Genomic DNA, 144,179 nt, shown 5'->3' with positions numbered 1-144,179 from the left:
GCTTTCAGCACTACCTTTAAGTCAATATATATGTGAGGGTACGAGTAGAAGCATCCCGTGGAGATAAATGGCAATTTTTATGAATAGAGGTATAAGAGTTGTGCTTAAAAGAGAGCAAAAAACTGTCCGCTTGACAGGTAAACGTATGCTTCTGTAGTATTGCACTGGTTACTGTCGCCAGTCCATGCATTGCTTGTGCTCTATTGCATTCAATATTGGCTACAATAACGAGCTGTGATGGCTTTCTATCCTGGTCGAGCTGGTGTTGCTGCGAAGATTTTTGACCAAGAAAAGTGGAGGTTTTTCATTATTTCAGAAATGCATGTAACAGCCTTCTTTTGTTTGTATGCTTTTTCTATGGAGTGATAAGTACTGGTGCGCCAAGGAATGGGACATCCTGTGTCCATAGTGCAGCACGCTTTGTTATTGCACTCTGCATCCTGCCGGCAGTGTGCTTTCACTGCAGAGGAAGATGACGAAATGCATGGGGTGCATGTGTGCATTGCTGCGATCGTAAAAATTAATTTTTCTTTTGCCTGAAAGAGTGGCACATTATATATACTACCACATGATGGACCAGAAGCGCAATTTGGCGACGCCTCACACTTTTGGCTCATACTGAACAAGATTATACCATAGCTAAGGATAGGCAGCATTCACAACAGCTAGTCTGTTCATTAACTACTTGGCTGTAGTGAACGCTAAAATACTTGCAGGGATAACACCCTTTTGGAAGGGCGTTGTCCATGCAACACCCATATTGAAAGGGTGGTGTCTGTGTTACACCCATATAGGAAGGGTGTTGTTTGTTTCACACCCATGTCTTAAAGGGTGCTTTTTATTTAACACGCATAAGCAAGGCATCGTCATGTTAACACCCTTTCCTTTGTGGGTTGTTACTTTACACGCCTTTGCTTGGGATGCAGCAGCACACCCAAGAAGGCTGTCACCTGTTTGAAATGTTTTGGTGACGTGTAAACGTGCAAATGTCAAAATATAAATTCCAGTGCTCATGAGGTACTTTTGTTATTACTATTCTTAAAAGGCTCATCGGTAGAAAAATCCGAAGTCCAGCGTTATGACAGCCAAATTGCGCTCGAACCATCGACCTTGGTGTTAGGACGAAGCGAATTAAGGCACCCTTCATTAAGAAAAAGTTAATTATGGTGCGCTACACAACCTTTAGTGGGAATCGAACCCACTTGGAGATATGGTTGGATCAGCCATATTTCAAAGTAGGATTCTAATTAATATTGGGAAGGTCGAGAGTGGAACCCACGACCTTCAGCTGGAGTTGAACAATCAACGTTTGGTTTTAACGCAATGTTGATTATGGCACTCAAACCCACCACCCAACATGGAGATATAGGGGAACCCGCCATTTCTCCAAGTTGGATGCCAATTGACATGACTAAGGTAGCGAGTCGAACTCACTGCCTTTGGCGCGAACTTATTAGGACAGAGTTAATTAGGACAGAGTTAATTAGGTCATTCAAACGCACGACTTTTGTTGATAATTACGATGAATAATTAGGAGATGGATAATTAAAGAAGAGTTAAACCGCTCAAATACACGACTCTTAGTCTTAGGGCGATGGTAATTAAGGTACTGCTAATTCAGTACGAGTTATTTAGTGCACTAGAACCCTCCAACATTGGACGAAGTCGAACTTACTAGCGTTGGTGTAAATTGTTGCAAAGTTAATAAAGGAACGGGTAACTAAGGTAGAGCTAATTATAGCACTCGAACCCTCTACCTTTGGTGGGAGAAAACAAGTAATAGGAAATACATTCCAATGAAAATGTCAAGTAATTTAATGAATGTCTCGTGACCGCCCAGGCTATTGCCTGCATCTTTTTTAGCGTATGCTAAAGTTACTATCAACTTCGATATGTAGTCCTAGCGCTCATCAAAATGTGAAAACTGGGCTAGCAATATTGCAGATCAGCACATTGATTATTATGAATCATTTCATATTCTGCAATGGCTACATGAAAAAAGTTCGTTCTGTCAGCACCAGGTGAAGTACAAAAGAGACAATATGTCATGTCAACGTTACTTTTTATTATAGAATTGGTAAAGCTTTATTGCAAACATAATTGAAGTCCAGCCAGCCGCATGTATGAATATATCCATTGAATGTTCTAGCTGTGTACAAACAAGTTAAACGTGGTCAAAAAAAAGAACAATAATATTCTCGAAAATTCTACTTCACTAGAGCAAAACTAATGAAAAAAGGTTGGTAACACTCAGGAAATGAGTAGCAGTCGCAATTCCACAGTTCTTTCCGATGAAACAGCATGGGTTTTGTAAATAATTTTCGTGTGAGACGCAAATAATTTGCTTGAACAATGAATTTTTCGCTGCCCTTGACCGGTGTGAGGTCGACTGCATATTTCTGGATTTTTAGAAAGCGTTTGGTCTTGTGTATCACACTCTACTTCATTTAAACTTAGGCAAATTAAACGTCGATCCTAATATATTTCCTGGATTGAAAAGTTTCTTTCGGATAGAATGGAATTTGTGACAGCAAACAATTTTGATTACTTTTCCTGTCCAGTTACTTCCAGTTCGCCGCAGGGTTCTGTCCTCGGCACACTTTTATTTTTAGGCTACACTAACGGCCGGGCTAATGTAGTTCAATCACCCGTCAGGCTATACGCTGGTGACTGCGTAATTTATCGCATCATATCATCTGATACTGATCTTGCAGCACTTCAATCTGACCTCGACGCTAGAACTAACTGGTGCAACGCATGACAAATGCATTTGAACGTTAAGAAGTGTAAAGTAATGAGAATCTTCCGAAAGCTTCTACTCATAACCCTCATCTTTGTCACATTGATGACGAGCTTACCACGCATAAGTCTTGAGGCGTTCACCAGACTGCTTGGCACTTGGCAGGAGACACTTGGCAAACCCATGTTAACTACGTCGTTAAAAATGCTAATCGCGTGCTAGGTTTCCTACGCCGCAACACTTCAAGGGCACTATCTTCTCTGAAATTAACATTATGCAGAACACTTGGAAGGTCTAAGCTTGAGTATGCACGCGCTTTGTGGGATCCTAGTAAATAATTTCTAAATGATCAATTCAAATCAGTACAAAACCGTAGTGCGCGTTTCATTATGTCAAATTATTCTCGCTTTTCAAGTATATCGTTGACGAAACACATTTTGAAACTTCCTAACCTTTCTCTGCAGAGAAAAGTGTTTCGTTTATCCCTATTTCGTAAGATTTTTATAATCCACATCTTAAAAATGAAGCTATTAATGAGCCATCTTATTTGTCTAGTTTTACTAATCACTATCATAAAGCTTAAATCCGTTTTTGCCATACGAACGTATCTTGCGATTCATTCTGGCGAAATGCATCGAGGGAATGGAACAACCTGCACACCTTCGTCATCGCCATTCCAAGTGTTTCTGCATTTAAACCCACTGTCGACAATTATGATTGTATATACTAGCCGCAAACAATCACGAAAATTATGATTTTTTTCCTTACTCGCTTCTCTAACGCCTTCGGGCATTGAATGTAACGAAATAAATATATAAATAAATATTTAAAAAGGTTAAACTGATTAGAAGGATGTTATAATGTCATATACTAATGAATGACCAAAACGGTATAGCCTGTATGCCACCATCTGCTTCTGGAACCACGAGGTTAAAGATAGACGCCAGTACTTTCAATTTTGAAAAGTATATAGTAAAAAAAATCTACAAAAGCAAAATCGTGACATCGAACGTTCACATTGACAGGCAGCTTCTCACACCCCGAAAGTGCCAAAAACATAATGTCGCCAGAGACTTAGAGATGGAATTCGCAAATGAGAAGTATCTGTGACACTTTAACAGGAGCGCTACTTACCAAGTGACACAAACATCTCTGAAAATGAACTGCCGAAACGTCGCCCTGAGAAAATTTCTATAGGCGCTATGCCATGCAAAAAAGGAAAGCGCACCACAAAAGCAGTCAGAAGCACTGCTCCAAATTTCTGTACGCAACTGTACAGTTGTGCCTAGTATATCCCAATTCGGGCCGTTATTAAGCGAAGAAATGTCGAAAACACATGCCAGGGAAACATACTTCGCGCTCGGTTAATTACCCCGCAATTGCGTCGAGGCGCGTGCTGATTTGATATCTGTGGCAATGTTAAGTCAATGATATTGCGAGTTCAAGCTTCTTTTTTCTTGATAATCTGTCCAAATATATCAGCACGTCAGAGATTGCATATTTTAACAGTGTACTAAAAACATAACTGAACGAGAAAGCGCTTAAGGATGAAAAAGACGCGACAGAAACCTAAAGTTTTGGCTTTCGACGCGCAGTGTCCAGCAATGTGTGCAGAGGTCGTGCAAAATTGGTACTCATAACCAGGCTACAAAAATAAATGCGGTCATAATTGGAATTCTGATATTTATTACTTCGGCTGGAATCTTTTCAAAATGGAGAGATCGATATTTCGGAACCCAGGAGCACAGTCTCCCTCTTGTAAGATATTGAACATGCACATGATGGAAAAAAAGTAAATGCCTCGGCACAGTGCTGGAACAGACAACTGCGCGAATTTTCCTATCTAAGCATCTCATTCTTAGTTATTAGAGACAATCTGCTTGTATTTCTGTGGCATGGAGAGTTCATCTAGTCACAACACACAATGTACGATCGATGTGCGGAAACTCTCGATGTGGAAGAGATGTCCGAATCACAAAGACATTCGACGTCCTTTGGATGACCCTAGACCGCCATGTAATGGTTGAACATATTATTAATTATATTACTTGAACTAGACGTCATAAATGCCTTACATATTTGCTCTTTTGTGGAACCTCAAATGTACATTCCTGGTTTGTTAGGGAATTCACCTATTCAATATTCCTGAGAAAAAAAAAAATTACGTAAGAGAAGAAACGGATACGTCAGTACACGAAACGTTACCCAGCTATGTAGGGCGCTATTTCTCGGATATCTGTGATGCAGCTTGCATGCACTGACCAATCTTTGCAAAAGTAACATCCCCGCCCTTGAAAGGGTGGGCGCTTGAATTGCCACGCCGTACATCAATAACGAAACCAACTGCAATCCGCTAGGCACGAGTAGCGTTAATTTTGAAGGGGTCAGAGCACGCATCCCGTTTTTATTTATATATTTGCACATACTGCAGCGCAATGAGCACTATACCAGGAGTGGATTACCAGAGGAAAACTACACAGATAAAAGTACGACACAGCGATGAGGATGGTTTGCTAAGACCATTCATCCTGAATGACAGATACAAAACTTTGTGGTGAGCATGAGCGAATAGACACAGTTAAAGAATTCTAGTTTTCTATGGAACAAGCGTAGAAGCTGAATTTAAGCACATTAGTGTGGGCAAAGTAGGGGATCAAGCTCAAGTTATGAGGTCGTGCCGTCGATAATTCTGGCGCGAGGTTAGTATAGTCTTTTGGAAGTCTGACGGAAGAATTGACAACGTTGTGCAAGAAATCTAACGATGCTATACGGTCACGTGAATATAGCGAACTTAAATTCAAGGAAGAAACTGCAAATGAGCGTGAAAAGCCACGATCGTAACGGTGACATATATATGTTACAGCATCTTTTCTGAATTGCTTCTAGCCTGTTAATATCACACTGCTTATAAGGGTTCCAAACAACAGATGCGTAGTGAACGACAGGATGGATTAGTATCTTTTGGAGAGTCCGATAGGTTACGACGTAAGTAACCTTTTTTTAATGCTTTGTTACAAATGTAATCAATATGATTAGACCATGACATATTATGCGTAAAAAGGACACCGAGGTACCTATACTCATATGCCCAACACAGAGCGCGGCTATTGAAGGAGTAATGAAAACGAGAAGGCGAAGATATATTACAGAAGGCCATAAGGATGGGTTTATCAAAGCTAATGCTGATTGGCCAGGTGTTTCACCAAGCACTAAATCCAGCAAATGACGCTTGGAGGCAGTAATGATCATTAGAAGAATGATTAAATTCATCTAATATACATTCATCGGCATAGAGACGAATGTTAGAAGTGATGTCAGCACCCAAATCATTTATGTAATTTTAAAAAAAGCAATGGCTCAAGAACGGAGCCTTGAGGCACTCCAGATGTCACACCAGTAGCAGTAGATTCGGTTCAGCTATAAGAGACGAACTGGGAATGAAGTGAAAGAAAGTCTGAAATCCAGCTAACTAGTTGAGGATTATTTAGTATAGCGTTAAGTTTAGCAAGGAGTTTAGAATGCAATGCTGTGTCAAATGACTTTGAGAAGTTCATAAAGATAGCGTCAACCTGGTTGCCAACATCAAGGTTAAGGAAAATGTCATGCGTAAACTCAAGTAACTGCGTTGTCGTACTAAAACCACGAACCCATGCTGTAATGTTAGCAGATTATGAGATTCCAGGAAAAGCACTGCATGTTTATGAATGATATGTTCTAAGATCTGGTATGACTGTTGTTATTGAAATTGGTCTTTAGTTCGATAAAGACTGCTTATCACCGGATCTATAAAGAGGAGGTAATTTAGCTAACTTCCATGAGGAAGGAATAGAGGTAGATGGTAAAAATTTGTTGTATACGACCATTAGATACTTTGATTACCAGAAAGAATAGCGACGCAAGAATGCAGTGCGTATCCCGTCCGGACCGGTACATTTCTTGGCATCCAACTTCAATACGAGGTTAAAAATGCCTTCATTGTTTTTGTCAATGTTAATGATTCCGTCAGAACAAACTATATTGGTGAGACAATGAATGAGGTTGTTATCGGGTACAAAAAGGGACTGAAAATACTTGTTGAAAGCATCTTGAAGCGTCTTGAAGACCTGCCCTGTGCCTCTTTTTGTGAGAAGATATTGACTACCGCGACTGCTTTCCTACAGGTTTTATACCTGGCGACAAAATGCTGGCAATTTCTTGCTGTTTGGCTCAACCGTTAATTGAGTGCCAGAGGTTCACGCGAAAGGAATCTCGTGGCCAACCTTGAAACAGCTGCCTATACTCGTGCGGTACCAGACACAGAAGGAATATCGTCAGATTCCTCTAGGGGCGCGACAACTAAGGGTGGATCTTCAGAAGCTGTGATCTTCCCCGCAGAAGCTGCTTTTGCTCATTTCATGACAATGACGCTGCTAGGTGTGTTTCCAAAGATGGCGTTCAGAAACCCATTCCTCCATCGAGAACGGATAAAAAAAGTGTCCCGTGTTCACGCGTGACGTCCCACGATCTATTTGGAACCCACCAGGCTTCTGGAACACTCGTGTGCACCGCATGCACCGATCCCTCCGACTCCGCATTCCATCTTGACTATCTAGAACCGAGACAACTGTTCTCTGCCAGATCTGCCTTGGAGTATCTTTCATGAATAATTTTGCTTGCTGCAGTGGAATGGCTGACAGTGCTGCCTATGAGGACTGCGACAGCGAGCAAGTCATCGAATAAGTCTTCTGTCACTTTCCTGAGTACAGCTTCAAAAGACCGTTCTATAAGTCAGTGCTGGCACACTCTCACATACGATTGGCCGCTTTGTGAGCTCACAAACTTAGAATGCCAGCTCATACGGTATTTACGCCAGTAGAAGGCGAAGACACTACTGAAGTACCTCCGGTCAAGTGACCTAGTCGAACGACTTTGATACTCCCGTGTTCTTTAATGTGTGCATGCGTAGGTGTTCCTGTTCTCTCTCTCTCTGTCTGCGTGGCCGTTTCTTCTGTCGCCTGCCCTTAACCCTTCCGCAGTGCAGGGTAGTGAACTGGGCATTTATCTCCCCGTTAAGTTCTCTGCCTTTCGCATCCCGTTTATCTTTCTGTTTCTCATCAATCCATCTAGATTTTTATGAGTATTTTTATGGGTGTCACAAAAGTGCATATAACGAAAGCGGGCGTCGTGTATCACCCAAGCCAGCACATGAGCACCTCGGCACCGCGACAGCTTCAACGGAGGGAGAGAGTACAAACGCAACAGACAGCCAACACGATTAACGGCGACTTGAAACTTCTACAAGGGACTCGAGTAAGAGAGAGAAAAGAAAGGGCGCGCGCCGAAGCGCCCTCTCAGACGTCGAGCATAGCGAGAGGGGAGAGCGACAGCCCGAGCGTGCGCCAGCGCAGTCACCACCCTCCTCGATGATGTCTCAGGCTGCGGCCAAAAACGCGAGAAATGTCTAGAAGATTCCCATGCTTGCTTCATGTTATGGGAGCACGACTCCGTCGGAAAATTGCAGAACCACGGGCGGACGCTATAAAAGGGCCGTGCTGGAATCAGAGGAGATCGGATCAGACAGCGCCGGTGAAGAAATGTAAAGCGTAGACCAACCATCTCCAGAAGAAAAGGGGAGGGGGATTACCCGGGAAGATGGTCGACGAGTTTCTCGAGCGTCTGAATTTCCGGAAGAAGTTCCTTCTTCGAGATTTGCCTCGAGCTACGCCGAGGACGTCTTGCTCACGATCAACACGGGCGAATATGAGGGGACACTTGGTGCTCCTTTTCATACTGTACTGCACGTGTTGAATTCTTGGCGCTTGTTGTTAACTATATTCCAGAGTTTTGTGAATACCCACCTGTATTACATTGTCATTTGCCTAGTCGAAGTGTGCATGTGTGAATGTCTTTGTCTAATTTGAAGAATATATTTCGTTGAGTTTTGACAACTGTGGGCTCTGACTCAGTCTTTGGACCACAACCAGCGTTCGCTGGCGCACCACAAGGCCCTTTATTAATTGTGAATAATTAATAATTTTGAAGGAACTTTGATAAATGTGAAATTTTGTCGCCCGCGTTCCAGGGCACATCCAAAGTAGGTGCTGAGCATCTGACGTTCCCACAGGAGAGGACTACTGGTCGTGTGTTGTTCACCCTCAAGTCCAGGTAACAGATGGCATAAGCGCGACTCCAGGCCACAGCTTCAGAAGATATTTACTTTTTTCACCCTGAAGAGGTTACGAGGAAGCAAGCGGACATACAGGGGAATTTAGGCACGTGTGTGCCTTCTCCTGTTACATTTACGTACTTCGTGGAGAGCGTGGTTATCCGACGAAACGGATGCAGGAGCCTCACACTTGGCAGGCGATCAAACCAGTTGGTCTACGGTGTGCTTGAAACGATTCTCAGCACGCCCCTGCACCAGCTGAAACTCAGTAGTACTATGTGAGAACTTGTGGAGGTTGTGTAACTTCCTTAATGAGTTGACTGCAATAAGTGAGCCACTGTGAATGTGTACTGTCGGAATGTTGAGCACTGTAATAATTGGTCTGCTGAATCGAGTAAGGCTTGGAAGTTAAGCAGTAACGAATTGGGCCTAGCGTAGAAAGCAGATCAAATTGGGGGGTGAGATGGGCTCATGAAATCGAATTGTCGCATGTGTGATCAACGCAGTGACCTTCAGGGATGGTAGGTTCAGTAGTAGCAATTCCCTAGGGTTGGCGAATTATCGCCAGTAATTTGTGCTCATAGATGCTTAACACAACGGGAGAAGGTTATCTTTTACCGCAGTCTTTGCGGGCCATCCAGAGGCACGCCACTGCAGCATTGTGGCGTGCGTCTATTTTGTCCTGACGTGGCACCTTGTGTCAAGAGCTCTGGAAAGATGTTAAACTGCGGCTGCATTGGCAGAACGGGAATCGCTGTGAGGCAAGGGGGTCCTGTGGCCGTGTTCATGAATATCTGAGTTCACTGGACCACTGCTGCGTATTGACATTGTGTAACAGTCCCTAATAGATAATTCGTGGTTGTAAACATGAATACACAAGACTTTGAGCCACTTCATAGAGCGTACCGCAACACCTCGGCGCAGTCTTGCGCATGAAATGCAATATTGCAGGTGACATCCAGCGTTTTCTTGGAAGCCAGGATGCGCAGGTACCGGACTGGTGAATGTCGAGGTTCACCTCATGCAGTTCTTCTGTGTTTGGTATGTCTTGTGGGCGAACCTTGACTGTAAAGTCAGATTTAGATACCTGGTTTCTGCTAGCCAGCCTTAGCAGATTACCGACGGCACGACGTTCCGGATGAAATTTTCACGCCGGCAGCCTGCGCGTACGAATGAAGGACTGCTAGGATTTCTGTAGTTTCCGGCATTGCATACAGATATAAGGGCCTGGCTATAGATGAGAACGTAATTGTGCAAACTACGTATATATTTTCCTTTGTAGGACGTTGCCATCAAATACGGCTATCTATCACCATCGTGATGGGCGCTCCGGGGCATGCGCAGTGGTGTGCAACCACGCTGGCGTGATGAGGTGCATAGTAGCCATGAGATGTCCCACGCAGACACGACCAAGTAAAGGTATTGCTTCATGCTTGTCTAGCTGTGTCGGTCTGGGAAAGCCTCAACTGGCCGTCTGACTCAGAAGCCTTGGCCCTGAGTCCACATGAGCTCACAACAAGGGGCCAGGTGGTGGTTCTCGGAGGTAGGCATCAAGGTTTTGTTTCAGTTCAACTTTAACTTTATTTGCGATCATTTACTGGCGATTAGACTTGTTGGAAGGAATACTCGCGTTGCTTTGTGTGGTGGTTTACAGTGATTTTGCTTTCTTGTCTTTTGACTTCGTGGCCTTCGTTCTGCATTTTCTTCCATGAAGACCCATTCTTCATGACGCAAGGTTGCCTCGGAGCACGTTGAGCCGCGATGTGGAGCTGATGCGAGTACGCGATATGAGGAAAATATTTTGTCGCCTCTGCATCAGATTGCTTTGCTTTGCGAGACTCGCCGCCACACGCATCATTCTCAAGTGGTGAAAAAGTTGGCGCTGCACATTCTAATGTACGCCGGCTGCCATGTCAGGTAGTCTTTCGCCGACTGCCTCGATGAATTGTCCAATTAGCAAATTTTTTCCCGTGTCTCGTATCACGACTTGCTGTGGCAGGTCCTGCTCGTTCCTCTGCGCGATGCCATAATGGTGAGCTGGGTGACCTTGCAACACACGTCCTAATCGTGGGATCGGTGTTTCAGATAATTTCGGTCGGAGCTCCGACCTCACCACCGCGAACTGCGTGCCCGAACACAGCACTCAGACGAAGGTCTGCTATAATATGTTTTGGCTATGTAGGAGCTCTTTCAAAGTGCTGATCCCAACGCCTCCTAGGAAGAAAAGGTGACTCCCGTTATACGGCACTGCTATCCTGGCTATCGGCCATACCTTTTTAGCTTCACCTTTCCCTCTCTGCAGGAGCTTGCAGGATCGAGGCGGCACGCTTTAGAAGGCTCTTATCGGAACAATATTCTGCTCCTCCACCTCCGACGGCCCTGGCCATGGACCAAGCTTGTGCGTGAATGAAACACACTGAGACTATACCACCAAACCGTCCACGGCAGTGAAATCCCGTCGCGGGTCTTGATAGGGAACTCCATTCTCTTGACCGAACTATCAGAAGCTCTCCTCTCTGGTAAGTGCCAGGGAACGCCGTGAATTATTAACCCCCACGAACCCTGTCGGATTCCTCATATCAGCAATGAAATCCTCTCTATTCCGGAGAGTCCTGTATTGCCGCTAATAAACTGTAGGCACTCAAAGGATTCATTGGAGAGATTCTCTAGCCAGTCTGTTACCTCGGAATTGGAAAACACGGACACTGCTGCCATCATTGTCGTACAGTACTAGTTACCTCACCACAGCCAGCTCACAAGGGAAATGATTGGAACCTGCGGATTTAAATCAGACCCGGATACTACATGGAGCCGGGTCTACCAAGGGTGGTGCCAAAACTGATTTCGAATTTGTTTGCCTCGTTGAATGCACTCGTTCTGCTACTTCCATTCCTGTACCATACCTAGCGGTACAGGTACTTGGCTCAGCTATCTTAGTCATTATTGACATCGGTTGCAATGTATGACTAAACGAACACTACATTCTTCAATTGTGTGAGGTGCGCAGAATGTGGCTCGCATGAATGCATTAAAGAAATATTGCCACCATAAGATCCATACGAGTCTTATTGATCAGTCGGGAAGATTGTCAGCAGCAGGGTGTTCGGAGTCAGTGCGGGCTTCGGTCGTAGAAGGGCTGCTAAAAAGTTGCGTGTCATACAGCACAACACGGGACGTGGCAAATGTACGGACGGAACGCAGAGGGAATGTAGCGGTAGTGCCTATAAGCATAAAGCGGCACAGAAGCTTTAAAGATGGCAAGCGTGTGGACACAAAAGTGGTCTTTTCAGTGCCAGAAAAACTTGGGAAAATATGTCGGTTAACCGAGCCGTACCGTAAGCCAGCTGCCGGATGCTCTACGAATCATCGTAAAGCACCAGTGGGCTGCGTAGAAGCTGCTGTTTACGAGCTTCCGCTGTCCTGTGGGAAAAAATGCATCGGACAGACAGGAAGGTGTCTGAACAACCAGTTCCGAGAACATAGTCTAAACGTGAGAAATAAGCAATATGGTCATTTGTCAAATGACTGTCAGGAATGCGGCTGTGCGCCGGTGTATGGGTCCTGCCGTGTTCTTGCGAAGCAAAAAGATAAAGATGTGCGAGAGATTATTGAGGTTCAGGATATCTGTTGGAAACGTGATACGTGTGTCAGCGCCCTTTCGGTCGACTTGTTAGATAAGGAGACGGGTTTTTTGAATGGTTAAAAATTTGGACGACGTGGCGCCACTCTGCATGGGTTAAAAGGTGGTTGTTCCCATAAAATAAAGTTGTTGACATCAGCGCATCGTGGCGTCGTCTCCCTTCTGTCCTTGTTCGCTGGCGCTAAATATGTTTTCAATAGCTTGCACACATTATTAATGCTGAAACATGATTGTAAGCTTTGACTACTTCTGTTGTGGGTATTCAGTAGCCAGCCGATGGATGGAAGTCAAAATTTGCTAATTGTTGTGAAAACAACTACAAAGATTTTGCTGGCTCACTGAAGAAAGGTATCGAATTGAACAGGTGGAAAATGTTTTCTTAAATTAGTTGCTTGCTATAAGGGCTATAAGGCTGAGGGTAGTGACCCGACGCCTGTAAAAAATCGTCGAGAGCATTGCCAGACACGCCGCTGCAAACATCGCTGAGGACGAAATGAACGCCGTTTTTCGCGACGGATAACACAATTTGTTTCTGCCGTTCTCGTGCACTGTTCCCAGCCACTTAGTACGCACCTCTCGTTGACATCATCGGCGTAATGCGCTCGAAGTGACCATAAACTGCATTTCACCCGGGGCCTGCATGACAGCTGCGTGGCTTCTCGCATTTTCATCCCTTGAACGGAACCCCCATGCTCAGGCACCTTCTCTATGTGTTACAAATCACGTGGGCGTTCATTGGCTTATGTGTGCGTGTGGGTGTGTATGTGTGCGTACCAGCGTGTGCCTATAACACGCCTATACTTCAATATGAGCGCAGCGACAACTCGTTAGAGCCTCCTAATAACAAAAAAAAAAAAACGGAAAACAAAATACGGCCCTGCATTACGCCAAGCGAAATGCGCAGTGTAACATCCATCATACCGCCAAAATTCTCCACGACAAGCACAACCCTGCGTCCCTGGGCTTGTCGGTTCAACTTGTTTTGGCGATAAAATCGCAGAGGAAACGGATTCAGACATATGTATTAAACATACACTACATTGAGCTGTATAACAACAAAGCTTTCTCTTGTTAAAAGAGAAATGGTTTTAAGATGGTTATTTCCATGTATTATTGCAACAGAAAATTTAGGCGCCACGATAATGTAGCTGGATAATGATGATGTTTATCGGCATTCTCTTTGAAGCGGGGCGGGGTCAGACATCCCCCTAACCTGCTTGACTTATTTAGGTTTTACTACATCTATCGACATGTAGGCTTATGCCTATATGATGTATATCCGAACTGTCATACTTAAAAGCGCTGTCACTGTACTGTACAGTGAATTATATATGCCATGTCTGGGGTTCTATCAATCTCTTCCGTTCTTTTTTCCACATGTACTCTAATGGTGTCTTGCTTATCTCGGCTGCTGACCAGCGGTTCTATGCAGGATGCCCCGATTTTCTCGATCCTCTCTGTTTGCTTGACGACAGTCAGTGCGGATGTGCGATAGCAGCTGAGAATAAAATGTGGAGGTAAAGCCATGTATGCGAACATGAGCGCTCGATTCAAACACCGTTTCCTCGTTTCAAATACAGAAGTCTGGACAATGACACACCCCAACACCCCTTAATAACGGTTTCCGAATAGCGTTTGTTGCCTTACGTAGGTTAAAGGCAAGCACATTTGCGTGACGTTATGGTGGGCAACTCTAAAACATCTCAAACGTAAGGAAGACGCATCAAGACAGGGTGCCTTCTGGTGCCTTGTGCCAAGTGTACTTAAGCGAAGGCAATCCATCAGAAATCATCCTGTTGCTATTCGGACGCGCCTTGCTAGGTCTACGGGTGCCGAAATCGCCGAACAATGTCAAACATTGGGCGTGCTATGCTCTCGTAAACAACATGTCAGGTGAGTTCACAGGAAGCGAAAGCTTATTTCAATAGTCACTGGCGATGAACAAGAGTGGCAGCGTAGAAATCACGAGAATTCACTCTGAAGTGGGAGCCATGGGTGCCGCCATGTTCGACAACGCTATTTCTTAGCATGCGTCAAGATTACGAACGTTAAGCTCGTCAAATGACGTACGTTATCGTAGCGTACGTAAACTGCAGGAACCCAATGCAAAAGCCGCACCCAGAACTTTGTAAAGAATGCCTCAAAAATATATTTAGAAATTACTCGTGGATAGGCGGCGTCCTTGTCTCTCCATAAGGTTGGCAGTGTTGTCTGTCTTGTTTGTGAATGTACGTATTGCCCGTAGTCACGTTGTCCGGCTCAACAGGCTGCGAAACCTGTCAAGTCCATGCGGATGCAAATGAGAACGTTGCTCGTTTCCTCGCATTTGGAAGAAGTAATAACTTTGAACGAGATAATCTTTAACGTGTTGATGACTTAGGTTCACAAATAACAAGCATGGCAGACCAATTATGCAAGGTAAATTGGCGAAAAATCTGAGATGCGGGATTCATGCCTCTGGCATTTCATTGAATATCGCCGTACGTCTAACTATAGTGGAAAAAGAAAGTATTGGGTGAGCCATGGTGTTTATATGAGGTTTTCAAGTACTGAAATTAGTACATCCAGTATTTGCAACGTGCTTTCAGCTGTTGGTGCCTGCAGTTTGTTCTATAGTATTCGAATCGTATTCATTAGTGATAGCACCATGCTAAAACTAAATTCTAGGGTTTTACGTGCCAAACGCATAGTCTGATTATGTGGGGCGCCGTAATGGAGGACTCCATAATAATTTGGATCACCTAGGGTGGAGTAACGCGCACGTAGACTTAAGTACACGAGTGTTTTCGTATTTTCGCCCCTATTGAAATGCGGCAACCATGGCGGGGATTCGATCCCTCGACCTCCTGCTTAGCAGCACAACACTGTAGTCACTAGGCAATCATGGCGGCTGATCGCACCATTATAACCACTCTCCATCTTGTTAAGTCAATTTACCGGCAGGGGATGCGCCAGGTAGTCATACTTGCATCGGTGTGAAGCACACTCTACTGGTGTTTGCCATTTTGGCTACCCAGCCTAGTCTACGGTGCCCGTATTCTTGGGGAATTGTGGAATTCTTGGAAGTTGCGTAGAATGGTTCACTGCACTGTAAAGGTCAGTAATCTGCAGTGTCCTGATGCTGTTTACTTGAAGAGATTTTGTATGGCTTGCAATTCAAGTAGTAATAAGACGGGCAATTCTATGTTGCGGGTGAGAGAAAATCTAAACGCGGATTGAGATGGCCAACGAAGGCGTCTCGTGGCACCTGTGTACATGACATTGTGAGTCTGAGGGACGGTAGCCTCACTAGTGTAACCCCATGGCCATGTTTGTGAATTCTTGTAGTCTCATTTGGGTGGTGGCAGACGTACATTACCCCGACGAAACGTCATCTTTCACTGTAGTCTCCGCAGGTCGTCCAAACAAATGGGGCTTAAGTGCCGCTACTACAATATTTTGTGACATTCTTTTATATTTTCTTGTTCATTGTCCTATACCGTGAGCTGAGACATATCAAAACCAGTTCACCAGCCTATATTGATGTTCTCTGCATGACAAAATATTCACCTGATAGATTTCTGGCAACATGAAATTATTACCACATTCCAAATGATCACGTGCCTGCATTTCAAAAAACGCAGAATATGCAGTATCAACTGAAGCCGGAAGCGAACTTTACTGCTGTCGTCACGTACTCTTCAAGTGCACTTGAGTAATCACAGGAAAGACCCTAGGATTGGCAAAATATTTTAGTTGAGAGTTCTTCCGGTGCTTTAGGGGCGGGCTATCGGTTTATTCTAGTTCTTAAAAAACTAAAACTTATCAAAAATCAGCAAATCTTTCTTATGGCATCTTTGACTGGTCGCGTCCATCCCACGAAGAAGAATCGGGAAGATCAGGCATTCCACGAACTCAAAGCTAGAGGACATGTACGGAAGCTGAACGCGTGACTCCCTCTTGGAAGAGGAAATGGCAGATGCATAACCATGGGACTACTGCTAACTTCTGATGTTTCGACTATCGAAAGTTCCCGGCGCTGCCGGGGAAACCGGTGGGACGAGCGTTCGTTGAGACGCCAGCATGTAGTGGCCTAGGTTACGGTGGACCGTCACCAACAGTGGTGACACTGTGCTGTAATGACGTTGCGGGAAACGATACAATCTCCCAGACTGCTCTGACGATAGGCCTCGGAGCGTCTTCAAGGGGGAGAGCGATCGAAAAGAACCAGCTGACTGCAAGGCGCGCACCCTCTTTCAACCCGCCGAAGAAAACACCACTCGCGAGAGCGGTCTAGAGCGCTCCAAAACAGCCAGCTGAAGATGCCATTCGATTGAAGAGTTCGGTTATTCAGAAAAGCAAGCTGTGATTTCTTTGACGGCTACCAGCAGGCACGATTTTCTGAGACCTGTACAGTGAATGCGCATTTTGGTAAGAAGTAAAATTACGTGTAACCGTGAGGCAAGTTTGATGCTTGCGAAGTTTCAAGAGCAAATTTATGAATTCTCCGGCGTCGTTCTCAAGAAGAAGAAAAACAAAGAAAGTGTGGTTCTCCTGTGTTGAACACGAATCGTACATAGGTATCTTTCATAAGAATAGTGTTTGTGAAACGTAACCGCACATAACAGAGAGATAAGGTTGCACGCAGGCTATCTGGAAAAACAAAAGGTGCTCGAAAGCACGATGACCGTAGTAAAATGGCACTTTAGATTATCTGTTTGGACGCTTAACCTTGTATAGCCTAACTCAGGCTGCAGAACGATTCTGCACATTCATGCAATGACGACGTGAATTAATTGAGTTATCACCTTGCCGGAAGTCAGTAGCCCGCTGAAGGCCACAGGTGTTACGGTATCAGGCCAACCGCCCAAAATGTGTACTAATTGCTGTGAGTGCAACCACAAAGACTTTACTAGCTTGCTGAAGATAGCTGCTAATTGTGGAGGCGGAAAATGCCCCCTAGCATTAGTTGCCGGCTATGGTGCTGGCGGTAGTGACACAATACCTGTAAAATATCGTCGCAAGCAGCACCAGACACGCCGCCGTGAACATCGTCAAGCTTGTCCCCTCAGACAAAATAACCTACGCTTAACGCGATGGTTGAACACTTCGTTTCTGCATTGATCGTCTCCAGCGCGCGGTTTGCTGGAACTCAGTGTGAACGCCCCGTTCTTCTCGTCGGCGGTGCTGCATGGCAGCTGCTTGATTACACCAACACTCGTCCTGTGATAGGCTCATCCATGGGCAGGTGTTTCCTGTTTGTAATATTTGTAATTGGACGCATTTGTGCAGAAAAAAAATCCGGGGAAGGCAGGAGAGGGAAATTAGAGGTGTTGCTCAACGCACGCATGCCTATTTTAATCCATGTTTGTGTTTGTGTGTACGTCCCACCTTGCGCCTATAACACGCACACACGATTTCCTGAGCGCTGCAACATGTAGTGGGGGCCTCTGCACTGCGAAAACGAGGCATGCGTGCAACAGGCACAGCGAAAAAGAAAATGTAACAACCTGTATACTGGTGAAATGCTCTGTAACGAGCGGAACTACGCGATGCTAGGTTAGTCGGTTGAACGCAGCTTTTAATGACAAAGTAGCACATGAAACAGAGACAGACCGAAGGAATGAAGAAATGCCACAAAGCACTGCCGAACTGTAGAATTTATTACGATGAGACGAAGGGTAAAGAGTATTATTCGTTATTAGTCTTTAATATCAAGAAAAAAATACGGATGCTCGAGGCGCATTTCTGTCATCGGTCACAATGCCGCCGCCGTTGTCGTGCACTTCCGTAGAAGGTGCATGCGCGGTTCGCGTGCGGAAGGTCACAGCGCACAAGGCGCCTGACATTTAGTGTTTTAAAACGCAAACGTTTCTAACCGTTTCGAGCCAAGTTTCACCGTCGCCAGCAATTCGACCTTCATTTGACCGCAGCAACTTAGCCGTAGCCTCTGGAACGCATCACGTGACTCGCCGCGCCGAGCTCCACCACAGCCGCCGGCTTGACGCATGCACTCTTCGCAGCTGGGCCGCCGCCTGACCACGTGACTCGCCACACGCCTGGCAAAGGGGAGCGCCGCACTCGCCTACTCAGTGCTAGCTTGGCCATGGATGAGAGCTAGAGAGAGAAAAAAACCTTTATTTTTTACGCCAGCGTCCGGCGCTCAACCCGTGTCGGTCAGCTACCAGTCCTCACCCAACACCTCTCTGACGTGCTGGATGAACACCGGCAGCAGAATGTTAGTTGCATGGGGTGGTGGAGTGCGCCAGTCCGTCCATGACCAGGGCTTGATGTTAGTGGGAATGGTGGACAGGGCTAACTGCAGTTTGGGTTGAGTGTGAGGGCAATGCCACAGACAATGCTCTAGGGACGGATATTCCATGCAGTTCGGGCATTTCAGTGGCCCAGGTAGGCCTTGAATATAGTGACGGAAAAGAGGAGTCACTATTGAGTTTGTTTGAAGTCTTCGGACAATAGCGCTGTCTTCTCGCGAGAGGTTAGCAGGAGGAGTAATAAAGGCGACAGCATTGGCGCGAAGTTTCTTAAAAGTGATGTGCGCTCTTTATGCAAAGTCTTTCTGTGTGCCCTTGGGTTAAATGTGTTAAATTCGGATGGCCATAGGCTCGGCCGTCTTCTCTGAGCGTTGCGCGGGAGCGGGAGGATTCGAGCCATCGTCGCCAGGCGGCGTCGTTGCGTCCCTCGGCATCGTCGCATAAATGCCGCCAGAGAGAGCGTCCAATTACACGAGCGGCACACGCAACAAGCGCTGATTGGCATGCGCTCATCGAGCCGCTTCCAGCAGCGAAATCTGTTTCTTGTGTGCGCCACCATCAGCGTCGACGCCGGGGGACGAAACGCCAGAAAACGCCTGGAAAACGATGAATGTGGGGCGGCCTTTAGATGCATAGAGTTGCTCACACTATACCAGAGGGAACTCTGGTGCTGCCATCGTTGGCCAACCATGGGAATTGCAGTGCACTAGAATAGGGGTAGTGTACCCACTGCCTCATCCCTGCGCCGAGTCGCCGTGGCGCACTCAGCGTCGACTGCTCTGGCGCCTGCCAGAGGCGCTGCTGCCTGTTTCTCCTGAAAACTTCCCCTCGCTTCGTGTGGAGTGCGTTCTGTTGGATAGGCGTGCTGTGGACTGCAAGTCCCGCCGGCGTTTTCAGCAGTAATATCTTTGCTTGCTCTGTGCTTGACGCTTTACTCAATGTGCACTGTGAGTGAGTGGGAATGGCAAGCCGCCGTCGAAATTGCTGCTTTGCGCCCGGGTGCAGGACTGGCTACAGTTGCGTGAAAGATGCACCAAAGGCGTCTTTGTTGAGCGTTTCACGTGATGAAGCACGGTGAAAGGAATGGGAGAGGAACCTCCACCGTACAGATAAAACACTGGATGAATCTTGCGTGGTCTGTGAGTTGTACTTCGAACCGCGATTCACAACTAGGGACTTCGTGTACGTTACAGACAGCACAGATGTCTGCATTCCTCGTGAGCAGCCACTGCTATCAGAAAACGCTGTTCCCACGATTTTTCCGAATTTACCACAGTACCTGATGAAGACGACACCAAAGCCCAGGAGCAAAAGGAAAAGGTGTGAAAGTGACAAAGCACCCGCGAAGAAAACAAGCCGATGCGTACTGGACAATAAACATAAGGAGTTTTAACCGGCTCCTCCCGGCGCTTCCGGGTGTAGGAGTTGAGGGGGACTTCGGGATGAAACACTGGGGAGGTTTATTTACATTATTTGCAGTGAGCGTCAGTTAACAGTAGTAAAATCATTACGGGCCGGCAGCAACTCGGACGCAGCGGCCCGTTGCAAGAAGTTCGAAAGAGATGCATCCAGGAATGCTTTAGGAATGCTTCTTGCTGCTCCCGGTCTGCGTCTTTTAAGCCCTTCGATGTCGATAAGACACGTCACGTTCGGCCAATGGGGGAGCCCGCTCAGGTGACGCCATTTTCGGCCAATGGTAGGAGCCCGTGCGATGGAGTCACACCCGGCGAAGAGAGTCGCTGCTCGGGTGTTTGTCCGAGGGCTTTCTTCTCCCTGCGGTCTTGCCTTGCTGACTTGAAATGCGCCGTCAGCATAGAGGGTAGGGGGCGACGCCGCCAGGTTGTCACGGCGGATTACAGCCGTCTTTCTTCGGGACCCACTTTACCCGCAACAGTGCCAGGACGGAAGAGTCCCTTCCCTTCACTTTCGGGAATAGCCAAGCAGTGATAGCTCCACCGGCTGCACACGAAGTGGGGTACGCCAACTTGTTTGCACGTGCCGTGCCTCAGGAATGTGGCATCCGTGTTTCTGCGCTCCTCAATTAGCTGTGGTGCGATTTGATGTGGTCTGGGGAACTCGAACTAGGCTCAGGAAACGGTCCCATATCTAACACGGGATAGACTACGACTCGGCGCAAGAGGAGGGCGTTACGGCAGAGCGTCAACACTGTTTATCGTTTCTTTTCGATTTAAAGACTGTTTACAAGTATTGGAGTTCACATCAACTCCCCGACCTTGACGGAGTGCTTTATTGCACGTCGACCAACCTATAAGAAGGCGTTGTCACGTCCGATAAAATAGTCGTGTTCTTCTGCGACAGACAACCCGATGTTTACTGCAAGGTATACGTGAGGGGACAACTGATTAAGGAACTCAGCCTGAAATCTCAGGAACAAGCACAGAACATGCTGAAAAGCGTGGACGGGGCAAGGTGATATAGACGGGGCAACGTGCAAGTGTTTGCTTTAGTACAACACACATTTGCGCTGCACGCGCCTTACCTGCGAAAAAAAGAAAAACGAACTGGTGGGTAAACTCGGCACGGTGGTGCTGGAAACGCGGATGCGCGGTCGTTGTGGCGAAGCCAGACTCGCAATTTTATCGATCAGCAGGAGAAAACACCCGAGCGTCCGTTGCTACAGTGACTGCAGCGGCCACATCAAGCTATTAACATAACAGTGCTAATAGCAAGGTTAGTTCATTCGTGCCTCCGGCAACAAAACATCGCCAACAAGCTGTAGATCAACCGCAACAATAGTAATTTAGTTCAATGCAACTGCCAAGGTGCACCAAAAGAAGTTTGGCGCGTTGCACGCCGTGCATTTTATTTTTATTGCGGTCAAAACAGCCACGCGCCATACGCGCTTTAGCGCGACGCGTAGGAATGTTTCAGGTGACGCTGCGAACCGCGCCCGCCTGTCGGCGGCGACACGAAGTGGATCAAGCTCTGCCACGTTGCGAGCGCACTAAAGCTCTTCTAGTGCACTGTAATGGGAATGATGGGAAGTACGTGGATTTGTCTCATCTGCGTGCTTGTGGATTCAGATGTTCTTGTGGCTTTGCATATTATGCTTTATATGCCTTCACTGTGGTAACTTTCAGAGCAATCTATACCGTTCGAAGTGCAGAAGACGCAGCGAACACGCACAATCGATACTAATTGTAACGATTGAGCTTGTCGAGGTGGCCAAATCGAAACGCGCCAACCGATTCGAAACACTTTCACGCCCGCCATAAATTAATATAGGCGTTTCACATCGCCTATCGTCGCATGCATCCATAGCTTAACGGCTTGAATATCGGGCTTCTGCGCTTGAGATCCTATGCTTGAATCCTGCCATCGGACAATTGTAATAATGCGTAATTAATTATTTATTAAGCAGTGCATTGTTTAAAATGACGAGCTTATAAAGCCACGAAGCCGCTTCACGCCCCAATGACGAAGTTTAGACACATCCACACACTTCCCATAATATTCAGAGGGTGTTACCAGGCGTGGAGTGCATAGGACTGCAAAATGGACGAAATGAGGTCATTGCACCTGTCAACTCGGCGCTCAATCTGGACGACGGTGAATCACGGGCAGCGTTCTGCCCTCTAGTGCTGGCTAAGCGTCGTGCGGACGTGCAGGTTAAGCCCATTAGCATCTCGTGTGAGTAGCTGTGCGCGTTCACGGGTCTCAGCAGCAAACATCGAGCGAGCGTTAGCTATTTGACTTGGTAGTTGACTGATTCCGATGCTCTCCCGTCGCTCTCATCTCGTGCACCATTGAAGAGCGGTGCGTGCGACGTCACCGGCGACACGAGCTCATCGCGCCAGCGCTGTGGGACGCCTGGCTGTGCCTCTCGCAGCCGCCTGGATAGGCTTAAGCCAGGCGGTTGAAACGGTCCTGCGTCCCCAGCTCGGCTCACCGTGAGTTGACATCCGTGCTGCGTCACGACATCATGTCACAGGAGTGTGCGGCTAGAAGAGCGTTCCAGAATTTAAAAAAAAAATTCATCTTTGTTATCGTTCTTAATGCTCCACCATGTGGTGGGAGCTGTCAACAATTATTCTAGTGCAAAGCTCTTATGCTCCTGTTCCTGCGTTCAGCGTCGACGTCCTCGGCGTAACCAAGCGAACGAGCACTGCGAAGAATGAAAGAACGAACATGGAGCGCAGCGGGGAATGAAATAGGGAGACAGCGAAGAGAGCGCGAGGAGCAAAGCGAAGGAGAAGGGTGCAGCGGAGCCCGCATACTGATAGCAGAGGAGGAGAGTATGGCGTAACCGTAAGAAGCCCAGTAGCGCTAAAGACGGGCTGTGCGGTGACGACCGCTGCGAGATGGGCGAAGAGAGCGCGAGGAGCAAAGCGAAGGAGAAAGGTGCAGCGGAGCCCGCATACTGATAGCAGAGGAGGAGGGTATGGCGTAACCGTGAGAAGCCCAGTAGCGCTAAAGACGGGCTGTGCGGTGACGACCGCTGCGAGATGGCGCCGAAGTAGGGGGCCATCGTCTATTCACCTATGACGCCATCGATAAGGGATGCGGTGAGCGCGCCCAGATTGCCACATATGGAAATAAAGCCCTGTATGAGCGGAGCTCTGTCTTCGGTGACTTCTGTTAATATCGTTCAGACGTCGCCCACGCACTGCCTTTTGGAATTTCCCTATTCGAGAGGCAGTCGCGCAACACTTAGTTCCGTTGGCAATGTGCCATACGAGACAGATTGCCAGCACCAGCCCAATATATCGCAGAATAAAACCAAGTGTAGAACTGCGCTAAAATTTCGCATTAGTGAGTATCGTAATTGTGGGTGAATTTTTTGGGGTCTTTCGCTTATTAGTAAGGTCCTTGTGATGTATATTTGTTCCATATGTCCGTCCTTCTTTATTGCGCAATTTTACCGTTAGATCTTGCACAAAGAAGTTGCTTTGAACCTTACTAATAGACTGAATAATTTAAGTTGCATAATTGCGCAGAATATTTAGTCTTCCGAACGCTGTCATCACTCTAGTGTGAGACATTGAAGGAATGTGCAGCCTATGAAATAAAATAAAATACAACGTCTGAGGAAGAGCGAAAGCAGGCTACTTTTCTTGTTGTTTTGGTTTCCGCCCCACCCCCTTTTAGTGCTTTTAGAAGGCTGATTATATTCATTTACAGATTTGTTTTTATCACTAACGATCTGTCTGGCATAAAAATTACCGTTGTTTGATGCAATTTCTCTAATACCACTAGATTTACTTATGTACATGAATACGTGCAGTTCCAAATGCAGTTGAATAAAAATAATGCACTTGTGTCACATCTAGGGTACCCGACACTGGAGGCCAGTGGTAAAAGCTGTCATAAATGACAGTTTGACAAAGCCGCAGGCCCCCGTGTATTTCACAGTAGTATAGCGGCATTACTTCTGTGCTGTACTGTGCACAGTACACAGTACAGTACACAATACACACTCATAAATGAATTCCATTTTCCGGAAATTGATAGAAACAAAATTATCGTGGTATAAGGCAGACAGCAATGACAGAACAAATACCTTGAATCAAGCAGAACAAAAATACATACGAAGTTATTGCCTACTAAGGTAAGAAAAAAAGACAATTCACTATGATTGAATATACATTTTAAATTAAAATATAATTCAAGAATACAATAAAACACAATGCCGCTCATAAGAATGTGAAAAGTATTGAACTGCACATTTAAATCAGCTATGTCGGTAGGAATTGCGCTATAATGTCGGGGCGGGGGGGGGGGGGGGGGGGGCGGCGATTTCACTGCTTGGTCATAGTAGGAAGGAAATGGTCACGGAACTCTTTACAGGATTATGATCTGTACACTTAAGGTCGCTAATCAGTTTTTCTTCACACACAGCATGACTGTGAAGGAGAACCGTGTTTGAATTGTTTATTAGAAGTGTAAAAAAACTAATTGGGGCCGTCCGCTACAAGAGGAAAGAAGTAAAAGGCCCAAAGTTAGTTTATTAGATGGGGATGAGTAAACCGAGAGCAATGTAAAAGCGGGAGCCGAGTTTCGACGAGTGGACTTGTCTTCTTCAAGGCCTTGAAGAAGACAAGTCCACTTGCCGAAACGTTCGCTCCTGCTTTTACTTTGTTCTCGGTTTTCTCATCGTCTTGACTTTCCATCTGCTGCTTTCATCGTGTTTTACCTGGATTCATTAGATGATGCACTACATCCTTTGTCAAAGGTAAAGGGGCTACTGCGTTCATTCTCCATATACGTATTTCGAATGTGTGGCGTGGTTCCTGTGGTGCTTCTAAGGTTTAACATGTCTGGATTGTGTGTACGAGTACTTTTCTTTGCTTAGAGCGTTCGAACTAATAGCGTACCACAGGAACGTCGTTAAAAATCCAGTCACTCAATCCGCACGGCCTACCGCAAGCCTTCGTAACGCTGGTGGACTCGTACGGACGTGAGCAATGCGGGAGATGTCGCAAAACATCCGTGTACACTGGGTCTGAATGCGCGCGTTGTAGGCACCCTCTGACTGGACGATGCTGCGTTTGTTGTGACTAGGTAACCGGGGGCTGAGTTAGTTCTATCAAAAGTATCACCGCCCAAGCACTCCGTACAGATGGTTAGCCATCCAAGCTGAAACATGCGGCCCGGTACTGATCACTTGGTTAATCCCTACAGTTCATTAAACGACGGCTCGATAGGCTGCCGGATTCTCGGTACACGATTGCTACTTGCGCTCGACTGCACAAGCCTGTTCTTGTGTCTGGTTTGCAGCATCGGTAGGGTGTAGACGAGCTCGCGGTGTTGCTGATCGAAAGCTGCCTGCTCCTAAGGAGTGCGTATGACGCGTGCTCTACCCATTTCGGAGCCGGAGAGAAACTGCTGCGGGCGTGCTCGGCTGCGACGGAGAGCAACGACTTCGCTACTGGCACAGCCAACCGCTTGCATTTCTTTGATTATTTTCGCGCATGCGCATGGTGTTTGCGCCGGAGGAGTTTCAGGCGTACAGGCTGCGGGCGGACGGGCGAATCGGCTCGACATATACAGCTTTACTGTAAAACATTACTTGTAGCTTGAGGTAGCCCAGGAGAAATGGTCTGGCCCTGTGTCCAGGGCGCCGCTGGCGTCCGCTGTCCACCTGACCTGGCGTACTAGGGAAATTGGCCCTACAGGTACGGTCTAGACAGGAGTGTCTCTAACAGCTGTGTTGGTTTGGAGTGTCTTGTGAGTTCTCGTGTGAGGGGCTCTTATGACAGGAATTTAGTGCACCCGAATCTGATGCGAATTAGTTTAGGGCTCTCTCCACATCAGGGGAATCCTAACTGCGGGTATTTGGCTAGGAACATTGTGTTCATACTTCGGAGGTGTGGAAAAACTCCTATTTGAATCTTTGTCCAACCGTGTGCGTCTCTCCCATCCAAATTGTTACAGCGAAGCTATCTGTGCCTAGGCTTTGGGGAAGAAAGGTGTGTCCGAGTATTTGAGAAAAAGAAATCATCATGTGGGCCGATGCTCGTTATAGTGCATAAGGGGTTAACGGGGGTAAGGGGTAAAGGGATAGTGATAAGGGATAGCTCAACGGTACATAGCCCTAAGCAAACGCGTCTATGACGATGCGTGTCGAAACGTCAGTGTACAAGGTATAAAGTACAAGATATATAAGAATAAGAAAAAGGAAAAAATGACACAACATAAGAAAAGAAAGAAGTAGAAAAAGTAAAAATATGAAAATAAAACAACAAAAAGAAGGCGAAGCTGCCTATGCCTAGGATCTAGAAAAGATGAGTCCGAGATGTTGACAGAAACAATGCGCCATAGCGATTAACACTTGCCCAAAGACGTGTCTATGATGATGCTTGTTGAAACATCAGCCTATATTTATAAAGTAACAAATAAAAAGCAAAAAAGAAAAAATAGAGAAAGAAAGTATGAAAAGAAACCAAGATGACAAAATACAAAAATAAAATAAAAAAAGACACGAAGGAAACAACGAACTTATGTACTTATGCCTTTATTCAACTAATATTAATAACCACGATATGTAACCTAACACAGCTCTTGAGCAATGCAGCTTCGCTGGTCTTCCACCATCACATATTGGCAGGAGTTTGAATTTTTGTGAGAAGGCGCATCGGTTTCTCTAGTGATTCTTCGGTGCGCAAGCATCTCACCTAGTTGTCCTGCAATGATTTGCCGCTGGACGTACGGAGGCACTTTGAAAGCCCACCCTAACAGTCCTGTTAGCACCGGCGAGGAGTGACGGTCTCGTGACGTGGGCACCACACGACCCAGTGGTGGTGGATGATTCGGCTCCTTATGAGCCTCTCGCTGAAGGCGGCTTTTCTAGCTCTCAAGTATAGGCTGCATGTCTCTCTAGAATCTGAGAGGATCGGTGCTATTCCGGTTTCTCCCTCGCTTACGAATCGCCATCGCTATCGCGAAGGTCTCCGTTGCGGTCGGCGTTCGAGTGCTCTTGTGGCGCCTGTGGGACTGTCCGTCCGGCTCTGTCTGTCGATACCGCAAAACACGCTCGCTGGTCTCGTTTGTGGGATTTCTTTGCTGGTTCTGCATTCATATAGCGTGTCCCATTAACATAGGTTGTAGTGAAGTTGCATTTGTGATTGTATTGCTTCCGGAGGTGAGTTTCTCTGACTCTGCATCGTTCTCCGTGTACATGTGCATGCGTTTTGTTTGGAATTGACGCTATAGAGATTCTCGTCGTGTTTTCCTCTGAGATTTGTATCATTCGTTGCCCAGCGTGTTGAGGATTTGTTGGTACACCTATCCTTTCGACTATGGTGCGCCAGGAGCAATTCATACGGAGGTGCTTCCTCTGTGAAAGTCTGCGTCTTGTCTGAGCTCAGCACAGATATTATGTGCGCCATGCGCCGAGAGTTTTTCAGTTGGCATGCCAGAAGCAGGTTCCAGAGCTGTTTTGGATGTAGTCCATACGATGGCGTCCACCTCTACCGCCTTTTTAAGGTAGCGGCAAGGTAGGCCGTAGGTCGCCCGCCTTAGGGCCAGGGCCTGGATCAGGTGTAATGCATATATTTTATTACATCCCCTTGAGGTGTAATGTGTCTTGTTTTATCATTCTGGCTATGTTAGTCGTTGTGGCGCTGAAGGTGCAGATCGTATGTGCGATGACTTCGGAGAGGAATGCGCGACCAGTATCATTAAGGAGTTCTCAAGGTGTGCCATGCCGCAGGTTGAAGCGATGTAGAACGAAAGAGGCGAAAGAGAATTTTGTAAAGGAGCAGTTTCGGCGTAGCAGGTCAAATGGCCCACAGCAACTATTACTCACTGATCACCATCCAGTGTTTTTGGAACACGGTCGTAGAGATGAACGCGAATGCGATCTAAGCGTGTGGTTGGGCACGGAAGCGGCTGAAAAGCCCCAGACGCGCGTAAATGTGGTCATTTGCGACGTTGACATTCAAGGCAGCACTGAACAAACTTTCGTACAAATGTGTACATTTAGCGCCAGATTTGGATCATAAGTTGCGCGTGAAAGCAGTAGCTATCTACGGCCTTCGGGAGCGTAGTCGCTTAGGTGGAGCAGCCGATTACGAATGAAGAAATGAACAGCTTGGGACACAGGGAGAGGGATCGGGACACAGGGATGGTCGATGATCCAGAAAGATAGGCGAAGACATTAACGATCCCCTGGTCATGGCGTTGTTCGGCGCCAATTGAGTCAAGGCCGATAGATGACGGGGAGTAATTAAGAATTGTTACTCAGGCCGAGTCTGGAGCTAAGAGTGAGCGGGACAGGGTGATCGCGTGCTTGCGTCCGCAGCGGTAGACGACGTCGAATATTGTACTCCTGGATTCGGAGAGCCCAGCGCGAGAGGCGGCCAGATAGACCTTTCAACGTGGCGAGCGAACAAAGCGCGTTGTGATCAGTTACTACAATTAAAATTTGGAGTGGGAAATCTCGGAGCACAGACACGCTAGCAGTATTCTTCCAACTAATACTGTGTAGAAACACAAGTGCCCCTAACTTTTAAATACAAACGTACGCACATACTGCAGTCAACAAAAAGTTAACTATTCAATTTTAGGTAAGTGAGCTGCTGACAGTGATAATTACCATATCAATTTGTATCCCACTGGCTACATAACTTATTTGCACAGGTGGACTTCGCGTGCGAGCTCCCAGCGCTTAATATTAAGAAAACCATAAAGCTTAAGGTTGAACACCTTGTAAATATACATATGTAAACGAGAAGAAAGGAAACTGAGCGGCCCAATTTTTATTAGTCTTAGCATAAGAAGGCAACGAACAATGATACGAAGGACAGCCTTGGAAAATTTATTTGGACTACATCAGAGAAATGAAGAAGAAAATGGCAAATGAAACGACGAAATGAAAACGCACCGCCGGTGAGAGCCCAACCCACTTGGCTTTGTGGGGTCATGATTCATGGAATTTGAACCCGTCGGTTTTTCTCCTCCGATCCTTCGTTCATAGTTCTCGAATCTTGCAGCGTTGATCTCAATGTGTAGCTAGCGAGGGGTTATTAGCCACACGCCTGCTCTCTTAAGTTCACGTAGCACGCCATGCCATCGGGCAAAGAGTGTGTTCCACATTCGCCCAGCAGGGCTCTCACTGGCACTGGCTAACACTCCTGGGGCTATTATTATTAGGCAGCGTGGCAAGCAGTTGTTAACGTTAGGCTCTATTGGCGTGCTAGTGTACGTAGACAAAATCAATCTCACCTTGAGGTTGCTGTCTATGTAAGAGCAAGCATGCTTCCAAGGACGGGCATGTCTATATATCTTTTTTTCTACGGTTCATATTTCGAGCGTTTCATTTGCCATATGAAGCCTGCGACGCAGGGTAGTGATCTGGATAGTCTGTTTAGCTGGCAAGGAATAAAAGTAAACTGTAGTTTTGAAATGACAAAATGAATTCTTGTAATTGCGATATTTTTTATCGAAAGCGATAGGATTGATATTCCGTTTTCAATGTCCTTCATACTACATAGTGCAACGACTAGTGAGTATCCGTGGTTTTAAATACGAGAGACCTAAGCTTCGCATGATTAGTAGCTAAAAAATATGTAGTTCCGTTGTCATGGTCAGATCACTAACTGCTGCTGATACATGCTAAATCAGGTGCGAAGCTACCAATTGGTGTTCCCTCGAAATTTTCGGTTTCTGCATTATGCAAGAGCTTTCGCGACTCAAGTTTCTGCCCGAGAGGCCGCGATCCCATGCGTGAGGGCGTGTGAATGGTTACCGTAGAAAGAAATGTCCGTCGATTTGCACACTGCATGGAACGTTGCGGTGATAGAGTCTTGAGACAGCGTTTTTCTGCTGCATCATTAAAATAAAAAAAAAAAAACCATTGCTGCTTTGGTATAAAGGTTGTGAACAGGGGTAAGGCGGCTCAGGAAGGCTTGCCAACGTTTTGATAGGAGGACCTATCTGCATCAAAGGAGGCCTCGTCATCTTCGGTATTTTAGTTTTAAAGGGTTAGTACAGTGACGTCACTTGCGGTTGTTGTCGGTGGCAGCTGGTTTTAAAGAGATAGACTTCTAAGAGGATGAGCGCTGTCGCCTGACTTCTGTGAGCGTGGTTCGTAAGACGAGGGGACAAGAGCGGGAGAGTGGCGAGGCGGGGAGAAAAGAAAAGAAAGAAAAGCAGACAAAGAAAGGGGGGACACCAAGAAGAAATAAAAAGAGCAAGAAAAGAAAAAGAAGGGCATGAGAGGGTGTTGGAGAAGCAAGAGGATAGGAAGCATTCAGAGATGTCGTTGGCGGCATGTTTTTGTGGCTTTAGGAAAGCGGGTCCGGCGGTCTGTGCGCGAGCAACAAAAAAGACTCAATAAGACATCGCTTGAAAGAATGACTTGAGTAGCGTAGTAGCAATGCGTCGAGTAATTTGGAAGTGTTAAGATGGCGACAAGGAGTTTGGGGTGCAATGCATGGGGCAACTGGAAGGCAGCGGCATGGTCTTTCTAAGGACGGTAGCCCCAGTAGCTCAACGTAGGTGTCATTACGGCGGGATAAAGAAATGGTGATACCCTGTCTGGCTGAGCTGCCGAAAAAGGTATCCTGGCGACTGGGACATTGGAATGTGTTGGTGGGGGTGTTTCAAAAAAATATATAATAAAAACAGACAAAGAAAGGGGGGGGGGGTGGAACTGAAACCGGAATAACAAATAGGAGGATGACATGTGCAGAAGCGGGTGGGGGCAGGTGTACTTGGGAAAAGGGCGTCGTGCAGTTGATATAAACATTAAAACATGAAAGAGTATATTGAAGTGAGTAGTAGGCAGGAACTCTTTTTTTGAAATGCAGGAATGGGTGATGATAAGGGGGGCGGGAATCAAGGTTAGCTGGTGGCATAATGTGTTTTGTGCCTTGACTGACGATATGAGAATTTCAGATTTAAGTTACGGTTTTTAAAGATTCTAAGTTGCCACATGCCAAATTAATTCCCGTCGGGTGTAGGCAATGAAACTTATGTATGAGGTATGATTCCGTATATTTCCTTTTGGGAGGTGAACTTAAGTTTGTAGTATTTTGAGACTTGCTTGTCGAATATATGACATGTTCAATGAAGTGGCTGGCTACTGCTTTAGGTAAATTGTGTCTTGGATCCGCGTGGTTACCGTTGAGTCTTGTATGAATTTGTTGTCCAGTCAGTTTGTTGTCTATGCATTGTTTGCTACAAGCGGCACATTCTAGACAGCAGACTACGTTGCTTTATGTGCAGGTGAAAGCCGAAGTTACCTTGTGTGCGTAATTCGACGCTGTACCTTTTAGTGTAGTAGTAGATTGAATATGTTTGCATGTAGAGCACCTAGGGCGGACACAGGTGCTCTACATTTAAGGTGCCACTCATTTAAGAATCTAAACTAAGGACGAAACTTCGTCTTCGTCTTTATTTTAGCATGCACAAGAATATTCCTAAAATAAGTGTTGCGTCTGTATGCTACTCTGGGCGGGTAAGGAAAAATCTTAAGTTTCTGGTTGCTGGTTAGAATTGGGTAGTATTTACAGTGATGTAGTTCTTGTTTGGGAGTGCATTTGACAATTTAGTAGTAAGAAGTGGCGTTGTTGTTCTTGTGATCCTCGGGCGCGGGGCTTGAGGACCTCGGCTCGATCCAGTTTGGTTGGAGTGGTGTAGGCTTTTTGAAGGTCACTGTTTGGGTGGTTCCTGTTTGATAGCGTTCTTTAAGGGAAATTCGAACTGCAGCTGAATTAAAAGCCGTATTCTTTCTGCACTCACGTTCATATAAAGCATAGGGGAAATTATTTGTTGTTCTAACAGAAATATAGAAAGGATAATGTGAAGGAACAATTGCGATTTAACGATCTATTTCTACATTTAAGTTAGGACGAGAAATACCTTTTCTGTATGGTTTCCTTGTTTTCTTTTCTGTTGGCTCGATGTCATTGTGAATGGCAATAAATTGGGGCCCCGCTATTCCCCCATTTTTCCTTCACTTCAATGATGCTTGTAACACTTGTGCATCATCCTGCTGTGACTGCGGGCTCCAGATGACACAGCGTTCCAGTTGCAAGTGGCCGAACACGCAAGTGGCCTGCCCATGCAGCAGGTCATATCCCTGTATCCGGTCATGCCAACCGCTGGCAGAAAGTCAGCGGATGTGAGTAACCTCTATACGCGCTCACATGATACACAATACTCGGGAAAGTGTAGTGTTTCAGAGCAATTTATAGCTCACAAATATTAAAGAGTCTCTTATCAAGGCTGTCAAATTACTACAATGAATCTGGCGTTAATATATGAAACCTTACGCCTTCAGAATTTTCACAGCTATGCCACCAATACTGACTTGTTATATTGTTATATAATATGGCGCCAAAAATAAATCAATATGCATTAGTTTAGCTCACCGCTTTTGTATATTCTTCTATACATTTCTTCTTTGTTTTTCGAAACAAATGCTTTCGTTCTGAAGCATTATTCTTTTTCTGATTTTTAACTATGTAACATAGGAGATTGCGTGAAACCGTAGATGCTGTTATTATTTTTTGTAGTATTCTACTGTGGAGTAGGTTGTGTTCATCACTAAGCTATCTATTTTTTTGTATTTTCATAGAAACCACGCGGCAGGTCCGCGCTGCCATGTCTTGTAACCATCAGGGTCAGGGTTTTTTTGACGCTGAGTTCGCAGTTTATTCTTTTTTTTTTTTGCCCAGACACCCTGCAACTCGTTGGAAATAAAATAAACTTCAAAGTTAAAACATCAGCCGCGGGGCAGCGGGCGGCCTGCTGACTTATTCGACTGGTCGCGTTTAGCTCCTACAGCTGCTGACAGACCTCCTCCTTGACGTTTGTAAATGAACTAGCACTCATTTAAGAATCTAAACAGGGAAGAACTTGACCAAAAGACGGAGGCCTGAGGTGATGAGCAGTGATCGAAGGAAGAATGACGCTGGAGCCAGGATTATCGACAAGGAGACTTGTTTGGTCAGGGCCGCAACTGTTGCTGCTCCTGACGCAGTTGAGTCGCACGGTCTAAACGTTAGCTCCGGCGACCACTGCTGACATCGTCGATTATTCCACGCTATAAGCGATAGTGGTAGCAGTGGTGAGATATGTTGATATCGCGCGTGAGGATCTGTCGATACTCTACTCCCGCTACCACCATTCGCCGACCACTGAGATGTGGGACAGCTTTTGCTGGCACTGGCACGCGTTCCTCACCGGCCACGTTAACCGACTCAGCTGCGCAGCTGTACCTTTCTCTATGTTAGTAGCTTCAATACTGGAGGTTATCAGCTGCTACTCATAGTCCGTTCTTACCTAAACGCATGTTAGAAAAACGTTACGCGTGCACTAAATAAGCGTTAGCTTCAATGCGCAAGTTGCGCGCTTAGTAGCAGCAGGTGATCCTCGCGTTGCAATAGCCACTGTTTGGGAACGCATGAAGAGGCTCGTAATATCTTCCAATGCGCACACACTTGCATAAATAATAAAGATAACAAGATAATCCTGGCTATTCCTTACATCCATTCGTTGTCGCACAGACTTAAGACATTTGGGGTACAGATCCGGGGTTAACGTTGCGTTTAGGGATGTCATTCAGTTAGGGAAATTATGCGCCGCGGTGCAGATGGTGCCGACTGATGCGATGTAAAAGACGCCCTGAAATTCGCAGAATGTTGTACGATATAGTATGTCAAGTCCTTTTAAGCTGCGTTCACATTTATGTGGAGCCGACGGGCCGTTGAATTAGTAAAACATTAATTGGAAATAAAATGTCATTAACCGCCGGAACACCGTCTAACCTTTCGTTGCATTGTCAGAATTTTAAATGCGGTCCAAAACTGATGACAGTATAGCTTTATTTACGCATAATAACGAAGGAACAGGTCTTGTGTTTGAGGCTTCACATATGAATAATAGCGCACGTGCGTGGGTTAACCAGTTGCGATAATCCCGAATGAAGATGAAATATGGTTTCGAAATCTTCCACGTATGCCCGCGCGCGTCCCTGATTGGTGCTTAGCGCGGCCTCTCCTGAGCTTGCGCAGATAAGTGGCGATGCCGTTCCTCAGCATGTGGAGGTAGTTATTGTGTCCACCTTTTTTTCAGTCGCTGAGCAACCCTTCAATCGACACTCGGCGTTTTTGTACCGTCCGTTTGTCTCTTTGTGTGTGCGTGTCTGCATGCCTAACTTTTTTCTAACATGAATCCCTATCAACAAGCTCAGACATCTGTCGTTCTTGCCTAAACTGCTACCACTTGAGAGACTTTCCCATATTTCAGAACTACTAACCTCAGAAAACTGAACTTTTCAGAATAACAATCGTAATTAAATTTCCCTCTGATGTGACACCTTTTCGACTGATGTAGTATACCTTTTTCATTCCATTCTGCAGAAACCAGCATTTTTGCGCTGTCCGTGAAAACATAAATGGCTTGGGACCGTTGCATTTCAAAATTGTTCTCGTTTGAAGATTAACTTTACCAAAATGTTCAAGATTTTACCTGTGCTCTAAAGCAGTTGCCTGTAATCACAGCCCTGTCCTTGAAAAGGAGGGAGTTTGTATTGCATCATCTACTGCTCATGTTTAAGAGATCTGTTCTCATTATTTTGTGACAAACATATTTCACATGCCTTGACACGGCATGCGCAGCTAAGATTTTAAATATTTTCAGATATGTTGATGATTACCGAGTTAACGCAAAGGATGTGCAGTTTGAAGATTCTGAAGAGCTTGTGAGCGAAGTGCTTGGGGCATTTGATTCTTGTGGCAAAGTGGCAAAAGGTTCAAATTATCGTCTGAGTTACTTGAAGAGGGGTGCCTTCAGTTCATATCAATATCATTTTTCATGACGGTCCGGTATGCTATTGATACTAAAAATGTTGGCGAACAAGTGCGATATAGGTGTTTTCTTCAGCACCACTAAAGTTCACAATGTGCAGGTAGGTAAGCAACGCCGGGAGTCAAGTTACATGCACCAAACAGCATGTCCCTCGCTTTCTTAACTGCGGTGTGGGGGTGGTATACAAGATTCCACTTCCTTGTAGAAAGTGCTATATTGGACAAACAGGCAGGTGCCTGAATGACTGGCGCAATGAGCACCGGAACGCTCTAAACACTCTAGCAGGTGTGGCCCACTTGGCTCTTTCTTGTCGCTCGGTTCTGGAAATCTAGAATTCGTCACTCGTCGCCCGGAAGTGCTATGAGCGCGAACCCTGAACTGGATGTACACCAGTAAATTACTGCCGACTGTCGCACGGAACAAGGAAACGACAATTTGATACGTGAGAAGTTAAGAACCTACTGCAAGACGTTAATGAAATATTTTACGCGCTCCTTCTAATAAAGTACATCAACCTAAATTAATAAAGCACGCGTCTCGCCACACTTTCGGCGCGTATTTGCCGCCCGAGTACCGGCAACACCGGGGAGACACCGCTCGAGGTCGTCGCTTACATGGGGTGCGACTCGTAGAAAACTAGCGAGCGCGACAGGCGTCTACATCGAGTCGCCGTCACACGCAAGATCACTTGCATGGCACAACCTGCAAGATCACTTGCAGGTTGTGCCGTGTATAATTACTTTGTTCAAGTATTTATATCAGTACGCAAGATCTCATTCCTCCATCGCCTATAGTTTGTACTTCATGAAGCAAAAAAAAAAAAAATCATTTCAGCTTGCTGAAGTATGATTTCACACTATCATGTTAGCTTTGTAACTGGCTTTGCCATCAAATTATTGTGTATGTAGTATGTTTATGTGCACTTGTCTGGACTATGTTACAGAACACGATATGAGCAACAATCTGGTCACTAAAAAATAGGCTCCTATGTCACACTACTGCTAAAATGACAGGTTTAGTGAGTGAACGTGGGTGTGCTTTTCTGTGTTACAGAACTGCCAAGCCATCTGTAAGCCCAGTGGTTGTATTTAGCAAACAGCCTTTCTTCCCATCGCAGTGGGGAATTCTGATCTATTTATCGCATAACGTTTAGTATAGTATAAAGGGAGTAAAATCAAGCATCACAAAACACAAATCTTAGGCACAAGTACCGGCTTTTAACGCATAACTCAAAATTGATTTTATGAAAGCTAGAAGCAGAAATTTTCATTGTCATAACCACTTTCTCTGATGCTTTTCTGCGAAGTGTTGGAATGGTACGCATCCATTAGTCATTACATTAATATATTTTAAATCTACTTGTTTTCTAAAGCAACCACGCGCAAGCAGCACACTAGGATAAAACAAGCATAATATACACACAGTTGTTTTCCGCCATTACTTAACTATGCCTCATGGAACTTCCACTTGTGCCAAGCAAAACATGCAGTAATAATTGAAGTTTACATTCTTATTGTGAAAACTGAATTGCAGGCGATTTAAACAAGAAAATTGAATTGGTATTTGAAACACACTGGCACTATATATATATATATATATATATATATATATATATATATATATATATATATATATATATATATATATATATACAGTGACAGAGAGAGAGAGAATGTATCATTAATTTTAAATCAGCTTTATCGTGTGTCCCGCAAGTTTGCAAGACAAAGCGTAAATTCGTGTTCATTGAAACTTTTGTTTTAATGGTAATGTATGTGGTGTCAAAATTCAGCTCGTTTTTTCTGTCATAGCTAGCAGGCACATTTCTCATGCAATTTTCCTTTGCACTATCTCCTGCCTTTGAAATAATGACACGTGTACTTCTTTATCTTTATCGCGCGACCATGTTTCACCGCCTAACAAATGTTATCGCACGGCGCGGGACGCGCCTGAATACGTAGGAAGTTTCTAGAATGTTATCGATGGTTCCATCCGCTGTCTGCGACCGAACGTTGTGTAATCTGATTGCATGTTAGTAGTGTGTTCAATGGCGCTGGTTGGGTCATCTTTAAAATAAAAACAGGAACAGCGCAACACGGGACGAGCGAGTAAACAGGTCAGAGTGCTGCCTAGCAACCAAATGCTTTATTTGCAGAAGCAGCATATAAAGACATCATGAATGTGACAGCGAACATAAAAAGGAGGATAAGAAGGATAACCGTCAGCCAATAAGATAATCAAGATCTTTTGTTGAGTGCGTGAGGGACGCAGAACTGACGCACGCGTCGCCACTTTTGAAATTGCAAAATGCTTCAAAGATTTCCCGCGCACGCTTTTCAGCATATCTGCCAATTAATTCGCACTTCTTAGAGATCGGGGTTCAACGACACGAGTTACAGTGGGCAGCTAGATGACAGTACGGGTTTCCTTTTAGTGAAGCGGCATGCTCACGCACGCGATCATTAATGCACCTCCCCGTTTGCCCGATATAGCAAAGTTTACGATCAAGCGGGATTTTATAGACGACTTGCATTGTACAGTCAATAAAGCCGCGAACATGATTCTTATAGCAGCTGTTGCGCACGACGGTATCCTCCCAATTGGCTATATTGCACAAACCACTCAGTTTATTAGGGATATTGCACGCCACCCTCACTCCTGCCTAGGCCGTAATTTTCATGATGTCATGGGAGACACGGTGTACATGAGGAACGACGGCAAGCCTAGATCTTGATGGCGGTGAGTGCATAGTTTGTTTTCATTTTCGCATAGTTTTGCCCATTTCATTTACTCAGCAGATTCATCCCAGGTCCTAGACCCACATCCACTTAACATGCTGTCTGAATATGCCTCCTCATGACTGCACCGAGACATCTATATATGGTTTTGTCCACACTATAGAACTTTAGAATAAAAGGACGTCTTGTTGGGCGAGTTGGTCACAATTCATCTTGGGTACTAGGCGCGAAAACACACACGACACAATGAAGGAGACGGGACAGAGCGCCACTTACAACTGCTTTTATTCGGTGGCACACCACACACTTATATACCCGTCTGAGACGCAAGGACCACAATCACATCAAGATTGATATGGAAGCGAACCGGTTAAATATTTATTTTCAGCCATATATATATTGACGGGTCGCTAACGCACATGCTTCCTTTTTTCCGATAAAGAAAGCTTCAATTACTTCCCGAGCTTTTTGATCTTTACTTTTTGCCAGAATTCGCGCCCCTGCAACACAGGGCTCACAAGAGCGTGATGGGCAGGACTTAATGTGCTTGGGAATGTTTGGCCCTTTTTTATCTTGCTCTACATTTCTCTCGTGTTCCCTAATTCGGTCGTTAACGCAGCGCCCCGTTTGCCCTATGTAGGAGCGGCCGCATGAGAGGGAGATTTCGTACACGACACCTTCGTTGCACTTCATAAACGGTCGCGCATGCTTGGTGCCGCATCCATTTTTATCGTCTCGTATTTTTTCGATACGAGAACAAAGGCTTCCTAGCTTTCGGGGGGCTGAAAACACAAGCGGCACCCCATGCCTGCTAGCAACCTTCTTTAAATTGTGGGCCATCTTGTGTACATAGGGCACCACCACAGGCCTCACCACCTCATCTCGACGGGGACCTTCCCCAGCTCTCACAGCCGCACTCTTCATTTTTTGTAGCAGGCTTTCAGCGACTGCCATCACAATCGAGTCAGGGAATCGAGCTGAAGACAGCCTGGTCAATTGGGTCTGGAAGCTAAGCTGCCTCTTGTAAGGGCTTGGAATATTTTTCTCTCACAAGTGGATCAAGTTTTACATCAGGTTTTACCGGCTAGGCACGCTTTATAAGTTTTTAGATACGTGGATGATTTTTTGATATTTTTTAGTAAGGACGGAAGTTTGAACTTCGAAGAGAATGTGCATGATATTTTATCCATATTCCGACAACATGGAAATGGCTTGCAATTCACCATGGAAGTGCCTGAGGGGAACCACCTACAGTTTCTAGATATGAATATTGAGTTTCGTTCGGATCGCGTTTGTTGGGTATATGCACCTCGTGCAAAGAAAGTGCTTCTGCCATACGACTCCGCCCTTTCGAAATTAATAAAACGGGGCATAGCTTCACTTTGTCTGCAATCCGCCCTCGGAAAATCGTGCCCTCACAAGATGCTGCTTAGCTTCCAGACCCAATTCACCAGGCTGTCTTCAGCTCGATTCCCTGACTCGATTGTGATGGCAGACGCTGAAAGCCTGCTACAAAAAATGAAGAGTGCGGCTGTGAGAGCTGGGGAAGGTCCCCGTCGAGATGAGGTGGTGAGGGCTGTGGTGGGGCCCTATGTACACAAGATGGCCCACAATTTAAAGAAGGTTGCTAGCAGGCATGGGGTGCCGCTTGTGTTTTCAGCCCCCCGAAAGCTAGGAAGCCTTTGTTCTGGTATCGAAAAGATACGAGACGATAAAAATGGATGCGGCACCAAGCATGCGCGACCGTTTATGAAGTGCAACAAAGGCGTCGTGTACGAAATCTCCCTCTCATGCGGCCGGTCCTACATAGGGCAAATGAACGGGGCGCTGCGTTAACGACCGAATTAGGGAACATGAGAGAAATGTAGAGCAAGATAAAGAAGGGCCAAACATTCCCAAGCACATTAAGTCCTGCCCATCACGCTCTTGTGAGCTATGTTTTGTAGGGGCGCGAATTCTGGCAAAAAGTAAAGATCAAAAAGCTCGGGAAGTAATTGAAGCTTTCTTTATCGGAAAGAAAGGAAGCGTGAAAGGAAGACGGGTATATAAGTGTGTGGTGTGCCTCCGAATAAAAGCAGTTGTAAGTGGCGCTCTGTCCCGTCTCCTTCATTGTGTCGTGTGTGTTTTCGCGCCTAGTACCCAAGATGAACTTTAGAATACTCTATTGAGTTACGTTCATTCTCTGTCACCTGCTTCAAAATTTTCCCCCAGATACTTTTGGTCATTTCCACCACTTCGTATGTCATTGCAGGATGTCTCTGCAATATACTTTGTTTTTTATTCTATTGGTCCGGTTTTGCACATATTTGGTATGGGCAACGTAAGAAAATATATGGTGCCTACATTTGTGTTGTCCCCTGCCTTTGTTTTTGAGTTGCTGGCTTGTTACCAGTTACTTATACATCCCTTGTTTTGAGTTGTGCAATCTAATACAAACAGTTCCCTTTCCGCCACATTATTGTAGTATAAGAGGTCTTTCATTTTCCTTTATTCGTATTTTCATCACGGCTGGTTTGTGTTGATAGGGCTATTTATCCTTCGTGAAACATCTCACCTAATTGCAATAAATTATGTAATACTACAAAATGAATACTACAATTTCTGCTATAGAAACTATAACACATCATATGCACATGTCTGCAATTACTCAGTGTTTAGGCGGCAGTTAACATTGAAAAGTAGCCTTTGAAGAAATGCGCCAAGTGTAATTCTTTATAACTCTTGGCCCATTCAGTGATTATAAAATTCACATTAGAATGTCGTTCGATAGGTGTGTTCAGTGCTAGGGCCTTGTCCATCAAGTATCAAGATTTGCCTTTCGGCAGGCACTTTGCGTTTCAAAAGAGCATTTTTGAAATAGTGCAGCCCTACAAAATTGCTTTGACAGCGGGACACATCATTCGATGCGTAGGACAACTGGTGACCTATTGCAGTATAGGAAATGGGCGTGTAACACTATGTGTAGGACAGACTATTTGTGGTGTATTGCAGTAACCGAACTTGGTTTTCAAGAAGATGGAAATGCAGTCAAAGGTGACAGCATTACACAGAATGGTGTTATGATATTGTGATATAAGAAAATTGGTGGCCATTGGGTAGGTTTGGGTTATGCATGAAAGTAATTAGATGTTCCAGAGGCCCCTATACAGTATGGGGATTCTGCCCAATTAAGACGCATAAGAAATGCCAACAAAAGTGTATAGACTAATTGGTGCTTTGTTGGAAAATACATGATGGTATGTCTAGCACTGGTATTAATAGAAAAGGAAACAAGAAATAAATGCAATTATTCTGTAGCCGGGAAAGAATTATCTTCTAAAAGTAATTCTATATTCCCTAAATGTGTCGCACTTGAAGAATAATTAATATTTGGTATTGCATATACACCTTGTTGTTATTGCCAAATAAGCTGTGCGAAAACTATGGATTTTAATTTAAAGATACTTCTACTCATCTTCACTTACAATTAAATGGCTTACATTTCACAAAATATCACACAATATGTGCAAAGCTCACTCTGCAAGGCCTATTAACATTCCATGTTCTTTCATAAAGCCTGGTTCCATATTTAGCATACTACACAAAACAAGGTGCTGGATTTGTTTTATTGTGTACTTTAATACAGATAGGTTTCTTCCGGTGGGTTCTCTTTTTCTTTTTTAATTAAAGCAATCCCTTACAAATACATTGCAATGTAGTGCTTACTGGAATAGCATGCGCTTAATCTCTCAAAACAATGTCTTACTTCATATGAATTGGAGCGTACTGCTTCGTCTTCTATAATGTATGTTGAATAGCTTGTTGATTGACAGTTATATTCCTGCTACATAGGAAAAGCTACTGCAATATCTGGGCCATCCTCCATTTCACCGGGAAGAGCAAGATTTATTCATTTATAATGTAGCATACTAGAATTTTGTATCATTACTGTACAAAATAAAGCACTTCAGAGCTTCAATACTTCACATTATATGTGTGAAAATAAACATCCTTGCTAGCACTTTGTTTTTTTGACACCTTGAAACCACACACATGTAGAGGCCCAGAGAGTGCATTGAAAGAAAGCATATTGTATATAACCTAATTTATGCAATTTTACTGATCTACAGCCTGTAGAACCATTTAACCACACAGTTTTTACAATAGTGGCTGCCTTGAAGAACGTTGTCCTTCAACTACTTTAGAATTTTAGCTGGGAATTATATGTGTTACCACTCTGGAAACTTCAATGGCGCATGTTTTATGCGCCACATCTGTATGATTGTCATTTGTGCCCATTACACATAAATTATATAAGAATAAAATTTCAGTTTGCCATCAGGATTCTGTGCTTGCTATTGGTCTCCCAATACTCATGAAGATAAAGTGTTTGCCACTATGCTGACGGGTATATGCAAGTTACCATAGCCAGTACCGTATGGTAGCTCAGACATATTTATCATTGTTTACCATCACCATCAATGTTCAAGTTGAATTAAACTCAACATCACTTTAAACTCAAATTGTTACAATAGTAAAACCGACATTATGAATACTAGACAGAAGTGTATCAGGGTACAATAGTTAATAATTAGGCATGAACCATGAAATAATATGCTGAAATATTAGAATAAATGCCATAATAAAAAGTCAATGGGCATGCATGTTCAAGTAAAAACTGGGAGTACATCCAGTGGTACCATTTAGCAAATCAAACAACCATGTACACATTAGGCATCCGCCATCATCACTGCACATGTTACTACCATTGACACACCTGTTATCTTCTCGCTGTCACATATATTCACTCGTTTTACTTCCCCTGTGTGTCCCACGATCCAACGAGTGCGCCCACCATGCACCCAGCATGCACACCATTCACCCACCACTTACGTGTCACCCAGTACGTTCACCCACCATTCACTCAGTACATCCATCATTAACCCGCCATTTCCACAGCCCACCCAGTATGTACCCATTATCCTCCCAGCACATCCAGCATTCATCCACCATTTACACAGTTCACCGAGTATGTACCCCACCATCCACCCACCACACCCACCATTCCCCCAGCAAGCCCACTATTGAGACAAGTCACCAAGTATGTACCCCATCAGTACATCCCACCATTCTACCACTGCACCCACCATTCATCCAATATACGCACGATGAATTCCATGATACCCATAATGTTTGCCAACATGCCCAGCACATTTATCAGCATGCCCAGCATAAAATTTATGATGGACGATGCTGGGATTTCCTAGGGATATGCATGCAGATTCTGGCATTACATGTGCTTGAAACCATTGGCGAGTAGAAAAAAAGCGACTCGATTACTCTTAGAGCGATTAAACCTCGGACACGTACTTGAATTATGTGTAGCGCGAAAGGACACCTATGACGACAAAGAACACTAGCCTCAATGTCGCTTAACATGCCCGTTTCTGCAATACATCGCTTCAATTAATTACGCTTTATCCTTGGAACCGTAGCAGTCACGTACAATCAATGAAGAACTTTTGCTGTAGCATAAATGACTTGCGCGTTCTTTGGGTAGCGTTGACTTTATAATGGGCACGTGGAGTGCCCGACTCATCGTATCCCACCTTTAAAATCTCACAATATTTTCTCACGAAAAGGCATTTTAGTGTGTGGCATATAACTAAATACACCGGACATAAGCTTCAAATTATTTACGTTTTCTAAATTTAGAAGACAATACTGTGTCCGCGGCTTCGGTCAACGGCACGAGCGGAAAACAGCGGAGTGTATGAGGACTAGCTGCTGTCATTCATTCTCCCGTTGCTCTTTCCATCCAGAGACTGCTGAATCCCTTACTGCGCCAATCGTATCGAGCGTTATCACAGGTATCGAGTTACACTGCAATTTAAATCATGCTATGTCGTTGAAGGTCAACATCTTGTGCTGAGGAAATAGTCTGCGATTGTCGTCGTAACAGAATAAAGTCGCTATTTCACCCGGAAGGTGAAACATCGATCGCGATAGCCGATTATTGGACAGCTATACGAAGTAAAAATAGCAGTTGTATCGGTCGTTTAAACTTGTTAGCATTCGCTAACTAAACTGACAAGCCTGGTGTCTCGCACGCGCAGGCAAACATGAACACATCTCACTTGATAGCCACGGGCACCACTTGCTGTCAAAACGCTGGCGTGAGGAAGCACGGCAGCAGCAGCGAGCGAATGTATCTTTGTGCTGCCTCTTGCTTCAATGCGAAGTAAACAGTGAGAATACAACCAAGTTGTCAGCCCTCGGCGCACCTAGAATATGTCCCCATCGCACATCGCTTTCAAGATTGAGCCCGCCCGCGCGCGCTCAGCCACGTGATGCGTAACCGCCGCTGAAGTAGAACGCCCCCTACCCTACCCCGGCGCCTTGCGCATGGCGGAAGACGGCGCCTTGCGCGCTATTCGCGCGCGAGATCGAGCCACGATTCTCGGGTTACTCTCGCCCACTTTCACACGCACGCACACACACACACACACACACACACACACACACACACACACACACACACACACACACACACACACACACACACACACACACACACACACACACACACACACACACACACACACACACACACACACGCACGCACACACACACGCACGCACACACACACACACACACCATACGGCGTGCGGCCACGATGTTGTCACACTTGGAGATGATGCGGAACATCACAACGCCATCGACGATGACTTTGACGTCTGCGGGAATGTGCCTGGAGTTTCCATATAAGTGATAGCGCAATGGAAATCGTCGGCATGTGCCTACAAAAGCCCGCAATGCAAGCGGAGCCACAGAAATCTCGGTGCGTTTCTGTGAAGGTTTCAGTGAAATCAGTGTCAGAGCCGCTGAATGTTCCTCCGCAGTGGGAATATCAGAATAATTGAGAGACGTGAGCGCCGCGCCAATTTACTGCTAGAGGTAATAAGTGCTTGATTTTCACTTTTGCGTGATACGCGAGGTAGTCAACTGATATGACTCATTGCGGTGACTCGCCGGCCTTTCCGTGCAGAGATCTAAACGAGCATTACAGCGTTCGCGATGTAGCGAAAAACGAGTGCTCACAAATAATTAGTTTAGAAAACGTGTTACGAAGTACAGGAGCACACGCTTGCTTAGCGAAAGCGCCAAACGGACGTCTCATAATGCTTTGACACATGGCATCGAGAGATGTTATGCTCGCGCTGCTGGTGATTCTGCGTGTCCAAGGCTGCGTGCATAGAACGACTACTTATAGGAGTTACTTTACGACTCGTGGACACCATAAATAGGTGGCTGAGTCAAACTGAATAGCTGCTATCTGCACTGCTTCGTGCACCCTTGTCCGGAAGTGAGGGAGGAGGAGGAGGAATATTTTGTAAGTGTCCACTGAACGGACTTTCCATTTCAGCGCTTGCTAAATAGACAGAGCGTGACCAACAGTTTTGTTGATATTGTCACGTGGTGGTGACGTTAAAGAGCACAGTGGTAATACTGTGAAAGACAAAAGTAACTTTTATTGGGCGAACCTGTGCCCACAATTACAGGCTACACTTACAGCACAATGATAGCGGCGAACACGGTCGGCGATCGTCGAAAATCTGATCAGTGGGCCAAGCGCGTCGGCTTTTATACATCAGTCGTCGAATGTTCCAGAGTAATCGTTCGGACCCGCGTGCCTTTCACAAAGTTCTACATGATTCGCGTCGCGCACCCGTGCAATCAGATTACACAAGGTTCGGTCACAGACAGCGCATGGAAACATCGATAACATTCCACAAACTTCCGATACATGCAGGCGCGTCCTGCGCTGGGCGATAAGATTTGTTAGGCGGTGAAACGTGTCGCCCGATAATGAAACAAGTACACGTGTCAATATGCTCTAGCTATCTCTGCTATCCAATCAGTGAATGCTGAAATGGACAGTACACTTAGTACACAGTAGAAAAGTACCCGCCTCCTCAACCCCGCCCATTTCCAGTTCTGTGCTAGACCTCACTGTGCAATTATTTAGGCAGCTCAAATTAGCCACCTGCATGCAGTGGACTTCAACCGAGGTGGTCGTAGCATGCCTATGCGATCTTGTTATGATCGATACATGTGGTTAGCGAGGTTCGTCGGCAATGTGAGCAAGAAAATGAAAAACATAATAATGAACGTCTTAACGAAGTGTGCTACAAGTTCGGTGCATCCTTACAGCATAATTCAAGATATGTCAACGCTAAAATATGTTCTACCACTCGTATTATACGTGGAATGAGTGATGTGCCGGGTCCCACGGCTGATAGGCTAGAACTCGCTAATTAACTAAGCGCGAAAGTAGGCCAACCACCCGACAACCGTGTCTGCTCGCATTTCAAGTTTTAAAGGAACGTTGTTGCATATTTATTAGTTGAATGTTGGAGGTGACTGTACGAAGCAAAACAGCTACGAGCTTCAGCTGCACACCAATTTAGTTAAAGCGTTTTGTCCCCAAGGAAGAAGACTAAGTCATGCAAGTTAATTTTTATACCTTGCAAAATGTATTCACCAGGCTTGGAAGGAAGCGAACATACAACCATTGATCCCTTTATGGGCTTACCTATTGATGGTATAAGCCTCTTCTCCATCCCACTGACACTTGGTATACGATAGAACGACGCCTCACAACTTTTCCATCCGGTTGATATCCAGAATGGCACGCAACAATGCTCTCGTGATCTCGTTTTGTGGCGTTATTTTGACGACACCTCTGAAAGATATCGTAACATGCGACCGATGTGCGCAGCAGACGGAGTGGATTTGAAATTTCCTCGCGTTTATCACGGATAGAAAGCTTAGGGTCGCGGTCACGGTGCCGTGTTTGAGTAGTAAGGAAAAAAAAAAAAGACGAAAGATTTATAGGACGGAATATGTTGCAGGCATACATCAGTAACCATACACGCCAGATATAGAAGTTTTAAGGAATGGAGAAATGATATAGGAGATAATAACAAAAGTGCTACACTGGTAAGCTTTTATAGATTGCTTAAATGGCTAAACCATGCAGGGGTACAATGTTTATCACCACATCGTTTGCAAGTGGATGCCAATAAATCATCATCATCATCATCTTCGTCGTGAATAGTGGGCTGCCGCTATTATTTGAGGTGTATTCATTACGTTTCCACCTAGTGCACATGCCCATTTTATGCCGCTGAAATGCTGATTGGCTCTTGGCACCTGTCCCTCTCTGACGATCACCATAGGCCAGGCAATCAGAACTTAAGCAGCTGACGAAATGTATGTGTCCACTAGGTGGACACTAAGAGAATACTTACTGTACGACCTTTGTATGCGAGGATGTGCCTGTTAGTCAGCGCCGTATTGGCGTCACCAGTTCTTCAAACCTCACTAAAGCCAATAATATCCCAGGCAATGCCTGATAATTCCTCAAAGAATCCTGCTAAGCTAGGCTCACTCGAGAGGGTTCGCGTGTTAAGCGTCTCCAGGTTCAGTTTTTAGTGGCTGCCTGTCCAGATCCAGAGCAAGGGGATTGAAGATTAATATGCGGAAAACAATGTTCCATTGCCTCGCAAGGGAACAAGATTTTATGATCGCCCGTCAGCATATGGAGTAGCTTTATCTTGGTCAATTACTCGCAGGAGACCATGGTCGCAAGCAAAGAATTAGAGAATAGTAAGAATGGGTTGGAGTGCATACGACAAGCAATACAAAATTTTGACTGGGAGCTTGCCCTGTCGCTTAATAGGAAAGCGTAGAATCATCGCATTCTGCTGCTGATACAAATCAGCTGGAGAATAACTTAAACAGCACGCAAAGAGCAATGGAACGAAACATGTTAGGGGTAACGTTAAGAGACAGAAAGAGGGTGGCGTGGATCAGAGAGAAAACGGTGAAAGTCGATATTCTAGTTGGCATTACGACAAAAAAGTAGAGCTAGGCAGGCAATGTAATGCGTCGCGTAGATATATCCAGCAGGCAATTAGAGTTTCAGAATGGGTGCCGAGGGAAGGCAGCGCAGTCGAGGACGGTAGAAACTTAGGTGGGCTGATTAAATTAGCAAATGTGTAGGTGCAACTTGGAAACAGGTAGGCAAGATATGAATATTTGGAGATCGGATGGCTTCCATCCAGCAGTGGACATAAAGAATAGGCTGCTGGTGCTAATGCTGACAAAAATTTTCACATTGTGTCGCAGCTCTCAGTCGGCGATATTGCTGAGAGAATGATACTCGTACCTGAATATAGCGACACTTTCTTTTCTAGCAGGGCTGTTAGTTAGTGGTTCGATCAGAAGCACTCATGAACGTTGCGCACATGTTTTCATGGTGTCCTGAAAGTGCGAAGCGATGCATGGTGTTTAAATGCGGAAGTTATGGAGAGTATTTCAGAGGTTATGAGCAGGCAAAGGTTGACGTGTGTTCGTTAATAAGGAGCTAAGTAAAAAGTGCTGTACTTTCATTGTTACTTTGTTTGGAGGCGTTATAATCATCTCGTAGAGAGTCTGCGCGGCGTCCTGGGCGTACAAGATGTCCCAGGAACTATTCATTACCAGAATGCGGGACCTGTTCAGGGTGACATGTAGGGAAATCTCAAAATATGGTTTGTTGTGGGCTTTGTAGATAAGTACTAAATAATCATTTTCTCAGATTTAGTTTCCTGATTTGATGGGCGTGCTTGTTCTGCTCGGTGTCCTGAGAATGCGACCGCGATTCACTCTGGGGAAATGGGGCGCATGTTCTGGTTGCGTGCGGTCAAATTTCAAGAGCAAACTGTACTTCGGGGCAACACTGATTTTTATATTCTAATACATATACAGGAGTGATCTCATGAGCCCATGATCAATTACACCAATGTAATGTGTGTGTAAAAATTGTTATTTGTTTTGGCTGTCTTCTTTTCAGTCGATTTTCTGCCCCATGGTTGCTGAATAAATTCCACTGGTTCGCTCCGAGTTCCAGCCAAAGTCCTTTTATGTTTGGTTTCTTGGTATCTTTAGCACAAGTGTTTCAAAATATGTAGCCGTTTGTTACTCTATATGCAACAATCACAAGTAATAAAGGAACGGGCATGAATAAAGACATGGGATTGAAGACACGGAAGCAAAGGACATGCTTTATTGGTGAGTGTTTACAGTATGGAGCTCAGAAAATACCAGTCAAACGATAAATTTGATGCCTGCGATGAATTATGAGCGTATGTTGCTTTTGAATAGAAAGAATTCTTTAATGATTTCATGAAAAAAGGTTATCAGTTATAGTGAACATGACATGTGTTCACTCTGTTCTGAGTCTTTTCCTGGATTTCAAAGCTTCTGTAGTTCGATGAATATACCTTCCTTGGGAAAACCCCCCAACCCTCCTGCAGAATAATTCGGCGGCTCCTGAAGCAAAATAAATATGGAAAAGAAGGGACAATCGTATTAGTATTGAGCAAACGCAGATATTATTTGGAACACTGAGATTCGAAAACCTAGAGGTTAGCTCGTTTAGTTTTGTAGCCTAAGCTGTCCTAAACAAAATCTACAATTTGGTCATAGTAGGCTTCGTAGTGAGCTATTCTTGGGCATGGGGACGTGGTGCTAGCTTTCTGTTCCTTGCATTACATGTTTGATATGGCCACTAATGTGGCTTGATGTTCTAGAGTGGCCATGAGCCATCGACAGAAATCACTAAGAATGGTTGTAGCTACGTATGAGCCAAATTCTAAGACACCCCCATGCAGGTTGCATTCGCGTGTTTGTTTTATAGCCGAATATGCCATCTTACGTTGTGCAGAAGGAACAATTGCCGGCTATGTATGCCAAGCTAACCCCGCCTGCTTCAACATCATCACCACCACCACCACCACCAAGGTGCTATAGTGGTACTTCTGCCTCACGGTAGCCGGAGATTTTAACACCACCTAACAATGCAGTGATATTAAGTGCAGCATGTCAGAATAATTGCCCAGGAAACAAAACATTGCAGTTATCTCCTACATTCGCAAAGTATCTCATAGTCTACCAAATAAAGGCTCTCGTTTCAGAGTAAAAGTGATCTACGGTGCACCAAATACGTTTGGCTATGTATGATCCTCAGTTCATTACAAAACTTGAGAAGAAGCTTTAGCACTCGCGAAATTAAAATTTAACCACTAATCACAAAGCACTTAAAAATTGGTTAAATGTGGAAGTGGCGTCGTATACAAAAAACTCACGTAATGTCGGCGGTAGTGCGTAGGTTAGACAGGGTGATTTTTAAATGTAAGACTAAAGGAGCATAAGTATAATTTAGGTGCAAAAGATAGCTCGCATTTAGCTGCACACTGGAAGTCTTGCATTTGTTTGCGATCGTTTGACAAAACAATTCGTTTTGTGCCGACATGAGGATAACTTGGCACGACAAATATTCGAAACGTTCTTCATGCAGAAAGCAGGTGACACATGCATTGGAGTAGCTGTACCGCCGAACTTGATAATTTATCTAAATGTGGGATGAACCGTGTCTGAGTGATATGGTCTTCTTTTTTTGGGCATTTTGACGCCTGTGCTGCGTGTAATTTTTGTTTCCCTTTCAATTTGGAGTTTATTTCTGATTTTCGTTCATGTGAAAAGGCATTTCTTCGCTTCTGGTGACTGCGCAGTGGATACTGCTCACCTTTAAATATTTTGTGTGAATAAAGCTATAGTTCAGGGAAAGCACTTCTAGTGTCCATCATTCCACATTTTTGTTCTCTCGCGTTATATTAACTTTATATGGGTCCCAACTAACAAGTCTAAATGTCAACAATGCTACAAGAATTAGCTGATGATTTCTCATTTATGAGTAATGATTTTCACCAACAATTAGTTCATGAAAGAGCTCTTCAAGCTCTTATACTAGCGGGTTATAGTTAACTGCACTCTTCCTTATGTTGATCACCGTAAGCTCTTATATTTAGATGATTTAAAGATCCGAGTGGTCAAGTAGAAGTTAAATCCTTCCTTTTATTGGCGTTATGTACACCTTCACGGAATCACCAACCATACTGAATCACGTCCCACACAGCGAAGACATAAGCTCACAAAGGCGCCGGTGGCAAATGGGTGACACATAATAGTTGAAGAAGTGCATGATAGCGTTTTCGATATCCGGGGACTGATCCATTGGTTCATGATATCGGATGTATGATTCGCTGAGGACGACGTCTCTGACGTGGCTGCCGTCGATTTTAGAGGAAGCTTTAGCTTGGGTCAACTCTGGTTTCCCTATTCAAATACACATGCAACAGAACAATGATTCTTAGGTAACCATTGCACCAATTTAAATGACGTTTGTTGCATTCCAAAGCAGAAGTTAAGTTTAAAAAATGAAGGAAGCGCAATTTGGATTTTCCGCCTCATGTTTGTTAAGAACTGCTGAAAACGATAACTATCAGAAAAGTATAAGCACGACGTTAAAAAGTCCGCAACTCTGTGCCAATAGAAGGTATCGCAGTTCTGTCAACTGAATGTGGGCCACCATCTCAAGCGGGAAAACTTGATATACATATGAAGTTACAAGTTGACATTAAGTACTGGAACATTTACGATGGTGATACAAAAGTCTTACTCGCAAAGTTTTTGTGTATTTCAAAGAGATGTATAATATGTCAATTGGTGTAATAGTAGGTGAGCTTAAGGTAAATGCGATATCTTTTTTATTGCTGAGTTACTGAATTTTACACCGGTCCCCCACATCTTGAGAAATTTGGCCATTTGCAAGACTTGTAGAAAATTGTTGAGGTGAATTGAAAGCATTTTTGCTACGATCACTGGACTATAACTCCTTGCTTTCAGTGCATCAAACGTCATGAAATATAGTGCACTGGCAGCCGAGAAAAAAAAATTCCTTCGTTCTATTTTACTTAGACAGGAACTCCCGTGCTAAACCTTCGTTCTGATGATGAAGCCTTGCTTGTTCACAACGTGCGTCGCGACATGTGATTTCGCTATACTAAAGCAGCGTGTCCGACAGGGGCCACGAGCCATTGCTCTGACGCATGCTACTCTAGCTAAAGGAATGGCAGGTTGTGGGGTTTCAATAGTTTTGCTTGAAGAATGATGGCAACAGCCGTAGCTGAGTGGTACTCACGTTTTTGTACTTGCCGCTAGGCAGTAACCTGTACCGCATCACAAGCAGGGCAAGCACGACGATGAACTCTACCCGGGCGAGAGCGGCTGCGATGCACGTGCGTGGTCCAAGTCCATAGGGGAAGTACGAGAAGGGGTGTATGCGCTCCTTGTTTGCCTTGCTGAATCTGTGGCAGCGTGTAGTGTAGAGAACGAAATCTGGTAAGTGCACTATAAAAATGAACATGAACAATAAAACAAAGAATTTCAATTTTTACGGGCACTTTAGCTCAACGAAAGTTTATGGTCAAAAACTGAATTTTTCCATATTTTAACACGATTGGTCGCCATACGCTAAAGTGAAAGAATTGTCCTTAATAATTGGAGGGAAATGAGATTTGTTCGCCTTTTTACGATCCTTATTAGTATTTGTGGGGTGGTTCTCCAGCAAGCAAGTATAGGAAGAATGATTTAGTATGCCTAAGCCAATTGGTTCTAGTTTCTGAGTAAGACGAAGTTAAAGTTAAGGCGTATTATGCTACTCACAGCGCAGCTATGTAAACTCGTGCAGCGGATGGTAAGATGCGTCGCGTAGTCGCTGGTGTGCTGGCAGCACATGTATTGTCGATGGTCAGATCTCACATGTTGCTTGATCTCACAGCGTGTTTGCTTTTACCTGTATCATGTGTGACAATGACATATCAGCCTTTGGCTCTTTCCTACCGCATGAAAGCTGAATCTACAAGGGCAGAAAAAGTTACACGCTTGGTGAAATAGACTGTCTGAGTAATATTCTAAATAAAAGCATGACAAGAAAAACCCTTGCGATTATTTTTGCAAAAGTGCAGAAAGACAGAACAGCAAACAGAAGAAAATAGAAGAGTCGCGCAAGAAAAATTGCCATACATTTTTATCCGCTCAGCCGCCGCATCTCGAACAGCCTGCATAAAGTTTTAAGGCTCCGCTATATCAGGCTATCGAGCAGGAAATCCCCGAGGTGTTGCTAGGCCAGAGGCAACACCTTCTTACGGCTGCACCACTAAGATACGCTGATGTCGCTGCGCCTCCATAACAGGGCCCGGCGGCTGCACCACTCAGCTACGCTCAAGTCGTCGCGAAGACCCAACCATTCTCTTTATGTGTGCCTATCCGTTCTGCCGACTTCGTGCTTAAACCCAGACTACCGCCCGCCGTGCAGTCATGTCAGCAGCTGCCGCGTACAACGCGTCCTGTTACATGGATGGTAGCTGCCGCGGCGAGCCGGTAGCGTACTCCCGACAACCGGCTATTATACTTTGTGTCCGGGTACGCCGAGCACGTCGCACGTTTTGTAATCGTGTGCAGCCTCCAAGCACCGCACCACCTTTGACAAGCCAGTCCAACCGTCCATATTACGCCCCCCCCCCCTCCCCGTCGTCTATATCGCCGGCATTGCGTCCAACAGCGACTACCCGCCGTTCACCTTCTCTGAGCGGTCACTCACTGTCGCCGATGCGAACTCGCCCCGCAACTCGGGACGTGGAAAACTAATCATCGCCGTCCAAGAGGCGAGGGCTGCGACAACGTCGAAATGCGAAAGTCCTTACCGCAGACCCTCGAACGTAATCGATCTGTCTCTTCATGACTTTCGTGCATGTGTACTCGTGGACACTGGAGTCGCTGCATAATTATTGCCACTTCGGAAAGCCACGACGCCCCTTTTGGACTGTCCCTCCGTACAGCCCTTGGTGGCTTGCAATGCTCGTGCTGTCATTGCCGACGTTGTATACGCGAACTCGTGGTCTCATGATGTTATGCTCAGCGGGGCTTTCTCTCGCGCCACAATGCCGTTATTCATTAAACACGGGGCGAAATGGAGCTCTCGCCGCTGTTAGGATTGCCGCCCATCGACAATTCTACGCCTTCGAGGAAGTTGTCCAAGCCGGCACCTACATTCCTACGAACGCCTTAACGGTCGTGCCCGTATCCTGGAGCAGAATCTCATGCGCTGTTGCACTACTGTCTCCGTCTGACTGCTTTCGCACTCGGACAGGTCAGCTGCTGCCTTTTGCAGCAGAAGACATCACACATGGCTACAGCAGCATTTTCGTTTGCAACCCTTTTGCGTACCCTGTGTTGCGGCTCCGAGTGGAGTGTCTTGGGACTGTAGAAGCGATGGAAAACGTACAAGAATTGGACGTGCCAAATGACGATCACTGTGCTTGTCCCAGTGTTTACAGGACTGTTTGTAGGTGTGAGCCATCGCCCAGGGATCTTTTCGGTTCTTTTATTGCCCATGCCCTTACACCAGTCCAGCGTTCTGAGCTTTTGCGTCTTCTAGAGTAATTTCGTTCTTCCTTCGATGTAGGGCAATCTTTTCTGGGCCGGGCGCCAACAGTTATAGATCTTGTCGATACTGGCGTGCAACCGCTATTGCGGCAACCAGTGGTCCTGTGTGTGTGTCCTGCAGAACGTCGTGTAATCTACGAACAAGTCGACGACATGTTTCACCACGAGGTGATACGACCTTGCAGCAGGCCATGAGCATCCCTTGCCCTACTACGTACAGGGAAAGATGGTTCTGTGCGGTTTTGTATGGACTACCGCCGCCTAAATATCACTCAAAAGGACGTCTACCCTCTCCCGCGCATTGACCACACAATTGACAGTCTACAAGTCGTAGAATTTTTCATCGCTAGATTTGCGCATAGGATATTGGCAAGTACGCATGGCCGACGCCGATCCGCCGAAGGCAGCTTTTGTCGTACCCGACGGCTTATACTAATCTAACGTAATGTCTTTTCGAATTGGTAATGCGTCCGCAACGTTTGAGCTTATGATGGGAACAGTCCTGCGCGGCTTGAAATGGTAGACGTGCTTGTGCTATCTTGACGACGTTGTTCTTGCTCCTGAATTTCCTACTAAGCTTCAATGGCTCGGGTCTTTTTCAACATGTTTAAAAAATGCAGGGCTACAACAAAAAAATTTAGATGTACTGATTTGCTGCTCGGCAGCTGGAAATTCAAGGTTACGTCGTTTCCAAGGATGGAATTCTTCCCGATCCAGCCAAACTTCGGGCCGTTGGCAGATTCCCTAATCCTACATCCATCAAAGACCTGCGCAGTTTTGTAGTGTTGTGCTCCTATTTTGAGGCTTGATCCGACACTTCGCCACCATCATATCGCCCCTAATGAAGATCCTTGAAGCAGCGGGCCCTTCACTTCATGGTCTTCAGAGTGCGACGAGGCGTTCGCAATCCTGTACCGTTTGCTGACGGCACTTACAATTTTGCTTCACTATGACCCGACGGCCCTTACAGAGGTGCACGCTGATGCCAGCGGTGTTGGCCCCGGCGCAGTCCTCGCTCTCCACAAAGACGGGTTTTCTGAATACATCGTGGCTTATACAAGTTGCACACTTACCAAGGGCTAAAGGTACCTCACCGTGACGGAAAAATGATTTTTGGCGATCATTTGGGCTGTTAATAAATTCCAGCCATATTTGTACGGTCACCCATTTGACGTCGTCACTGACCACCACGAACTTCGAACTTTGTTGGTGGTCATCACTGAAGGACCCATCACATCACCCTGCCAGTTGGGCACTTCGCCTTCAGGACTATGATATTCGCGTGCTCTACCATAGTGGCAACCAGGAATCTGACGCTGTGGCACTGTCGCGCTCTCTCTTGCCCGACGACAATTCCCAGTGCTCCGTATCTCAGTTTGCCGTTTCTTCCACTGACCTTCGCACTATCACTTCCGCGAATGCGCCACTGGATGGCCTCGCTGATAGACATGACCTCTAATCCATCGCCGCCAGCAACCACTCGCGCGTTGCGTCGTCAAGCCCATCATTTATCCATTCGCGACGACCTACTCCACCATCGCAATTACACCACCGATGGCCGCGAGTGGTTTCTAGTAGTACCCCGCAGTCTTCGTTCGGAAATATGCGCGTTATTCAACTCGGACCCACAGCGTGCACACTCGCGAGCATTCAAAAGTTACCTGCGCATTCGACAGTGGTACTACTCGCGCTGGATGCTCAGCTACGATCGGAAGTTCGTTCGCTCGTGCCCGGATTGTCAGCGCCGGAAATCTCCACCGCGCCTCTCGCCAGCTGGTCTGCAATATTTGCGTTGCCCTACCCGGCCGTTCGGACGCGTCGTCATTGATTTGTACGGGCCACGTCCTCTCCGATGGCCACGTCCTCGGCCATCATGGCTGTTGACCACTTTTTGCGATGCGCCGAAACTGCCGCCCTTCCTATTGCTACAGCGCGCGATGTTGCCTCCTTCCTGCGTCGCCAATTCATACTGCGCCAGGTGTTTTCTTGTCCGAAGTTGTCGAAGCCATCCCCAAGAGCGCCGCGTTCTTCACCGCAAAATTACTGCTTACGATCCGCAGACCAATGGCCTCACAGAACGCTTTAACCGTACGCTTGATGACATGTTTGCAATGTACGTAGCCTCCGACCACACAAATTTAGATGCTATTGTAGCCCTCGCGACCGACGCCTATAATGCTGCCACTCAGAGCACCACTGGCTCTTCACATGTTTTCTTAGTGTAGGGCCGACACCCATCACACACAATCGATAAAATCCTTCCCCACAAGCCGGACGCATATAAGTGTGCGTCTGTTGCTGCCACAGCCAGACGTGCCGATGAGTGCCGCGATCGTGATCGCGCCGGCTTTTACTTCTAATAACAAAGAGCACCAAAAGCGTGTTTGCGTTGACACCGCTTCTGCGCCCACGTTTCTCCCCGGAGCGCTTGTGTGGCTCTCGGTCTTTTTCACTGCACCTGAGGTCTCGTCGAAACAACTGCCTAAATATGAAGGCGCCTACCGCTTCGTCGAACGCACATCTCCGGCCAACTACGTGATCCGCCTTCCGAGATGCGCCGCCGTGGACGAGAAATTGTCAACGTCCACCGCCTCAAGACCTACTATGACCCACTCACAATGACAAGCTGTTAGGTCGCCGGGTGGCTCCCTTTTCGTTCCCGGGGGTAGTTGTAGACAATGAATGGTACAATATAGTGGGTCGTCTTGTTCAGCGCTTTTGCTCATGAATGCCGCTCGTGCTGAGAGTCCGGGCCCTGCGCTAAGGGTCGGCCGAAACGCCCGTTACTAAACAGTGCCTTTGAAATTTTAATTATAAAACTTTGACTGCCCTCATCTTTCGGTGACAATCCATGGCAATGCGATTAATCTTCAAGCAATGTAGCGAAGCACCGTATTAGTCTACACAATCTTGGTAGTGCAGGAAGTCGAAAATGAAAGATTACAGAGAGAGGAATGAAAGGAAAGGACACCAAGGCATCTAAGAAGTTATTCGGACGTACTAATGAAGTCAAGTTTCCGAGACTTCTATTGCTTCGGCTATATAATTATGTTAAACACTTTCTCCGGTACCGGCCAGGTTTCCTGTGGAAGTGGCTTTCCAAATTTGGCAATAAGAATGAAGGCGTGACGAGAAGTGTATGACGACGACGCAGCGCTGACGATGGAATGGCGAAGACTGAACAATGTCGGTGGAACGCAAAGGCAGTACGGCGACGATGGCTTGACGACAACGCGATGACTATCCTTAAACGACGATGGCTTAAGAAGGACAGCGAGACGACGGCCTGAACAGAATGGGATGACGAAGAATACGTGACTACAATAGCGTGACTACAACGATTTGACGACAGCTGAATGTGCAAGGCTGAAATGACGACGCTTGCTCAAACACGACGGATTGCCGGCAATGGAACTAGAATGGGTTTGTGATAGCAACTGGCTGATGAAACTGCAATGGCGACGATGGCATGACGATAGCGGCATTATCACGAATAAATGAAGACGGCAGGATTAGCATATCATTACGGAGGCAGAATGACGTCACTAGAATGACGTAGAGAGTATAATGACGACGGTAGGACGAGAATTAGTTGACACGTCTGAATGCACGAAAATCGTCTAATGATAACGTGATGATGACGACATGACGAATGTGGTAAGACGACAACGGTACTAGAGTCGGCTGACAAAGTTAGAATGACGATGATGAAACGCCCGCGACCGCATCACAACTACGGTATGACAACCAATGCGTGGCGACAAGTGCACGACGATGTCGTGTTGACAACGATTGTGCACTGACGGCATGGAGAGAGTTGTATGACTGCAATGGAACGACCACAACGTTATCATGATGATGTTATGACAATGAATGCCTGACGAATGTATGACGACGACGGCGTGACGAGAGTCAGATGTCAAAGGTGAAATGAGGACGATGAAACGACTACGTGAGTATCCCGACTGTGAGCCAGTACCTAGTGACCCAAGCTATAATAGAGCTTAAATCACTATATCAGCGTAGAATGCGTCAGGAGTATGGCATGAGCAGTCAAATGACTCAGCTGGAATGACTAGGAAAGACCACAACGACGTTACGATTACAGTAAGACAAGAACGGCATGACGACTGTATGATGACGACGCCATGAGGACAACAACATGACGAGAGTCAAATGACAAAGCTTGAATGATGACATTCTAACAACTACGACGGTGTCACAACCACGAGCACGTACCTACAGGCCCAAGCTGTTGGACAATTTACACAACTTGGTCGCCGTGGTCACCCCGACGACGAAATAACGAGTCAGATGACACAGCGGAAATGACGATGATGAAATGACCACGATGGCATCGCAACCATGACGACGTACCCAGTCCTCCTAACTGGACGACGACTTGGGCTGCTCTCTTGGCACAAGAGGCTAGATAGGCGGAGAGATGGTTCGATAGATACACAGATAGATAGATAGATAGATAGATAGATAGATAGATAGATAGATAGATAGATAGATAGATAGATAGATAGATAGATAGATAGATAGATAGATAGATAGGCTCAAAACACCTGAAGTAGGCAAATGATGCGAATCACATAAAAGAAGAGCCATGCACATTTTCACACAACACTGGACAATCAGGAGCGTTCTTACTGCAACATCATAACGAACATGAACAAATATGTGAACAGCACGGCGTTAGCTGACGATAGGATATATGCTCTATGCTCAGCGCTTCTTCAGGCAAGTGTTTGTCTGCAGAGCAGAACACAAATTATACTAATAATTAGCTCCCGTGTGAAAGCAGAGGTTACTATTGAGCTAGTGAATTGATTACCGAAGTAAATTATCACAGTGTCCTGTTTGATTAGCATATGGACTGCCTACATTTAATGAGTAATATATGAGCGTACGAGAGGAGTCATTGAAATGCTCGTGCACTATCCTTTCGATGTCACGACTTAGCGAAATATTTGCTGTGGACATTGTGCAATTCTCACTGGTTGTCACGCGATAGAACAGAAAGAGGGCAGGGGCAATCGGCGCACGCATTGCAAGCGTGGATTAGAATAAACCCAGCATCACATGTAGGGGATGGCACAACAATAGACGAGAAATCTACGAGACAACGAGATGAGTACGAAGTAAATAGGTGGTTTCATTCTGATCCAAGCTTGTGATGCACTTACCTGCTGCCCCATCCTCTTACTTTTGCCATTCGGAATGCATTGCCGCCCGCGGCTCAAAACTAAACTCATTAGTGTCGACAGTCAGCCTGACATTTGTTTTCCAGAATTTTCAGTTGCTGAGCCTCTTCTTCAGAAACTAGTGCTTCTGTCAGTGTGGTTTCATGGAAGAGTCTCCTTAAGCGACTGATGATACTGAATAACATGGTGAGGTGGCAAGGATTCTAGAACGACGTGTGGCAGAATAGCAAGAAATTCGCCTGGGAAAACGACAAGGCTCTCCAGTGCGTCTATGGGAAATGTCAGCTAATCAGTAGATTCTGCAGTTTGATCATGTCGTCTGAAGTACGAATATGCGGCATTGCTAGTAGGTGGTGTAGATGATAACCGACCAGCATGTCACAACATCCAGACCGCTCAGACAGCACCATCATGGCGACATTGGCGACATCGTACTTTGCCTTGGTGAGACGGATTCCCTGCATTGCCGTCTTAGCTGACTCAGTCACGTACATCAGCAGATATTAGATTTTTTTCGATCTTGGTCAGGAACACATTGCTGTAAATGCTTGCCTGGTACTGGCGACAAAGCTCTTGCCGCTTTCGCTGCTCCCTAGAAGTACTAGCTATGTGCAGCTTAGGCAGAGAAAAGCAGTGCAACGACGCCACATACAAAGCACCGGGTGAGGAGGGAGGGGCTGCTGGTTAAGGTGTCAAGGCAAGCGATTCTGTAGAATTTGCGGCGGAGTCGACAGATACTGGAAGGGCTGGCGGGTGGGGCAAAGATTGCATTTTTCTTATGGTCGAAGCCTGTAGTCAAGTCTGCCTTCAGGTTTGCATTCGGGAACGTGTCTTGGATCATGTACTTGAACTCCATGAGCTACGGCTGCTTAGTTAAGATAAGTTGGAGGTGCTGGCGCAGCACACGCACACAGGAGACCTTATCTGCTAGAAGGGCGTTGATGATAGATGTGGTCCGTGCGATCACCGTCGTGACGAAGCAGCACATATTCAGACAACTGAAGAATGCAAGGTGCAAGAATAGCTCAAAGATTCGAGATCTATGTAGAACTCGAAACGTGTTAAGTATCACAAACTGCGAAGGAACGGGGGCCTTCGTCAGGCTTGATTGGCTTTAGCCCTCACCCCAGCAGATAGCTATCTAATCTGCTTACTGTAAACAAAGTACTTATTTACTTAAAGAAAACCGTTCGAGCGTCGGTACACAAGGTCACTTCCAGATTTGCATAAATCCATGGAGGAAGTAGCCTCCATGGTCTTGCCCGGTCGACTTCCTCAGTTGCTGTTGTCCCGTCCGCTGCATCTCTCAGCACAAATTTAAGGACAATGCTGGAACTCGCCCTTTAAGGGCCTCGCGTGTACTTACTACGCTAGCTTACTTAGAAACCTTGCCAATGGTGGCTTGATTAGGCCTGCGAAGCTGGTGTATGAATGCTAGAACCTCATGCTAGCTCCAAGGTGGGTTCTTGTTTGATACAAAAGCCTGAAGTGGCCGTAAAAACTTGATTCGGGTGAGTTGGTTCATTTTGACTAAAACATGAAGCATCGCAAAGATGAGGACAGTAATCGAAAGCAAACACAGCACTCGAGTAGACAAACAGCGCTCTTCCTGTTGTATTTGTTTTCGATTATTGTCTTCTTCATCTTCGCGCTGCCTTAAGTTTCCATCAAGTGGCCTACTGGACAAAAGCACCGCAAGCTGCAGCTGCTTGATGGCCCTGGGCCACGTACCGCTATGGTGCATTACTCGGAGAACAAGACTCTAAATAGCGCTCAGCGGCGTTCAATTTGACATGATGAATACTTTCGCATTGAGTAATAAAGCAAAATGCTTAGGTGTCCTCGGGTACTTTTTATGAGATGTAAAGGGAGAGGTTAGTGCGTTTAGTAGGAACTAGCTAATTCTCGTCGCATGGCAAACAGAATGCAGTTCAAAAAGCCGCGTAGAATATTGCTTACAGTCAGTCGGTTTGGACACAGCGTTCTGGGCTTGAGTCTAGGAAGCCGTGGACATAACTATAAACATGCAGAAGTGAATTAGAAAATACAAGTACTTCGAATGGTCGGACGACACAAACAGAAGCTCAGTTACACACGCGAAGGGACAAACAGAAATGCAGATGCATAACACAATAGATAATTATTGGACGTATTAAGAAGATCAGGCTGACAAGACGCATCCATTACCTGGAGCATTGATACTTTTGTATTAGCGGACACTGAAATTAGCATTGCGACTTTTGTGTTAGCGGACAGTGAGATGTAAAGAAACCTGCCATATTAAAGCTAATCAGCCTTAATTCAACATGTCTAAGACGGTAGACACCGGGACGATCGATACGTGAATAGGGAGTTTTGATATATTTTGTTTTTACTGCCTTTGCTACGGCACGTTTTCTTACAGCTTACCAGCCAAGCAACTTAACAGCATTGTGATTTTATGTCACCACATCGTCATCAGTGTCTTATATGCATTACCATACGTATCTGAATGAAAATTACGTGATAGCACTTTTGTCGCTTTTTTTATATTTCTTGTCCAGCTGCCTTTGATTTTGTCATGTCGAACTAGAAAAGGGCTTATTTGAATTTAATACGAGAGTTATGCCACATATTCTTAAGGTAGTGCTATCCTACCGTTCAGGGTCAAACTTTTTCGGTTCCGGCCACAGCACGGGATCGTAGTGCACATCGAGAGAGTAAAAGGAAACGTGCATGCCTTTCAGGATCCGAACCCCGTTGTACTCGTAGTCCTCCTCACATGCCCTGGGCACCCAGCTGCAAAGACAGTTGTTGTGGATGCAGTACACGGGATGTTGAATGAAATATCTGAAGTTAGTGAGTGCCAAGTCAGCCAAGAGGCACCTAGCATAATGGAAGCACAACGCAATTCTGCCGTCTTTCGGCTTCAGTGACTAAAGCTTCATTGGTCTCTGGCGCACAAAAACAAGATATTAATTATTTTTTCCACAATATGGACCCTGCCCTTTACTCAAATTTATTCGACGTCGATGAAGCACGAAAGATGGGAACAAAGGAATGCGATATGGACGGGACTAGCGGACGAGCGCATTTTAAGAGTTCGAAAACACGAGAATTAAGGCTCGAAACTAGCTTCGCACTGGAAAAGAGGCGGTTGTCTGCAGAATGAGGAGTTCGCCTGTCATGGAAATAAAAAATTGAGCTTGAGATATTGGAAACGATGGCAATAGGTAGTAGCGGGGCCCTTATGTGCACTAGCGTGGCTGCGGTGGCACATTTAAGCAACGACGCCAGTTTCATGGGTTGCTACAACAAAGCTGGTTCATAATTCACATCTCTATGGTTTTATGGTTTTTGTACTGGTCCTTCGCTGGATTAATCCAGAGCGGATTAGACAACAAGTGGATGGCTGAAAAGATCCATAGGTGAATGAATGTTGCTTAATCCCTAGAGGTGGAGAAACTTCTATGAAAGGAAATATTGGAATGTCTTGAGTATATCCACGAAACTACCAAGGAAAACAGTTAAGGTTCTTTTAAAAGAAAGCATGACTGTCAAAGAAAAGATACCAATATACCAGGAATTCATTGTGGTTATTGCAAACGTGTTGCGGAAGAACAATGTTCGACACTTAAGCGTTTGGTAAGCGCACGGAAATATTATTCAACAGTTCAAATTTTCAGCTAGAGCCGGTAGTCAACCTTTATAGAGCGTAGTACGTACACACGTCTATAGGGCCACGTATTTACTCTTTTCCCGTAGGGCAGTTGAGACGGGAATGGGATTTTTTGCACTGGTTCACCTCTGGATGTTTCTCTTCTCTCTCTGTTTGCATAGAGCACGCGTGAGGTGACTAACTTCGATTTGGCACCCCAAAATGTGAACACCTTCGAAGTAGCTAAATGAATTTCCATGGATAAATTGCGCTGTAGCTTCCATATTTATGGGCACCACTAGATAGTGGAATTCATAACATAATAGAGCGGAAGCTTGGGCGAGTGGGTGATTCAACATCGACGTGTCTGCACAGTGCAAAAGACGAGGACAGTAGATACGACATAAAACAGGCGCTGACTTCAACTCAAGTTGAAGACATTTTGATATAGAACTCAATAGCTCGAACAAACGGTTAATTGCACAAGCCTTGCACTTTGTAATGTGCTGCACTCACTGCCTCTTCCATTCCACGATAGCAAGACAGGTAGGTTTTGGCCGCCTAAGGTGCGCTCTCATTCACAGAAATAATAATTTCTCATTTAAAAACTACGCAAGTTACGCAATGAGGAAATATTTACGCTGGGAACTTAGTCTAATTTGACGGAAACAACTGACAAAGTGAGAAGGGCCATCTTACCCAGGAAATGGCGGATAGAGCCTCAGTGATTCTGACACCACTTGGCCCAAGTAGGTGAGTTCACCGAGGCCGTCGTATGTGAGCTCCCCCTGCACAGTGGCCGGAAGCAGTGTATAATACCCATGCTCAAAATGAAGTCATAGGATGTGTTAAATAAATAGGCTGACTGCTTGTTAAATGGTAGCAGACGAAAGAGAGATAAAGTGAAAAAAGGAGACACCATTAATAAAAGCTCGATATGTAAGGTTAATGAAATACGTGATTTGCGATGAATAGACTGATTGAAATGGTTAGACAAAGTGAAATGTTTCTTCCCATGAAATAATTCAATAACAAAACAAGGAAGTGCGATAAAATCAAGTATAACACGTAAGAGCCCCCGATTCCAAGAAAAAAGTACAAAATTTACAGGTTCTAGTAAGAGGAATACACGCTACATATTAATCCACCAATACTTAATTAAGGTTTTTGTATTACATAAAACAGTGAAAAGCATTTTGTCGCGCGCAAAGCGAAAGCAAATTTCCCTCATTATCGAATAGTGACTCGCAATTCAAGGCAAGCATCAAGATTGAGGCGTAGAGAGTTCTACTTATTTTTCTTTATTACGAAACACTTAGACGCGTGCTAAGACCTTGCGAATACAAAATAGGCCGTATAGTTATATATTGATCGGTTTATTGATTTACTCATTCAAAATACCTCAAGGACCTAGCACACAGGGTTTTAAATGAGGGGCGGGCGGTGTTGATGTTTACCAAATTAGTTCATTTTACATGCTAAACGGCGGCTTTAAACTGAACAGTGTTTACGTGAAGGACGATGTTTGAGCGAAGATTGTTCCAGTCGATGGCTGTCTTGACAAAGAACGACTGAATGGCTACGGGGGGGGGGGGGGGGGGTGTACAGCTTTAACATGGCTGATGCGTTGAGAGATGCGATGAGTTGGATCAATGGGAGAACAATGAGGCGAAACATGAAAAAAAATTCTGGTACAGTGATCACCTTACGATTTTACGGAGAACCTGAAGACTAGGTAGAAATGGTGTTTTTTTACGCTACTTGCGATGGTAGTGTACGGGTAATAAGAATGTAGGAATGAAATGGCACGTTTTTGTATTCATTCAGTGATATTTTTTAGCGCGCGTTGAGGAGGACCTCAAACTGAACAAGCGTTTGATAATTTGAGTGTAATTAGTGTTTTGGAAGCTAGTAGTTTTACAGAAGGAGAGGCATATGTTACATTTCGTTTGAGGTAAATTTTGGTGCGCTTAACGTCGTTAGTAGTATTGGTTATATGCGTTGTCCCAGATAGGTCGTTGGAGGGAGAAATGTCTAAGTACTTTGCATAAGTTTCTGAAGAGATGTTGTTGCCGTTAAGAAAGTATTTAAATATTGGGTGCTCATGCCTCGTATGAAAGGAAACCAGACATTTTGTCAGTAGTCACATGCATTATCCAGTCATAACCCCATTTGTCTTATTTTAATCAGTCACGTTGGGATCATTGGTTGTCGGTTATGTCAAGGATTCGGTGATAAATGACGCAGTCATCTGCTAAGAGGCTCATTTTTGAAGAAATATTACTGGGCATGTAAATGAGGAAAAGTAGTGTGCCTAAAAACAGTGCCTTGTGGCACGCCAGATAAAACACGAGACTAATTTGATTGCGCATTATTTGCATGCGAGAATTCGTGTTGGTTAGGAAGGAAATCTTTAATGCAGACTAGGACAACTGGATATAGATTAAGTCGCGAGAGCTTTAGTAGGAAACGCTCATTTGTGACTTTTTCAAATGCCTTTTCCAAATTCATGAAGGGGCCTTAACGGTATGTTCTGATGGACGTTAGTATTAATGTCGTGAAGAAAAAGTGCCAGTTGAGTTACCGCGGGAAACATTTTTGTAACCGTTGTTGAATTGGATTTTAAAAAATCAGCGGAATTTAGAAAGCTGGTTGTATGAGTGTAAATGGCATGTTCCATGATTTTAGAGAAGGCGGTAGTTAGGAAAATTTCGCGGTAGTAAGAGTGGCCGTTATTAGGAAGTGGAACAATCTTGCCCAACTTCCAATCACGAGGCAGGGTGCTACATGACAATGACTGTTGAAAAATGTGAGTCAATGCAACACTTGTTACGCATTTGGTATTTTTCAACACTTTCGAATTGATAGCGTCTGGTCAAGCAGATGAAGTCAGCTTTAGTGAATCAATTATTTAGGCAACAACTGTTGCGCAAAATGTGATATCTGTCATAAGTGGCCGTCCAAAGAATTTAAAATGAGGAAGGCCACTACCAGGTTCTTTGGTAAAAAGAGAACATATTATAGAATTTACTGCTTCCGGTACTGCGATATCGGGAATAATTCCAGCAGTATCGTCGTTGAGATATACAGAAGTCTTACTTTGTTTTATATTGATAGTTTGTTAAAATGATTTAATTGGTAAGCAATGAGTTACTCAATGTAAGTTTGGGAAAAAGGTGTTTATTCTGGGCTAAAGCAGTGTCATACGCTTTAGCTGCAGTGCGATATTTTTCACACGCGCTCGATTCACTGGAGGATTTCGCTTGCTTGAAATGCTCATTTTTTGTTCTTGCGCCTCTTTAAATTGCCTATAAACCAGAGTGACATTGCACCTTGCCTTTGTGGAAGCAGTAGAAACATATGTTTGTCAAGCCTATGCACCTCCGCATTGAAAAGAGATCTATTTATCTTACCACAGGATGAGGAAAGCTCAATTGATGAGAATTGGCGGAACTCAGTTAGCTCACCGGGTACACCTTGGTAATTACTTTCCACGTAATGAGTTCACATTTTCCATGCATTAGGGAGACAAAGTTTAGGTTTACATAGGAAGGATCCGTTAACGGTTATATGGTCACTTATTTCCTCAAAATAAGTGAGAGGAGGTATCTTATCGGGATTTGACGCAAATCTCAGGTTAAAGAAGTTAGATGAATGAGTGCTTTATCTAGTAATGGAAGTTACAACTTCAGATAGGTGAACTTTGAGGCATGTCTCAACAAAATTATTTTTAACTTTATGTTTTAATATTGTAAACCGTATATTAGACTATTAGACAGGTTTTGAAGGGAAGTGAAAGTCTCCAAATAAAGAAATGCTAGCGTGAGTGTAAGAGGGCGTCACGTGGTGCAAGGTGTCATGAAAATGTTCGACTAAGGAAGTCTCTGAGTAAGGCGGCCGATAGCAGACACAATGTCGATAAGGTGATGGTAGGCCTTGGAGATGACAAAAAGCATCTCAGGGCGTAATGAGATACAAATGGCGTTGCAACGCAAGTCCAATGAGCGGCGATACGAACGCCTCCAACCTAATTTGGTCTCATAATCACGCCCAGTTATATCACAATGGGGGAGGGAATCCCAGACCTCAGAATCGTTGATGAATGGGTGGAGCTATGTTTCTGTTACTGCAATGAGTAGGGAACCAGATGACCCTATAACACTGCGGAATTTTTCACGCTTAGGTATTACAGTCCTAATGTTAGTATACAAACGAGAAGACTTTGTGTGCACAAGAGCGGTTTGGCCGCTTCACTTGGCATGTTTGCTTCATAGGAACTTTCTATTTAGCGTGGCCAAATGCGTATGTGTCTTCACCAGCAGTAGGTTTGCTATGGCAAATCTTCGATCCAAAGGCTGTGATTATTTTAATTCTATCAGGCATTTACGGGCTATTCGCGTGCTGGGTCAGAAATCCTCGGTACCATAAATTCCAGGAACTTTGTGTTCTCTGCTAGCGAGCATTCTCCCTTGGAGAAGGTACTAGACTGCTGATTTTTAAATAAAACGTGCTTTGACAAAATGCCATCCAATGGAACGGGGTGTAAGTACAAGTATGACCCCTGTCGAAGCCGCATGACCTGCAAAATTCACAGTTCAAGTCAATATTGCGATGGGGCTGAATATGGTGCTAAGGAAACACATTATTGAATATACTCCGTCATGCAAATGCCTGGATATTGCAATGGTTTCCACGCGGGGTCGTGTATCCTCATGAACTTGAATTATACAAATGAGAGCTCTGTAAAGACACATCAGTGTTTCACAGAACAAAATTTCAAGTAATGATGGAAGTGTTTCTGATGGTGTAGTTTTTCTCAAAGGCGTCGTTAGCTATGAGGTGATAAATAAATGAAATAAATGAAATAAGATTAAATGAGAAGCTTCACGATTTGTTTCAAAGCAACGGTGCGCTGCTGCTTCTTTGACTTTTCTCACTTTGACATTTCTCAGGCATTGTTTGAACTGCTGGGTTTTGTCGCGCATCTTTATTAGAGCGAAGCTTTTGTGGGTAGCCGATTCGCTCATCCGTGCGTCCGTCAGTCAGTCATCTGTACGCCGAACACTACTCCGGCGCAACCAAATGTGCATGCGCAAAAAAAGAAGAAAGAGTGGCGCGGCGAATAACTAACATCGCCTAGATAGCACAAGGCCAGTTTACTCCGATCCATGACGTCCCGCTACCTGGCCCGAAATTTCTATTGGCAAGGCTGGGTTGATGAAGGCGGTGAGGTCAAAATCACTGTTGCCTACTCGGGAGCATCAGGATTAGATTCTAGGCATTCGAGTCAGGTAACATGACATCAAAGATCATAGCGAAGAAGCCTTGTGCTATCTAGGTGGTGTTGGATTAGCTGCGCCAGTAGTGACCTCGTTACTCTCCGTCGCACATAACGCGCACGCGTAGCAGTTTCTCTCCGGATCCGAAATGAGTTGGTAACGCGTCATGCGTACTCCTTAGCAGCAGGCAGCTTTCGATCAGCAAAGCCGCGAGCAGAATCGGGAACGAGCTTGTCTACGCCGTGCCGATGCTGCAGTCTGGTCACTAGACAGGCTCCTGGAGCCGAGTGTTAGGAGCAACTACGTATCCAGGATCCCGCAGCCATCCAAGACGTCATTTCATGAACCCTCGGAATTGACCCAGTGATAAACATTGGGACCGCACGTTTCAGCTTCGTTAGTCGAACATCTGTGCAGAGGGCTTGGGCGGTGATATTTTCCTACTGCTTTCAACAGAGCTTCTCCACTTTTTGGTCCGAGTTCATTAATCAGCCTAACGGGAACCTCGTCTAGCCCTGTGACTGTGCTCTTAGGAATTTTTAACAGCGATCTGTTCTTGCTGGGCGTAAAATGGATCACGTATCACAAAATTGCACTAATGTAGACACTGCGCGCAGCTGGTTTGGCCGCCCAGTCGAGATCTGCGTATGTGCCATGATAACGGTTAGGAATGCGCATGCGCTTGATATGAAAGCCTGTGCTCCGCGGCGCTCAATGAGTTAACGCCATGGGGTGGCCTAGGGAAGTTAAAAAAATTATGGGGTTTCACGTGCCAAAACCACTTTATGATTATGAGGCACGCCGTAGAGGAGGATTTCGGAAATCTCGACCACCTGGGGCTTTTTAACGTGCACCCAAATCTAAGTACACGGCTGTTTTTCGCATTATGCCCCCATCGAAATGCGGCCGCCGTGGGCGGGATTCGATCCCGCGACCTCGTGCTCATCAGCCCAACACCATAGCCACTGAGCAACCACCGCGGGTTAGGAAAGTTCGTGCTGCCGAAGATGACGCTGTGCATCGCGAAGCTAGACTTGCTGCGATACGGGAAAAACAACGGCAACGACAGGCCGATCCGACCTACTTGGCCAGAGAGGCCGAAGCCAAGAGGTGGTGATTACGCGAAGATCCAGAATACGCCAGTCGAGAGAGAGCCAGGATTGCTGGGAAGCATCGACGATTACGCCAAGACCCTGCAATGTCGGAGGCTGCGTAATAGCGAGGGCGAGCTCGCGCTTCAACCGGGGGTGCCAACGATCGGTTTCAAAGTGGCTTCCTCTCGTTAGAGTTTGGACATACCTGCCGAGTGTGCGATCGACTGCGGTTTGACTCGAACCTATCGACACTCACCACGGTTCGGTCTGTCGAGAAACGTGGACAACGCATATGTATACTGCGAGACATCGTCCCGGAGCCAGCGACCACGACGATATGCAACTACTTGAACTCAAGTTTAAATCTAGCAGCAGCCAAGTTACAACCTTAGCAACAGTCAAGTTACAGCTTAGCTGTAGCCGGAATATCCCCTAAACGACCAGCTTCGCTCTGTCAAACCTCGAACGACTGCATGTGAGCTTGCCGGTTTTTTTTTTTTTTTGCTTTTCTGGCTTTGAAAACGATAAGTAATAGCGAATTTAACTTGAAAAATGCCGGGTCGAATTGACAAAGGTTTTATTACATAAGTTCTGTTTGTCGTTGTCCATATACCTTCTCCAATGCTATGCCCAAAACATTACTGACTAGCATCTGATCTTACGAACAATTGTAGCATGAGAACTTATTCGCGAATACAGATTCTTATCACAAGACAAATTTTAACCGGCGTCTTAGCTACAGAACAACACGCTGAGAGTACTATTTACAGTAATTTTCCTGGTAATTACCTCACCTATAAGCAATGACAGCACATTTCGACAGCGATTTCTTATTTTTGTTCCATTCCACTCGGCGGAATTGATAAAGCATAAGTGTGTTGGCCGAGTTTGACAATACGCTTACCTCTAAAGTCCAATAAAGTCTTATATAAGTCCAAAAAAAAAAAGTTCGATAAAGTGCAGCATAAAGTCTAATAAAGAAAATTTAATTTCTTCGTGATGTCAGTATAGTTCCTATACACATCGCGGCAACTTACATGAAAGTGAAAATCACGTGAATAGTTAATAAAGAGAACTGGGCTAATTTGGGCAATTTCAAAGGCCATGATGGACATAAGTCAAATGAAGACTATGGGCAACAAGAGATTCCAAGAAAAAGCGTTACCACATATACGCGCTGCATGACTCCCTATTCGCACTACCTTTCCACGGTCGTAATGCTACATAATGTGCTTTTCTTATTACGCGAAGAATATAGTAAGTATGACACCTAAGAAGCAGGTACCTCTTTCTGAAGTAGGGCTTGAATTTCTGCTCGAACTTTGTCCTGCACTTCTTGGTGTTCAGCGAGCAAGTACGACATGAAGGCCAACGGGGAAGCTACGTTGTCGATGCTGCAGGCGAGAAAGGATGGTGTGCACCGCAATTTTATATTTAACTTGGCGTTAGAGACAGCACTTCTTGTACATCTGAGAGAGCGAAGCATTGGACTCAGCAATCTTAAAATTAAGGAACAAATTTCATGGAATCAAACTCATGGGAGTAAGAATCAGTATCGCGAACACTGAAAATAGTTAAAAACAGAAAAAGGCTAAGAACGCTATAATATATATATATATATATATATATATATATATATATATACATGAATAAAAGGAGTACGAGATACATTGAATGAGCACAGTATACTTCACTGACGCTTCGGCTCGTGTAGCAACCTTTGTCAAAGTTCCATCAGCAGCAACATCAGTGAAATATACTGTGCTAATTCAATACTCTCTGTCTTCATCTTACAACCGCCGCCAGTGTTATTTCCTCAGCCACATCTATATATATATATATATTCTTATGGAATATTTCCAATGACGAAGAGGCGAGCAGTAAGAAGACGCCGACGACGATTGGAGGCTAGCGCGGGCGGTTGCCTCTTGGCCAAGTGCGGCGTATTACGTTGTAAATATACTTGTATATAGCTTTTCATCTGCGTATTCTGGTGCAAGTGGACGTTCCCTGTACCTCGTCACGGAGCTTCGCAGTGGACGGTACGTCGAGCCTTCTTTCATGGCTCCCGGCGATGACAACTCGACTCAGCCGCCTCCGACACCTGCTGCCACTTCGACGACCTACATTACTCTCGCTGCTCCTCGTGATCCTGGCGTATTCTCGGGCAAAGGTGGGGAAGACGTCGAGCACTGTATCAGCCTGTACGAACACGTCAGCCGCAATAACCGGTGGGACCCTACTATCATGCTCGCCAACGTAGTCTTTTACCTCGGTGGCGCACCTCGAGTTTGGTTTCGGACGCATGGAGACGAGCTCACCAGTTGCGATTCGCTTAAGCAAAAGCTCCGAGACTTGTAATTACCAACTTGCCGCGCAGAAGGCGCTGTCCGGCCGTGCACAGCCGTCAACAGAGCCCTACGTCACGTACATTCAGGACGTCTTGGCTCTGTGCCGCAAAGTTGACGCATACATGACAGAGTCAGACAAGGTGTCCCACATCCTCAAAGGCATTGCCGATGACGCCTTCAACTTGCTCGTATTTAACAACGTCGCGACGGTGGATGCAGATATAAATGAGTGCCGCCGCGTGGAACTCGCTAAAAGCCGACGTATCGACCAGCAGTTTGCCCGTTTGCCCAACACCCCAGCGACATCCTTCTGTGCCGACGCTCCTCGTCCCAACAACACTGGCGATATTACCAGGATCGTCCGGCGTGAGATTGAGGCCGCCTATCCGGCTGCCTTCGACTCCAGCCCCACCAACGCACCTGTAGTCACGGTTTCCCTGATCCAGGCAATTGTCCGCCAGGAGTTCGAAAACATGGGTCTTCACACCATCTGCTCGGCCCATCGCCGTGATACCCACCCGCTTCTTCGATTCCGCCCCGTCCCGCATCTTCTTACCCAGCACGTTTCCGCAACCCATCTGAATGGCGCATTGCTGACGACAAGCCCATTTGTTTTCACTGCCGTCGAATCGGGCACATTTCTCGGCACTGTCGCAGTCGCTGGACTTCCCCGACCCGGTCTGCTTATACTGCCTACTCTCGCCTTTCAGGTGGCCCTTCTCGTCCCTATGCCGCACGCTCCGATAATGCCGCCACTGATTCTCCTGCGCCGAACCGCCTCTATTATCGTTCATCTTCGCCCCAACGACGACAATCTCACTCTCCCCAGCCCCGTTGCTCCTTTTCGCCGACTCCCTTCGAACACTGCTCCCAGTCAGAAAATTAGACGATGCAGCGCCTCGAGGTGACGCTGCATTGCTCCCTACGCCGCCAAATCGTCTACTGACGGTGCCCACTCTTCTGAACCTTCTTGACGTGTAAGTCGACGGTGTTTCTGTATCTGATCTTATAGACACTGGGGCGCATTTGTCGGTAATGAGCGCTTACCTTCGTAACCGCCTGAAGAAAACAATCACGCCCGCCACGACGCCTGCTGTCCGTGTCGCCGATGGCGGAACAGCCCCCGTAATTGGTATGTGTACCGCCCATGTCTCCTTCGCCGATCGCTCCACAGTCGTGCTATTCACAGTCATCGCCGACAGTCCTCACGACATCATCGTCGGCTTAGACTTCCTCTCCGCACATTCTGCTCTCATCGATTGTTCCGCCAGTACTCTCCGCGTTGACCTGCCTGTTCTGGATCCCGCTGAACCACAACCCAGTCGCCTCAGTTCCGTCGACGTTCGCTTGCCACCTTCGGCAATGACTTACGTTGACTCATTGTCATCCCCACCAGTGCCCGACGCTCACTACATCGGGGCGCCTATGCAAGACGTCCTACTTACACACGGGATCACAGTACCTCATACTGTTTTACCTATTCCGGAGAATTGCGTCTGCCTGCCAGTGGTCAATTTTGACTTGACGACACAAGTGTTGCCACGCGCGATGTGTCTGGCGCAGCTTTGCTCATTCGCTCATTCGAGGATCAATAGCATCTATTGCAGTACACGACAATTCATCCGATCCTCCTCTACCATCGCAGTCGGCAACTTGTACCATCGCCGACTTAGAAAAAATTATTGCGCCCGACGTGCCATGCAAGCATGCTCGTGAGGTCTACCGCATTCTGCTTTCCTACCACGATATTTTTGACTTGAACGATCGTCCTTTGGCCCAAACTACAGCTGTTAAACATGGCATTAATACCGGCGATGACCCTCCTATTTATCACCGGCCGTATCGAGTGTCACCGGCTGAGCGCCACGTTATTCACGCCGAAATTCGCAATATGCTTGCCAAGAACATCATAGAACCGTCATGTAGTCCATGGGCGTCACCTGTTGTACTGGTAAAAAAAGAAGGATGGCTCATGGCGCTTTTGCGTGAATTATCGGCACCTTAGCAGGGTTACCAAAAAGGACGTGTATCCCCTGCCTCGGATTGATGACGCCCTTGACTGCCTCCTGGTGCTCGCTACTTCTCTTCCATTGACCTTCGCTCCGGCTACTGGACTTTGCCGTGGACAATCTCGACCGCGAGGAGACTGCTTTTGTAACACCTAACGGTCTTTATCAATTCAAAGTGATGCCGTTGGGTCTATGTAATGCTCCTGCCACTTTTGAACGCATGATGGATTCTCTTCTCCACGGTTTCAAATGGTCCACATGCCTGTGCTACTTGGACAACGTTATAGTATTCTGCCCAACGTTCGCTACACACCTCGAGCGGCTCTCTGCAGTCCTGGGCGTTTTTCGTCGAGCCGGTCTGCAATTGAACGCATCGAAGTGCCAATTCGGCCGTCGCCAGATTACGCCTTTGGGCATCTCGCTGACGCGAACGTAGTGCAACCGGACCCAGGCAAGATCCATGCTGTTACGCACTCACCTGTTCCGAAGTGTGTCAAGGATGTGCGCAGCTTCATCGGCCTTTGTTCGTACTTCCGCCGTTTCGTGAAAAATTTCTCTGCAATAGCCTGACCACTAACCAAGCTTTTGAAAAAAGTCGCCCCTTTCCAGTGGGGCGATAACGAGGCCTCTGCATTCTCGCATCTAATCGGCCTTTTGACAACGCCTCCCTTTCTGGCCCGTTTCGATCTTTCTGCGTCTACCGAAGTCCGTACTGATGCCAGCAGTCACGGAATTGGCGCAGTACTGGCCCAACGCCAGTGCCGCAACGACGGTGTTATCGCTTACGCAAGCAGGCCCCTCTCACCCTCCGAGCGCAACTATTCCATCACTGAGCGTGAGTGTCTGGCCCTAGTTTGGGCGGTTGCGAAGTTCCGCCCATACTTATACGCCCGCCCATTTTTTGTTGCCACAGACCATCACGCGCTTTGCTGGTTATGCTCACTGAAAGATCCTACAGGAAGACTTGGTCGTTGGGCCTTACGCCTCCAAGAATATTCGTATACTGTCACCTACAAATCTGGCCAGCTACACAACTACGCTGACTGCCTGTCTCATTACCCGGTAGACGAGCCTGACGACGCCGACAGTAGTACCGCCAACGGCATTTTCTCTGTGTCTGCCTTCGCTAACATCGCCGATGAGCAGTACCGAGACCTATCGCTGCAAGCACTCATCCAGTGCCTGCGCTCTTCACCTACCGACGCATCCGTTCGCCGACATGTACTTCAGGGCGGCATTGTACCGAAGGAACTTCCTCCCTGACGGATCTGATCTTCCTCTTGTCGTTCCAAAACATCTACGACAGACTGCTCTTCGAGATGCATGACGCACCCACTGCAGGACATCTTGGGGTAACCTGCACGTACGACCGCGTCCGCCGCCGCTTCTATTGGCCTGGTCTCGCTCGCTCCCTCTGACGCTACGTTGCTGCCTGTGATACCTGCCAGCGTCGAAAAACACCTCAGGTGCTACCTGCCGGTCATCTCCAGTCGATCGCCGTCCCTGTGGAACCATTCTTTCGTGTTGGATTAGACCTCTTCGGTCCCTTTCCCACGTCATCCTCTGGGAACAAATGGGTAGCCGTCGCAACTGATTACGCCACCCGATACGCTATCACGTGGTCTCTCCCTACCAGTTGCCCCACTGACGTCGCGGACTTTCTCTTGCGTGACATTATCTTATTTCATGGCGCCCCGCGACAGCTGCTTACTGACCGTGGTCGTAACTTCCTCTCGAAAGTTATCGTAGACATTGTGCGTTCCTGCTCCACTCCACAAAAGCTAACTACCTCATACCATCCTCAAACCAATGGCCTGACAGATCGGTTAAACCGTACTCTTACCGTTATGCTGTCCAAGTACGTTTCGAAGGACCACCACGACTGGGACATAGCCCTTCCTTACGTTACATTTGCTTTTTATGCTTCCGGCACGAAAATGGATTTTCTCCATTTTATGTACTCTACGGTCGCGGACTGACCTTGCCCCTTGACAGGGCACTTTCTCCTGCTGCGATCTCAACAAGGAGTATGCGCGCGACGCCATCGCCCTCGCCGACCATGCACGCCAGCTTGCCCGTGCTCGACTGACGGGCTCGCAAACCACTCAGCAGCGTCGGTACAACGCCCGCCACGGTGACGTACAGTTTTCGCCTGGTGCGCTCGTGCTCCTGTGGTCGCCCTCTCGTCACTTCGGACTTTCAGAAAAGCGCCTTTCGTGATACAAAGGGCCCTACCGCTTGCTGCGCCAGGTGACGCCTGTGACGTACGAAATTGCTCCTGTGAGCTCAACCTCGTCATCTACTCTGGCATCTAGTGATGTGCACGTCAGTAGGCTCAAGTCCTACTACACTGCTTCCGAGTCGGGCCTTTAGTTGCTCCGGGACGGCGCTTTTGCCGCCGGGGGTAGTGCTACGGAATAGAATTTCCAATGACGAAGAGGCGAGCAGTAAGAAGGCGACGACGACGATTGGAGGCTAGCGCTGGCTGGTGCCTCTTGGCCATGTGCGGCGTATTACGTTGTAGATATACTTGTATATAGCTTTTCGTCTGCGTCTTCTTACGTAACAATATATATATATATATGTATATATATATATACATATACATACATATATATATATATATATATATATATATATATATATATATATATATATATATATATATTTATATATATATATATATATAGATGTACTACGGCGTGCCTCATAATCAGAAAGTGATTTTGTCACGTAAAACCCCATAATTTAATTTTTAATTTAACTCCTGCGGGGACGGTAGAGTATCCGCCTCCCGTGCAAGAGGACCGTGATTCAAATCCCGGTGCCGCACAATTCTCCACCGGAAAACACAAAAAAAAACCGTGTGTTGAGAAAATTGCACAAACAGGCCTGGAGTGCGGCCTGATCCCGGTGACCAGAACCGGTAACGCACTCTCTCACCAGAGCAGGATTGGCCACCCTGGTGCAGTACTTGGCCACAACCTCCTATATGAACACAGCAATCAAACCCTGGCCCTCAGTCCCCAGCAGCTGCGAAGCAACTGACCACGGCGGCGGTCAGACCTGCGACGCTGCAGAGGGTGCTAAGAATCCCTGGCTCCGGACAGGCCGCCATTGGAATATGAACCTGGCAACGTTTAACGCTAGAACGTTATCTAGTGAGGCGAGTGTAGCAGTGCTATTGGAGGAATTAGAGGGCAGTAAATGGGATATAATAGGGCTCGGTGAAGTTAGGAGGCCAAAAGAAGCATATACAGTGCTAAAAAGCGGGCACGTCCTGTGCTACCGGGGCTTAGCAGAGAGACGAGAACTAGGAGTCGGATTCCTGATTAATAAGAACATAGCTGGTAACACACAGGAATTCTATAGCATTAACGAGAGGGTGGCATGTCTTGTTGTGAAACTTAATAAGAGGTACAAAATGAAGGTTATACAGGTCTACGCCCCTACATCTAGTCATGATGACCAGGAAGTTGAAAGCTTCTTAAAGACGTGGAATCGGCGATGGGTAAAGTCAAAACAAAATACAGTATACTGATTGGCGATTTCAATGCCAGGGTAGGCAAGAAGCAGGCCGGAGACAAATCAGTGGGAGAATATGGCATAGGCTCTAGGAATAGCAGAGGAGAGTTATTAGTAGAGTTTGCAGAACAGAATAATATGCGGATAATGAATACCTTTTTCCGCAAGCGGGTTGGCCGAAAGTTGACGTGGAGGAGCCCGAATGGTGAGACTAGAAATGAAATCGACTTCATACTCTGCGCGAACCCTGGCATCATACAAGATGTAGACGTGCTCGGCAAGGTGCGCTGCAGTGACCATAGGATGGTAAGAACTCGAATTAGCCTTGAATTGAGGAGGAAACGGAAGAAACTGGTACATAAGAAGCCAATCAATGAGTTAGCGGTAAGAGGGAAACTAGAGGAATTCCGGATCAAGCTACAGAACAGGTATTCGGCTTTAACCCAGGAAGAGGACCATAGTGTTGAAGCAATGAACGACAATCTTATGGGCATCATTAAGGAGTGCGCAATAGAAGTCGGTGGTAACGCCGTTAAACAGGAAACCAGTAAGCTATCGCAGGAGACGAACGATCTGATCAAGAAACGCCAATGTATGAAAGCCTCTAACCCTACAGCTAGAATAGAACTGGCAGAACTTTCTAAGTTAATCAACAGGCGTAAGACAGCGGACATAAGGAACTATAATATGGATAGAATTGAACAGGCTCTCAGGAACGGAGGAAACCTAAAAGCAGTGAAGAAGAAACTAGGAATAGGCAAGAATCAGATGTGTGCGTTAAGAGATAAAGCCGGCAATATCGTTACTAATATGCATGAGATAGTTCAAGTGGCTGAAGAGCTTTACAGAGATTCATACAGTACCAGTAACAGCCACGACGATAAGGTGAGAGAGAATAGGCTAGAGGAACTTGAAATCCCACAAGTAACACCGGAAGAGGCAAAGAACGCCTTGGGAGCTATGCAAAGGGGGAAGGCAGCTGGGGAGGATCAGGTAGCAGCAGATTTGTTGAAGGATGGTGGGAACACTGTCCTAGAAAGATTGGCCGCCCTATATACACAATGCCTCATGACCTCGAACGTACCGGAATCTTGGAAGAACACTAACATAATCCTAATCCATAAGAAAGGGGACGCCAAAGACTTGAAAAATTATAGACCGATCAGCTTACTGTCCGTTGCTTACAAAGTATTTACTAAGGTAATCGCAAATAGAATCAGGAATACCTTAGATTTCTGTCAACCAAAGGACCAGGCAGGATTCCGTAAAGGCTACTGAACAGTAGACCATATTCACACTATCAATCAGGTGATAAAGAAATGTGCGGAATATAACCAACCCTTATATATAGCCTTCATTGATTACGAAAAAGCATTTGATTCAGTCGAAACCTCAGCAGTCATGAAGGCACTACGGAATCAGGGTGTAGATGAGCCATATGTAAAGATACTGGAAGATATCTATAGCGGTTCCACAGCCATCGTAATCCTCCACAAAAAAGCAACAAAATCCCAATAAAGAAAGGCGTCAGACAGAGAGATACGATATCTCCAATGCTATTCACAGCATGTTTACAGGAGGTATTCAGAGACCTGGAGTGGGAAGAATTGGGGATAAAAGTTGATGGAGAATACCTTAGCAACTTGCGATTCGCTGATGATATTGCCTTGCTTTGTAACTCAGGAGACCAATTGCAATGCATGCTCACTGGCCTGGAGAGGCAAAGCAGAAGGGTGGGTCTGAAAATTAATCTACAGAAAACTAAAGTAATGTTTAACAGTCTCGGAAGAGAACAGCAGTTTACGATAGGTAGCGAGGCACTGGAAGTAGTAAGGGAATACATCTATTTAGGGCAGGTAGTGACCACGGATCCGGATCATGAGACTGAAATAACCAGAGGAATAAGAATGGGCTGGGGTGCGTTTTGCAGGCATTCTCAAATCATGAGCAGCAGGTTGCCACTATCCCTCAAGAGGAAAGTGTATAACAGCTGTGTCTTACCAGTACTCACCTACGGGGCAGAAACCTGGAGGCTTACGAAAAGGGTTCTGCTGAAATTGAGGACGACGCAACGAGCTATGGAAAGAAGAATGATAGGTGTAACGTTAAGGGATAAGAAAAGAGCAGATTGGGTGAGGGAACAAACGCGGGTAAGTGACATCTTAGTTGAAATCAAGTAAAATAAATGGGCATGGGCCGGACATGTAATGAGGAGGGAAGATAACCGATGGTCATTAAGGGTTACGGACTGCATTCCAAGGGAAGGGAAGCGTAGTAGGGGGCGGCAGAAAATTAGGTGGGCGGATGACATTAAGACGTTTGCAGGGACAACATGGCCACAATTAGTACATGACCGGGGTAGTATATATATATAATCTGCTATTAAAGAAAGGGAGAGGGCAAAAAGAACCAAACGACACAGTCCTGCAACCGACGTCATTAAGCTGTCCAAGAAAGCGCGCTATCGAGTTTGGAGACTGGCCCACACCGGCACAGGCGGCGTATCACATTACTCGCACAACTTTCACCTTGGCCGATTCGTGCCATGGCGTGCTTTCTGGAACCTGAATAATCTGTTGCGCGGTGCCTACCAGCGACACTTTTGTACTGGTAGGAAATAAGCAGTTTGTTTACGAAGACGCGTTAAATCGGCGACCAGGAATTAGCGAACCTATAATATGGACCACAGAGACTTGGAGCGTATACCAGACTTATGGCACGGAGGAAACGGGAACGCAAGGTGTGAACGCTTGCAAATGTTCATCGAAGCTCACAACAACACTTGCCCCAAGAAGAAGTGTGCTCTTTCGCTCACCTCCTGTGGTTAGCCCACATTTGACATCTTACGAGCACTGGCTTCTTGAGGACTCTCACCGCCTCAAGAAGGTTGGCGACAGGTGCGGGGTGCGTGTTATGTTTTCAGCACCGGAAAAGCTGGGACGAATGTGTTGCCTAGTAAACGAATCCCAGAAGAAGCCAGCCTGCAAAATAAAGCACACCAAAGCCCTGGTTGAATGTGACGTCGGTGTTCTGTACAGTATTCCCCTCGCCTGTGGGAAATGCTATATTGGCCAAACCGGGCGCTATCTGAATGAACGCTTGCTAGAGCATTGCAGGAATGCTACTCCACTAAGTGGCGCTGGTCATTTAGCCGACCACATTCGACGTTGCTCGCACAAGCCAGCATGCAAGGCGTTTTTCGAACGAACACGTGTGTTGCGCAAATATAGCAATCAGAAAAACCGGGATATTTTTGAAGCATTTTGTATCTCCAATGAAAACGATTACTGTGTCAGTGCTCCTTCTGTTGTACTCGGGGAATAAGAACTTGATTATCTCAGGGCAAACGGGTTTGTCGAATCAGCTAGGTAGGGCGGGAGATGAGCAACATTGTACTGAGTGATGTAAAAAGGAGAGGGAAAGGTTTTTTCTCCTTTTTTTCCACTTTTTTTTCACTTTCTGCTTTTATTCCTGTCTTCTTTTGGTTTGACACTTCTGATGACTGTCGCCTAGACCAAGGAAATATTTTGGGTGGTCCTGCGCACTAGCAGCCCCCCCCCCCCCCTCCCCCCTCCCCTCCCCCCCTCCCCCTGTGTACATAAAGCCCTGTTTTCCATGACTAAAATTCAGTTGAAGTCCGGCGTACGTGTTGTCTTTCTCTTCTCGTCCATGTTCAATTGTGCGCTGGAACGATGTTTCACAATGCGACATGGGATGGATGCAGAACTTTAATAAGGTCCTGAGGTACGCGACTCAGCGCGCTGCGGGCCGCTCCCACGTTGGGACAGTCAGGCCTTGCCCGACCGCCGCATCGTGGGCCCTCTGGACAGCCCATAGTTGCGCCCCGGCATCGGGGCTCTTGATAGCGGAGAGCCACTTGTCTTCATTGATTCGTTCTGTGCCTCGTAACGAGGGCACCACGACCTGATGTACCTGGTGGACTCACTGGGAGATCTCTTCATGAACAGTGTGAATATGCGTTCGGTAAGGCTGATTACAATCAAACTGACTGATCTGGCAGCCAGTGCTGATGGAGATTGCTGTGGGTAATTAGCGATGAGACTTTTCAGCACCTCTGGCCTGCATCTTTTGCACAGCTGCAGCCTAAAGACCTTACTCTGCGCGTATGGTCGGGACAACAATTGAAGCTAGGACGCTTTCCTCTGGAAGAGCAGCTTAATCTCACAACCGCACAGCTGTACCTGCTCGTCACATAAGTCAAAGGAACTAGCCTCCTCGGACTAGACTGCTTCCAGGCTTTCGAAATGGGAATCACCGAAATCAACGACTTTAAGTCATCAAAACTGGGCGAACATGTTGAACGATACGGCAACATGTTCAACGTGCAGTTGGACGGGTACACTGGTGAGCCAATGGACATTCGCTTGCAACCGAAGAATGCACCGAGGTATAAAAAATGCCGTTGAGTACCGCTAGCTCTTCGCTCAGCCGTACACGAAGAGCTCGACTGACTAGAGGGACAGGGAATACTCAAACCTGTGAAATGATTAGCATCGGCTACAGCCCTGGTTGCTGTTCGAAAGAGAAAACGGTACGCTACACCTCTGTGGGGACTACGAGTGCTCAGGGAGCCCTGCGCTCAAGCCAAGCGCCTGCCCTCTTCCCATGGAGAGCGAGCTACTTGACTCAGCGAGAGGTGGAGTTTTTTCTCGAAGATCGACTTGCAACAGGCATACCAGCATCTACGAGTGAACGGAATATCCGCTGAAGTCCTGAATGTGGCGGAAACAAAGTGGCTATAGAAAATCAACAGTGTCCCTTTTGGAATCAATGTTGCACCACTGTTCTTCCAGCATTTTATGAATACCCTGCTCGCTGTACTTGATGACAGAGGTGTGTATGTTGGCGATATCCTTGTGACCGGAGAGACGTAGCCGGAACACCTAGAGCGCATCGAATCATTGCTCAAACGACTACAAAGCACAGGACTTCTTGTTTAAAAAAATTGCATGTTTTGTGCATCCTCCATTGATTTACTGGGCTAACACATTGACGCACAGGACGGTATACCTACAGCGGAAACGTTTAAGGCTATCACGGACGCCTCTGAGCCACAGAACACGACATAGCTTGTATGTTTCTCGGGAATGATCAGCTTTTACAGGCGATTTGTCCAAGACCCAGTTTCACCCGCCGAAACGCTACACAGATTGCTCGACAAAAACGAGAGAGCTCTGCCTTTCAGAAGTGTAAAATTGTTCTGAGTACGACACCAGCTTTGAGTCATTATATGAGTGACGCGACCTCATGTTTTCACGTGACACTTCACCATACGGCGTAGGAGCCATTTTGCAAATCATTGACGGCAGTCTTAAAACGCCAGTAGCCTTCTCCTCTTGTACAATAAGAAAGTGCGAGGGAAATTACCCGCAATTGGGCAAGGATGGTTGGCGATTATCTTCGTAATGCAGTATTTACACCGATGCGTCGCAGGTCGGCACGTAACCATGTATACCGACCAGAAGCCGTTACTGGGACTAATGAGCCCGGGAATACAGGTCCCAGTGATGCTGTCGCCGCGAATTACACGTTGGTGTTTGGTACTTGGCTGGTAGAATTACTAGCTCCATTACCACCAAGAAAAAACACACCAAAACGCCGATGCTCTTAGCAGGCGCCCACTTCTTAGCGAGCAGGAAGAACCTGCACCCTCAGGCGATATTTTGTTGCTCGAAGCCATGGAGCGACCACCGCTCACAAGTTAGTGTTTGGCACAGCTTACAAAGGATGACAAAGGGCTTTTCTACTGTACACTGCGGACTCCACATGCTGCACGTCAGCAATCGTGGCGTTGTGGCAAAAAAGAGCACGGCACGCAGTCATTCCTGCTGGCCAGGCATGAATACTGACCTTGAGAAGGTCGCCGTATCCTGCAACAACTGCCAGGAGCAACAACGACACGCTCCACGTGCACCGATTCCAGAGTCGACACCGGCCACAACGCCGTGGGCGTTGTGGCCCACGGCGTTGTCACTCACTTGGATTTGCCGCCCCACTTGATGGACGTCGTACTTTGTCATCGTTGGTGCCTTCACAATATGGGTGGAGGTAAAGGGAAGGGAAGCGTAGCAGGGGGCGGCAGAAAGTTAGGTGGGCGGATGAGATAAAGAAGCTTGCAGGGACGACATGGCAACAATTAGTACAAGATCGGGGTAGTTGGAGAAGTATGGGAGAGGCCTTTGCCCTGCAGTGGGCGTAACGAAGCTGATGATGATAATGATGATGATGATGATGATGATGATAAAAGGGCATGAAAACGATCACATCACCATGCGTTGCAGACGCCTTGCGTTCGGTGTTTGCAACCTTTGATGTGCGTGATGCAGGTTCTTTTTGTTTAAATGTTGCAGAGGGTTGCCTGACGCACCGATCCATTTTCCTCCGATAACCTAAATGAGGAAAAAGCCGATTCTTCGAAAACGTGCACGATACTTTTAATGCCCCAAAGGAAAATAGAAGCACATAAAATATGCACCTAATTTAAAACCCATGAACAGAAACAAAATACAGTAAGAACTATAACATTCCCCACAGCACTCGAGTTAGGGGTAGATTGAGTATGAGGGCAACAGTTCGACACGGAGGGGCGGAGACGAGGCGACGAAAGAAGTGGCGTTGGTCAAACCACAGTGTCGATGTAGTTGACCGATGAGCCATCGACCAGAGCGTGGAAGCTCCGGCTAGAAAAGGGAACGCAGACAGCTTGGTGGCACGGGCAGATGGAGGTGGCATCTTGGCCAGGCAGCTGGATGCAAACTCTGGCGGATGCGGGGTATGTGGCGTTCGACCCGCGGGGCTGCCTCCTCGCAGTGCGCAAGTTTATGGTCGAGAACTCAAGAGCGCGTACAGTGCCGAGTCCATCGCTTTTGCGAAACCTCTGGATTTTATTGCGAACTTGTGCGGAGCTCTTCTGGTACACCTATATGCAGATTACCTGTCCATTTTGACGGCGTTTTCGCGCATTAGTGTAATGGATGAGCGCACCTGGAAGTTCCAGCAAGTACTGCGCTCGCAAGAACTCGTGGGTAAAACGATCCATCTCATCCACGTCCCTGGTCACTGGGGCGTGGTAGGCAATGAACTGGCTGACGTAGCCGCGTCGTCAGCGGTGACCACCGGTCTCGTTCGCTCCTGCCTCGCTTCCTTATGATCGGTCAGGATCAGATTTTTTACCACCTCAATGCATCAATGGCACTGCTACCGGCAGCGCGAGGACTGAGACACCAGCCTCTACAACTGGGTCCGTAGTGTATATGTCATCCCGTCCTGGTTGCCCCGAACCGTCTGTTAACTCATTTTTTTCACGAGGCATGGAGATTTTCCTTACTATCTTCATCGTTTCCATCTCAGCGCCTCGAATCGGTGCGCGTGCGGGGCTCCCGGTGTCGATGAGACACATTACCTCGCCTCCTACACGCGTACCACGCACGTTGCGTCGCGGTTACGCAAGCCCCTGCACCTCAACTCTCTTTCTGCGCATGTATATCCAACATTGCTAACATCCAAGGAATCCCTCGCCCTGCTCCTGTAACTTGTACACATCATCATACTTTTCTTTCCTTCCTCTAACGGTCCTCTCCCTCTAATGCTTCCCGATGCCCACTAGCGCCCTCCTCCGTAGCACTCATGCGTCATTCCTTCATATTACTTTTCCATGACTGTTATTTGCCATCTGCACTGTATAAGCCAACCATGGTGGGGTTTCCCCGTGCTGCATGGCTCTAACCACATGCTTCATTCTCAATCTTCTCCGCTTCCTCTTCACCTTCTTGTTATCCTTCCCCTTGTGTCACAAATCATTGCGCATACTTTTACAGTGCAACACCATCATGGGCCTCAACGTCACCTTCAACAACGCCCTTTCTACCTGACCGCTGGCGTCGATTTGATGCGGCAAGAGCCCGGCCAAGAGGACGGATGCACTGGCGCCTGCTTTTTTTGCAATAAGCAAGCATATTTTGCGGGTCAATGCGCGGGCGTCGGCGGTGAGTTGCTTGCAGAGGGTAACTTCTTCGGAAGCAGTTGTCCATATGCCTTCTGCTCTTTTTTATTCTCATCAACAACCTTCCTTTTCCAGTTATTCGTTTCTGATTGAACAAGCTTACCTCCGCCTTAATGTTTGGTTTTATTTTCTCTATCGGTTTTATCCCTAAAATCATTTTGGGTTGCTTTCGCCGTCCCTTTTCATTTATTTTCTATTCCACTTTATACCCAATGTGCATTAACGGCGGTGCAGGTCTGCCCCAACTTTATTTTTTCTTTTTTTTCAACCAAGGGGCCACACAAGGCAATGGTTGAGTGGTTGTGTTGAGCACAGCCAAAGTGGCCGTGCCGTTGGTGAAGCGAACAAGGCTGGGTAGCAGAGAAATCCCTTCGATAGGAAACGAGCTGACGGTACAACTAAAACGTCACCATCGGTGATGTCAGAGTTAACTACAAGAAGTTGTCCTGCGTCCAGGTGGCACCATACAGTCGTCAGCAGTTCGTAAGCGAAGGCGCGGTTCGTACATGTCGCCAGAATTTTCGGTCTCTGTTAAGTTAACGAGGCGTTGACGGCACGAGATGAGAGCAGACGCCGAAGAGAGAAAGTCGCACCTTAATATAAGCATGTGAGCACAGGAAGTCAACACTGCGAACTGGATATGGTGGCGTATTTCATCAATCGAAACGAATAGTGCCTCGCGGTGATGGCCGGTGATTTGCAACAGGTAGAAGAGCTCCACTGTAAGGTGTAGTAACTCTGCGTAGACGAGAGCACAAGTGAGCGTGAATAACAGAAATAGCTGCTCCCGTATCAATCAATGCTGGAACTGGTACACCTCCTACACAAACGAATACAGTATTCGAATAAAGTTATGATGCCACTGTCCAACGTGTCACTTCGTACTGCCAGCGCAGACCGCATCACGCCTGCAGCTGCGTGTATTACTCGCGTTGTGATCAACGGCCTCCTCTACACCGTCGAATTTTTGGTGCTGTGTTCTTGTTCCCCCGATCTTATTTTGGGCTGGGACTTCCTTTACGCTAATAAGACCGTCATCGACTATTCTTATGCTGAAGTGGAATTTCAAACGCTGTGTAATGCCCCACTCCTTGATGCTCGTGAACCTGAAGACAAAGTATTTGTTGCCGAAGACGTTAGAATTCCATCACACTCATCTGCCCTTGTCACAGTGTAATGGAACATTATTGCTGATGCCAACGTACTTTTTACGCCATCTGCAATTTTCGCTCGTCGCAAATGTTCCCCGCTGCCTTTCGCTCTTTTCGACGTTCATGCCGGCGTCAGCAGACTGCTCGTCGCCAACTGATTGTCCTGTCCTCTAACTTTGTTGCGTGGGGAGTGCGATGGCCGTGCCTAGTGTGCCGACCCTGCTGCCATCATTGACATGCCAACTGGTTCCATCGCCACTCATGAGGTCGCCGGAGTGATCTGTAACCCTGCGCAGGAGCCGACTTCGCCTGAAGTTTTACATAGCTCCATCGCCGACAGGTTGACTGTTTCTCAATGCGCCCAGCTTATACGCCTTTTCGACAAGTTCCGTTCGTCTTCCGACTGCCAGCATGTTCCGTTGGGCCGCACGTCAACTGTTTGTCGTCGCATCGACACGGGTACCAGTGCGCCACTGCGACAAAGACCATATCGTGTATCCGCGAGAGAGCGCCATGTTATCGACGTCCAAGTAGCTGACATGCGCAAGCGCGGCGTTATTCAGCCTTTGGATAGCCCCTGGGCATCTCCCGTTGTTCTTGTTAAGAAGAAGGATGGATCTATCGACTCTGTGTCGATTACCGTCGTCTTGACAAGGTAACTCGTAAAGATGTTTACCCTCTTCCGAGAATTGACGACGCCCTTGACTGTCTCCAAGGCGCGGAGTTCTCTTCTATCGACTTACGCAGTGGCTATTGGCAAGTCCCCATGGCACGCGAAGACCAACCTAAACACCAACCTTTGAAGTCCGAAGACCAACCTTTGTAACACCAGATGGCCTCTATGAATTTCGTTTCATGCCTTTCGGGCTTTGCAACGCCCCCGCAATATTTGAGCGTATGATGGACAGCCTTTTACGTGGTCTCAATAGAAAAACGTGCCTGTGTTATTTAGATGATGTGGTTATTTTATCGCCCGATTTTCCCACCCATCTCTGTAGGCTGGAGGAAGTGTTACAGAACCTAACTGCCGCCAGCCTTCAGCTCAACCTGAAGAAATGCCACTTTGGCGCAAGTCAGCTCACCATCATTGGCCATATAGTATCTAAACATAGTATTCTTCCTGCCGCCGCCAAGCTCCGTGCAGTTGGTGATTTTCCCAAACCTTCCTCCGTAAGAGAATGTCGCAGCTTCTTTGGCCTGTGCTCTTACTTTCGCCGCTTCATTGTGAATTTTGCATCCATCACCGCTCCCTTGAATCAGCTTCTACCGAGCGACTTGAACGACTACGCCTGGTCGTCCGCTTGTGACGATGCCTTCCAAGAGTTGCGTTGTTTACTGACCTCGTCGCCTATGCTGCGTCACTTTGACCCGACAGCTCCGACCGAAGTACATACCGACGTCAGCGGTGTTGGACTCGGCGCTGTGCTCGCGCAGCGCAAATCTGGATTCGACGAGTACGTCGTTGCATATGCAAGCCACACCCTTACCAAAGCCGAGAATAATTATTCCGTTACAGAGAAAAAACATTTCGCCATAATCTGGGAACTTGGTAAATTTCAACCCTACCTTTGTGGCCGCCCCTTCGACGTGAATACAGACCACCATGCACTTTGTTGGCTGTCCACGTTGAAGGACCCCTCAGGTCGATTAGCTCGCTGGGCTTTGCGATTGCAAGATTTCAACGTGCGCGCTGTTTACAGGTCTGGCCACCGCCACGCCGATGCCGACGCACTTTCCCGTTCACCCGTGTCAAACGAAAGCGATGCCTGCCTCTCTGCCGTCGACCAAGTACTTTCGTTCCCAGCAGGCAGCGACATGGCTTCGGAGCAACGCAAGGATGCCTGGATTAGTACTCTTATCCGCTTCCTTTCATATCCGTTGACTGTTCCTTCCCCTTCTAGAACTTTGCGCCGTCAAGCATCTGACTTCAAAATTCGGGATGGACTTCTCTATCGCCGGAATTACATCTCTGCGTCCGCAAGTGGTTGCTGGTCATACCTCAACATCTTCGTGGTGATATATGTTCTGCCTTCCATACTGACGCGCAGTGTGCACATGCTGTTGTCTTCAAGACGTACACCCGGCTTCGCTCCAGGTTTTATTGGCGTGGCATGTACACCTTTGTGTGCAAGTACATTCGATCGTGCCCTCAGTACCAACGCCGCAAGGTTCCTGCACAGCGCGTCTCCGGTTCACTCCAGCCAATCCCGTGTCCTGCCAGGCTTTTCGATCGCAGTGGCATTGTATTGTTTGGACCCCTTCCAAGCACGGCTTCCGGGAACCACTGGATAGTCGTCGCCATTGACCATCTGACGCGATACGCAGAAACAGCCGCTCTGCCTGCTGCCACCGCTCGTGATATAGGATCCTTCTTCCTGAAAAACTTTATTCTACATCACGGTGCACCTCGCGAACTTTTGAGTGATAGAGAACGTGTCTTCCTCTCCGAAGTCGTGAATGCGCTCCTTGCTGAATGTCGCATCATTCATCGCACCACCACCGCCTACCATTCTCAAATTATTGGTCTGACAGAAAGATTTAACTGCACCCTTGGCGACATGCTCTCCAAATACGTCGCCTTGATTACACTGATTGGGACCTCATTTTGCCGTTCATCACGTTCACCTACAACACTGCACCACAGGCGACCACAAACTTGTCCCCATTCTACCACTTGTATGCCTACGAACCCTCGACTACCCTCGAGACCATTCTTCCGTACAGACCAGACTCATCCGAATGTACGCCCATCTCTTAAGCTGCCCGACGTGCAGAGGAATGCCGTCAGCTAGCCCGTTCCTTTACAGCCGTCGACCAATGGCAACAGAAGTTTCGACGTGACGGTGATCACCCGCATTGTCACTTTCTTCAGGACTCCCTTGTGTGGCTTTGGGTTCCCGTCGTTCCTGCTGGACTCTCATCTATGCTTGTATTCAATTATCAAGGACTCTACCGTGTTGTAGTGCAGACATCGTCTGTGAACTATATTGTCGAGCCTGTCACGTCACCTACGGACCAACACTGTCGTGGTTGTGAAACCGTCCACGTACAGCGTCTGAAGCCGTATTACGACCTCATGATTCTGTGTTCATCATGAGTCGCTAGGATGGCTCCTTTTTCTATGGGGCGCGATTGTAGTGAAGAGGAATGCCCGGCGCTGCGGACACATCGCCAGGAGGCCGGGAGGCGCGAGCTCGAGATTGCCTGAGCTGCTCTGGCTGAGACACGCTGCCCGCTGCTCTCTTGTAACGTAATCATATTCGAATATATATATATATATATATATATATATATATATATATATATATATATATATATATATACACCCTTTAGGAAATGGAGAGTTCAAAATGAAATAAACAACAGCGTTCTGTGACCGAGCTTGTTAAGCTGTCCAAGATGATACACTACCCAGGTCGCGCGGGAGTGGGACACTGGCCAACACCGGTACAGGCGGCGTATCACGTTACCCCTACGTTTGCACCGGCTTCTTGGCCGACGGGTGCCGTCGCATGCTTTCTGGAGCCTGAACATTCTGTTGCGCGGTGCCGACCGGAAATGTTGTCCCGAAACCCCCTTTTGTACTGCTAGGAAATAAACAGTTTGACCGCCAAATGCCCGGGACTGGCGGCATTTGTAGACGCGGCCCAGTACGGGCGCAGCGACCGGTACGCGGCCGTCTCTATACGCTGGGATGGTGCGATCATTAACGCAGCGTCGGTCAAGGGGGTAACGTCCAAAGTGACCGAACTGGTGGCAGTAGCCATGGCACTGAGGGACCCCGAACGTCCTTACGTGTACACAGATTCGCGATCCGCGGCCAGAGCATTCGCCTTGGGCTCGATATCGCGGGAAGCGGCGGCCGTCCTCGGCAGCGAGGGAGCCGCGGGTCATCACATCGTCAAAGGGTTTCCAGCCCACATGGGGGCCGACGTGCGCCCCGACTTTCCCAACGCCAACGAGCTGGCGCACGGACGCGCGCGAGGACTCACGCACCGCGGCGATCGTGGCGAGCGAAGTGGCGGGGAGGGAGGGGAGCACCGAGACCCGCTACTCACCTTCAACGAAATAACAACGCGCTATAAGCTGTCGAGGAGGACCTTCCCGCTCCCCCAGGCTAAACTCACTAGACCACAGTCGTCTATATTCAGAATGCTTCAGACAGGGTCGTTCCCATCGAGAGGCAGACTGAGCCTTTTTTCACCAGAAGTAGAGCCGGATCGTCCGTATTGTGGCGAATCGTACTGCTCGCTAGCGCACATGGTCTGGCAATGTTCCGCGGTAAGCGGCACGGTGTTCAGTAAAGAAGAAGACTGAGTGGACGCCCTGCGAAGCCACGACCACCAGGCTAAGTTCCGGGCCGTCCAGAGAGCTCACGAAAGGGCGGAGGCTCACGGGATTCCAGTCCCAACGTGGGTGCGGCCCGCGACCCCTGCCGACCACTAAACCAAGAGTGGGTGGGGAGGGGTTCCTCAGGAGTCAAAAAGGTATTTCCTCCTCCTTTACGAAGACATGTTACGCTACACCTTCGAAACCGCGCCGGCGTTGGACGTCACTTCGGTAAAAATAATTTGGACCCAAACTCCAAACCACGGATACCTAACCACTTCTCTGCCACCAAAGTTACTCGTACCTCGTCTCTTTCATTCTGCACAAAGGTATTTCTCCCAATATTGAAAACGGCAGCCCACAAGCAAATGTAAAAAAAAAAAAAAAATCACCGATAGCGCCTTACGTTTATGTTAGCTCTTCTCAGACGGAAATATTAAAAGTGCGAAACAATAACAGGAGATCGACCCAAGCAAGAGGCCGCGTTTCCACCAGAAAGCTCGCCTTCCTGCATAGCGTTCGCAGCCAGCGTTTCCCGGTAACCGTTACGATTGCATAGGCTGCAGTTGCCGGGAAGCATGCAAAACAGGATGGGGTATTTGAACGCTATCGCGTTCCACTCTTAAAAGCGAGGCTTAAGCGTCCTCAAATTTTTGTAATAATCATCACTGCCATCGCGGTCTTTGCCTTCACTTGAATGTTTTCACAGCGGAGTTTTCACGTTCACACTGGCTCATTCAGCCGACAAAAGATAGGACTGAACGTCCTAAAACTGTACAGCGGACTTGAAGCACTGATCGGAATATCTGCTGCGTAATGCGGAATCTGTCACTCAGAATCGGGATAAAAGCAGCAAAACTAAGCGACGAGTCCCGATTAGGTGTTCCATTTTTGACGGCGTTCTTTCACAGTGGATATTTATCAGCTCAAAATTATTTGCATGCATTCGTTAGCAGCAGTCTACCAGTTCCAAACCGTTGATATAAGCAGCAACATTCGTTTTTGCGAATAAACATGGCTTATGAAAACATGGTTGCATTAAGTCGTATTGAGTACAGTTCTAATCATCAGAAGTAAAGAAAAGGAGAAGGCTATAGAAGAGCTGAAGCCACAACTATCCACTAAAGGTAACTGCAAGACGTACTTCCTGTAGATCTTACCCAGCAATGACGCAGATAGCAGTATTAGAAGCCGTCCTCAGCTCGACTGGGTGGGACATCATCATGCTCGGCGACTGCAGGCCTGGAAAGCGAGAGTAGAGTGCGTAAAGAAGTGGCATCCTCCCATGCCTTGCCGATTGTGATTTAATACGCAACTGCTATGCAATCAGCATTATATTTTTAACGCTAGCGCAAGCTAAGTAACCTAACAACAGCACACAGACGGCGCACAAAGACGAGCGCTGAGAGGTACGAGCAGTGTTGTAAACTCAGACTATGCACGTGTATTGAATAACTCAAGAGTGCAGAATGCAATCAAACGATGTCGTGGGCTAACAGCGTCACGTGGTGAATGCCGAGCAGCCGTCATGTGCCACGTACGGCTCTTACTCCTGAAACGGGTACATCGATTCTGCGACCATAAAAACAACTGAATTAAAGACCTCGTGCCCATGACAACAGAAAGCATTGAGTGCAAGATGACATGTGGCGTGGCTCCTGTGCGAACTGCCTTTGTCCTTACACCGATGAATACCTTTGCTTATCTGTGTGTCTGCTGGTAAAGCCCTTGGCGTAAAAGTGATATACTGTAGGATACAAGTAATCTCCGTGCTCTACAAGCTCGATGCTCTCAATATACCTCTATGCGTATTTAAGTCTCGAGGTACCACTAGAACTCACTTCGGTTGAAGAAATATCTCGACGTGCCATTTCCTAACTACCATGCCTTCCTGGTTGGGATGGCTGTAGCTCTACACGCGACACACTCAGCTGTGTGTGACGAGGCATTCACACACAGAGGCAGAAAATGTGACATATTTTGAGAAAGACTGGACTATCGTGCACTATCACTACAGAAAAGCTCTAGAGGACTACTTGCAGGCGAAGTACGAGCAGATTACGATTTGCGTTGCTAATGGTTCTGTGGTCCACGAACCAACATACGAGATCACAACCTACGCTGCTGCCGTTCCTTTTACCGTTGGCTATACACTTTTCAATCATAAACTTACAGCTTGCCGGCAAACTAAGGAAGGTGAAGACGGCACGGGCCCAACATAAGAACCGCCGGAGGTCAGTTGATGACACCTGTCGCGAAATGCACGCCCCGGCTCTTAATCGCCGGTTCAACCTTCGTCACCACCCTCATCACCCTTACTGAGTGTTGCGAGGAACTCATATTGGGCATGGCTTTCTTACGTGAATACGGCACCATGATTAACATCTGGTCACGTACCAGGTTTACCTTCTCTTTAATACTGCCTCGATCAGTTTCTATATCAATAATCCCGAAAATGGCAGTGACGCGTATTTCTGGTTAACCTGTCTGCCTTTCTATACATCCTTGATCAATACCAAGAGACTTCAAGCGACTTTTTCCAGAGTGATTAGGTCTCATGAAGAGTGTGTACTGTCATCTTATACTACACCGACGGCGAAGCCTTTATCTCCCCATGTGGTACCTGCGAGAGCCTCAACTGAATTTTGCTATTTCCGGAATTACAAACAAGGCCGATCCTCCATCGCCGGCTCATTTTTTTTGACACCCCTGAAGGATCGATAAAGTGAAGTAGAATATAACTAAATTCTTCTGCTGACACGTGCGATGTTGGGACATCTGTGAACGCTTTCTTCTCTGGTCACCTTTATAGAATAAATAAAAATAAATAAATAAATAAATAAATAAATAAATAAATAAATAAATAAATAAATAAATAAATTGAAACACCGTATTGTTGGGAGTCATGAGCACTTGCCTTCAGTTTTTCCATTCTTCTTCCTTTCTTCTTTTTCCGAGTTTAGCAGCAACTGAAGTACGTCCTCCTTGGTGGGCTGTGAGTACGGTTGATGTCGAACAGATTTCAGGCGGAGAAAACTCTTTGTTTAAAGAAGCGCATTTTATAACAGAGAAAGACGCGTAGTGGTAGTGGTATGAATAGTGAATGGGGCTCGCTTTTAACACGAAGTCACAGTCTAGCTCTAATAGTTGTACAACACCGGCACAATTATGAGTTTTGACTGTGAAGTCCTCATTGAAAACCCTAGACTCAAGAAAGTCAAGATAATTAACTGAATAAAAAAAATGTAAGACAACATTAGAATTGCTTCATTGGCGTACAAGACATTGCTCGGATGTCCACATCCTGTGCACAAGTATTACACGTCAGTAAGAACCATTGTGTCATGTATTTTTTAAGGCGAAAAAATAAACACGGAAAAAAATTCTCCAATATGTTCGTCTTTCATCATGCGTTTTTGCAGCTAGCTTAGGGTGGGGGAGACAACTTTCCTAAATATATGGTGAACCTATAAGGGGTTCCAGCAAGTATGGACGCGAGCAGAAGTAAAACGAACGGACAGGACAACGCTGGTCAGTTGGTGCATGGTGGCCGTATAAGGTTGTTGCTGGAGACCCTTATACGTTAGCCATGCCATCAACTGGGCCAGAAAACCACACTACTAAACTTCCCAAATATAACCCACCCAACTAAAAATTTTATTTTCGGAATGCGAGCAAACCTTAGCAAATATGTTTATGACATAAAGACGGCAGTGCGAGACGACTTCCTGGTCTAAAAAGGCGTCCGTTAGGAAAGCCCGGTGAGTTTTGCAGGAAAAGGCATTTATCGGGCTGCGCTAAAATTTTATATTCTTGTTGTGAACCGAAAAATTATTGTTATATCATCTGTATTCGTTTAAGGAATTCTACATTTTAAGGTGTGCATAGTTCGTTTCTGCTCAAACATAGATCACACATAACATAACAGATAGCAAAGAGAGAAAAACCTATGCAGGCGGTGACTGTTGTGAATAATTTTTCCGCTGGAGAGCAGTGGTTTGTGATGCTGACGAACTGGTTCTTGACTGATTCGTTGGACGATAATACTTTGGTCATTCATTTGATAGGCAATTGTCACCAATGGAGAGCTATTATTTCGGCGGTCACCATTTTTGCATCAAACGAACGCTGCAGTACTTTGACACTCCACTGATTGAACCAACGCGGCACTGTGCCTGTATCGGGTTTCACTATCAGTGCATGGTCGTCCCGTTATGAAATCATAATGTACACATAGCTTTCCACTGAAATGGGCGAATATCAGCCTTTGCGAGTATGAATATAGTAGGAATCGAACACAAATAGTAAATATCCAATATGGAACTGAAGATTGAATAGTGAAGCGCGAAGGCATATACTAAAAACAGGAATATATCTTCCCGTATAAATAGGTAGCACATTTATACAGAGTAGTGAAAAAAAAAATTAAGGTGCTCCTCGATTTTTCGGCAAAAGGCCCGGTAATTCACCCCAGCTCATGCAAGGTCGCACACAACGGCATCCGTGAAGTTACAAGGACCGTGTGGATACCGAAATCTGAGGTGCGAAACCATTTCTCTCCGATTTAGGAGGATTTTTTCTACGAGCACAGTGTCGCTGCGAGCTAAGCCTGAAGAAAGCAGGGCCTAGCGGCCGTGCTTAGGCGTGGTCCGGCGGGGCCATCGACTTTGCCGGGGACCTAGAGGCGAAGGGCTTCAAGAAAATGGCGTCCGCTATGCGTGTGGAAGTGGAGGGTGAAGAAATAATGCCGGAGGAAGTTTCCGAGAAGCTTGGCTGGCGCGTCGCCTGGGAGAAGAAGACCCAAGAGCAAGAGAGCAAGCTAAGTCTAACGCCGGTCAACGGGGGGCCGGCGGCTGCCGGGAATCGTCGCCCGCAGCGGAAAAATTTCAAGAGCAAGCTACTCAAGGCAGCGAGGATGCCTGTGTTGCCGAGGCAAGATATCAAGATCGTCATGCGTCCCAGGGGAGGTCTGAACATTGGAGAAGTATCTAGATTCGAGATCAGCCGAGCCATCGTCGCAGCTGCGAATGTGAGTGGCGAGGAGGTGACGCAAGATGTTGTTTGCCCGAACAAACAGCAAAACATAGTCGTTATCAGTACCCCTAAGCGAGAGAACGCAGACCGCTACTCGGCAGTCAGAAGCCTCACTATCAACGGCACGGCACACGAAGTCAGCGCCTACGAGACCGCCCCCCACGGCACCGTTAAGGGCGTCATCAGGGGTGTCCCGATGACGGACACTATTCAAGAAATCAACGACTACATCGTTCAAGAGTATAATCCCACTGCTATGCAAGCCAACCGCATTGGCAAGACGACGACGGTGGTCATCGCATTCGACGGCGACAAGGTCCCGAACTACATCAGATACGGCAACCTGCTGGTCGAGTGTTCGCTGTATCGCAAGCAGATCGATATGTGCTACCGGTGTGGTCGCCTCGGTCACCGGATGGACGTTTGTCCTAACCCCGAAGACAAGATATGCCGTGGTTGCGGCATGAAGAATCCTGAAGAAAGCCACGTTTGCAGTAACCCCAAGTGCAGCCTCTGCGGGGGCAACCACCTCACCGCGGACAAGGAGTGTACAGCGAGATTCAAGACGCCATACGTCGTTCGTAAACGGCGTTGGGAACGTCAGCAACGAGAACAGGTGCAGCAGCAGCGGCAGCAGCCGAGGGGGCCAGCGTGGCAGCAGACAGCGTGGCAGCCACCGAGCGGGCGTCGCAGCCGCTCCCAGACAAGGCGAGGGAGAAGCACGAGCGATACCAGGTCACCATCGGCAGCTGGAGCTCGCAGGCGAGAATCTCGTTCGAGGTCCAAGTCGAAGACCCGGCGGAGCAACGGCGCCGAGAAACAGGTGGGCTGGGCAGCGGGGTCTCCCGTCGCTCTTGACAATAGCAATTTCCCTCCCCTCCCCTCCTCCCGCCCTTCCAAAGACAACGAGTGTAGACACTGTTTGGAACTCAAGGAGATGATAGAGAGGCAGAACAATCAAATCAAGAACCAAAACAATCAGATAAAAGCAATGATGGAGCGTATCGAGACGCTCAGTAGAACAAAGAACAGTGATAATGACGTCACTGCAGTTAAAAGGAAAGTACCCAAGAGAGACACCACCAGCGCTGCTCCAGCGGTGACGAAGCTGATCACGTCACCGGCACAGATCACATCCCCGGCGTTGACGCAGTCAGTGACGCAAACTCCACAGACACAAACGGCAGTGGTTGCCATGGAGGAAGAGAAGGCTGAGGCCGCCGTTCCTCCGACAATGGAGTCGGTCATGAGCATGCTTACGCAAATCTCCAGCCAAGTTTCCCAAATGTCTGCGCAAGTGAACGGTCTAACAGTAAGAATGGATAATGTGGAGGCCAAATGCAGCCAACTCTCCGTTAGAGTAATGACGATGGATGCGAAAAATAAGCATCTCACCGTTGCCAAGATGAAGTCATCACGGCTTAATCTACGGGTCAGGCCGCGAAAAGTTGGTTCCGTGCACAAATCTACCGCTCAAAAAGTAGAAAATGACGAAGACTAAAGGAAAGCAGAAAGAGACTGCGACGTTATTTCAATGGAACTGTAGGAGTATTAGAAACAAGATAGGGGAGTTACAACTATTCGTTGATAAATTGGACCAAAAACCGGATATCATAGCGTTACAAGAGACCAACGGCCGGGCCAAGCTCGCGGGATACATTACGTATACGGACCCTAGCGAAAAGGGTACTGCGATCTTGGTCCGCAGCAACGTGGCGGCCACACAGCACGTGACCGCTCAGCGAGGCTGCGAACATACGCTCATCGAAATTCACAGCAGAAGAGTGGGGGGGGACAAGAACTTTTTCGTCCTGAATGCTTATTGCCGACCGTCCAGCAGGGTCATTGACTTTGAAGGCACCATATTGGACTGCATTAAAGAAGCAAAAACAAGACCGATTTTAGTGCTAGGAGATTTCAACGCCGCCCACACGATGTGGGGTTATAAATATTCGTCCAAAAGAGGAAACCAATTGGTTAAAGCTATAGAGGATCACGACATGGAGGTGGTTAACGAACCGGGCGTACCAACCAGGACAGGCACTAGCACGGTCAGAGACACCACACCTGATCTGACGCTAGTTCGAGGGAACCTCGACGTAACTTGGCGTAACACGGGGGAAAATCTTGGCTCGGATCACGATATAATTTGTGTAACCCTCGGGGGGACTGACATCAAGGCGAAACTGGGTCAAGCCAACATTACAGACTGGGACCGGTTACGTAGAAGCGCAGACAGTGAAGGCGAGGACGAAAACCAAGACACCAAGACGTATGAGGCGTGGGCCAAAAAGCAACGCGAACTTGTAAAGAAATTTACGCAGAAGATTACTACGACCACGCAAATTCCCTTCGTAGACAGCAGGCTTAGTCACATGTGGGCGGCCAGGCACGGTCTTACTCGAAGGTGGAAGAGGCAAAGACATAACAAGAAGCTTCGCAGACGTATACACGCGCTCAACAAGCAAGTGACCGAGTATGCGGAACAACTATGCAGGGAAAACTGGATGAAGATGTGTGATGACCTGCAAGGCACACTGTCTACGAAGAAGACTTGGAAGCTGTTGCGACACCTCATAGATCCGTTAAAAAGCAAGAGCGCGTGCGCTCGAGACCTCACAAGAACGATCAACAGTTACGACGGGGACGGGGAGAAGCTCATTCGTGAACTCACAAGTAAATACCTCAAGACCGAGAAGAGCGGTAACCCGACTCACGAGTATGAAGGCGATAGCAACGTCGAGATGGACGAAGCCTTCACCGAACTGGAGCTGGTCGCGGCGATCGATGAAAGTAATCAAGGCAGCGCACCGGGAATTGACGGCGTTACATACAAGATGCTAAAAAATATGCGCGACAAAAGCCGAGCTGAACTACTAAACCTCGTCAACGCGTCCTGGGAGAAGGGTTCGTTACCAAAAGAATGGAAAGAAGCCGAGGTGCATTTCATTCCCAAGCCGGGGAAACCACCCCACGTCGACAATCTACGCCCCATCTCCCTCACGTCATGTGTAGGGTAGGTGGTCGAGCGTATGGTGTTCAAGAGACTACAGAGACATTTGGATGTCACTGATCAGATGCCACCGACCATGTACGGATTCCGGAGGCACCTGAGCACACAAGACGTCTTGGTGCAAATACACGAGCTGGTTATCAAGCAAGCGAAGACCCCTACGCCAAGAGCTATCCTGGCACTCGATCTCAAGGGGGCCTTCGATAACGTCACACACGAAAGTATTCTCCGTAACCTACACCAAACGGGATGCGGAAAGCGAACATTCAAATATGTACAAGATTTCTTAAGCAATAGAACGGCAACCATCAAAATTGGAGAGGAGAAGTCGACACCGATAGCCCTGGGAGACAGAGGCACCCCGCAAGGATCGGTTCTTTCGCCGCTTCTCTTCAACCTGGCACTCCTCCCTCTCCCGACTTTGCTTCAAGACATAGAGGGCATAGATCACGCTCTCTATGCAGACGATATCACTGTGTGGACGTCGAGGGCAGGGTCGGAGAGTTGGATGGAGGAGACCCTTCAGACAGTGGCAAAGACCGTGCACGAGTTCGCTAAATCGTGCGGCCTCAGTTGCTCGCCACAGAAGTCCGAGTTACTCGTCATCAAGCCAAGAAGAAAGAAAGGAGACCAAGAGAACGTACGCATCACCATCGACGGGACGACCATAACACCAACCACGCAAGCACGTATCCTGGGTGTCATCTTCCAGAACAATGGCAAGGCGGGGGCGTCGATCAACAAAATCAAAGTTTCAACGGAACAAATTTCGAATATGATCAGAAGAGTCACAAACAGACAAAGGGGATTGAAGGAGGACGATGTACTGACGCTCGTCCAGGCCTTCTTGACGTCGCGCATCGTTTACGCGGCGCCGTACCTCAAATTACTGAAAAAAGACAGGGACCACTTGAACGTCATTATACGAAAGGCAACCAAGATGGCGCTGGGCATTCCGAAGCATTCTTCGACCGACAAGCTTCTCGGCATGGCCAAGCACAACGTCGTCGAAGAGTTAATAGAAGCTCATCTGTCTAATCAAAGAGTTCGGCTCAGTCAGACGCCGGCGGGACGTCGCGTTCTTGCCAAGTTGGGCTGGCAAGAGGCAGAGCGGAAGGAAACGGGGCCGTTACCCAGGTTGTGGGCGCATAAAATCCACAGTAAGCCGCTGCCTAGAAACATGAGGTCGGGTCGTAACGACGGCCGTAGAGCGGCTCGTATAGCGGCCTTGACGGAGACTTTGGGTCAAATAGTAGAAGAGGAAGAGGGAGTCACTCTCTTCACAGACGCTTCGTTACCCAAGTTTTCATCAAAAGCAACGCTGGCAGTTACGACGCGGGATGTGCTCGTAACCTGCGCCTCCATCAAGACGTCTTTTCCAGAGGTGGCAGAAGAGGCCGCGATAGCGCTAGCACTCGCGCAGCCCAAGGTGGGAAGAATTGTCACCGACTCGCAAAAGGCGTATAACAACTACAGGAAGGGGTGGGTGTCTCTTGCGGCACTAGATATTCTCCAACGTAAACGCGACGTACCTGAAAGGAAAGTTGAGTTAATATGGACACCGGCTCACTCTGGGCTGGAGGGCAACGAACTTGCCCACCAGTTCGCCCGAGAGATGGAACACCGGGTTGAGGAAGGTGAGCCACAGTCCATATTTAGTTACAGAGACATTACGAACCATTATAAGACGCAGAGGCGCCGTTACCCCGATCCTCACAAATCGCTTAGCAGAGAACAGCAAGCGATCTACAGGCAAATACAGGCAGGATCATTCCCGCACCCTTACCTTCAAAACAAGATGTACCCGGAAAGGTACGACAAGGATTGTAACTTCTGTAAAACTCAGTTAGGCACGCTCCAACACGTCATTGGAGTATGCGATTTCATCAAGGCGATCCCCCCACCTCTTAACTGCCCCGCTACCTTACCCCACCCCTCATCCACCCTTACCGAGCGATGGGAGACCTTGCTAACCAGCACCGCCCTGGAAGACCAGCTCGTCCTGATCTCCAGGGGCCAGGCGGCTAGGGAAGCATATGGGTCCCGTGAAGAGGGAACCACTTCCATCGACGGCGTCTAAGAAGATGTCGAGCTCGGCTCAATGAAGTTGTTTCTCTCTCTCTCTCTCTCTCAGTAACAATTCGGATCAGTTTTAAACTCATGATCACCAGTTATCATTAAAACAGTGAACTCTGTCTCTCCAATCAGTATAACCTGATTGTGAGAAAAGTTAGGCTATCCTTAGATATATGGCTGCTGAAGAAATGATTGCCGCTAAATAAATGGTTACGGAAAAAGTATCATATGTTCTGGCAAAAAATAGAAATGGCACTGAAGGAATCGTGTACCATTATCACCTGTAAATGGGTCAGTATAAAAATATTACTAGTAATAGAAATAAATATCAAGTTGCCACATGTCTAGAGTGCCAAAAGCACTAAGTAATAGCCTACAACCTCAATTCACAGGCTGTAATGTACGTTGGCTTGCACATTTTGATTGTTTCACTTCAGGTAAATGTTGATACTATGCTTAGTAGGTGGAGAACTGTAATTAGAGTTGATAATCGGTTGATGTGAAATATCTAGTTAGTTATATTATTCGAAAAATCTGAATAGGCAATTATCGAATACGGATTGAAATAATTAGTGTACAATGGTCGATTCATATCGGAAATTTAGAATATTCACGCATCCCTGCTTTTTACCAAGAACTCCGCGCCACGTTCATAATTCACCTTGGTCAGAAATATCGAGAATTTGTTGTTCAACCCAACTTGATTGGATTGGATGGTTGTCTTTCTTCCACATTCATCTTCACTTCACTTAGCAAAACACGATATTCACTTGCACCTGTCAATAATATTTCCCAAGCGGCTATTTACTATGACAAAAGGCCATTCAATTCATTGCTGTCCTTCTAGCCGTGATTACAATTTCCGCTTATAAATTAATGTTATAACAGAGAAGCTCATATAACTTTTTTCACAGTCGGAGTGCCAATGTATACTACTCTAACTGTATATTGTTGTTTGCGGGCGTTCTGCTCTCTGTATCTAGACGCTTAAGGCACACAGCAGCTCTTAATATATCACAGTATCTATCGATCAGCGGCTAGGCCAAATTGAATGATCTATCATTCAGTGAGCTAAGCGAGAGAAAACCGAAATTGCCCCACACCAGTTGACACGTTAGACAAACACGGTTATTCAGGGCCACACGAGAGTGTATGTGGTGTGTATTACATATGTTGTTTATCGAGCAAGATTACGTGGTATAAATGTTTACAGCCTCTGGAACAGTACGTCAATGTTGCGGAGAACAGGCTTCAGAGGGGCTTTTCAGTTTTACGCTCGCCCATTTGAGCTGGTTTGCTCCTAAAGGTAATGCAACGTACCTTGGTGACAGCTCTATTACTATGACACAAAGAATGGGTTCAAATTGTAGGACCAATCCGTGGATAATAGGGTTTTGACGTACTATATCTGAAGAGCCTTGATAAATTACGTCCGGGTTTTCTCTGCGGTGATTGATTATAGGGCGCATCCTGTCTATCACCTCATCCGAGAGTAGTTGACTGAAAATCGACTTGACGGCGAGGATAATTTTGTGCAGGAAACGACTGGCTGGGAGCAGATCTGGAAGTAGCGAAAAAAATCACGAATAAGGTTCTGTCGCAGTTCCGCATTTCTAGAAAGAGTTCCTTGCGTTTTCACTATGGGAATGTATAGCTTTTTAATTATCACTTTACAACTTTTAGTGCGAATGTTGTTTTCAGAATCAACGCCAACAAAAACTGAAAACTGTGCGAAGGCTTGACCCCAGCTGTAGAGCTTAGTGCGGACATTGATGTCTGAAAAAAATCGCCAAGCGCCAAGTGTTTATATGGCTGCAGCAGTACCTTATTGAATGAAACTATGTTCCTTGAGCCATTATCGAGAAATAAGTTCCCAAAAGTTGTAGTAAGCTGCAGTCCTGTTCCACTTGTAATGAACAGCCGCGTCTCGTTTTTTCAGTGGCGCGTATTCTGAATGCTTTCATCGTTCGTCTGATAGCCATGGAGGTGCCGCCATTTTCATTGCTCCGGACGTCACCTACACTCGCAAGCGTGACCTTTCAATAAATGTAACTTCCTGTGAGGCTATTCGGATCGAGGCTGAACAACCTTTCTTTGCACATAATCGTAAAAATCCTGTTCTTTGTTCCATCTATCGTTCCCCCATCATCTTCTGTCACTGATTTCGTACTTGCTCTTGACGTCATAGTTAACAAATTATCGTTCGAAAATAGAGTGTTTTAATTGTTGGTGACATTAAAATTCACTTACTTGATACAAATACCAGCGCATATTCAGCCTACTCAGACCTATGTAATTTTTCTTATAATTGCCCACCGAGGGTCCCGGTTACAGTGTTCTACTTTGGGACCTTCGTCTGTAAAAGAAAAATGTAACCGTTTCCTTTTATATAATAAATAAACTTGATTTGATTACATTTTATTTGAAGATGATCACACGTGCTGTCATTGCAAGATAGATTGTGGTTTTCGGTGCTGCTAGACTGACCTTGAACTATTATCACGTTTGTAATTAACTCTAATAATATTTGTTAAAGGTTGCACGGATCTCTCAAGACACCGCGGAGCTCCGCAATCGTACGTCGGCCGCCTACACCATGACCGACGTCACTGTCTACACCGATGTCTCTCCCCGTCACTTGCGCCGGCGTTCTTTGCCAGCGGGACCCGGCCATTCTCAGTGAGACCAGAGAACATGAACCTGAAGAGTCATCCCCCTCCCATGACTGTGTAAGTGCTCACAATAGGTTGGACGACCAAACAAGCAGCCAGAACAGACCAGTAACTATCGCTGCTCCCTCATAACAGCAGCCTGTTACAACTTTGGCTCCGGATATACAACCAGCCACCCAAACCCAGATATTTGAAGCACTTGCCCCGTTCATAAACTAGCTTCTGTGACGGCACTGCTTTCCTATGCTCACTACTTGCTTTTATCCACACCTCTGACGGCACCGATCATCTAAGTTCGCACCTCCGTCGCTCAACTACGCTTCCGCGACCACACGGCCACCCAACCGTTATATTCCGTCCCACTGCTAACGCAGTGGGCCTCCCTTACCTCGTTTCATGGCAGTTGTTCCAGCTTCTTCGTCGAGTCTGATGGTGGCGCGCGCCAGATGTGTTTCACCTTTGACATAGGCCATCATCCTGCGCCGTTCTGTCATTGCAGCACGCCCCCTAAGCACTTCAGTGAGTTTGGCTATGCGCTGCAACATGCCGCCTAGACGCGTTGCTGAGATGCCGCTGACTCGCCGCCGATAGTCTTGCAATCAATTACTAAATCAATCAAACACCTTTATTGATTTCAGTGCGAACAGCAAATAAGAAAACTTCTCACATACTAACCATCACAAAAGTTTCATCCCGACCACCACTTACACAGCTGTCATTCTCTTCCTCCACGTCGAACGCTGTTCTTACCTATGCGTCGTCGACAACGCACTGACGAGGGAAGCTGATTATTGCAGTACCGCAGGCAAAAACTGCAAGTTCGTCGAACTTTCATAGACCTAAATTTCCTCCTCAAAATGTTAGTGATGTCCATGTCGAGGGTAAAGCTGAACAAGTACTTCTCGATACTGGGTACGCTGTTTCCATTCACCGTGAAAGTATTTGTCGTAAGCGAAAAACGTCGCTGCCTCTCTCTCTGGCATGACACTTTGCACTGATAGCGCGCAGGGCACTCATACTACAGCTGCATGCGTCGCCTGCGTCGTCCTCCAAGGCGTTTTGTGCATCATCGGGGTTTTCGTGCTGCCAAATTATCTTCGCCATCACATCCTCAGATGGGACCTCTTGTGATATAATGCTGTAATTATCTATTGTTCTTGCTGGCAAGTAGCCCTTTCGCGATTATGTAACACACCATTGGCCGGCGCCGACCTTCCCAATATCTTCATTGACAATGATGTTCACGTCCCTCCGGAGATGTCAGTGCTTGTGGTCTTGAGCGCACTCTTGCGTTTAAGCCATCTGATGTGCTTGCTCACGGCAAGGACTTATATCTCCCATTCGCCGTCCTAACCGTTACGTCTGGATCCACCTTGATGCCCATAGGTGATATGCAACGGTACCCAGTGACCATACTACGTGGTGAGACCACATGATTTATTCAAGCTGTCGTGTGTAAGGAATATCTCGATGTTCAATATGACGCCACTTATTTACATGTAGACGCCGTAACTTCTGTTTTATGAATATCGCCTTCAGCCGTTTTCGACTTCGCCATGATCGCAGGCCTTTAGTCATGCATTGTACCCAATTATTGCGCTGCTTAACGTGTTCGTTTCTTGCGCATCGTCCCTATGCGCAATTTCAGCGCATGAGGGCGGTGTATAACGCACAGTTAAATACGCAAAAAAAGAAAGAAAAATCACAAGTTAGTTCGACAGGTAGGGCTTCATCCGCACCATATGTACCACTTCAGGTAAGTGCTTCTGGGGAATGGAACTGCTATCACTGTCAGGAACGACCTCGTAATTCACGTCGCTTAGGCAAGCCGATTACTCTGTATTGGCCCAAAGTACCGTCGTAGGAGCTTTTCGGAAAGTCCATGACGGCGTGTGGAAATCCAGACCCCTACTTCGTCGCTGGAGTGTAGAAAACTGACTTGTGTCGAAGATTGTATCGTTTCGGATCTTGGTCTTGCTGAATGCAGATACGTACGCTGGCAAGCTGCCTGGCTTCTTCCGTATGCTGGGTTTTTTTCGTCAACGTCGGTAGGTATGTCGTCAAACTCCTGCGGCAGCATGGCATCCAGCGTTCTCATGGCTTCGCGACCGTGGGCCAACCTGAACGGTATCATTACAGTGGTTTCTTGTCGAGCGGTATTGTAGGCGAAGTTAACGTAAGGCCATGTCTGATCGTAGTTCTTACGTTCTACGTCAACATGAATGCAAATCATGTCTGCGAGGGTTTTATTGTGACGTTTGGTGAGTTCGTTCGTCCGGGAATAATATGCGGTTGTTTTCCAGTGGCTTGTATAGCTGAGTTTGAGACCCGAGTCAAGGAGTTCGGCAGTGAAGGCAACTCCTCTGTCTGTGATGGCGACATTTGGGGCACCGCGTCTAAGGACGATGTTTTCGATGAAAAAAAAAAAAGAGCAGCTTCCGCTGCTGTGCCCCGCTGGGTAGCTTTCGTCTCCGCCTAACGCATCAGGTAATCGGAGACAAAAATGATCCATCTGTTGCCAGCTGTAGAAGTTGCAAATGGGCCCAGGTAATCCATTTCAACTTGGGCAAATGGCTGGCCGGTTACTTCGACCGGATGTAAGAGACCTGCAGGCTTACCGGGAGGTGCTTTGCGTCTTTGACATTCGGCACATGTTTTTACGTGATGCTGTCCAGCAGCGGCAAACTATGGCGAGTAGTACTTGCGTCGTAGTCGGGACGATGTTGTCGTATAGCCTAGATGAGCTGCGGTGTTTTTATCGTGGCATGCTTTTAGTATTTCTTTTCAAAGTTTTGTCGGTACGACAAGCAGGTACGTGCTGCTACTGGCAGAAACGTTCCTCTTATAGAGGACATCGTTCCGGAGACAAAATGACGGCAGTCCTCTGGCATAAAGTCGCGCAACATCTTTACTTCGCCCTTCCAAGAAATTAATTAGTGGGAGCTACTCTGGGCCGTGGCGGCACCGACGACGCCAAAAAAAGCAGCGTCCACGTTATCGGTACCTACAGACTCGACGGGTCACTTCGAGAGGCAGTTGGCGTTGGTGTTCCTCTTCGCTGATTTGTAAATTCTGTTCATGTTGAACTCCTGCAGCCTAAGACTATAGCGCGACAGATGGCCAGATGGATCTTTCAGGTTAGTCAGCCAACTAAGAGAATGATGATCGGTGACAACCTTGAATGAACAGCAATACGAATACGGGCGAAATTTGATAACCGCCCACACCACGGCGAGACATTCCTTCCGGTAGTCGAGTAGTTTTCCTCCGTACGAGATTAGCGATTGGCTAGCGTAGGCGATAACATTTTCGAAGCCGTCTTGCCACTGCACCAGTACGGCACCCAGAACAACGTTGCTCGCATCAGCGTGAAGTGCTGTAGGAGCATGCTGGTCGAAATGCGCAAAAACAGAAGGCGTTTATAGGTGTTGGCCTAGTTCGGTAGTGCTACTTGCTCATTTCCCCCCACAGAAAGGGAACATCGTAGCGGCCAGGCAAGTTAACGGCGCAGCAATAGATGAAAAGCACGCAATAAAGCGTCAGTAATAGGCGCACAGTCTCAAGAAGTGCCTCACTGCTTTCTTGTCGGAAGGTGTGAGGAGCTTGGTCACCGCCTCTATTTTGGCTGGATAAGGTCGTACACACTCGGTACGGGTGACGTGGCCGAGGAACCATAGCTCACGGAGACCAAAATGACATCTCTCGGGCTTTACCGTCAGGCCAGCCGAGCGTATGGCTTGGAGAACAGTCAGTAACCGGCTTAAGTGCTCCTCAAATGTAGCTGAGAACACTATGACATCGTCTAGATGCACCAAGCATGTATGCCATTTCAGACCTGATAATACGGTGTTCATTAGACGCTGAAAAGTGGCAGACGCTGAGCACAAGCCCAAAGGAAGGACCTTAAATTCGTAAAGACCATAGGGGGTCAAAAAGCCTGTTTTCTCCCGTTCTCTCTCATTGACCTCATTCTACCAATACCAGCTTCCTAGATCCATTGATGAGCCTGTCCAGCGAATCGTCGATGCGTGGCAGCGGGTAGACGTCTTTCTTCGTGACCTTGTTTAATTTGCGGCAATCGATGCAGAATCGCAAACTGCCATCTTTCTTTTGGACTAATACCACTAGTGACGCTCAGGGACTTTTCGTAGGCTATATCACACCATCCTCGAGCTTCTCTTTGGCTTGTTTTTGAATTTCTTCACGTTGCTTTGGAGCTACACGGTAGAGATCTTGCCGAATCGGCCGCGTGGTATCATCCGTGATGATACAGTGCTTGGTCAGTGGTGTTTGTTAGAACTTTGACGTAGCCTAAAAGCAATCGTGTGAGTGAGCTCCAATAGGCGCTTCCGCTCCGAAGGCGACAGGGTGGAGCTAACGTCGACAGACAAAGGTGGCGAGAGCGGCACGATCGTTCCTTGTAGAGCGAAAAAAATCTTTCACTTGGGTGATGTCGTCGCAGTGCGCAATTGCGGTACCCCTCTGGAGGTGACTGCGTTTGTTGCTGAAGTTCGTGACAAGGACATTCGCATGCCCACGAGTCATGTCGAGTACGCCTCTATGGATGGCAACGCTTTGCTTGGACAGAAGTGCAACAATTTGCTCCGCGATCACATCCCCGTGGTATGGCTTCTTGCATGATACCGAGACAAGGCGGCTGGATTGCTGCTGAAGGGTCTCATAGTCGGCGATTCGCAAACGCTCATGTTTCCTGTCATTCATCGTCTCGTCATATGGTCTGGCAGAAAACATCGGCATAGGTTCTAGAATGTTTATGACTGCATCGTGATCTCGCAGAACATCCATCCGCAAGATGAAGTCTTTGCAGCAGTCTGGGAGAATGACGAAAGTGGCAACTAAGCTGGAATCACCGATGTGAATTCGGGCGGTGCATGTTCCCGTTGGTGTCAGTAGCTGACCCCTGGAACTTCTTTTGTGAGGCCATGTCCAAGGCGTCTTCACTTTCCTAATGCCGTCGGCCAGCTCTTGCCGCATAATCGAGAAGTATGCGCCAGGGTCAACAATTGCGGTGACGTGATGTCCATCCACCAAGATGCTCAAAACGGCACGGGCAACGTCGTCGGCCTGAGTGTTCGTCGTCGTCATGTCGTCTCGGTCGGCGTTAGCATTCGTCGTCGTCATATCGTCTTCTTAGGGAGCGTGGGGGGATTTTCGGCATCTCGATACAAGGCAACCTTCCCCCAGGAGGTCGCTGCCGCTAGTTTCCTCGACGCAGACCAGCGAAGCAACCACCCCTGCCGACGTCAGCGGTGAAAGACTGGCGGTTTGGGGAAGTGTAACGCACTGGTGATGGGGACTGCCAGCGACGACGTAGTGAAGCTGCTTGGTGGGGCGACAGCTGATCACTGTTCGGTGCGCGACGGTCGTGCAGGTGCAGAGAAGCGGCAGGCAAAAAGGTAGCGGCTCCAGCATCTGCATGGGGGCAGTAACGGGCAATGGGACCTGGTTCGCCGCAAGGGAAGCAGAGTGGTCGACGCTGGGCCGCGCGCCACAAGTTGGTGCGGTGAACTGGAGGTCGTCTCACAGACTCCCGTTACCACCACAACAAGGGAACGAGCCGTGACTGAAATGGCGTTACCGGTGGTGAAGGGGGAGGACGTCGGACCACGTCGGCATAGGTCGGTGGTCGTGTAGCTGGGCATGGGGCCGGTGAGAAGTCTTGCTGCAACTCCTCGCGCGCGAATTCTGCAACAGAAACGAGTTTCGTGCAAGACCGAGTTTCGTACAAGACCGGCAAAGAGTGGTTCTTTAACTCCCTGCATAAGATGACGCACTTTCTTTGCAACGGTCATATCGGCGTGAGCTCTGCGAAATAGACAGGCCATATCTTCCGCATACATGGCGTCGGTTTCGCTGGGTTTCTGTACCAGAGCCTTAATACGTTGTTACGCGTAATCTGGCCTGTCTGAGTTCGAGAATGTATTGAGGAGCTGACGACGAAAATTGTTCCACGTTTGTAAAACCCCCGTGAGAGCAAACAAAGTGACGGTGTCGTATCCCGTGACGCAAGCGTGTGGGGTTGAATGGGCAGCGCCCCCGGCTGCTGTGTTCAGGGAGCAGGGTTCAAAGCCAAGCATGTGATCAACCTGGGTCACTGAATATGCGGCAATGGGTACAAACGTGACGCTCTTCAACGAAGTTCTTTCACGTCGACATGGATCACTCTAGGTGCGGCACTCGGTAGGTACCACTGTCCGAAGAAAATGTTTCACGCCTACTTGGAGCCCTGGCAATGCGCGCTAGGCCAGTGCTCGTCTTCAATGAACTTCTTTGATGCCAACTTTAGTTAAGGGGCATATGCCAGGCGGTGAGTGCCGCTCCTAATGAGCGCCTTTGATGTGCCACTGAGAATTGGTCAATTCACGATGACCAAAGGGCGCCTTAAATTTCCTCCATGTTGAGCGAAATACGGCACACGCCATCGGTGCGCCACGCTCTTATTCTCAGATGCCAAGAGTGGACCTCAAGGCCACGTGCAGGCTTAGATGGCGCCTAGTCTTCTTATGGAAGCGCGAAATAAGAGTCCCTTCTTGAATACACGGCTCAAACATAACTTGTTTCGACGGTGGCAATACGTTATAGGCGGAAGCTAAACATTTCGACAGAATTGCTTGTCTGGTTGGGAAGTTGACTACTGGAGTCATGGCACATTCAGAATACGGGGAATAACATAAACCGCGTGATGGGCAACCTGCCCTCGGTGTATGTCCATGGCCTTGGCGACATGACGAAAAGAAGGAAAGGACGCACAGCCAGGTATACTACGGCTTGTTTCAGCAACACAAGAACGCCGGCGTGACCCTGTAACCTCCCCTCCCCCCGCCTCCCATCAAGGGCAGGCTCGCGGGCACTCTCCCCAGCACCGGTCGTCCCAGCCCCCCAGCACTACTGCAGCCGTCAACCCCCCCCCCCTTTTTTGTTTCCCCCACCTACCCGTCTGTGAAGAGTCTCCCCAGCTCCGGTGCTCCCCTTCCTTTCTTTACAAAAGACCCTTTAAAAGCTGCACACCGCGACCCCCCGAAGAACAACCCTCTGAGGAAGGAGCCAAATGGGCTCCGAAACGCGGGGCTAATAAAATTCAGTTATTTGGTTGGAGTCCTATATATAGTCCTAGATCCTAGATGGAGTCCTCGATATAGGCAGAGAGTAGACTTTGCTTGGGGGGGGGGAGGGGGCCCGATCAGCTTTCCGAACCCCATATTATATATATATATATATAGATATACTTGTTGCACTTGAAGAAACTTCATGTGTCCACGAAGAATTGAGCGCTGAAGTGACCGCGCTACATGAGTACGTAGAAGACGTCAAAGCTCAATTTCACAGCATGAGTTTTCTCGGTGGTGTAATCTTCCTTCATGTAATTGTCGCATACTTGGCTATGACTAATACTGCTTTGCCTTTCCGGCGAAATCGCATCCTTACTCTCTCTCTTTTTTTCTGAGAGTCCGAGGACAAGCGCTGCTGCGCATGGCTGCTGTTGAATGTGAATTCGAGTGATCCGGGTTTGGCTTTACTTCGGATAAGGAGTGAATTATACAGTGTTCTTCAACTATCATGCACCAAGACTGAAAAAAAAATCAGCAAATGCGTTGCTCGAAGAAAACCTAGTGCATATTGTTTCCACTACAGTGGACTAGCCGCCATAAATTCTTTCTTTACTGAGATTTATTACGGTATTTTGCAATTAATTATCTAACTCCATGAGTACTATGCTAATCTTCAAAGTTTCAATGAGGCATTTGCAGGCACCCCAAAATGACATCTAGCTGTGGTGTTTTCAGCGATGTACTAATTGCGTGCAACTTTTTCCGACTGGCAAAGAAACCTAACGAAGTATGAAAAATACCAAGTGAGTAAGCTCCCACCGCATCATAAAGCAAAGCATTGAAGTAAGCTGAACGAAAGCAACGGCATTGCTTGTCACAAACCCGAAGAGGCAGCGCATCAAATTGTCAATGGTACGGCAGGAACATCGACAGCAGGCTTCGTGGCTAAACGGCTTTTCCTTCCTTTCATTTCTACGTCACACTTATTATCCGTCTCTCAAGGCCGACTGATCCCATTGATAACTAAAGCCCCTTGATAACGCGGCCGAAGCGCCGCTCTGACCGCGCACGAAATGCGAAAAACAATGTAATAAGCACAGAATGTTTACAAATCCCGGCTTTTCTCGCACGGAATCGAAAGAGTGCGCGCGAAGCTATATTTCGCGCCAGAAACTTGTTTCGGACCAAAGCAAAATTAAAGCGTCGATTTCATTATTCTTGAAAGTGTATACGCGCTGCCAAGCCAGGTTCGTGTTAAAAAGAAAAGCGATATGAAAACACTTGGAAGCGACCAACATGTAGAGAAAACCCAAATCGATATATCAATTCTAAATCGGTCGAATCGGCAATCAGGATGTCTCCACAAACAAAAAGAAAGCGTCAGACTGCAGTGTGCCCTTATTATCTATGAATTCGCAAGCTCCGTTAAATACCATTCTAGAGGACGTGTTCGAATAGGTCTACTTTGGCAGCCTGCGCAGTACTATGTCTGTTTTATCACATCTTCGGCGGCTTTCTTGCTGACCAATGCCGGAATTTTACGGCAGGCATCCATTATCCTTGCGTTTAACTAATCTGACGTCCGTCTCGACTATGTTAGCACGATGGTTTACATAACCCCAAAGAAAAAAATAGTTAGTGGAGAGAGGTCAGGTGAGCTAGCGGGCTAAGAAACAGGCCCGTGACTTCCAACCTATTGCGCAAGAAAAGTAGTATCTAGCCAGTTTCGCGCTCGGCTGCTGATGTGCGCGGGTGCCCCATATTGCTGATACCACAGAAGTGGAAGACGTAAAGCGGGACTTCTCTAAGAAACTCATCCACCACTCTTTCAAGGATTCCGTTCACAATATCTGTCCAGTCAGAGTGTGATCGAAGAAGATGGGACCGATTATAGCACCGGCGTAAATTCCGTACCGCAAATAGAAGGACCACTGGTACTTGTGTCGATTGTGCTTTGCCCAGTATAGATTGGAGTCCCTCCAATAGTGTGAATTATGCAAATTCACCTAGGCGTTTCCTTGCTTTTGTGCCTATAGGTATGTGGCAAAAAAAAAAAAAAAAACGTCCCTGCACTATATCTACGCTAAGACCACCGCTATCACAGCTTGTTTCCAACTAACACCAAACGTGGCGTGTTCCTTCGGCCGGGGCCCGGCAGGTAAGGCACGAGCTCAATCACAATGTTTTTCTTTATTTCCTTTATTTCGTTCTGGATAACTCAGAGGGAGCCTGTTCGAGCGCGCATCATTATGATCTGAGTGTGATCGCAGTCACGTGGTATTCTTCTTATATCGCAGGGCTATTTGGTCAGTCGACAAAAAAAAAAATAGTACGCAATTAGCACATGACTGAAAATACCACAGTTAGATGTCGTTGGCAGGGTCTTCAGATGCCTCATTGACCCTTTAATAATTAGGAGAGTACGTCTCGGCCTAGATAATTATTTACGATTCCCTAATCAAATCTCAATAACGATAAAGTTATTGGCACCTACTCCACTGTACTGTAAACAATATGCTAATTATGCATATTGCGTATATATGCAATATGCGTAAACATTATCATCATCACCAGCCAGGTTGCGCCCACTTCAGGGAAAAGGCCTCTCCCATACTTTACACCGGTCACGTACTAATTGTGGCCATGTTGTCCCTGCAAACTTCTTAGTCTTATTCGTCCACCTAACTTTCTGCTGCCTCCTGCTAAGCTTCCCTTCTCTTGGAATCCAGTGCGTAACACCTAATGACCATCGGTTATCTTCCGTCCTCTTTACATGCCCTGCGCATGCTCATTTCTTTTTCTTGATTTCAATTAAGATGTCATTACCTCGCGTCTCTTCCCTCACCCAATCTGCTCTTTGCTTATCCATTAACGTTACACCCATCATTCTTCTTTCCATTGCTGCTTGCGTCGTACTGAATTTAAGTAGAACCCTTTTCGCAAGCCTCCAGGTTTCTGCGCCGTACGTGAGTACTGGTAAGACGCAGCTGTTATACACTTTTCTCTTGAGGGATAATGGCAACCTGCTGTTCATGGTCTGAGAATGCCTGCCTTACGCACCCGAGCCCATTCTTATTCTTCTGATTATTTCAGCCTCATGATCCGGATCCGCAGTCACTACCTGCCCTAAGTAGATGTATTCCCTTACCACTTCCAGTGCCTCGCTACCTATCGTAAACTGCTGTTCTCGTCCGAGACTGTTAAACATTAATTTCGTTTACTGCACATTAATTTTTAGACCCACCCTTCTGCTTTGCCTCTCCAGGTCAGTGACCATGCATTGCAATTAGTCCGCTGGGTTACTAAGCAAGGCAATATCATCAGCGAATCGCAAGTTACTAAGGTATCCTCCATTAACTCTTTTCCACAGTTCTTCCCAATCCAGGTCGCTGAATACCTCCTGTAAACACGCTGTGAATAGCATTGGAGAGATCGCATTTCCCTGCCTGATGCCTTTCTTTACTGGGATTTTGTGGCTTTCTTTATGGAGGACTACGGTGGCTGTGGAGCCGCTATAGATATCTTTCAGTATTTTTAGATACGGCTCGTCTACACCCTGATTCCGTAATGACGGCTGAGGTTTCGACTGAATCAAACGCTTTCTCGTAATAAATGGAAGCTGTATATAAGGGTTGGGTATACTCCACACAATTCTCTGTCATCCGATTGATAGTGTGAATATGGTCTATTGTTGAGTAGCCTCTACGGAATCTCTCCTGGTCCTTTGGTTGACAGAAGTCTAAGGTGTTCCTGATTTCATTTGCTATTACCTTAGTAAATACTTGGAAGGGAACGGACAGTAAGCTGATCGGTCTATAATTTTTCAAGTATAGGGAGTCCTTCTCTTATGGCTTAGGATTAGGTTAGCGTTGTTCCAAGATTCCTGTACGCGCAAGGTCCTGAGGCATTGCGTATGCAGGGTAGCCAGTTTTTCTAGAACACTCTTCCCACCATCCTTCAACAAATCTGCTGTTACCTGATCCTCCCCAGGTGCCTTTCCCCTTTGTATAGCTCCGAAGGCGTTCTTTACTTCTTCCGGCGTTACTTGTGGGATTTCAAATTCCTCTAGACTATTCTCCCTTCCATTATCGTTGTGGGTGCCACTGGTACTGTTTAACTTTCTATAGAACTCCTTAGCTACTTGAACTCCCTCATCCATATTAGTAAGGATATTGCCGGCTTTGTCTCTTAACGTATTCATCTGAATATTGCCAATTCCTAGTTTCTTCTTCACTGCTTTTAGGCTTCCTCCGTTCCTGCGAGCAAGTTCAATTCTATCCATATTATACTTCCTTATGTCAGCTTGGAAATTTCTGCCAGTTCAATTCTAGTTGTAGGGTTAGAGGCTTTCATACATTGGCGTTTCTTGATCCGATCTTTCGTCTCCTGCGATAGCTTACTCGTATCCTGTCTAATGGAGTTACTGCCGACTTCTATTGCACACACCTTAATGATGTCCATTATATTGTCCTTGATTGCTTCAACACTAAGGTCCTCTTCCTGACTTGAAGTCGAATACCTGTTCTGTTGCTTGATTTGGAATTCCTCTAGTTTCCCTCTTACCTTTAACATCACTGAACGGCTTCTAATGTACAAGTTTCTTCCGATAAAGCACTCACTGAGAAAAAAAAGCTTGCTGCCTCCGAATTGGCCTACGCTTTCGCGCGCTGCCTTGCATAATGCCATTGCAGAGGCGTCGCCCCGCTGTATGTCCGTGCGAGCGCCGGCGAAGAACTGCAGACCGAAGTCAGCTGCCATGATGCAGAATGGTTCGAACACCTCGATGCAGCCGTCTGAGCCTGCGAGCTTGCGGTCCATCGCCCGAAAACACTCCTCGACGCATTCTTGCAGCAGCGGCACAGCCTGGAAAACAGTCGAAACGTGACACGAGGTGGTCACTTATTGATGAGATAATAGTAGGCCACCGGTATGCTGGCTTTCTCTACATACATAAGAAATAAGCACCCTTGAATGACAAATGTGGAAAAGGGAGACACAAAAACAAGCAAACAATTAAGAACAAACATAAGGGAACAGCAAATGCAGAAAGGAAGAAGATCGATGGACCAAAATGGCGGTGCACTTTATGCAATGTTAGAGAACGAGATTTGTCTAAAGCAAGTCAATGTCCGAGCACAGTAAAGTCAGGGCACTATTAAAAGATCATCAAGAACAAATACCAAAGTGAAACGAACTTAGTACGCAGTGCAGCCATCGGTCAGTATATGCATATTTTCAAAACAATAGGGCCCGTGTACGCAAACAAGCTCATGTGCTATTGCCGTTACAACTGCACGCCGACAAGTTGTTGTGGCCGATGCCCCTTTGGCAAAGTTACCGTCATACGAAGGGATACGCTTTGGAATTCTTTAGGAAGAGTTGGTGCATCGTGCTATGCATAAATTTATTTTTCTCTGATTATCAATCTATCGCTTTCTGGTGTTCTATACGGGCGGGGGTTAATACTTCCTGATCACATCCTTTCCTACTAACCAAATACGCTGTGGTTGTTCAGTGGCTATGGTGAAAGGCTGCTGAGCACGATGTCGTGGGATCGAATCCCGGTCACGGCGGCCGCATTTCGGTGGGGACGAAATGCGAAAAAACCCGTGTACTTAGATTTAGGTGCACGGTAAAGGACCCCAGGTGGTCGAAATTTCCGGAGTCCCCCTCTACGGCGGGCCTCATTATCTGAAAGTGGTCTTGGCCCGTAAAACCCCGTCAGGTTTTTCCTACTAATCAGAAACGCACAAGCCGTTTCCTGATAAACGTGTTGTCATAGGAAGAAGCAAAAACAGGATAACTCGAGAGATCAATGACGCTGAAAAGACAAGCAGAGCAGGGCAAAAATGTGTGAGCACACTTATCTTTCTCTTCATTAAAGAGCTAGCATTTGTTAGACACTGATACCGGTTGTCAAAGTTATATGTTCTTCGGGCGTATAAAGGTTATGCGCGTGAATAATAAGAATTGTAGGAAGTTAGTGTTCGTATGTGTTTGTTTTTTATCGTCTCGTCCTCCACGTGCTATTCGTTGCTATTCAAACCATGCGCAAGAAGCCCAAAAACTATGCTACTGAATTCCATTGCAGGCCGCCGCAATTTTCGACGAGCCCCCGCAAGCAAAGCAAGGTAAAGCAGGCCATTTGCAGGCGCCAGCACCACCCTAATCTGGTTATCTACTTTCACTGCGGCATGGTTCGGCTCCCCTGAAATCCTCTCCTCTCCAGCGTGCTTCCGGCTACCTGTAAACCTATTAGAAAACAAGAACTTGTGAATGTAAGCAATGCTCTGCCTTTTTACAGCAAACATCGATTGCTGCGCGTAAATAAGGAAAGTTTTGATATGGCGGCTCAAACAATACGGTGGGTCATTAGGCGATCTATGCGTCGCGGGTCACGTAATTTTGACCCAAGAAGTTTGCAATAAAACCAGATTCAAATATGTTTGTTATTTGGTCCCATATCCGTAAACCACCGGGCGTTACTGCTGACGTTGCCATCGGTGCTGCGTTCAGCGCGGCTTTTCAGGAATTTTGTTTTCTGTGGAGCGGAGCGACAAATTGTACTAGTTCTTGGCAGCAATATATGCAAGTAGAGCTTACTATTGGGCTTTATAGCAGTATTATCTCCGATTTCGGAAATCACGTGGTTTCAACAATGGACACGTGTAGCGCACAGCCTATAAGCACACTAGAACACAAACTAGAACTTCTGCCACTGACCGGTTGCGCCGCAAACATTGGCCGCTGAGATCCAAGTAAACCAACATCATACTTTGTTGAAGGAGTCTATAATCACTGAATGTTTTTGTGGTACATTATATTCAGAAGTCGTCGGCACCTGTAAGTGTCGCCAGCTATTGCTTTTGTCATTGTATCAGCACATGCTATAGCATTTATGAATAAAGCGGCACAGTACAAAGTCCCAAGGCACGTATACACAATACAATACCCATAGAAGGATAAAATCAGTTCCCAAATATGCGTACTATAAATCCCGGTCACAGAAAAACAGATAACTAATGTTCGTGACGGAGAAGACCTAAGCAACCTGAAATGATGAAAAATAGTCGGCAGCCCTCCACTACGCCTTTTCCTATTTTCCGACTCTGTAATGCTTTGAGATGTTAGGCCCAATCAACAAATACGTATATTAATAAATGAATATATAAATGAATAATTAATAAAAAAATTCTTGGTGTCATGGGGTATTGAAGCATGTGTGCGTTCATATAAAATGTGGTTTCCATGCTACCAATATTACCGGTAAAGAACAGCATGTTACACGAATAAATTGTTTTATTTGGAGTGAAATATATGCAGGATGAATTTTATACACACATGCTCAAGACCTTTTTGATATCCTCAGTAAACGCTCCAGTGTCTTCTTCAGGTAACTAAGTTCATGGAGAAATTGAAACTTAGTTCTTCGCTGGTAATGTAAAGCACATGCGGGCGCACCTCTCCACATTGGCCGGTGCGGCAAATCTCTCTAAGCGCGTGGTGAAAACAGTGGGACGCACTTCAGGGTAAATTCCGCGTGGATGCCCAAATTCGATATAAGGAAATGAGAACCCGTCGGCGTGGTCATCAAAGAGTATTAGGGGTGTCTTATTCTCTCCATGGTAGATTTAGATATATTTCGCCTCGTCCCAGACTGCTGTCTCTTCATTTCTAGTGAGAATCACATTGGTCTGAACTGGACGTTCCACGCATAGTGTGTCGAGTTCTACGGCGTTGTCGGCATCTTCAGAGAGATCTAACTCATCCAAACACCAAACCACTGCTCCTGGCACGCGAAGTTGTTGGAGCGAGAGGCGAGGCAGTTTCTCCTTGTTCAGTCTCCTTCGGCAGCTCACACGCGCCACGAAGTTCGTAACGTTGTCTGTTGGAAAATGTGGTTGCGCACGTAGAATGGGCGTGCACCTCTCTGAGACGCAATGTGCAGGTCTTTCCACTTTTAGAGGGGACACGTGAGCGCGCGCCAAATACTCCGCGCAGCGTCATGCAGGGGAAGCGTCGCAAATAAGCGCATGCGCGAAAAGGCGCAGGGACGGCGCACGCCGCACGTCGTCTGCTACCAAACCGCCCCTTCGATTTGGTCGCGCGTAGTTGCCCTGTAGTGCAATCGCACGTGAAGAGGATCCGCTTCAAGGTGAAACAATACATTCCACCCATTGCCGCCCGCGAGAGGTAGAGAAGCACGTAAATACTCTCATTCCTACTGAAGCGGCGTACAATTCGAATAATCAGCGGCACAGCTATGTTTCGGAGAACGGTATTTTTGTACGCACCAAATAACGTCACTGTGCTGCGTTTGGCGCAACCATTGTGTGGGCCGAAGCACCTTCGCAACACCGTCGGCTACTCCAAATTGTTTCTGGATGTATTTGCTTATATAGGTTGGTGTCACTCATTCACTGTCGTTCTGGAAGAAAGATACTTTCGAATGACTATACACGTGTCTACGTTTACTATTTCGATAGTGGTAGCTTTACACGGCATTTCGTATATTACAGGAAGACCACAAACTGGGCCCATCGTATCTGGACACCACTGAAACATGCCGCGTGCAACAGCGCCGAAAAAAAACTGCAGCGTCACTCATTTCGTTCATTCAATCGCCATGCTCTATCCACGAAGTGATCCGGCGGTAACAGGTGAACGCGAAGCTTAATCCAGAAAAAAACTCAGTGCCCTTTCTCTCTGTGAAGATGGATGACCAGCGAAGCTGTGTATGTGAGCCACTGAATGGCGAACTCCACCTCCGCCGCGGGTCGGCGCGGCATTGCACTATCTTCAGAATCGGCCCACGTATTGGGAGGGGAGTGCTTAACGCCGGCTTCACCTCCACCGTGGGTCAGTGTGGTATTGCACGATCTTCGAGATTCGCCCACCTATGGGTAGTGCTTAGCGCCTGCTTCACCTCCGTCGCAGGTCGGCGCGGCATTGCACTATCTTCGGGTTCGGCCCACGTATGGGGAGTGCTTAGCGCCGGCTTCACCTTCGCCGCGGGTCGGTGCGGTATTGCACTAACTTCGGGATCGGGCCACCTATGGGGAGTGCTTAACGCCTGCTTCACCTCCGCCGCGCGTCGGCGCAGCATTGCACTATTCTCGGGTTCGGCACACGTATGGGGAGTGCTTAACGCCTGCTTCGGGATTGGCCCCACCTAACGCCGGCTTCAACTCCGCCGCAGGTTGGCGAGGCATTGCGCAAACTTCGGGCTCGGCCCACGTATGGGGAGTGCTTAACGCCGGCTTCACCTCCGCCGCGGGTCGGTGTGGCATTGCACTATCATCGCGATCGGCCCACGTATTCGGAGTGCTTAACGCTGGCTTCATCTCCGCTGCGGGTCGGTGCGGTATTGCACTATCTTCGGGATCGGCCCACCTATAGGGGGTGCTTAACGGCTGCTTCACCTCCGCCGTGGGTCGGCGCGGCATTGCACTATCCTCGGGGTCGACACACGTATGGGGAGTGCTTAAAGGGAAGCTGAAGAGTCTGTCGAATTCAATAAGACGCCCATATACGGATGCGGGAACCTTATAAACCATGTAGGTAAAATTTGGGGTTTTTTTTCAATTAGGAGCGACGTAATCGTCAGTTGAAATTGCGCTGTAGCTCCGCCCCCCGTCGAATGCCGCGCGCTGCTGCTGACGCTGACGATGCGAGCGGAGACCGGAAACCGCGGTGTTGTGACGTCAACTCTAGTGTTTCGTTCCTTCGCAACGTCCGCGACCGTGCCTGACCGTGCTTGTTTCTGCGTGCGTGCCATCGTAATCTGCTTCGATCGACTCTGCATTCCTTTGTTGGTGCGTCTGCGTGTATGTAGAGTGGTAGTCAACGTGCGTGGTAGTCAACGTGAGTGGTAATCAACGTGAGTGGTAGTCAACGTGGTAGTCAAGAGATGAAGGTCACTACACGTACTGCATGAACCGGGAAGCTTTTCACGCGTTTAAACCGTCTTTGTAGATTGCCGACAGCTTTGGACAGCGCACAAATGCCGACGATCGCATCCCCGCTTACGTTCCACGAGGAGGCATGCAGGAACACAACACTACAGTTGTTTGACCGGAAACGAGCTCACTAGATCGGCGAAAGATCGGCGAGATCACTAGATCACTTTGCAAAAAACATACTCACCAAAGAGCATTTCCAACACGAGGAGATCCCAAGACTTTGCTTTCGTTCGCGTCGAAAGCACTGCTCGCACCAGCATCGTTTGCTTCTTCGAGAGGCCGGCTCTTCGCAATCGGCTCGTACATGTAGGGTATAACGCCGAACTCCTCAGAAAAACGCAGTCTCTCTAAATTTTTCATTACCGTCTCAGAAAAACAGCACCAAACTACCTGGCACCGCGCTTCATGTGTAGCTGCAGCGGTCGGTTACTAGTGTTGACGTCACGAGGCACCCGACCAATCACAGGCGGAAACGAGACGCGAGAGCTGGGTGTGTCCGCTGCTGCACTTTTCGTCGAAATAAAATATATTTGCGCTTTCTTTCGCTCAATTTCGATACGATATTCGAATTCGGAGGGTTGAAAACCATTATGTACAGATGTTGACTCATTTTTTCTGGAAACCCTTTCAGCTTCCCTTTAATGCCTGCTTCACCTCCGTCGCAGGCCCGCGCGGCATTGCACTATCTTCGAGGTCGGCCCACGTATGGGGAGTGCTTAACGCCTGTTTACCTCCGCCGCGGGTCGGTGCGGTATTGCACTACCCTCGGGATCGGGCCACGCATGGGGAGTGCTTAACGCCGGCTTCACCTCCGTCGTGGGTCAGCGCGGCATTGCACTATCTTCCGGATCTACCCACATATGGGGAGTGATTAACGCCGGATTAAACTCCCCCGCGGTTTGGCGCGGCATTGCGCTATTTTCGGGATCAGCCCACGTATGGGGAGTGCTTAACGCCTGCTTCACCTAGGCCGCGGGTCGGCAAGGCATTGCACTATCACCAGGATCGGCCCACGTATGGGGAGTGCTTAACGCCTGCTTCACCCCGGCCGCGGGTCGGCCCGGCATTGCGCTATCGCCGGGATCGGCCTACCTATGGAGAGTTCTTTCCTTATCACGCCAACGGCACGAAAATTTCCTTGGACGGTAGAGGCACACAGCTTCGCTGTAAGACAGCGCTTCACGGTGCCTGTAATGTTTTTAAAGCTAGATCGCTTCTATACTTTTATCATGTAGGTGGCTTGCAAGTGAAGCGCAACTTTGCTTCTTTAGATCGCGTTCATAGCAATCGCGGAACAAAACGTGTGGTCGGCCAGCCGCAGAAGGGTGTAGCAGAATACACCGGCCTCCCCCACCCCAGCCCCTGAAACCAAGCTCATACGCGATCCGTGCGCTGCACCAGCTCCGTATCGCGTATGAGGTTGGTTTTTGGCGCTTCCCGTACATGGCACTGCGAGAAGGCCGAGCCACGCACTCGCGTGTTCCCTCTAATAGTGGACCGACCCACCCGTCCGAGGCAAACCAAAGGCGTTCGCAGACTCTAGAAGAGCTACCAAAGGCGTCCTTCACCAAATGATTTTCGGAGTGAGCATTACTGGCGGGTGAGCAACGGCTCGAACCGCCTTCGCTCTCACCCGCCGCTTAGCGGCGTTGATCCGCCTCTGCTCGAAGATGGTGTTCCTGCGCTGCTTGGTTCGGGTGTTACATCGTTCGCTGACGGCTAGCCTAATCTGCTCTAAGTGAGCGGCTCTAGCTTCGGCTGTCTCGGCGACGTACCGAAGACGCTCTGCCTCAGACCGTTTGCGATTCGTAAGCTGAGCAGAAGCGAGCACGTTCTTTGGTCTGGACGTAGATGTGGCATAATGGTGGAAGCGAACCAAAGCGATCCTGTGAAAAGCGAACCCGCCAAGGCGAGGGAGGGTGCACATATATTGCAATATGTACGTAGGGTGCCTTTTTGGCGGCAGCTGACGTGAGCACCCTGCATCTGTCAACGTTCGCAGTTTTGGTGCCATAGAGCTTCCTCCCAATAGATACTGGAAGGAACTCTGGCACTGCCACCGTTCATCCGCCATGGCAATAACGGTTAGCGCATCAATGTGTCTGATCTTCGCTTTGTGGAATAAGAGGTTCTAATGCGATTGCGTACTATGCTTTATCTGCCTTCGTTCTCCTTAATTTCAAGATTACTTATACTTTTTAAATGAAGGAGACTCTGCGAACACGCGTAATTAATACTAATCGCAGCGTTAACTTATCGAGGTGGGTAAATCGAAAATGCGCGCACAGTCTCAAAACACAGGCTTGCACCCGAGAAATTCGTGAGGATGTTCTTTGATTTGTCCGTGGCGCTGTGGATTTAATATAGAGCTCTACAGATTCCGGGTTCGAAACCCGCCATCGGACAGTTTTCATGTTTAAGTATTTATTTATAACAAAATACTCTGTTGAAAATGTTCAGATTATGAATTCACGAAGGCGTTTGAAGCGAGAAGGTCCAAGTTTAAAGAAATTCATGTGCTAATCATCTTTCCCATGCTGGCTGAACCTTGCCGCTTGTTGCTCGCGCAAATAATAGCGCCACAGTTCACTCTCGTAATTATTGTATGAAGCTCTCTCCTTCAAATGGTAATGTAGTAATGTGCTTCACTGAAAGTTCCTAGATGGCGTCACTATACAACTAAACGCGTTCGAGATCTGATGCCAGATATGTAAAAAAAAATTCCTCGAACTCGACACAGCAGTCTCACTTGAATATACATTTCGACTCACCCTCTTGACATTGCCCGTCTTGAAGGCGGGAAGCACGATTTTCTTCAAGTTGCGCCAATCGTCGCCACTCACTCTGCTAATTCGAACTTCGTTGATGGCGACGCTTTGTGATATGCAGGCTAGGGGCTGAAAAAAGAACAAGGAATCGAGAAGGAATCAGTCTCAAATTATATTGCTCAGAAATATTGACAGTATGTACACAAAAGCTAGTGTAATAGTGGTCTGCTCCTATTAAATGACAGAGAGAGGAGAATGTAAAGCAAACAATAAAATATGAAGATAATATGTAGGCATATATCGAGAGTTTGAGGAACCTTGGGATAACATGCTCTAGCCTGCTACTTGGCTCAGAGCGTGGGGGAAAAGGACAAAAAGAAAGTGATATGAAGAGTGAGGGGGAGCATAGGTACAGTAGCGTGCCATTACAGAATCATTTATATTCGTATCCAAAGGATCCATTCTCTGTCTCGAATCCCGGCCTGTCAAAGCGGAAATTTGAACAGTGCCTGGATGGCTAGCTTCACTGATATTCTATCCGGTCGTGGGCCAAGTTACACGTTTTTACTCAACGGCCGCTTAGTAAATGTTACCACAGAAGGTGACAATGCTCGAGGTTCACGGTCTTATTTGGGACAAGCAACCAAGTACGTGGTCAACGGTCTCAGATATATCACACGTATTGTAATCTAGTGAGTCCTCGCGTGAAGTGCGATGCAAGTATTCTCTGGTAAACGCAACATATGGTATAAGCCTGAGCAGAAAGCTCGCCTGGCAATGTTCGATGTCACACGGCATTTGAAATGTTCAATGGGGAATGAGTTTCTAAAGAAGTTTGCAACGATTTTCTTGTGCCCAATCTCTTCTTGATGCTTTTCGCATAGCCTCGGCGAGACAATATTCGTAATCTGGCCTTGAGAATAATGTGGTGACGAGTATGGCGTCATTTAAAGTCGATTTTTCTGTTGTACCAGTAAGAATATTCCCCAGCAGTCTACACTTGCGACTCAGAGATTTTCAGTAAAAAGCGTCACAAGATGCCGCAGTCAGTGTTCCAAATACCGTCTATGAAACAGGGAAGCTAATAATCTATGAACGGCTAGAAGTTTACGATTAAGCTTAAGCTCTCCAATGTTTAATGCTGTACTACTGCGTATTGCTCACTGAGTTCATGAAGGTCATATTGCAGATGCTTTCATTTCGGTATAAGTTGTATCACAAAAATAATTTTTGAAACGTTTATTTAAACAATATCTCACCCGTCGTCCTGTGAAATTCTGGAAGTCTTGGATGTAGATACGTTTTATAAATTCAATGTCTCGCAGAATGATTCCAGGCGTGTCGCCGTTGTAGTAGCTATACAAACACGGAAAAAAAATACTGAGAAAGAATGATTTAGCACTGATATTACCACTGTTCAGCCCAATAGATACGACGTTGAATAATTTTTTATTGAGCCAATTATATAAAGGCGGCAAATAGGACTATAAGTAATACGATAAAGTTGATGGTTCAAGTGGCTGCTCGCAGTTTTAGCTTTACCGTATTCTTAGAAAGGAATTGCCTTATTGCATCCACGAAAAGCGTTCGGGAAACCGATTTTTCTTTATAGGCAAGCTACATGAATTACACTAATGATTATACTAATGTTTTTCTGGGATGGCTACTAGCGACACCTCATGACTCAGTGCCTATGCAATTCTGTGGTTGAATAGAAAGTCGTGGATTCGATTTCCTACAACACGCAAGATATTTGTGGGAGCTGAAATAAAGAGCACTCATTTGCCTGAAGTTAAGATCACGTTAGAGAAACCAAGGGAGCCAAAATGTATGACGGCGACTGAGTTAAGGCTTCGAGACTGGCTTTTGTGAATGCCTCTGACTACCAGCTAACGTAATCGGGCGTACACGAAATAATTGCTTCTTTCCTTCCCCCTCTCGGTACGTTTTTCTCATTTTGCATCTTTGCCCGGCGTAGGGTAGCAAATGAGAAGCTTTCTTTGTTTAACATCATTGCTTGCCTTTTTGTTTTCTCCTCCGCTCTAATTGTCATGCGCTGCTTTAGGAAGTTCACATTTTACAAGCATCAGTTTTCGAAGACGTCCACCCTAAGTTGTTAAAGATGCCGGCTTCTGCAATGGGATGCTTTCATACTGATACATTCCTTGATTTCTATTAATAGACAACATCGCAAAGGTGAAGCTACGATCGCGATAGGAAATAGTGGACAGCTATGCGAAGTAAGAATAGGAACTTTATCGGCTTTATGAACTGGTAAAAATATGCTTCCTAACTTAACTAACAAACGTGGTGTGAAGCGCATACAGGCGAACATAAACACGTCCCACCCGATCAGCGTGGATACTTGCTGTCAAAATGCTTGCGTGAGGTAGTGTGGAAGCAACAGTGAGCGAATTGACATTCGTGCTGCCTCTCGCTTCAATGCGAACTAAGCGGTGATGGCACAGCGCACACGAAGCTGTGAGCCCACGGCGCACCTTGACTCTGTACTCATCGCGATGTTAAAATAGGGACTGCGTGACCGGGCGCGCCCACGCCATAGACGTCCGCACGCCAAGTTCCATCTTAGACGCCAGCGCTCGTTTCTCCCCTGGCGGAACAATTTCACTTTCAACGGGTGTAAGTTTCCGCCGCTGCTTCCCTACACAGTCGCACCCGCGTTCAGTTCACGCTGCGCGCGAAACGTCTCTTGTTTGCGACGACGCCTCTTCGGAGGACTGGAAATGATTATGGTATTGCTAACTGTCACGACAGCAATGCAAACACGAAAGGCTTGATGCCACCAGTGAAATTCTGTCGATTCACAAAAAATGGTACGAAAAAAGCAGACGACAGGCATGGATTACTGCGGTGCACAGAACGAAGTAAACAACCGGAAAACGAAGCGAGATTGTTCATTGATTACTCGTGAGTGTATGACAGTTTTTATATGTAACCCACATGAATTTGATGATTACTCAGTATATAATCTTTTTATTCATACAAAAACTTTCATTTGTTCGACCAGCGCGTGCCCTGTCTTCTTTCTCGTATTTCCTTTGTGTGTGCCCAGCCCAAGAATGGAAACCACTTCTGTTGCATCCGCTAGCAGTGGCCGAAGTTCATGCGTGCCGAGAAATTGAATATGTGCACGATGCATTGAACGTGACCGGAGTTCATTCCAGCATCACCACGGCACCGATCGATCGAGTTACTCTACGATACACGCCTGCGTGTTGGTCGTGCCGGCATTGCTGAAGCAGAAATGATTACTAATACTTTCAACTGCCCTCTCTTGAGCCCTGTTAAAAAATGTACAAGCTATTTACAATGCTGCCTCTATTCTATATTCTAGGGGACGTACTAGTAGAACTTGTGCGTGGATGTCGTTCTTGTGCTATGCGGCGATATATTTTGTTTATTTCCGCACAGTGTCGATGGAGGTGCGTTGTCGCAATCAGAGACAACACGGATTTGCAGCAAACATCTTGTGGGAAACTGCAAAAATGACTTTAGCTAACACGCATCGTATATGCCAACGATTTTTCCGGCGGCACACATGATGTCGTTTACAATTACCCGCTCAGCGTCACTTACATGGCTAAGCAGACGCTGCCCTTTCGCCGCATTGCAGCCCTAAAAATAATCGTCCAGCGCACCGATGTTCTTAAAGGCAAATAAAAGCGTGTACGTCGTCCTTCGAGTAAAACGTCCACGCACCCGCACCTAGGCACACGGCGCGCGGTACGAAACGTGTCCAAACACGCGCAGTGCAAGAGGCAATCAAGGCGGTGCGAACGAGAGATGGCAGAGGCGTACTACCCACTAGTTGAATTTTGCCCCGCATGCGGCGCTCTCAACACCAGCGCAGCAACACCGCTCGCGGTGCCGTTCTTGTCTATATGCAGCAGCCGCCTGAGTGGAACAAACCCCCCCCCCCCCCCTCCTCCTATCTCACCACAACCCGCTGCATTGCCCACGACGGAAGACGGCGCGCTTCCTGCCAACATTCCTCACTTGCGGCGCTAGATGGGGCTGTATAGTCGGCTCACTTTCTTCAGTGCTAAATCTGCTTCAAGTTAACAATAATCCTTTCGAAGGAAGTTCAAAATATAAAGAACGGAGTGCTGGTTTTTTCATAAAGACACGGTCAGATGTAGTGGTTTATCCGTTTTACAACAAGTCACTGAAATATTATTTTTAGTTGTTCCCGCAACTTTTGATGAGGAAGTGAGAAACATTGAGTTGATCGTATAACATATGGACATATCAGCGTAACACGTTTCTCCCTACTAGTTCGTAAGGCATTGCAAATAATACGAGCGGCGCTTAGCAGACGGACAACATACTGCCTTGCACGTTGTTCTGTTTCCGTCTGCTCACCCTATACACGGACCCGCAAAAGGTAAATCAGCCACAAGAAAAACATCAGGATGCATTGAGTGAACATGTCCAATCCTCAGGCAAGAGATGACAATTTACTATCTTCGCAAAGGTATATTGGCGGCTGAAGTGCCGAGTTCCCGTTGTATTACGTGGAGCTGTTTCTTATCCTGGAGGTTACAGACTGGCTGGGAGTCCTCACGCAGTTTTACTGCCTTTCTCGTACATTTGAACGGAGATTGCGGTAAGGAACAGCAAACAATCTGAAACGGTTATTACTATTGTCAATACCTGGCATCCTGCGCTCCCCATCGCCCTCATCGATGCCGCAATGACCTGGCGATAAACAAATGGTTATTCGTGGTTCTCATATACTAATGATCTTTAATAATGACATTTTCAATGATATTGCTGTGTGCTTTCTCTTGGGAAGATTATCTTCTGAATGCTTAACAAGGTACCAAAATTTTAGCCACGAGGACAAGCAATTTCTGGATGCCTGTATCAGCTAGGCTTGCGTCGTGGATTACTGCATTCCATCTCCACTTAATTCCGGTGAGTGGCGATAGCCGCGGTGACACTCTTGTTAAGTCTGCACAATGGAGGGAGTTGGGCCATACCTATTTCTTGAGTGACTGAGAGCTTTCTTCATAATCATTCGCTACTTGTACTTGCGCGTGGAGGAAAAACAAAAACAAAATTTTGATGCCATTGCAACGTAAAAATAATATAACGTACAATATTCTCGCAGAAGAAGAGACGCGATGTGTCTGCCTCTTTGGGTGATCGCAATTATTTAAGGAAGAAGCAGGCAAGATGGTTGCCTTAAAGAGAACACTGCTGTCTCGGGAAATAGTTCAGAGCCGAAGGAATCGCCGAAGTCTCTCGCCTTTCTTTTTTTTTCGCATGCACTATTTCCCTGCCCATGGCTCCGGCCATCTGTCATCGCGCCTTCTAGATACTCGACAGTGTATAAAAAAACATGACGCGTTTTCCAAATCACGGTGGGCTCAGGCGGCGTGCAGCCTTTTGTAACGTGCCAGCTTGTCGCCTGCATGCTTTTGTCATAGACGAAACGTGCTCTTGCTAAATCGAATCACACTTCAGAATTTAAATCCGTAAATAACTGCGGAAGAGTTAAATAAAAACGTCCAGCATTATCTCCACGAGTTAATAACAATAAGAATGCTAACCTGATGCTTGATTTCCCACGCCTCAACTTTTCTGCTACCGTTGCCCTCCAACTTCGACCGTACAAATCCCAGTCGTATGTGTCCCAATTTGGCACCTAAGCCAAGCAACAATAACCGATATTCTTGAGTCTATTTATGACCGAGGAGGTCACTTCATTTGGCTACTTTGTCTTGTCAATCAAGTGCATCAAGAATGAAGGACTACCTTTGCCTATTAGAATGAGCTGCTCGGAGCGAACTATTGCGACCGTGTCTTTTCGGCAACGTACCCTACACTAACGCCTTACTTAAAGACCACCTGTTCTATCATGAATCCTACGTGTGATGCCGCAATTATCTTTGATACAATGTTGCTGTCCCATCGAGCCGCGCCAATCTGTACTTTGGCTCTATTCATACCAAGAAAGGCGAGCAACTTGAAGTAGCATCCCACCGCCATTGTAGTCATCTCTGACGCCAGTAAACTCAAAGAAGTTGTCACCAATTACCACCACCCCTTTCTGTCACACCTTCGGGCCCTGAGAGTATAAAAACTAAATAAATATTCAAATAAATAAATAAATAAATAAATAAATAAATAAATAAATAAATAAATAAATAAATAAGTGCTTAACGAACCTCAATCCGTATTTTAAGGTTGCTGTCATTCTATTCGCTCCAACAAAATGACAAAAGATTTCTGAGTAACGAGAAGGGCTGAATGTATGCAATGCCATGTTTAAAATTGACGCGGGAGAGGTAGTGAGGTATAGGTAGATAGTTAAAGATCACTTTTGAGTGAACATTGAGGAATGTAATTAATTGGTCAAGTCTAGTCTTATTTGCAAATGTAACAGCATTGTAGGATCGCTGAAAACCAACATTTAGCGCTCCTGGATTATTTGCCCATTCTATTCCCTCTCCATTCCGGAATATCAGCCTCCATTTTCTTTCTTATCCATCTGCCAGACTGGTGCGATCATTCCGTTCCCATTCCATAACGGTTGTTTGAAAATGTCGAATGATTCCAGATTCATTCTAACTGCGGAGTTCCCACTCTGAAATTTTAGTCTGGGCAAGTGAAATTATATATAACGTGCACTTGGGTCTACTGTAAGTGTACCTACCGTGCCTGCAGAAAAATTACACGTTTTGAAGCAGTTTGTGCCAACAAGTTTAAACTTGAGTATTACGTCATATTCGAACGAATATTTGCAGTTAGCCTGCCTGGCCAGAATTCTAGTAAACGCATTAATTTTCTTACTAAAGCCAGCGCCTCTGTTGTTCAAAGCATGTCTCTCACTTAATTCCACTAACTGATATATCGGCACCTGCACAAAGAGCTCAGGTTCCTCATCGTTTGCAGGGTTCAAGCTGAAATAATTCGCAGTCAAAGTTTGACAGGAACATTATGCGTGAGCCACGATTCAGTAACTTCAGGCAGTATGTTGAGCTTGACATTCTACAACAGTAAACTACATAGTAAGCAATAAAAAGGCACCAATCCTCGAACATGCAAACTTTGCATGCAGCACACCTATAGCTTTGGCAGTACAACTGGTTGGTTGCATAAATTCCTGCTATAAGAATTTTCTTGCGTATTTGGATCTGTAAAATTCGTGATTTCATTAGTGATATATTCTTGCTGAAGTTCTTACTTACGCCACATAATTAAAACAAAGCACATTTATGGAGAAATCACAGAAAGTTACTCTTGCGCTTGGTCAGTTATTCAATTCAGGTTGCATTTATTTGAACTCATGGTTACGCATGTGGTTTTTATTATTGCTAGAGGGGTCAGTTTTTGTCACTCGGTAATATCACTCAAGGCTTCGCTAGAGGCAGCAGCTGGACTGTCTGATTTAATTAATTATATTGTATTGTTTACATATTGCAGGTATTAATGTACACGCATGAATAGTGCTTTGAAATAAGAAGGTATCCAACATGTTTCATCACTTGTCTGGAAGCTCGATTATAGCTGTTCTGTTCCCATGTCATCTGTGGCGCACACTAGCGTCAAGGCCCAAATATCGCTGCTTGCGACGGGCTCTGGTTTTTTCCATCGTCATGGTACAAACCATACGTGCGCAATTTCTCGTTGCTCAAAACGAAGGTCAGTTGAACACACCAAAGACATTTCCTTGCGGTAACTACTGCAATTAATAAACACTGTCAATAACTGGCAAAACCACATCCTGACATGCGCACTACGAACCAAAATAAGCAGATTTCCAATGAAAACAAACAAACTTAAAATGCTTTTTAGGCGATATGGTGGGCTTGCAGCCGCGGTAACAATAGCAGTACATCAATGGTGGTACGTTCTGAAAATCAAATGACCCGGCTTACAGTCAGTCTATGTAAAATCAAACGTCTTGATAAAAATGGTATGTACCATTTAAACGTCTTAATTACAAAAGGAAACGATCATTCCGGCATGAAAAAGAAGTGGACGTACAATGCGGTTGACAGCATTGCTGCGCCATGGAAAAGCTTTTCCCACTGGCTCGCTGCTGCAACTAAGCGAATATTTTCACTTCAACTTTATCGAATTTGACAAGTAAAAATTCAAGGAAGTTATGAAATTCGGTCAAATTCTACACCTATAAGAGTTTACCGCCGCGTGACGAGGAAGAACTTCTAGTTCTAAGCCGGGCGTCGCACGTGCATGTTATCCTGTTGTGTATTTACAGTTCAAACAAATTACGTCTTGCCTTCCCGGTCTCCTGTTGATGATCAATTGATACCGAAAATAAAGTCTGACGCCATGGCATTTCGAAAGTATTCGACACTTGGAAACCAACGTCATCCGCCTGGTGCCTGGCATAATTGCTAGAATATAGTTTAGTACTAAACACATCAGGAGCACAGTTTGTCATACATCTTTTAGCAGTCCTTCTCCTTTGGCGTGGTGTTATTAGAGCGGAAAGTGGGCTAGGTGATTCCAGTTCCGGTAAAAAAATAACCGCATCATCGCTTGAAGACTACTGTCTAATAACCCCTAAAAGTGTTTGCTCGAATCTTATGTAACATGTTATCGATTCTCAGATTGTACATTTTATTTCTGGTAAATTTTCGTCAACGATCTGCCGACGAGCCTAACTAGCCAGGCTGGTTAGGTAACCCTAACCAGCGCGGCTTCCAGAAAGTTCTCATGTGACACCCAACTTGCGCTCTCTAAAAACCATATCACTTTTGGTTTGAGGCTAACAGTCCCGTTGATCCTCTATTTCTTTAACACCAATTATTTCAGATACTTCCGCTCTCGACTTTCCATCATCTCACGTGGCGAACGTTTTAATTAACTGCCAAAAATTTGTCTATCCGAATGGACACTCATTGGGCCCCGCAGTTTCCGGTGTTCCTCAAGGAACTGTGGTTGGTCCCTTGCTCTGCCTAAGAGATTGTAGCGACCTCACGACTAACCTTTCTTCTGCAATACGGACCTTTGCTTGCAACTACGTTCTGTATTGCCAAATCAACGATAATACTGACGGTTTCGCCCTTCACACTGATGTCTGCCTTATCGAAACTTGGCGCAAACAAATTCGTTAATGACGGGGAATGCTAGTCGTTTATCCCTTTTATTTTGCAGCCGAATATCATCGTAGCCTATCATTAATATCTAATTTCAGACGCAGCTATTTTCTCAATATATTCTTGAAAGTACCTAGGAGTTAGTCTCTGCTCCGATATCTTCTGGTCCCCCATGATGCTAACCAAATGCTTGGTAATCTCGCCCGGAAGTTTCGACAAGCAACTGCTCCTGTCAAACGTATACCATACTGCACTTTCATTCACCCTAAAGTCGAACACGTTTGTGCTATCGGGGATTCTCAAGCTAGCCATACAACTAGGCTAAAATACGTTCAAAACAGCGTTTCACAATTTATCTTCTCGAATTATTCCTTCAGCTGTAGTGCGAGAAGGCTTACGTCGCTAGATAACGTTCCTAACCACGAATTTCGCCGTAAAGGAGCCCGTCTTTCCCTTGGCCTCAATTTTTTTTCTATTTACCAACCTTACACCAGCCTTCCACCGATCCAAACGGGCCAGCCTCCAAAAGGCCCTCTACGCCCCTCCAACCCGTACCAATCTGCCTTCGGTCTTCATTCGAACGTCAAGGGACTCGGATAGGGACTCGCTGGTGTTATTTGCGACTCCAGTAAATTGCTCGCCACCTAGTGGCCACACCGAGAACCAGCGGATCAAGGTTCAGGCTGAAAGGTGAACGGAAGGTATGGTTCAGGACAAGCGAATTAAAGGGAGGGAAACTCTAACCAAAATTCGGGTTTAAAAACCCCACGTTCCGGCGCCCGATCGGCTCCTTCTTCAGGTCATGATATGGCGTGAGGAATATAGCAGTGAGGATATGCGTTTTGGAGCTTTGAGAGGCGCGCGGACACTTTTCGTATACCTTGACAGTTAACGGCCGAACGTGTTCTTTACGATCGATTGATGTTACCCGGCATCTTCTGGATTTGCCAGGATTCCAAAACGGACCGCCCCCGGTGGTTGCTGTTTCTCTCTAAGATGACAGTGCCGTCGGGGTAAATTGGAAGTGAAAAAAGGGGTCCGAGTGTTTTGCCACAGCACTGCGCTCTCTGTTTAGGGAGCGATGGTTATTCTCGCGTTCACAAATTCTTTCCGCGAAGTTTCCAGTCTCCCATTGTAGGAAGTAGGGCATTCGGTTCAGGTAATCCGGGAGGCGATTTACTGCCCCTTTTTCGTCAGGAACATGGTATATCGCGCCTCTACCTACCGTAGAGAAAGCCATAAAGCAACGTCAACGCCTGCCACTCGCAGGACATGGACTAATGCCTTGCTGAAACCGCGAACACATGGCATCGAGACACGGCGCCGTGGCGTGGGTCACCTTGCTTTCATTGTCGTTCGGTCTTCGGAGAACATGTTTAATTAATGCCTCTGTACACTCTTATACACCCTTTGGGGTGTATATTTGCCACAGAACAATAATTGTCATCTGCCTTGCTCCCCTTTCCTTTCTTGAAAACGCTACGCTCGCTACTTTCCTAAAAATAATGTTCCGTCATGCTGGTAACGCGCCTGCCGTTCGTGTCCTCGAAGTACCGGGCTCTCACCGTTAGAGAAAGGAAATGCCAACAAAACAGATGACGATTATTATTGTGTGGCAACATACGACGCAAATGGTGTAAATTTATTTAAGAGTGTATAGGTGTTCCTCCGAAGGTCACGGATTACTGTGTCCTTCTCTTCCTCCTGGAGGTGCGGGGACGAGCAAATTGTTTCGGCTCTCCTGTCATGGCTTCGGACAACAAAATAGTTGTGGCTTGTAGGGTGATTAGAATGAAAGTGAAGATCTCGTCCTGTATGTGTCGGTTTGCTGAATACGACAAAGGAAAGGTCCGGGCGCAATCTTTCTACGAGAACGTCTAAGAAATCCTGTTTTTCGCCCTTTAGATGTTTTCTTCAAATGATAGCAACCGAAGCTGTCGTAATTAATAAAATCATAACATCTTTTCCTTCTCTTGTTTGACTGATGTAAAGCGTTTCCCTGACTCTGTCGGAAATAATCTCGGTGAATATTTTATACAATACTGAAAGGAAGCTAATGGGCATATCAGTCTTCGCGTCTTGAACGTCTTCCTTCTTCTGGATTATTATAATTTTCACATTCTTCCAGCCCTCAGGTACATTTCAAGTCGTGAAGCGTTGCTTATGAAGGGTCGCAATCATTTCAAGCATAACATCACCTCCATCTTTCCATAACTTGACTGGTATGATATCTCATCCTGTCGCTTTTCTCAGGGTCAAGTCTTGCAAGGCCTCTATTACTTCATCGCTATTTATGTAAGTAGCCTTTGCATCTTGTTCAGCACTACTGGCAATGACGATAGCGTGGCTGCTTTGTACAGGTGCAGTATAGAATCCTTCTGCTGTCTTAGTGTATCATCTAAATTTCTGTTAAGATTACTCTGCTTAACCCTCACTGAAAGCATTATCTCTTGCTCTGCTCCAAGTTTCCTTCTCATTGATTTCATGCTGCAGCCATTTTTTACTGCTCCGTGAACCTCTCCGACGTTATAATTTTGAACATCTTTTACTTTCTTTTTTTTGATTCGTTTGGACAGTTCAGCGAATTCTATCTGATCCGTTGAGTTAGACAGGTTCATGCTTTGTCGTTTCTTTATTAGTTCTTTTGTTACTTGGGAGTGCTTGCCTACCGGTTGCCTTTGTTCCTCATCTCCCACATTAATTTCTACTTCGGAAATCAGCCTAGTTATGGTTTCATTCATTAACTTTATGTTATCGTCTTCCAGTTCGAAAGCTGCATATTTGTTTGCGAGCATCTGACTTAATTGTTCTGCTTTTAAAACTTGACTGCGTCTAGGCTGGCCTGTTTCTTTCTGACGAATTTTGCTGTTTCTCTCATCAAATTGAGAGAAATCCTAGACCTCACTAACCTGATGTCACTGCCTTTTAGCCTACCGTACACTTCTACATCCTGCACTATGCTGGGATCAGCATAGTGCATGAAAGGCATTTCAGTTCTTGCTTCTTAATTAATGCTTTTCTGGTTCACTTCCTACGTACATTCACTTCAACACATGGTAATCTAAATAAACAAAACAACATCGTCGCCCGTGGTCGCCAATCTAGATGGTCTGTGGGCACTTCAGACCCCAATAACCTGTACTACGATGAAATATCTCCAGGCTGCGGTGAATATATTCTAGTTTTCATTAGTCATCAAACAAGTTGCACCTAAGTTTTCTCATTGCCTGAGGTATCCGTCATCAACAGCATGATTATTTTAATAAATGAAACCCTTCAACTCGATTAACGCCTACCTCTTTAAGCATTAAATGGACACGAAACGGCGAAATGTCGCCGACACGCAGAGCACTTCGAAGTTCTACGAACTTGACTATCCTCATAGCTACCCAAGCTGGCATTCGCGTTTCTAAATAATTACTGAAAGAGAAACTAACACATCCAAATATTGCGATTGCTTCTAATAACCATAACCAAAAGCAGGATACCTATAATAAAGCGAACCTTTCGTACCTTTTCATGGTTACTTTCCTCACAATCACGTAGGCACAAAAGAGCAATCGCCACCCTTCGGATTTGCATGATAATCATTGCGTGACGTATGTAGTCGGACCGGACAGATTTTCGGTGAAACCCGACAGAAAACCTTTTCTTGTTAAAAAACCCATATATTTTAATGATGGCTGAGTGTTTGTAGCACATTTTCTTCCAGCAATTGGTGTGTAACGCTCCGTAGTGGCTACAGCAATTGTGAAGCAGCAATGATGTCCTGTGGTGCGCTTTCCACGTGCAAAGAACACAAGATCTGCAACTTTTATAGCATGTACTCGAAAGATGACAGCACTTACCTAAGGGCTCTCTGTAACTTACATAAGCACTTACTTAACTTACACAAATTTCTTTGTCCAAGAACCACCACTGCGGCATAAATCACGCGGCGCGGATCATTATCGATATTACAACCTGAAGGCGTAGCTTACCCCACGACCTTACCGTACTTCTTCGTCCATTCTCTCGACACTGTACCGAAGCCCTGTAAGCAGAGTAGCTTCAATCAATGCCTACTTACGCGCTGCTACTATACGGGGCACGAATTTTTTTTGCGATGAAATATATCTTTTGTTAGGTACAATAACTATAATCATAACTAATATATATATATATATATATATATATATATATATAAACATATATATACATTGTTGCGTGTGGAAAGACACAGACAGAAGAGGCTATTTACAGGCTATTTACACTAGAGCCAGGCAGCCAGGCCGAAACTCGCTCGCGCCAAGCGCACCGACCAACCTCATCGTCGTTCTCGCGGTGGCTCGTTTCTTGAGCATCGCTCGATGATATCGTAATACTACCCTCCCGGCGGCAAGAGCACCGTCACGGTGCTGTTAAATATCCAAGGCGCGTGGAGAGTTGTAGGGCTTGAGTCGCGCGACGTGTACAATGGCACTGGTTGTCACAGCGGAGGACGTAGTGGGCGTGGCTAGAACTATTTCATAGGTGACATCGGTCACTTTGCGGAGCACGCGATATGGACCTGTGTAACAAGAAAGGAGTTTTTCACATAGGCCAACTTTACGCGAAGGTGACCAAAGCAACACGAGGCTGCCGGGCACAAAATGGACATCACGGTGACGGAGGTCATAGCATTGCTTCTGCTTGTCTTGAGACACTTGTAGACGAGCGCGCGCAAGTTGGCGAGCATGGTCAGCATGGGCGATTGCATCACGGGCATAATCGCTAGTTGAAGCTGTCGCGGACGGAAGCACAGCGTCCAGTGGTAGCGTTGGTTCGCGGCCATACAAGTGGTAAAACGGGGAAAAGCCAGCAGTTTCGAGACGGGAAGAGTTGTATGCAAAGGTAATGTAAGGTAGAGCCAGGTCCCAGTCACGGTGGTCGCCGGAAACCTATTTGGATAGCATGTCTGTAAGGGTGCGGTTCAAGTGCTCAGTGAGGCCGTTCGTTTGGGGATGGTAGGAGGTGGTAAATTTATGTCGTATTGAGCAGGCACGCATGATGTCGTCCATGACTTTGGCCAATAACGTACGGCCACGGTCTGTTAGCAATTGACGCGGAGCACCATACATCAAAACAATATCATGTAGGAGGAAGTCCGCAACATCAGTTGCGCAACTGGTCGGAAGAGCACGGATTACGGTGTTAGGTACAATAACTATAATCATAACTAATATATATATATATATATATATATATATATATATATAGTGTAGTCCACCGCGACTGCAACCCACTTGTTCCCTGATGTAGATTCCGGAAATGGGCCGAGAAGGTCTAAGCCGACATGATGAAAGGAGTCGGCAAGAATGTCAAGCGGCTGCAGGTAACCAGCGGGGAGCTGGGAAGGCTTCTTGCGTCGTTGGCAAACTTCACAAGCGGCGACGTAACGTCGTACGGAACGGGCAAGACCCGGCCAGAAAAAACGGCGAAGTAAGCGGCCATAGGTTCGAGATACGCCGAGATGTCCTGCCGTTGGTGCGTCGTGGAGCTCTTCTATAACGGAGGAGCGGAGGTGTTTAGGTATTGCAAGTAGGAACTCAGAGCCATCCGGATGAAGGTTACGACGGTACAGAGTACCGTCGCGGAGGACGAAGAGGCGTAAAGTAGCATCGGCTGGAATGTGCTCAAAACGGTCGATGAGTGCTCTGATGTAGGCGTCACGGCGTTGCTCGTCGGCGAAATGAAGCAGCTGTGATACAGAGAATACGCAAGAAGCACTGGCAATATTAGAGGAGTCAGAGTCCTCAACAGGGTAACGCGACAAGCTGTCAGCGTCTTGGTGCAGGCGGCCAGGCTTGTACACCGCGGAATATGAAAATTCTTGTAGCCTCAAAGCCCATCGACCAAGCCCGCCTGTAGAATCTTTTAGCGAAGAGAGCCAGCAGAGAGCATGATGGTCAGTGACTACGGAAAAAGGGCGACGGTAATGGTAAGCACGGAACTTCGCAACCGCCCAGACTACAGCAAGGCATTCTCGTTCCGTAATGGAATAGTTGCGCTCCGATGGTGCTAGGAGGTGGCTTGCATAAGCAATAACGCGATCCTGGCCACGCTGACTCTGGGCTAAGATGGCACCTACGCCATGACCGCTGGAATCTGTACGCAATTCTGTAGGGGCATCAGGGTCGAAGTGGGCGAGAATGCGTGGTGAGGAGAGAAGAGTGACGAGACGAGAGAAGGCGGCGGCTTCTGCAGTACCCCACGAGAATTGTACGCCTTTCTTCAAAAGATTAGTGAGGGGTCTAGCAATTGCGGCAAAATCTTGAATAAAACGACGAAAGTACGAGCATAGCCCTACAAAACTTCGAACGTCTGCGGCTGTCTTCGGAACCGGAAGCTCTCTGACAGCGCGAGTTTTGTCAGGATCAGGCTGCACTCCGGAAGCGTCAACGAGATTGCCCAGAAGAGTAATTTGCCGATGGCCAAAACGACATTTGGACGAGTTAAGTGGCAGCTTCACCTTTCGAAATAGATCAAGTATAGTTGTGAGACCTTCAAGGTGAGTGTCGAACGTGGGCGAGAAGACGATGACATCGTCGAGGTAGCAGAGACATGTGGAGCATTTGAAACCTTGGAGCAAGGAGTCTATCATAGGCTCGAAGGTGGCAGGGGCGTTGCATAATCCAAACAGCATTACTTTAAATTGGTGTAGGCCATCAGGTGTGATGAACGCGGTTTTTTCTTGGTCCATATCGTCAACAGCAATCTGCCAGTATCCCGAACGAAGATCAATAGAAGAGAAATAGCTGGAACCGGGCAGGCAGTCAAGGGCGTCGTCTATACGTGGGAGCGGGTAGACGTCCTTCTTAGTAATGTTGTTCAGATGAAGGTAATCTACACAGCAGCGCCACGTGCAGTCCTTCTTAACCAACACCACAGGTGACGCCAAGGGACTCGAAGAAGGCTCAATGATGTTTTTATCGAGCATTTTGTTGACTTCGTTTTGAATTACTCGGCGTTCCGACGCAGAAACTCGATACGGTCGTCGGTGAATAGGCGTAGCATCACCAGTAAGAATACGACGCTTGACCGCGAGCGTCTGGCCTAAAGGGCGATCGTCGATGTCGAAAATATCTCGGTAGGACGATAATACTTGGCAAACCTTTTCAGCCTGCGCCGAGGACAGGTCTGTCACAACCATTTTCTTTATATTGGGATCGGCACCCGAGGCTGGCGCGAGGGGCCTGCTAAGCTCGCGAGAACCACGGTCGATAACGCTGCCACGCATTGATCGCCGAGACAATCAACGGTGGCAAGGCAAATACCTTGCGGTAGAATTTGCTTTGCCAATCCAAAGTTACAGACAGGCATGCGAGTGCGGTTCCCAGTAATATTAAGTATACTGTAAGGCACTGTAACGTCATACCTTATAGGAATGTCGGGCAGAGGAGTGACGAGGTACTCGCCATTAGGAACTGGTGGGAAAGACAACAATTCAATATAGGCTATTGACTTTGGCTGCAGGCGAAGAAAGCCGGTGCGACGTAAGCGGCAATGGGGTGCGTCAGAAGGTTCTGCGAGCATCGGCAACTCAAGGCGAAGGGTACTGGAAGAGCAGTCAATAAGAGCAGAATGTGCGGAGAGAAAATCGAGGCCGAGATCTAGGTCGTGGGGGCAATGAGCAATTACAGTGAAGAGGACAGGAGTGTGGCGGCCGGCGATGCTGACGCGTGCCCTGCACATGCCGATGATAGGCACAGTACCGCCATCCGCAACGCGGACGACGCGTGGCGATGCTGGGGTGAGGAGCTTGTTCAGTCGTCGTCGGAAGGCAGCACTCATAATTGAAAGATGTGCTCCTGTATCGATGAGTGCCGTGACAGGATAGCCGTCAAGGTCAACGTCAAGAAGGTTTTGGTTCGTGGGTAACGTGAGCAGAGGTGTTGAGGGCAAGGTCGACAACGCAGCTTCACCTCCAGAAGCTGCAGTGCCTAGTTTTCCGGCTGGATCAGGGAGGCGATAGGCGGCGAAGAGAAGCGACGGGGTTGGGGCGAACGAGACTGATGGCGTCGAGGTGAGGGCGAGCGGCTGTACCGAAGGTTCGGAGCAGAAGCATCAGCGGCAGTGGATTCATGGCGGGCGGTATAGGGAACGGAAGGTCCAAAGGTGCGGGAATAAGCGGCGGTGTATGTCCGAGGAGGTGGTGGCCATCAGTTGCGGCAGTGATGAGCGACGTGGTAGATGCGACAGCAGTGGAAGCAGATCGGCCGGTCATCAGGGGTACGCCAATCGAACGGGTTGCGGTGAGATGTGGCGGATTAGGACTGCCGAGTACGAGGAGGGCTGCTAGAGAACTGGGAAACGCTGCGTTGAGACGCGGAACACACAGAGTTCAGACCCATGTTCTCAAATTCGTCGGACGACGGCCTGGATCATCGCAATGGTGGTTGCTGGCGGATCGGGAGGAGTCGTGGAGAAAGCTGGCAAACAGGTGGCCTCGAGTTCGTGGCGAACAATACGGGTGACGTCGTCACAGGTGGTGTTCTGACGTGGTCGACCCTCGCATGTTGACGTAGCAGCAGTGTTGCGTAGCCGCGTGATGTGGTGTGTGATACGGCGGCTCTTAGCTTGTTTAAGGCGACGGCATTCTTTGATGATCGCGTCGATAGTCGAGACGTTGCCGAAAACAAGCAAATTGAAAGCGTCGTCTGCGATGCCTCTTAGAATATGTGACATTTTATCGGCTTCGGACATAGGATCGTCAGCTTTGCGGGATAGAGCTAAGACATCGAGGATGTAGAAAACGTACGGCTCCGTAGATGACTGAACACGAGACGCAAGAGCCTTTCTCGCGGCAGTCTTGCGCCCAATGGGGTCACCGAACAGTTCCTGTATCTTCTCTTTGAAATTGTCCCAATTGGTTATCTCGTCGTCATGCGTTTGGTGCCACACGCGTGTGGTGCCGCCGAGATAAAATATGACATTGGCGAGCATAATCGTTGGGTCCCACCTGTTATTAGCACTGGCGTGTTCATAGAGTTTGATCCAGTCGTCAACCTCCTGGCCCTCCAGGCCAGAGAGCACACCTGGGTCGCGATGTGGGGCGACCGTGACGATTGGAGCAGTGGGACAGGCCGAAGCCGTTGCAGAGGTGGGCGCGTCACTGGGAGGCATGGTGACAAGTTCGGTGTGCCGACCACTTCTGAGTTCCGTGGTGAGGACGGGGATCGCTGACCTCCACCAGAATGTTGCTTGCGGAAAGACACAGACAGAAGAGGCTATTTACAGGCTATTTACACTGGAGCCAGGCACCGACACTCGCTCGCGCCAAGCGCACCGACCAACTTCATTGTCGTTCTCGCGGCGGCTCGTTTCTTGAGCATCACTCGATGATATCGTAATAATATATATATATATATATATATATATATATATATATATATATATACATGCATACACACACACATAATAGAAGAGCAAAAACACTTTTGAAATGAGTCATTGTGGTCTGAGATGGTCCCTGCATAAAACCTTCACATATCGATTGTTGTGTGCACTGTTTGTTGCCGTCCTTATTCCATTTCTGCGTATTCATATGACAATCGATTTTAGAAAAGCCGGTGAAGTAGGCTGTCACTGTTATTGATATCACGAAATCAACCATAGCAATACAAATAGCTGTGAAACACTGGGAAAACATTTTTTATGTTTATCAAGTAAACCCTGCATTCTAAGGTGCGGTCGTTATTGATGGTATTGAAAATACTTTGTTGAACATCTTGTGCAATATTCCCGTCACCTACGGCAACTGTTTAGCTCGGAAAATATTTTGCGACAGGCGCGAGGGTGGTGGTACAGGTTTACTACTGTATGAAATTAATGGTCGTTCCGATTTTCTGCTTTCGTTGTTCTGCTGACAGTGCATGGCCGGACGTTGTTGTAGGGAAAACACAACTTCGTGATGTTGTTGCAGGAAGCAAGTGTAGCAGCTCTTCCCCGCATAGTTATGATGGCACGTACCTCACACTCCATTTTGCAAGTCCTACACGGCGGCAACTACTTCTCTGCGACATAAGCGCGTAGCATACGTGTTGAATCCCATTGCGCGCTAGGGAGCAATATTATCTTTCGTAGCTGCATAAAGAAGCCATGGTTTGCGTGTTTTGCGTTCATCATGCGTTCATCATTTGCATTCATCACTTACCTTGATGTTCATCAAGTGATCACAGTGACGAGGTCACGTGATGAAAGCACGTATTTTGTGTGACTGATAGCTGGCAGATTAGGCAGTTTATCTATACGAGGATGAATAGCTGACGATCAATGGAGCCATGCGGCCTTTCTAGAACTATCAATTGTACAGCAGGCAATACAGGCACCTAACTGCATGGCGTCATGGCCTAGAGGTGGTTATAAAGGCTAAGGTGCTTCAAAGTCCCAATGCATTGCCTAAACGAAGCAACATTTTCAGGAAATAGAGATTTAACAGGCATGTGTGTTTTACCTTTCTCCGTAGTTCTAGCAGGTTGCCGAATATAAGGCTAGGCTCCGGTCCAGGTATACCGAGTTCCTTGAACACCGAGAATTTCCTCTTCCTCCATCTGTACAAACTGAACAATGGCCATAGCTTAGGTCTCCAACTCGGCTGTATATTCATGTTATGCGGTTTCTTGTTTACACGAAGGAAAGTTATTAGACGCGTGCAACACAACCTAATTTTGAGTAGACCTTTGAGTGTCTACTTGACATTAGAGCTAAATGCACTCTTCTTTAAGAAAATGTCAAATATGGAACAACCGAATGATAAAGGCCTCGAAATTTAACGTTACAAATGGATGCGGGTCGCGGTTACGTGGATGCCAATGCCGTCGTACAACATATTCATCCAATGACCGCATGTTTCCAGGCCAGCATGCACAGATTCCTGGGGACCAAATGACCTTTTCAGCCGCTCAAGTCACTTTTTCAGTTAGAATGCAAAGATCACGATCGTTGCGATCTCAACACATCCTGTAGATATCTATATTGCTCCAAACATCACAAACGTGTACTACGGACAATCTAAACCCCATCCAGATCACGTTGCTGTAACGTTGAAAAGATGCCGCAGCTGGACATAAGTGGCCTCTAATATATCTTTCTTTTAAGGATACAGGAGGTGTATGGAACAGATAATGGATGGTTCCTGCTCACGCTATGACGCGCTGCCTACCTGCAAGTGCCACAGCAGATGTACTGTCGAATACAAATGAAAGGCGAAGAGCTGAGCGTATGGCCCAAGCATAACGGAAAGCACAGTGTGCGACGTTGGCATGCCATCATTGTACACATGCACGCGCTCGTGTACAATGCAGTGCTGCTCGTTCTAGTGTGATTACGTCACCTGTATTTTCGTTGACGCTTTTATCCTCTCCCCGTCATTTCAGTGTCGTGCCTATCTGCGAATACTGTTGAGGTGGCTAGAGCTATTGTTGCTCCTTTACTGCTGTACATTTATGGTGCTAGTCAAATCACGATTAGAGATTGGCAGTTTTGATGGTGGTAACAAAAGCAAAGCAATGCACGTTAGAAAACTGGGTGTGTGCCAGTTATTTCACGCTGCAGTTGCGGCGATAGTACTAGCCACTATAAGAGTGTACAGCCAGGTGTGAATGGCACTGCCGCGGGACGATGAGAAAACAAGTTTGGGACAAAATAAGGGTGACCTCTATCGCAGTAAGACGAGCAGCGCTGCTCTCTGCGCGA

The 144,179-nt window shown here is 46.8% G+C and overlaps 1 protein-coding gene and 1 long non-coding RNA gene across 2 annotated transcripts; both read right to left on the bottom strand.

The window, feature by feature from the left end:
- Positions 1 to 63,718: 63,718 nt before the first annotated feature.
- On the bottom strand, positions 63,719 to 92,018 carry LOC129386747 (uncharacterized). Its single transcript, XR_011889881.1, has 3 exons — positions 91,935 to 92,018; positions 70,672 to 70,780; positions 63,719 to 63,801 (listed from the first exon to the last, which is right to left on the bottom strand). It is a non-coding gene; the product is annotated as an uncharacterized lncRNA (long non-coding RNA).
- A 5,609-nt stretch (positions 92,019 to 97,627) lies between these two features.
- Positions 97,628 to 143,091, bottom strand: LOC140212971 (cytochrome P450 3A8-like). The gene is made up of 7 exons (XM_072284092.1): positions 142,939 to 143,091; positions 136,445 to 136,497; positions 124,629 to 124,725; positions 123,373 to 123,498; positions 115,259 to 115,502; positions 109,169 to 109,275; positions 97,628 to 97,678 (listed from the first exon to the last, which is right to left on the bottom strand). Exons 1-7 carry the CDS (start codon positions 143,089 to 143,091, stop codon positions 97,628 to 97,630), a joined length of 831 nt encoding a protein of 276 aa, XP_072140193.1.
- Positions 143,092 to 144,179: the final 1,088 nt, after the last annotated feature.

Source organism: Dermacentor andersoni, chromosome 8 (assembly GCF_023375885.2).
Source record: "Dermacentor andersoni chromosome 8, qqDerAnde1_hic_scaffold, whole genome shotgun sequence".
NCBI lineage: Eukaryota > Metazoa > Arthropoda > Arachnida > Ixodida > Ixodidae > Dermacentor > Dermacentor andersoni.
Note: the sequence above shows the minus strand (reverse complement) of the source record. Positions and strands in the feature narration are given on the sequence as shown.

Coding starts and splice junctions, on each gene's coding strand:
- LOC140212971 (XM_072284092.1), bottom strand. CDS start 143,091: ATGAATATACAGCCGAGTTGGAGACCTAAGCTATGGCCATTGTTCAGT. Junction 124,726..136,444: donor AAGTACGGTAAGGTCGTGGG/GTAAGCTACGCC, acceptor GTGTTTGTATAG/CTACTACAACGGCGACACGC. Junction 97,679..109,168: donor GTCCTCCCCCTTCACCACCG/GTAACGCCATTT, acceptor TCTTTAATGCAG/TCCAATATGGTGCCTTCAAA.